The 110,139-nt window shown below is 43.1% G+C and overlaps 3 protein-coding genes across 12 annotated transcripts in view; 1 reads left to right on the top strand and 2 right to left on the bottom strand.

Moving 5' to 3' along the window:
* The first annotated feature begins 9,668 nt into the window (after positions 1-9,668).
* Positions 9,669-71,903, top strand: LOC133409600 (cGMP-dependent protein kinase 2). 6 transcript variants are annotated; one of them, XM_061689840.1, is made up of 20 exons: positions 9,669-9,737; positions 10,250-10,467; positions 11,168-11,524; positions 16,143-16,309; positions 21,404-21,517; positions 32,890-32,995; positions 45,598-45,661; positions 45,771-45,848; positions 49,043-49,137; positions 49,337-49,405; positions 50,035-50,133; positions 50,304-50,451; positions 52,483-52,619; positions 53,134-53,223; positions 55,342-55,483; positions 55,569-55,732; positions 60,309-60,431; positions 70,493-70,555; positions 70,773-70,839; positions 71,002-71,903. In XM_061689840.1, exons 2-20 carry the CDS (start codon positions 10,346-10,348, stop codon positions 71,095-71,097), a joined length of 2,301 nt encoding a protein of 766 aa, XP_061545824.1. In that variant the 5' UTR covers positions 9,669-9,737; positions 10,250-10,345; the 3' UTR covers positions 71,098-71,903. The 6 variants fall into 6 exon arrangements, with proteins under 6 accessions (XP_061545824.1, XP_061545828.1, XP_061545826.1 ...); XM_061689839.1 differs by having other exon boundaries at positions 9,677-9,737; positions 10,273-10,467; XM_061689841.1 differs by having other exon boundaries at positions 9,677-9,737; positions 10,273-10,467; positions 70,961-71,026.
* A 5,120-nt stretch (positions 71,904-77,023) lies between these two features.
* Positions 77,024-99,435, bottom strand: si:ch211-250c4.3 (uncharacterized protein LOC100535981 homolog). 5 transcript variants are annotated; one of them, XR_009769494.1, is made up of 8 exons: positions 99,090-99,435; positions 88,742-89,448; positions 83,853-84,014; positions 81,622-81,766; positions 80,596-80,726; positions 80,327-80,394; positions 79,952-80,073; positions 78,925-79,012 (listed from the first exon to the last, which is right to left on the bottom strand). XR_009769494.1 is itself a non-coding variant. In XM_061690891.1 (7 exons), the coding sequence occupies exons 1-7, from the start codon at positions 99,166-99,168 to the stop codon at positions 78,916-78,918; spliced, it is 1,443 nt and encodes a 480-aa protein (XP_061546875.1). In that variant the 5' UTR covers positions 99,169-99,435; the 3' UTR covers positions 77,024-78,915. The 5 variants fall into 5 exon arrangements, 3 of the variants coding, with proteins under 3 accessions (XP_061546875.1, XP_061546876.1, XP_061546877.1); XR_009769495.1 differs by having other exon boundaries at positions 79,952-80,070; XM_061690891.1 differs by lacking the exon at positions 80,327-80,394 and having other exon boundaries at positions 77,024-79,012.
* A 9,421-nt stretch (positions 99,436-108,856) lies between these two features.
* ncapd3 (non-SMC condensin II complex, subunit D3) overlaps positions 108,857-110,139 on the bottom strand; it is a 34,569-nt gene continuing 33,286 nt past the window's right edge. The window contains exons 33-36 of the mRNA XM_061690186.1: positions 109,929-109,976; positions 109,773-109,832; positions 109,388-109,436; positions 108,857-109,205 (exon numbers count right to left, since the gene is read on the bottom strand). Of these exons, the coding sequence (XP_061546170.1) occupies positions 109,139-109,205; positions 109,388-109,436; positions 109,773-109,832; positions 109,929-109,976 (224 nt within the window). The 3' untranslated portion in view covers positions 108,857-109,138. The remainder of the gene's footprint in view (positions 109,206-109,387; positions 109,437-109,772; positions 109,833-109,928; positions 109,977-110,139) is intronic.

The raw sequence follows: 110,139 nt of genomic DNA, 5'->3' as shown, positions 1-110,139 counted from the left end.
GTTGGAACAAAGTTAGTAAAAGCTTGACACTTACTTACACCGTGTTTGTAACTTCCCCCAGTGACGTTGTTTGAACTAACATTTTGCCTTTTGCTTTCTCCCTGCAGTGATAACTTTGGGAATGGCTTGTGTAATTGTACATAGAATATTTATTTTTTTACTTTTTCCCTATCCTTTTATAACCTATTATAAAAAAAAAAATAAAAAAAAAACTGCAAAGCAAATAAATGTTTTGTACAGATGGTTTTATTTTAATACATATGACAATGTATTTGATTTTATATCTATGCATTTAGTTTTTATATGTTTGAATAGGAAGGAATTAATTATTAGCAGTTACAGATGCATGATATTTGTGCATACTGTGATTTGGATAAAGCTTTTTAACTTATTGTAGCGTGTTGTTTTATTCTAATGGGCAAGACCATGCTATACTGAGTTGTGTGGCTGGAAAGATTCCTGTAGGCATTTGGAAAGTCTTTTTTTTTTTAAGTCTCCTTTTTAAGATAAAATATAAGACAAGATTTGTTTTGTTGTTTTTTTTGTTTTTTTTTAAACACAAAATGTTCACACAGGTTAGAAAGGTTGCCATTGTTTTGAATATTCATTTCTGTTCCAAATGCAATTGTACCTCAGGCAAGTTGAAGAGTGAATTTGGGTTGAAAAATACTAACGCGTTGGTTTTAATATATGCATTTCCATGCCATGGTTGTTTCTTCCAACCCGCACGTTGCTAAAAATAAATGTCAATATTGCAGGGAAATTTGCTACAAAATAAGAATGGCTATTCGAGTCCATTTGCATTGAATACTTTAATTTTCCTTATTTGTTGTCTTTGCGCGCATGTTCAAAAAAACCCAAATACACTCTTGTTTTCGATGAGGGTCTCAACTTAGATCTGCTCACCAGTTTGAAATGCATGAGATTTCCTGAAAGTGTTCTTTTGTAGCGTGGCATATCTGTAATTATTGGATGATTTTACCAGTATTACATGCCACGTCATGCTTCATAACTGTATGGCTCTGTATTAACTGTAGTTTTTGGTTCTTGTCAAGAATTAAACGTCGGTTTTCAGACGTAAATACGAATGCACACCCTTAAAGCGTAATGCTGCACCCCGTTGCTTCAATCAAAAGAAAGCTATAATTTAGCCAAGGCGATGGTCTTGTTTCATGACCGATTTGATCAACCGGCATAATTAAATGTCTTGGCTTATTGAACTCACCCAATTAACTTTCCAAGTGACCTAGTGTTGGGGGGGATGATGCACTGATTGGTGTGTGCCTTGGTCTGTTATGTGGTAGTTCTCTCTGACAAAATGTTGTTCAAAATGTTCTTGATGTTCCAAAAGTGACAATGATGCTTCCAGAAATAAAAAGCAAACATGTTTGAAACGTGCACATTTATTAATTGCTGATCTGTAACGACCATGCCTTTGAGTTTTTTCACCACCTTGCCAGGCTTGATTTATGACTTTTATTGCTCTTAATAGCAGCTGCTGAAATATTTGCGTAACAAAATATTCACCGCGGAGCATTAATTAGCCTGTCAATAGTGATAAGATCAAGATCGAGTCGCTATCCAAATGTAGTATAAACACAGTATATCACATATGCAAATACCGTTTGCACAGTTAACCCCTTGCTCGCTAACCCGGAGCTTGTTTGCATTTGCTAATCCACTTTGATTTGCAATTGTAGCGGTGTGAACGCACTGCATGCACCGAATGAGGTGGGTTGCTGGACCGGTTTCAAACGACATGCGCGTCTTGCTGTAGCGTGGAATCCAGCGTTTGAAATGAGCCCGAACACAAAGCGCACACGCTGCAATTTGCAGCTTCATGCTCGTAGAATGTCGGGAAAGTTGTATACATCTACAATAACGTAATTAAGGTGACATTTGAACTACAGATTAGAATAATAGAGCACAGGTGTTAAACTCAGGGCCCGGGGGCCACATATGGCCCGCCACATCATTTTATGTGCCCCGCGAAAGCAAATAATTTGTGTCAACACCCATGATTCTTGCTCAAATCTGCAGCATTTTTTTGTTGTTTTGTTTTGTTACCAACTCCCTTTTACGGTAACGTAAAATAATAATAGGTGAACAGTTATCCTTGACTTATGACTGTAAAAACTAGAGATCCAAATTTGTTGTGTCTATTTATTTGTCTACTACTATGATGAGGCGATGAAACGTTGACAGTATTTGGTTTCACAGTTCTAATGGCCCGCCGAGGGAAACCGTGCCAACAATGTGGCCCACAGCATGAATGTGTTTGACACCACTAGCTAGATCCTGACCAATATTTGCCACGACTGTGCTCACATTTGCTGAGTACCTGAAACAATCCAAGTGCACACACACGCACCACCCCATGCTGGCAACGAAACATCAGTAAGTAATCAAACAAACTTTCTTTTAGTGTAGTGGTATACGCTTTTGCCCTTCGTCTAGATAGTGCGGGTTTGTTTCATGCACAGCCCCTTCAATTGCTAAGCCTGGATAAAAAAAAAAAAAAAAAAAAAATGGCTGGTATGTGTGAAGAAGGGCATCCGCCATAAAACCTTGCCAATCGAATCATGCGTGTGACTCGCTGGCGGCGACCCGTGTTGGGACAAACCAAAAGTCGCAACATGAAACTTACATATTATTTTCATGTGGCCTAAGTCTTCCTCCCAGAGTGTCAAACATCATGTTACCTCTGCATTGTTCCACTGACAACCAACCACCATCATTTTCCGAAGTTCGTGGTCTCTACCCCTCCCTTTCACTATCATGACCATGGATGTTTTGTATGGGTCGACAGGTGTGTCGGTTATCTTGTTGCACAGAAATGACTTGCATTTGGCAATAAAAATCCCCCCCAAAAATTATAATAAACTGGGTCAGTTGAACCATGTGGCTGACGCAGGTGTCAAAGTTCAAATCAGACCCACCGCGTCACGTGGCCGATAAACGATATTTATCTACAAAGCCCAATTCCAACGAAGTTGGGACGTTGTGTTAAACAGAAGTAAAAACAGAAGACAATGATTTGCAAATCATGCTCAACCTATATTGAATTGAATAAACTACAAAGACAAGAGAGTGAATGGTCAAACTGATCAACTTGATTGTTTTTAGCAACTAATCATGAACTTAGAATTTGATGGCTGCAACACGTTCCAAAAAAAAAAAAAAGCTGGGACAGGGTCGTGTTTGCCGCTGTGTTGCATCACCTTTTCTTATAACAACGTTTAATGTTGCATATATGTAATATGATGAGGCGATTAAACATTTATGATTTCACAATGTAAACGGCTCTCTGAGGAAAAACCCAGTGCAGTCCAACCATGTCTTATGTTTACACAAGTCTGACCTTATTCTACGTATGAAAGCAATACAATGCATTCCCACCAATTGTGCATGAAAATATACAGTATATCAATATTTTCATACGATCAATTTTATTTAGCAGTCGTAAAGTATGTGTGTGTTTATGACTTTCCCCACAAATAGGGAATTTCTAATTGCAGTCATTTCCTTGAGTTGGATTGATACCAAAATGCGGCCATCGAATGTAAATGTCACTAACAGCGGTTTTTATGGTTGCAAATCGTGCGTACGCAGATACATGAGAGAAAGCTTTCGCGAATGTAGATTGTTGGAACTTGTAACATGTAGAAAAGTATCGCTTTAGTCTATAGGTAACGCGATCAAGCAAACGAGTGCAGTTCTCTTTCGCCGAAAGCTCTGCACTTGCACTTTACACTGGACGCAGCTTGTAGCCTTTTATGCCACACAAGTCTTATTGTTTGACTAATGTGTTTTCATCAATATTTTAGGGACAACACCCCTTCCAACTGGCTAAGAAGTAAGACCATCAGAGGATATCCCATGGAGCCACCAGGAAGAACCTGAAGGCGTTCAGAGATATCTTTTGAGTTTTTATCAGACGTTGCCATGTCAACATTTTACTGTGAGGCTCGACACAGAGCCAGTGATGTTTGACGCTCCGGTCAATGTCGTGAGCAAAATTATTTCAATCAAACTCAAATGCTAGAGGCCATCGTTTGTCTCGAAAAGGTGACGGGATAGAACAGCCTTCGCTGCCACACAAATATATAGACCGTCCCCGTTGATGGGTATGTTCTACGATCCGCGATGATCTGCTTAACGTCGAGTCCAAACAGGCCGTGAGCGCTTTAGCACATGCGCGTGACGGTGTTTGGTGTGACATTAATGCGGAACAGCTCACAGGACAAGATACAGTAAAATGCCGATAAAACAACAACAACAACATAAGAACAGGGGAGAGCCTAATGATGATTCCTTCTGCATGTTATCTGACTCACTGCCTTCTATAAAAAAAATAAAATAAAATAAAAAAAGCCCATGAATGCAGCTATAATAATATTTGGAAGAGTGGGTACAATAGTATATGTTTTGCAAGCAGCATCACATCATGGCTGGTCACATATGTGATAACGGTGATTATTTTCCATTCAAGTGTTGACATGCTCCATAACGCAAAGCTATAATTGTGAGTATTGTACAATATGAACGAAACGACTGTACATATATATCAACGTATTCGAGCTCTGTAAATAGTACAAACATACATTATAATGTGTGCGTTATTGACTTTTCAAAGTAAGTAGCGTTGCGTGTGCAATTCAGTGTTTTTAGTTAGACATCCCACGAGCAGACATGAGTGCTGCTCGAAAATTTGCCTAATAGTACATTTTGTTGGGATTTGAGTCCAAGTCCACGTGGCTCCATTTGTGTACACGCAAAAATCAAACCAAAAACCGTGTCGACATGTCAGCCAGAGACCGACACACACTTGTACATGTCAACGTCTTGTTTCTTTGACAAGCTAGTAGACAAAAGCATTCCTTATGTCAATATTGACAGCTGCCTTGTGAAATAGGCCAATGTTGTTTCAGTCTTCCGTTGATCAAATATGATTTAAACCTACCAACAACTTTCAATGTATCCATTTTGAAATATAAAATAGAAATATTCGGTCAGTTTTGCTTTCAAAATATTTCGTGACCCTGGGGCCTCCTGTACAAAAACTGCATCCGCACAAAAATGTGGCGTACGTTTTTTTGTTTGTTTTTGTTTTTGGGGGGGGGGGGGGGGCGGTAAATAATGCCATTTCAATCATGTGCTACCGATGTACGTTCAAATGAAGCAATTACGCTCCCAGCCGGTCGTTGGGGGCGTAATTGCGTCGGAGACGCTGGGGATGGCGGCGAGACTAGGAACGGTGGACGAATCCTCCGCGTCTGTGTCCTTTGACACACGATACACCCTTCTTCCGCTTGTCGTTAACGCCGCCGGATAGCGTGCCAAAGAGGGTTTTCTTGCGCGGGGAGGGGTCGGCTACGCCAACATGTGCGCTCATTTCCCCGTCGATTGGGATGTACGAAGGGAATGCGCTTGGATTCACGCGTACGCACAGATTCGTACATCTGGATATTTTTGTGCGTCTGACGTTTTGTGGATTAGAGTTTACGCCATGTTTCAGTAGACAATCCGCGCAAGTCTTTGTACGTGAGGCCCCTGGTCATTGCCCCGCACCAAAACTGAACATGCTTTGATTCACCCAGAAAAACGCTTGTGAGGTCAGAGGTCACTGATGAGAGGGTCTTCCTCACACCCTCACTTCCTAAATAATCCTAAATAATCCTAAATATCCTAAATAAGTTTAATAAGATTTAGGATGTGCATTTTAATTGTATTTTCCTTCGGTCTCGTCCAACGCCGTCCAATTAATATTACTGTCCATACGATGTAGTTCTACACGATATGAATTATTTACTTGTATGAGAAAGAAATTAATGGAGTATATATTTTCTGTATAGTTTCATATTTGGTCTGATTCAGAGCATTTATTTTTGGTCTTGATTTGTAGTTCCTTGTTTTTTTTAGTATCTTGTGGTTTTGTTTGTTTGTTTGTTTGTTTTTGGCAATACTGTATGCAAACAGTTAGATTCAGAAGTATTTGGTCAGCGATTTGCCACCACCGCAATGGATTTTAAGCAGAAAATAAAACGGAATTGACGGCATTTATTTCCAATGTCAATTTGCAGTTGCTCAACTGCAATGGCAAAAAAAAAAAAAAAAAAAAACAGTGAAGAGCTAGCGCTATTTGTGGTTGTGATCACGACTGATGCTCGTTAAAGAATACGCCATTCCTTTGCATTATTTAGTCTTGGGCAGCATTGAGAAGGAATTTTACAAATGTAAATTTAAACAAGAAAAAAAAAAAAGGGTACTTTGGATGAACTGGCACGTGCCCTATTGTTGCGGAACCTCTTTAATGAAACTATGAATATGCACAATAATAAATGCATCTGGACCTATCTGTCTGCGTACAGTTTATTCAGTTCCGTGTAAAAAAAAAAAGTACCAAAACAGCTGATTGCACCGTACATCTTCCTGGCTCATTTTGGAAAGTGCAGTTCATTGACTGATTCACTTTTCCCCGCATCAATACGAATGCGTTATTAAAGGCACCTCCGATCAAAAAAAAAAAAAAAAAAAAAAAAATGCCAGCCTTGCATTCAACAGATACATACGAAGAAATGTAGCATGTCCTCAGTGCTGTCTTGAATAGTGCCCTGGGCGATGCCCTTATATGGGCGGACAGAAGAAGAAAAAAACGCTGTTCTTTTTTTTATCGGATTAATTTGCTGTACTTCATACTGTATATCCAATTATGGAAATGCATGGTTTACCCTTGCAAACTGTAACACGTTGAGCTGAAATGAAGCATAAGAAAAGTGGCTTGATTTTTGGCTATGAATGTACACTGCACGAATAATTCAATGTGTGTGTTTTCTACAATTTATTGTGCATTAGTGGAAAATCTATGAACTGCTCGTGTGAAGATGTATGGACAAATATGATAGAGTATTTTCAACAAAAAATATCATTTCTGTGACTGATGGTAAAATACAATTTATTGGATTATATTATTACTATTTGACTCGGTTTTCAGTTTGAGGATATATATTGAAAGCTTTCTAATCAAAAATAAAAGAGCTAAAATTAAAAAAAAAAAATTAGGCCATAGAATTTATGTAAAGTGTTCCTACTTGTTTCTATTGACAGAGGCATTTTGAAAAGTAACACAAAATATTCATAAAATACTTCTTGTTTTAACAGTAAAGGAATTTTGGAAACTTAAACATTTCACTGTTTGCAAGAAACAGAGTTGCAGTTGTTAATTTTACTTTCAAGATGATATATAATTTAAACATCCACAGTCTAATAAAGTGGATATTACAGTAGAGTGCTAGGTTTCCTGCTGTAACCAAGATTATGTCAAGGAAATGTCTTGTTTCGCTTTTTCGCTTGTCACAGTTGCTAGACCTTATTCCAACTGTTATATAATGTAACATTGAAAAAAAATAAAAAATAAAATAATGACAGAAAATATTTTAACGTTATTATAACGTTTTCGCAAAATCTATTTTGTCAAACCGTTTTGATGTATATTGGGTTTTCTAGAAACATTGATGAAAGTAGAAATCGTCAAGAATCTATAGAGATTTGTATTTATTGATTTGAAATTCTGTGGTTTTCAGATGAGAACAATGTCCAAATATGGACAAGAGGGGCATTATACACACTTTGCATGGAATTGGTAAGCTTTTATGAGGAACTAACTGTATTTATGTTATTTTCTTTTACTTTATTGATAATATGTACAATTATACAAACCCCAATTCCAACGCAATTGGGACATTGCGTAAAACGTAAATATAAAAAGAATACAATGATTTTGTAAATCCTTTTAAACCTATATTCAATTTAACACACTATAAAGAAAAGATATTTAATGTTCAAACTGTTGAACGTTATTGTTTTGTTGCTAATATATTCACATTTTGAATTTGATCCCTGGAACGCAGTCCCAAAAAGCAGGAACACTTCAGAAAACCATTGTAAGTTAACACAGTTGGTCGCTCCATCTACAAATGCATGTTAAAACGCTACCATGCAAAACGAAAGCCATAGATCAAGAACACCCAAAACGATGCCGTCAGTTTTTCTGGCCCCTCACTTAACTGAAATGGACTGACGCAAAGTGGAAACGTGTGCTGTGGTCTGATGATTCCACATTTCAAATTGGTTATGGAAATCACGGACATCGTGTTCTCTGGGCCAAAGAGGAAAAGGACCATCCAGATTGGTATCAGCCCAAGGTTCAAAAGCCAGCGTCTGTGATGGTAGGGGGCGACGGGGTGCAAGGGGGGGCTTAGGGGGGATGGGGTAGTGCTCATTGGATGGGTAATTTACACATCTGTGAAGGCACCATTAATGCTGAAAGTTACATACAGGTTTTGGAGCAACATACTGTATGCTGCCATCCAAGCAATGTCTTTTTTTGAGAAAGATCCCTTCTTGTTTCAGCAACACAATGCCAGACCACATTCTTGCACGTACAGCATTGTGGCTTCATAGTAAAAGAGTGTGAGTACTTAGACTGGACTACCAACAGTGCAGATCTGTCTAACATTGAAAATATGTGTCACATTGTCCATCCATCCATCCATTTTCCATACCGCTTGTCCTCACTAGCGTCACGGGGGTGCTGGCGCCTATCTCAGCATACGCTGGGGCAGAAGGCGGAGTGCACCCTGAACTTTTTGGGGACGTGTTGCAGGCATCAAATTCAAAGTGACTGAAAAGCTGCAAGAAAAAAAAAGATACGAAAAATTTACCAGTTTGAACATTAAATATCGTTTTTGTAATGTATCGAATTGAATATAGGTTGAGAAGGATTTGCAAATCATTGTATTCGGTTTTTATTTACATTTTACGCAACATCCCAACTTCATTAGAATTGGGGTTTATACATACAGTACGATATTAGAGTTTTTCCATGCAGTTAATTGAAATCTGCCAAATGATTTAGGTTTGTGCAGGTATCAAAAACATTGAATTGCGATATAATTCTGTGGTTTTCAGATGAGAACAATGTCCAAATATGGACAAGATATGTCCATATCAATATTTCAATATGACCAGTTGTGGTTTTAACTGAGATAAGATCCTTTATTGATCCATTCGAGAGTACACTGCAGATAAATGTGGCGTCTGAAACTAATGTTTTCTTCTTTTTTTTTTTCCAACATTATTTGTACTTTTTTTTTAATACGCCGAATGGCAGCTGTCATCACGCAATGCCAAAACTGATTTTCCTAATCTGTCACTGAATGAGAATAATAATAATTAATAAAAAAAATATATATATATATATTCACCAAATGATGTATTTTGTGCCTGTGAGTGTGCTGCGTCTGTGTGTACGTCAGAGGTGATGTGTTTTAAATACTGCGTGCAAAAGAACGGATGAGTGCAGGGGAAGGGAAGGGGCGAGGAAATGGATAACCATGCCAAAGCACAACACAATAGAACTTGGCCAGTGTGAGTTTACCCTCAGAGAAGCAGGACAGTATCATATTTTTTCACAACAGGCTTCTGGAGTGGAAACAGTGTAGAGTGAAGTTATTGGTTGTGAAAACAGATGACCCCCCCCCCTGTTTACTCTACATTTTAAGACCACCAGGGGCTGCCAGATACTTCAATTTGATCAGAGGCACCCTTGGCTTCGCATGTAAAAAAGGTTCCTCCTCCCAGCAAACAGTGGCATTGTGCTCATGGGCGACAGAAAGAGAAGATGCAGTTGTGTGGAGATGTCTTGAGGGAACACGGATTATGGATTATGGATTCAGGTAAATGCTAAAATAATTTGTCCATTTCTTAAATATGTCGACGCAATCACTCGACGAGACAAATGGATTCATTCCTTTTCAGAAAATAAACAAACTTGTGATGCTATGTTGGATAAGAGTAGAGCATTTGTACCATTTGCATGTATTCATTTTGTTTATACAGAATAGTTTAGTCTTTTTCAGTGACACACTACCGAAACTTCCTGTCCAAATTCGATCGATTTCGTATTTATTCTCACAGATCTGTGCTACTGGTCAGTCCCCCTGTGGTCTGTTATTTTCACAAATTAATGACCAATTATACAATGTTGAAAAGCAACGTTAATGGCTCAACAAATATGCCATTTCTTTGGGGTTTTTTTTTTTTGAAAGGTGATGGTTTTGGCGATAAGAGGTTTCCACCTGACACCAGCGTCGTAGCATTACATCATTATGTATGTCTTATATAATTGAAAAAAAACTATTCGAGGGTGCTTTTCTGTCTCCTTTTTTTTTTTTTTTTTTTATTATAGTACATTTTTAGCATTAAAAACAGACACATCGGGCGCATCCTGTCGCAGAGCATCTCAAACATACTTCACTTTCAAAATGCTCTGAGAGCAATTCCTATGGTAGCAGGCCAATGTCTGGACATGGGCAACGGTTCAATAAAGCCCCCACGGGCTGAGAAGAAAACCTGCCTGGCCTCCAACCACACAGACCCCCCAGGTCTGGAATTGGACATCTTGAGGTAAGTCAAGCCAATTGTTATCCATTTTGCCAGATATTGTAATTGTGTAAAATGTGTACCATAACAGTCGAAAAGTCATGACAATGAAAAGAGTCAAACTTTGCGTTCACAGCCTTGTAAAGGTATGGTTCAATCTTTTCTTCGTGATTTTTTTCCCCTCATTTCTTGAATGGGTGAACTCGCCACTAATTCAAAAGGATTCTCCAAATAACCGTTGCTATTGAGATAAGAGTTGAAGTTTACTGTCAAACTAAAAATAAAACAAAATAGAATGACACCTGATTTAAAACAACCACATATCTTAACTTTTCAGGCCACTAGCTTAATGCTAACGCATCTATGTTGCGGTACTTTTACCCTTTATAAGCAAAGGGTTGAACACAAATGGTGCAGTAACACATGTAGACAGACACTAGAGCAGAACTCAGTCCTATAGTTATTTTCTTCTGTGTGGAACGACGAGTATTACTACTGATGAGCTGTGAGGAGTTACATTACAACAATTTGTGTTTGTTTTTTTGGGGGGGGGGGGTGGAAATGGCTTTTGCAGTGGGAAAAGATAATGAGTATTTTGATTTGTGAGCATGATCACGAAACCAATTCGACTCGTATCTCAAGGACCCACTGTGTTGCAGTACCTTCTTGCAGTAAAGCGAAACTATGTGCATTGCACCCAGTAATCCAAATTTCTCAATCTCAGGATGCGTATAGACTATTTGGAACTGGAGCTGGCACAGAGGGACCAAGTGTTAGAAGCTCAAGAACTTCAGTTGCAGCATCTGCGGAGGGAGCTCGATGCAAAGGTCTCCCAGATTGACAAACTGCAGGATGCTATAGGGTACAACAACAGCTTGGGGTGTGCACCAAAAGGACTGTGCCACCGGCGCTTCAGTGTCATCAATCAAGGTCCCAGTCGTTTCCACAAGGTCGCCGTGGAGGTCCACCAAAGGCTTAAAGCGAAGGAAGGTGTCTCTGCTGAACCTACTTCAGAAAACTTCTGCGGGTGGCTCAGACCTACTCACATTTCCATGGTGAAGCCCATACACAAAGATTCAGAGTAAGTTGAAAGATACAGCATGCACTGTTCAGTAGAAAACAAATCACCGTTCCTTGGAGGGAAAAGGTTTAACTGATTCCCTGAGCTTTTAAGAACAAAGTTATTTGTCTCCGTCCTCCGCAGTTGATCATCATTGGGCAATCGTGGTCATAAATACATACATTTTATACTTGCGCTTCAATAACCCAAACAGAATATCTTTGCCAGTCTGATGAAAAGATCCAAGCACCCTCACCTACTCTGCTTATCAAGATCTGAAAGGCAGCATTATCATGGCTATATAATAGGGAGACACAGAGAGGAACAAAAGGCTACAGGATTTTAAATGCAGAGGCCGAGTCATTTGTTATTTTGCTTGCCCGCAACATCGCGATCCATTCAACAGCTTCTTTTTCATCTCTCTCGCGCATCATCTGTCTGATGTGGTAATGAACAAGTGCACACACGCACGCACGCACGCACACACACACACACACACACACACACACACACACACACAAACTCACGTGATTACCTGAATAACAAGAAAAACTATGGACAATATAGTGTTTGTAAAAACAACAAAATCACCTGGAACACAATGTGTTGCCCTTCCTGTGAAGGGGTTTACATGGTCTCCCTGTTTTTGCATGGATTTTCAATACGTGCACTCAATTTGACAAATGTCTGAATGTGATAGGCTGGCAATCAATCTGGTGTGTACCCCTTCTCTCACCCACAGTCAGCCTGCATAGGCTCCAGCTCACACGCTATGTTTCCCAAAACTCCTAGTTCCAGTCTTTTTCGCCAAAATACCACGGACGACGTGGGAGAAAGTAACAGAGCTGTTGTAACAGACTGCTGAAAAAAAAATAAAGCACACTTTAAACTTAAAAATGTCTTATGGGGCAGGTAGTGTGTGGTCGTGACGTACAGACCCCCCACCTCCACTTTAAGGAGAGCGTGTTTGTTTTTTTACTCTGTATGAAATAAATCCAATAAAAGTAATGTATTCAGGATACTCTGCTTATGGCTGAATGGATATTTGGAGGGCCATCAATAAATAAAGGTGTGTGCCTACTGTGCTCTAGAACATTTGTTGGCACATCAACAAATACAGTAAAAACAAATGATTAACTATACAACTCACTATTGTGCCATTACAATGACTGTAGTGGTTGTAATTAGCAAAGCAAAGCAAAGCAAATTTATTTATATAGCGCATTTCGTACACAATGTGGTTTACATGATTAAAAGCATTTAAAAACAAAGGAAATACAAGTTTATAAACATTTAAAACAAAAATAAAAAAAATTTAAAATACAATTATACCAGCGTACGGTTCAAGAAATATTTAAAAGTGGAAATGCTCTAAAAAGCATGGGAAAAAAGAAGAGTTTTTACCTGGACCTAAAAACATGCACAGTTGGGGCTGAAGTCACTTCTGTTGGCAACTTATTCCATTCGTGTGCAGCATAATAGCTAAATGCTGCTTCGTCATGTTTGCTGTGGACTCTGTGATCCACTATTTGACCTGAGTCTGTCGATCTCAGAGCCCTACTGGGTTTATATTCCATAAGCATTTCTTTCATGTATTCAGGACCTAAACCGTTTAGTGATTTATAAACCAGTAGCAGAACTTGAAAATCTATTCTAAAGCTGACTGGAAGCCAGTGTAAAGACATTAGAATAGGAATAATATGCTCTGACCTCTTTGTTCTGGTCAGAACCCGAGCTGCAGCATTCTGAATGAGCTGCAGCTGCTTAATGCTCTTTTTGGGGAGTCCAGTCAGAAGACCACAACAATAAGCAAGTCTACTTGAGATAAAAGCATGGATGAGCTTCTCCTGGTCTGCTTGACACATGCAAGCCTTCACTCTGGACATGTTATTCAGATGGTAGAAGGCAGTTTTACAAATTGATTTGATATGACTGTTGAAAGTCAGGTCGGAATCTATCAGAACACCAAGGTTTCGGACTTGGTCACTCGCTTTTTAAAGCGAGTGACTATTTACTAACAGCTATCCTCTTTTCTTTATTGCCAAAAACAATGATCTCAGTTTTGTTGTGGTTTATTCATTCATCTTCCATTCCGCTTATCCACACTAGGGTCGCGGGCATGCTGGAAAAAAAAAATTGTGGCCCCAGCCATCATTTAAGTTGCCCATCGCTGATGTATTTTATTAATTTATTCAAAAATTATTTTGATACATTAAAAATTATTACAAATATACATTATTAGTAATATTTATATGAATACTTTAGTTATAATATAGACAATTTATTCCATCCATCCATCCATTTTCTACCGCTTATCTGAGGTCGGGTCGCAGGGGCAGTAGCTTTAGCAGGGAAGGCCAGACTTTCCTTCTCCCCACCCACTTCATCCAGCTCTTCCGGGGGGGATACCGAGGCGTTCACAGGCCAGCCAAGAGACATAGTCTCTCCAGCGAGTCCTGGGTCGTCCCCGGGGTCTCCTCCTGGTGGGACGTGCCCGAAACACCTCACCAGGCATCCGAATCAGATGCCCTAGCCACCTCATCTGGCTCCTCTCATTGTGGAGTAGAAGCGGCTCGACTCTGAGATCCTCCCGGATGACCGACCCACAGCTCGTGACCATAGGTGTTTGTAGGAACGTAGATCGACCAGTAAATTGAGAGCTTTACCACAACGGACTGATACAAAATCCACATCACTGCAGATGCTGCACCGACTCGCCTGTCAATCTCTCGTTCCATTCTTCCCTCACTCGTGAACAAGACCCCAAGATACTTGAACTCCTCCACTTGGGGCAGGAGCTCATCCCTAACCTGGAGAGGGCATGCCAACCTTTTCCGACTGAGGACCATGGTCTTCGATTTGGAGGTGCTGATTCTCATCCCAGCCGCTTCACACTCGGCTGCGAACCGCTCCAATGAGAGTTGGAGATCACGGCTTGATGAAGCCAACAGAACCACATCATCTGCAAAAAGTAGAGATGCAATACTGAGGTAACCAAACCGGACCCCCTGTACGCCTCGGTTGCGCCTCGAAATTCTTTCCATAAAAGTTATGAACAGAATCGGTGACAAAGGGCACCCTTGGCGGAGTCCAACCCTCACCGGAAACGAGTCCGACTTACTGCCAGCAATGCGGACCAAACTCTGACTCCGGTCGTACAGGAACCGAACAGCCCATATCAGGGGGTTTGGTACACCATACTCCCGAAGCTCCCCCCACAGGACTCCCCGAACACCTTCTCCAAGTCCACAAAACACATGAAGACTGGTTGGGCGAACTCACATGCACCCTCGAGGACCCTGCCGAGGGTGTAGAGCTGGTCCACTGTTCCACGGCCAGGACGAAAACCACACTTCTCCTCCTGAATCTGAGATTCGACTTCCCGACGGACCCTGCTCTCCACCACCACTGAATAGACCTTACCAGGGAGGCTGAGGAGTGTGATCCCCCTGTAATTGGAACACATCCTCCGGTCCCCTTTCTTAAAAAGGGAGACCACCACCCCAGACTGCCAATCCAGAAGCACTGTTCCCGATGTCCACGCAATGTTGCAGAGGCGTGTCAACCAGGACAGCCCCACAACATCCAGAGCCTTTTTATGTACTCTGGGCGAATCTCCTCCACCCCAGGGGGCTTGCCACCGAGGAGCTTTTTAACCACCTCGGTGACCTCAACCCCAGAGATAGGAGAGCCTTCCTCAGAGACCCCAGACTCTGTTTCCTCATGAGAAGGCATTGAGGAGGTCTTCAAAGTATTCTCGCCACCGACTCACAATGTCCCGAGTCGAGGTCAACAGCGCCCCATCCTCACTGTACACAGTGTTGATGGTGCACTGCTTCCACCTCCTGAGACGACGGATGGTGGACCAGAATTTCCTCGAAGCCAAAAACCTCTATGAAGATGAAAAATTCAGGAAGACGTTTTCCCTTGCCCGTATTGCGGGTGACCGGGGCCCCTCTCTGGAGCCAGGCCTCGAGGTGGGGCTCGAAGGCGAGTGCCTGGTGGCCGGGCCTGCACCCATGGAGCCCGGCCGGGTACAGCCTGAAAGGGTAACGTGGGTCCCCCTTCCCATGGGCCACCACCTGTGGGAGGGGCCATAGGGGCCTGGTGCAGTGTGAGCTGGGCGGTGGCCGAAGGCAGGGACCTTGGCGATCCGATCCCCGGCTACAGAAGCTGGCTCTATATAATTTATTAATAAATAAAATAGATTTGTCACAGTAAACTGTGCCTGTGTTTTCTTTCATGTCCCACTTCGTTGAACAAAACTAGCAATAGCGGTAGGCACAGTTTTGCTCACTCTGGTCAAATGAAAAACCAGAGAGTCACCAGAAAAAGTAGTTGAGTGAAACGCATTTGGAGTAGGCTTGCTGACGAAATTGACCTTCAATCTTGGCTTAGGCTTTTTAAAATGAACTTTATATTACTATTATTATTATTATTATTATTATAATGTTGGTTATACTCTGAGCTCTTATGGCTCCTCCTATCTGGATCAGAGGCACAAATTCTAGGATGGGTTCGATGGGGCGTGTCGTGGTTCAGCCATTTCGAACGTGACACAGGCTCATGTCTTAGTGTCGTGTTTTCGGCTTACTGCCAAAGTGTCCTTTACAACCTAAATATCTTCTTTCCATTTCAGAATTAAAAAGCTAATGAATGACGCCATCACAAACAATGACTTCCTTAAGAGATTGGAGCCACAGCACATGAGGGAGATGGTTGACTGTATGTATGAGAAAGTGTACAGTAAAGGACAGCTCGTCATCCAGGAGGGGGAATCTGGAAACGATCTCTATGTTTTAGCAGGTCAGTTGACATTATACAAAGGTTCACCAAAAAGGTCGCTCCCAAAGACCACGTGAATACTGTAGCTCACAGGCCTAGTTTTTCTAAAAACAGCTCACCAGTGATGAGACATTGTAGAATATTGTAGAAGTGATCATTTGAAAGTAGAAACACTTTACAGATATTGATATTTATGTTTCCTACCTTGTTAAATCATTGTAGATCATTATTGTCAGAAATCATTAACATGATCCGTATTTTCACATTGATGAATATCATTAATTATTAATAATAACGTAATTAAAGGTAAACTCGTAGCCCTTCACATTAATCAGCGCCCAAGAAGTAGCTCTCAATTTAAAAAAAAAAGCCCATGCTGTCAACTTTATATACTGTATGTTTTTGGCCAGTCTTTTACCTGTATAAAGAACAAAGAGATACTTGGGCAAAATATACCCAGTACCTAGTAAGTATCCGAACAGAATAGTTTGGTGAAATTAAATCACTTTGCAGAATATTACTAAGTACAGTCAAAGTATTTGATATTTGCTTTCATGAAGTCATAAAACAAATTTTCTGATATTGAATGTGTGTGCACATATTTAAGAAAATAAAGCAGTGTTTAAAAAAAAAAAAAAAGGACCAATAAGAATACCTGGAAAGTATCGGACCGATAAGCAGTATAGTTATGAGTAGTAGTATTGGTAAAGGCTTAACGATATCCATCCCTAATTAGGGTTCACCAGGAAAACCCTGAATCTCAGGACCTTTATCAAAAATGGAGATGTGGTCCTTGATTCACACACGAAATACACAATTATGTAGAATCTCCTTTTCCACCTTGTCACTCTCTTAGAAAACCGCCGACCAACACAACATAACTACCGGCATATTTCCACCAAGATCTCGTCTCTGGACATCATGCCAGCCTGAAAATGTACATAAGACTACATCTTGTCTACTGCCCAAAACTAAGTTAGGAGGTTCGAAAACACATTAAAAAACTGTCAAACCTGCCAACTTTCCAAACCCGAAAACCAGAAACTGGCTCCAAAGCTGCAGCACACCAAAACACACCATCCCTGGGAAACATTAAGAGTAGATTTGATGGGCTTAACTCCCAAGAGCGCCAAACACAATGTCTATTTCTGTTTTTGTAAACTACTCTCAGTGGGTGGAACTAAATTTATTTATTTCAAGCAGTGTGCAGAATCGGGAATGTAGGACACAAATTAACATTGGTCTGTGACCTACAAACTAATCTGACAAAGCGACTACACCGCACCTTAAAAACCATAATCGCACTTGATGTTGGAAACCAACACAAACATTGGGAGAAACACCAGAGTTCAGGTTTGCCATCAACTTTGCAGGCCAGGATTCCACAGGTGTTTCCCCAGCAGAATGTAACCTTGGTCCCTGCCTGAGGGGACCTTTTGATGTGGCATTGCGAACCAGGAATATGGCACCTGACAATCCTGCAGACTCAAAGATCACCCAAATAAAAAATATTTTTTCTATAGTATCAAAGAATCTCTTCCCATGGGCTCACCACCTGTGGGAGGGGCCAATGGTGGTCGGGCGTAGTGTGAGCTGGGCTGTAGTCGAAGGTGGGGACCTTGGCAATCCGATCCCCGGCTACAGAAGCTGGCTCTAGGGACGTGGAATGTCACCTCTCTGGCAGGGAAGGAGCCCGAGCTGGTGTGTGAGGTCGAGAAGTTCCAAATAGATATAGTCGGACTCGCCTCCACACACGGCTTGGGCTCTGGTACCAGTCCTCTCGAGAGGGGTTGGACTCTCTTCCACTCTGGAGAGGCGCTGAGCAGGTGCGGGTATACTTATTGCTCCCCGGCTCGGCGCCTGTACGTTGGGGTTCACCCCGGTGGACGAGATTGTAGCCTCCCTCCGCCTTCGGGTGGGGGGACGGGTCCTGACTGTTGTTTGTGCCTATACACCAAACAGCAGTTTAGAGTACCCACCCTTTTTGGAGTCCTTGGAGGGGGGGCTGGAGAGCGCTCCCGCTGGGGGACTTCAATGCTCACATGGGCAATGACAGTGAGACCTGGAAGGGCGTGACTGGGAGGAACACCCCACACCACCACCCACCCCCACCCCCGATCAGAACCCGAGCGGTGTTCTGTTATTGGACCTCTGTGCTCATCACAGATTGTCCATAACGAACAATATGTTCAAGCATAAGGTTGTCCACACGTGGACTTGACACCAGGACATCCTAGGTCGCAGTTCGATGATCGACTTTGTCATGTCATCGGACTAGCGGCCATGTGTTCACTCGGGTGAAGAGAAGGGTGGCGCTATCAACTGATCACCACCTGGTGGTGAGTTGGCTCCGATAGTGGGGGAAGATGCCTGTCCGATGTGGCAGGCCCAAACGTATTGTGAGGGTCTGCTAGGAACGTCTGGCGGAATCCCCTGTCAGAAGGAGTTTCAACTCCCACCTCCGACAGAACTTTGCTCATGTTCCAGAAGAGGCAGGGGACATGGAGTCCGTGTGAACCATGTTCCGCGCCTCCATTGCTGAGGCGGCCGACCGGAGCTGTGGTGGTTGGTGCCTGTCGTGGCGGCAATGCCCGAACCCGTTGTTGGACACCAACAGTGAGGGATGCCGTCAAGCTGAAGAAGGAGTCCTATCGAGCCTTTTTGGCCTGTATGACTCCTGAGGCAGCTTATGGGTACCGGCTGGCCAAGCGGAATGCAGCTTTGGTTGTCACTGAAGCAAAAACTCGGGTATGGGAGGAGTTCGGTGAGGCCATGGAGAAAGACTTCCGGACCGCTTTGAGAAAATTCTGGTCTACCATCCGGCGTCTCAGGAGGGGGAAGCAGTGCACTATTAACACTGTGTATAGTGGGGCTGTGGTGCTGCTGACCTCGACTCGGGACATTGTGAGCCGGTGGGGAGAATACTTCGAAGACCTCCTCAATGCCACCGACACACCTTCCCATGAGGGAGCAGAGTCTGGGTTCTCTGAGGCGGGCTCTCCTATCTCTGGGGTTGAGGTCACCAAGGTGGTTAAAAAGCTCCTCGGTGGCAGGGCCCCGGGGGTGGATGAGTTTCGCCCGGAATTCCTCAAGGCTCTGGATGTTGTAGGGCTGTCTTGGTTAATACGCCTCTGCAACATCGCCTGGATATCAGGGACAGTGCCTCTGGATTGGCAGACTGGGGTAGTGGTCCCCCTTTTTGCTTTTTACTACAGGGGGAACACACTCTTCAGCCTCCCTGGTAGGTTCTATTCAGGGGTGCTGGAGAGGAGGGTCCGTCGGGAAGTTGAATCTCAGATTCAGGAGGAGCAGAGTGGTTTTCGTCCTGGCCGTGGAACAGTCGACCAGTTCTGCACCCTTGGTAGGGTCCTCGAGGGTGCATGGGAGTTCGCCCAACCATTCTACATGTGTTTTGTGGACTTGGAGAAGGCGTTCGACCGTGTCCCTTAGGGGGTCCTGTGTTGGGTGCTTTGGGAGTATGGGGTAGCGATACGGGCTGTTCGGTCCCTGTATGACCGGAGTCAGAGTTTGGTCCGCATATCTGGCAGTAAGTTGGACTCATTTCCGGTGAGGGTTGGTCTCCGCCAAGGCTGCCCTTTGTCACCGATTCTTTTCATAACTTTTATGGACAGAATTTCTAAGCGCAGCCGAGGCGTAGAGGGGGTCAGGTTTGGTGGCCTCAGTATTGCATCTCTGCTTTTTGCATTTGATGTGGTTCTGTTGGCTTCATCAAGCCATGACCGCCAACTCTCACGAGAGCAGTTCACAGCTGAGTGTGAAGCGGTTGGGATGAGAATCAGCACCTCCAAATCTGAGACCATGGTCCTCAGTCGGAAAAGGGTGGCGTGCCCTATCTGGGTCGGGATGAGATCCTGCCCCAAGTGGAGGGGTTCAAGTATCTTGGGGTCTTGTTCACAAGTGAGTGAAGAATGGAACGGGAGATTGACAGGCAGATTGGTGCAGTTTCTGCAGTGATGTGGACTTTGTATCGATCTGTTGTGGTAAAGAAGGAGTTAAGCCGAAAGGCGAAGCTCTCGATTCACCGGTCGATTCTACGTTCCTACGCTCACCTATGGTCACGAGCTGTGGGTCAAGAAAGAACTAGATCCCTGATACAAGCATCCGAAATGAGTTTCCTCCGCAGGGTGTCCGGGCTCTCCTTTAGAGATAGGGTGAGAAGCTCGGTCATCCATAAGGAACTAAGAGTAGAGCCGCTGCTCCTCCACATCGAGAGGAGCCAGATGAGGTGGCTCGGGCATCTAATTCGGATGCCTCCTGGACGCCTCCCTGATGAGGTGTTCCGGGCATGTCCCATCGGGAGGAGACCCCAGGGACGACCCAGGACACGCTGGAGAGACTACATCCTTCGGCTGGCCTGGGAACGCCTCTTGATCCCCCCGGAAGAGATGGATGAAGTAGCTGGGTAGAGGGAAGTCTGGGTGTCCCTGCTAAAGCTACTGCCCCTGCTAACTGACCTCGGATAAGTGGTAGAATATGGATGGATGGATGGATCAAAGAATCTGTCCTCTGCCCACCAATGTCATAAGAGGAATTATGAAATGGACTGAGGCAACCTTGAGTTTCAGGACTACAACTGAGTCTTGGTTGGATGTCATCCTCTTTCTAAGGCAGAAAAAAAGCCAAAAATAAACAGATCCTTGAAATTTGAACTAGGAGATAAAGAGGACTTCCTCAGATTTGTGGACACCTCATGTTCAGCTCCAAATGGAGGATTACCTGAAGGACCTGCTAGAGACCCAAAAGGTTATATTTCTGACTGAAGAATTAATCCACATGAATTTGCAAAAGGTCACTATTTGAAAATGCTATATCAATTATATGACCTTTCTACAGTTTGGTCCACAAGTACTGTATTTGGACAATAACAGACTTATGATATTAGCTCATTCTCACCATACTTGCATGGATTTATTCTAGGTACTTGACTTTCCTCGTAATTTAATAAATTAAATTAATTAATAAAAAAATCTAATAACTGGTTGAAACTGTTTAATAAACAATGCTCATAAAGACAAAAGAGAATTTAGCATATTATCGGAATCACCCAAAAGTACAACATGATAAAATACTCTAAATATATGTTCTGCATTTCAGCTGGCTTGCTGGAAGTCATCCAGAGTGGCAAGCTACTTAGTGAGATGCGTCCTGGAACAGCATTCGGAGAACTGGCAGTACTGTATAATTGCAAAAGAACAGCCACCGTAAAAGGTGAGTATCAATGATAATTTTGCCTACTTATTGGCTTTACTGGCTTATTGTGACTATATTTAGCAACTTTCCCGACCCCTCTAGATTTTCACAAAAGCAACTAGTGACAATGCTAAAAGTGGTAGTCAGGTTGGCAACATCTCTGCATGGTGAATGGAAGAAGGCCGGGAGATTTAGTGGTTGGTGCTCATACATCAGCACAATCTGAGAAGACAGAAAATTTTGTTTTGTTTTTTTGTGAATGTTGGTCAATTACTAGCATAATCCTAATGTCATTTTAGAGACTGTTTATAATTTTGTTTACAATTTATAATTTATATTTTTTTCCAAATTATAACAACATGTATCCCCTCTTTGAGCTGTCACCTTATCGTGGTGGAGGGGTTTGTGTGTCTCACTGATCCTAGGAGCTAAATTGTCTGGGGCTTTATGCCCCTGGCAGGGTCACCCATGGCGAACAGGTTCAAGGTGAGGGACCAGACAAAGCACAGCTCCAAAAACCCCTATGATGACAAACAATTCAGGAAGACTTTTTCCCTTGCCCGGACGCGGGTCACCGGGGCCTCTATCTGGAGCCAGGCCAGGAGGTGGGGCTCGAAGGTGAGCGCCAGGTGAGCGCCTGCACTCATGGGGCCCGGCCGGTTACAGCCTGAAAGGGTAACCTGGGTCCCCCTTCCCATGGGCTCACCATCTGTGGGAGGGGCCATAGGGGTCGGATGCAGTGTGAGCTGGGCGGTGGCCCAAGGCAGGGGGGAGCGAGCTTCCTGGACTCCACCCGGAGTGGAATATGTTTGGTAGAGAGCCAAACTAGCTGACCCACTTTGTAGTTTGGGGCAGGTGTCCTCCAACGGTCAGCAGCGGTTTTGTAGGACCGTCCCTGGCGCAGCAGCATCTGGCGGGCTCGTTCCCAGGTCCTCCTGCAGCGTCTCACCAAGGTCAATGCTGCTGGAACTATGGACTCTGGGGCTATGGCAGGAAACATAGATGGTTGGTAACCATGCACAACGTGAAAAGGCGATAGACCAGTGGATGCAGAGGGGAGGGAATTGTGAGAGAATTCGACCCAAACCAGTTTCTGAGACCAGGATCGTGGCTCCTGTGAAGCGAGAAATCGGAGCCCAGTCTCCAGGTCCTGGTTCAGCCATTTGGTTTGTGTGTTGGTTTCAGGATGAAACCCAGATGACAGACTGACGGTAGCACCTATGACATTGCAAAACTCCTTCCAAAATTGCGAAATGAATTGGGGACCCCCATGAGATACCTCATTCTTGGGGAAACCATGGAACTTGAACACTTGGTGTATCATTAACTCGGCAGTGTCTTTAGCTGAGGGTAGTTTCATGAGTGCAATGCAGTGGGCCATTTTAGAGAACCTGTTCACGACTGTGAGAATGGTGGTATTTCCTTTCGAGGCCGGTAATCCCGTCACAAAGTCGATGGAGATGTCTGACCAAGGACGTTGTGGTATTGGCATGGCAACTCCCCAGAAGGACGTTTACGAGAGGACTTAGCAGCACATACGTGGCAAGCATTTACATAATTGGTAAACTCCCTTCTAACATTGGTGCCACCAAAAGCACTGTTCGACCACAGATTGAGTCTTGGCATTGCCTGGGTGAAATACAGTCCGGTTAGTGTGAGCCCAGTGGATGACTCTTCCTCTTAAGGTCGGAACCACATAAAGCCTGTTTTCAGGGCAATTTTCAGGGCTAAGAGTGTTCTTCAGAGCCTCCTTTACGGCAGTCTCAATGTCCCAAACAACAGCAGAAACGAAACATGACTTGGGAAAAATGGTTTTATGGTTGGACAAAGAATTCTCTGAACAGAAAATGCGCGATAAAGCATCTGGCATACCATTTCTGAACCAGGTCGGTAGGATAACGTCCATTCTAAAAACAAAGTAAGTGCCCCCTCTAGCCAGTGCCTCCACTCCACCAAAGCCACCTTGACTGCCAGCAGTTCACGGTCACCAATGTCATAATTTCTCTCGGCTGGGGTCAGTTTTTTGGAGAGATAAGCACAACGATGTAATTTACCATCCTATAGACATTTCTGGGAGAGCACTGCTCCTATACCGGCATCAGGCGCATCGACTTCTACCCAAAACTGCTGTTTGAGATCTGGCAAAGTGAGGATGGGAGCGGAGGTAAAGCTCAATTTAAGTTTCTGAAAAGCTGCCTGACAAAGCGGGTTCCATACGAAAGGTCTGTGTGGTGAGGTAAGATCATGCAAAGGTGAGGTTATCGAACTGAAATTTATAATGAACTTTCTGTAGAAATTAGCGAACACGAAGAACCTTTGTACAGCTTTGCGTGACGCGGGAGCGGGCCAGTTAGTCAAGGCATCAACTTTGCAAGGGTCCATTTTGATTTCACCTGGAGCCAGCACGAACCCCAGAAAAGAAACGGAAACCTTGTGGAACTCGCATTTCTCAGCCTTGACATATAGTTCATTCTGAAGTAACTGCTGCAACACAGAACGGACATGAATGATGTGAGTCTCCTCATCCGGGGAGAATATCAAAATATCGTCCAAATATACAAAAACGTACACAACATTCAAGATGTCACACAAGATGTCACAAAGTTCTGGAACACAGCTGGAGTGTTAGTTAGTTCAAAAGTCATCACCAAATACTCGTAATGTCCCGTTGGTGTGTTGCTGTTTTCCATTCATCCCCCTCCCTTATCCTGACTAGATGATATGGATTTCTTAAGTCTAGTTTGTTGAAAACCTTGGCTCCCTCCAGAAATATTCAAAGATCGTGAAGATGAGAGGAAGAGGGTACTTGAATTTCACAGTTATGTGTTTGAGACCCCGGTAATCGATACAGGGTCACAGAGTCTTGTCCTGATTGTCCACAAAAAAAAAATCCGGCTCCCGCAGGGGATGAAGATGGGCGAATAATCCCAGCTGCCAGTGATTCATCCACATACTCCTTCATAGCCTTGTTTTCCGGCCCTGAAAGAGAGAATAACCTCCCTCGTGGGGGTGTGGTTCCAGGCAGCTAGTCAACTGCACAGTCATAAAGTCTGTGGGGCGGAAGGGATTTGGCCTTGGACTTGGAAAAAACGTCTTTAATGTCCTGGTAACAGGTGGGCACTTGAGATAAATCAAGATCCCCAGATGGGGTCTGTGGATTGTCATTTGAAACATAGCCCTGAACATCACAAGGAGGCTGGGCGCAATTGCTGCCCCATGACATAACCTGACCAGAGTACCAGTCAATGAGGGGCTTTTGTAATTTCAACCATGGATTCCCTAAGATAAGGTAATGATTCATGGCAGGCGGCACGGTGGCCCACTGGTTCGAGCGTCAGCCTCACAGTTCTGAGGTGCGGGGTTCAATCCCCGTCCCCGCCTGTGTGGAGTTTGCATGTTCTCCCCGTGCCTGCGTGGGTTTTCTCCGGGCACTCCGGTTTCCTCCCACATCCCAAAAACATGCATTAATTGGAGACTCTAAATTGCCCGTAGGCATGACTGTGAGTGCGAATGGTTGTTTGTGTCTATGTGCCATGCGATTGGCTGGCAACCAGTTCAGGGTGTACCCCGCCTCCTGCCTGATGACAGCCGGGATAGGCTCCAGCACTCCCGCGACCCTAGTGAGGAGAAGCGGCTCAGAAAATGAATGGATGGATGGATTCATGGCATCAAAAACATGGAAACTCATGTGTTCCGAGTGAGAATCAGGAAATTCAATGTGAGTGTTTGGGTGCGGTGAGTGATCTTGCCCATAAAACAGCCTTCTGTAGCATTGGTGTTGCGGTGGCGTTTTATTTGAAAGGTTCTAAGGTGCATCCGTCTAACGAGGAGGGAGCTGAGTAAGTTTGCATCAGAACCAGAGTCAATTAATACAGGTGTATGAATTTCTTGATCAGGGGAGCATTTTAGGAAGAACCCGGGTATGGTCTTCCTTAATGAAATTTAGACTCAACGCTCCCGTGCCCTTGCTATCAGCACCGACAACCTTGACGTGACAGTTGCTAACGGAATGACCCAACTCCCCGTAGTAGAAGCACCGCCCTACCCTTAGCTGGCGTTGACGTTCCTCAGGGGAGAGACAACCTGCCCAGTTGCATGGATTCATCCGTGGTGACGCTAGCCAGTAGATTGAGACCGGCAACATGGGATCTGCCTTGGTTTTGCTGTTCACCGAGGCTCGTCCTCCAAGTGCGTGGTGACGCAGCCCTCTGCTGAACTCCGTCCAGCTTGCGATCCAAAAGCCTCTTGTCAATTTTTACGGCGAGAGCGATGAGAGTGTCCAAGTCGGTCGACAGGACCTAGCGGGACCAAATGATCCTTGACGGCGGGGGATAGTCCTTGGACAAATGCATCGAGCAGTGTCCTATTATTCCACCGACTCTCAGTTGCTAGAATGCGAAACTCAATCGCGTAATCTGACACCCTGCGCTTGCCTTGTTGTAAAGTGACAAGGGAGCGAGCTGCCTCACGATCTAGTGTGGAAAACTGAAATATTCCAGTTCCATGGTCCATCCATCCATCCATCCATTTTCTGAGGCGTTTCTCCTCACTAGGGTCGCGGGCATGCTGGAGCCTATCCCAGCTATCATCGGGCAGGAGGCGGGGTACACCCTGAACTGGTTGCCAGCCAATCGCAGGGCACACGTAAACAAACAACCATACGCACATTCACACCTACGGGCAATTTAGAGTCTTCAATTAACCTACTATGCATGTTTTTGGGATGTGGAAGGAAACTGGAGTGCCCGGAGAAAGCCCACGTAGGCACAGGGAGAACATGCAAACTCCACACAGGCGGGGCCGGGGATGGAACCCCGCTCCTCAGAACTGTGAGGCTGACGCTCTAACCAGTCGGCCACGAACGAAACAGAGGATAGGACCCAAAAATGCACGACTCCAAAACAAATGGACAGTTTCAAAAAGAGAGGTTTAATATACGGGCAGAGGTCGGTACACAGGCAGGCAATCCAAAAAAGGCAACAGTTTCCAAAACGAGAGGCAAAAAGGCGAGGTCGATAATCGGAAAAAGGTCTAGTATTACTGTGAGTCTGTGACGTGGAAGCAAGGAATGCTGGAACGTGACGACAAGGTACGAACGAACTGGCGACTTGAAAGAATGAGACACAAAGTTAAATGCAAGGGGTAATTAGGGTGAACGAGGCACAGGTGGTGAAGATGCTCTCAGGAGCAGGTGTGTACGAGACAGGGGTTAAACAACAACCGGAACACACACCCATGACACTATCGGGCCTTTTTGGCCTGTGGGATGCCTGAGGTAGCTGATGGATACCGGCTGGCCAAGCTGAATGCAGCTTTGGCGGTCGCTGAGGCAAAAATTCGGGCATGGCAGGAGTTCGGTGAGGCCATGGAAAAAGACTTCCGGACGGATTCAAGGAAATTCTGGTCCACCATCTGGCGTCTCAGGAGGGGAAAGCATTGCACCACCAATACTGTGTATAGTGGGGATGGGGCGCTGCTGACCTCGACTCGGGACGTTGTGAGACGGTGGGGAGAATACCACGAAGACCTCCTCGACTCCACCGACACGCCTTCCCATGAGGAAGCAGAGTCTTGCGTCTCTGAGGTCGGCTCTCCTATCTCTGGGGTTGAGGTCACCGAGGTGGTTAAAAAGGTGGCAAGGCCCCGGGGGTGGATGAGATTCGCCCGGAGTTCCTAAAGGCTCTGGATGTTGTGGGGCTGTCCTGGTTGACACCCCTTTGCAACATTGCGTGGACATCGGGGACAGTGTCTCTGGATTGGCAGAGGTTGTCCCCTTTTTAAGAATGGATTTGGTGGCCTCAGTATTGCATCTCTGCTTTTTGCAATGATGTGGTTCTGTTCGCTTCGTCAAGCCGTGATCTTCAATTCTCACTGAAGCGGTTCGCAGCCGAGTGTGAAGCGGCTGGGATGAGAATCAGCACCTCCAAATCTGAGACCATGATCCTCAGTCGGAAAACGGTGGCGTTCCCTCCCCTGGTCGGGGATGAGACCCTGTCCCAAGTGGAGGAGTTCAAATATCTTGGGGTATTGTTCACGAGTGAGGGAAGAATGGAACGGGAGATCGACAGGCCGATCGGTCCCACGTCTGCAGTGATGCAGACTTTGTATTGGTCTGTTGTGGTGAAGAAGGAGCTAAGCCGAAAGGCGAAGCGCTCTATTCATCGGTCGATCTATGTTCCTCCCCTCACCTATGGTCACGAGCTGTGGATCAGCTTGGCAGGCTGTTCCCCCCGATGGCTGGGCAAGGGCGTCGACAGGTTGATTGAAAAAGGAGGAAAAAGAAAAAGAAAAAGCAAGGGTAGAGTGGCTGAAGCGCTTGGGTGACGTTGTTTGCCACGCGCTCAGAGAAAACTTGTGCGCACAAATCCTTCCTGCTGGATTCCTTCTGGTGGTGACTCACCCCCACACAAAAGTCTAGTTGGGAAGTTGGTAGAATAACTCCCGTTTTGGCTCGCCTCCCCCACTTTGTGGTGAGGAGGGGGGTTTCTTGGCTGGGAGCCAGCATCTTGGGCGGAGCAGGAAAAAACAAGAGCCCAGAGAACAAAAGGCTTCAGTCTTTTGTACCAAGAAAGAAAGAGGAGTCGCCCCAAAGGCAAGAGTGGGAAGGACAGACCATGCCTCTGATATTGAATTTCTCTCTAGAATTATCTGTGGTCTAAAATTATTGGAACTGAAAAAAGGAAATCAACTCCCAGCTTTTGCATTGTCTCACACACCATGGTTAATCAATGCAATGAGTGTTTCAACTTTATCTGGTGGCCAAGAACACTTCATGTCAGTTATGTAACATTTTCGTGTTGTCTGAGCTATACACACTCATCTTTTCGGTTCACAAACAGATTTTGCAGCAGACCTGAGAGACCTGAAAATTATTGACATTGGTATCATGATATACAGCATTCGTGCAGAGTTCGTAAAATATCACAACAGACATTTAGCACAGTAAATAGCCATGACCAATAAGCTTGCAGTGACTCTTAAACACCAGCGGGTGTCGCCCGTTCTCCACCGTTGATCACAGATGGTTCATTGTACTTCAGTTGAGTTCCTGCAAATGGCGGCAAATGCTAATTCCATTGTGCCTTGTCTAACTCATAAACCATTGTCATCCATTTGTCCCGTACTGTCACATTTGAAAAGAGGGTTTCCCAAATTCTTGGTCATTAGATTAGTCCGTAGAAAAAGGTTTTTGTTGGAGAAACCAGTAAGAATGGCTGGAGGAGGACTGATGGCCAGTTTATGGCCCAGGTGATATAAACTAGATTTGATTTCGTATCTTGTGGAAACAGACTGGCTCATTGAGGGTCAGAAGGCAGGAATGCAAAGGTTATCAGCTCGTGGGGGTTGCAGTTGACAACTGTGCCTCATAGACGTATTAGCTCACGGACTACACTAGTCTGTGAGCTAATGAGCTAGTGAGCTAAGAGCAGGAGCTAAAAAGCTCACTCAACCGTGGCGACATCGTTAAAACGTCAGCAAACGGAGTTGAGTGTCCCCCTCCAAATGGGAAAGTTAATTGTTGATAAACCATGACCACAGCGGCACACAAAAGCCAAGAGGCAAGAGATGGTGGGCGACTAGTTAGAGCGTCAGCCTCAGTTCTGAGGACCCGGGTTCAATCCCCGGCCTCGCCTGTGTGGAGTTTGCATGTTCTCCCCGTGCCTGCGTGGGTTTTCTCCGGGCACTCCGGTTTCCTCCCACATCCCAAAAACATGCATGAATTGGAGACTCTAAATTGCCCGTAGGCATGAGTGCGAATGTTTTTTTTCTTAACTTCCATGCCCTTTTTTAACTTCCATGCCCTTAGGGCTGCCAAGTAGCTGAATTAGTTTTGAACTTATATCCCAACTCAGGTGTGAACAGCCCAGCAAGTTGGGTTTTCTAATTTCCATGGCCAAAGGGCTGGCTGGTTTATTTTTTTTTCACCATTCTTCACTCGTTTGTCACCATTGTTCTGTAAATGAGGCAATTACTCTCTATACTCTTGACACAATTACGAAAAAGGAACTGATTACCTGATTCAATCAGTGTGTTGCAATGTAATGAGAGAGGTAGAGGTTTAGTAAATGTGTACAATATTCTATTACAGCATTGTGTGCTCAACAGGCTACAAATAGTAAGGATATTTCCACTTTTGTGATCACAACGGAAAATTATTTTCCCCTCCCTTCTCAGTAAGAGGTCGACAGTTTGTTTTTCATTTCTTGTTGAGATTTATTGCTCAAACACAAGATTCAAACAAGACTTCTTTACTGATAAATTATGGCAATTAACTAGGGAAGGGAAGGGGCGCTTGCCGGTCTAGACTGATGGGGCAACACACGAGCAAAGCAGTCTGAGATTTGTAATATTAGTGGCACATGTGCTATATACTGGCGGACCAGCTCTAATACACATTTAATATGGTCTTGTAGGCCAAATATAATTACATCGTGGGCCAAATTTGGCCATCTCCTTTCTGCATTTGCCAGATGTGTACTTGTAGCAATCAACACAGCGCACAGTGGCGTGATTGTTCTTGCACCGACAGTTTAACTGGCACATTGCTCTTTTCCCTTGGCCAGATGTGAGAGGTTGTTGCCTTCTTGGCTCCCACATATGACTGAGCAAGCTCGCACAATAGCTCCACCAGGAAGTCCACCCGTCTCTCCTTCACGCCAGTGCATGCCTGATAAAGCACATGTGCATTCAGCACTGCAAGATCAATCATGCAATATGGCGGGACCGCAAAGTAACAACCGTCTTATAGCGGAGGAATACTGGATCTGTACTGTGATAATAAGTTACAGAGAGTCACTGTTCCAGAGCTGGGACTCATTGTTTCCAGACATGTGCATCCTGGGACTCATATAGTCTTGTCGCGTATATTGGTTTTCGATAAAAACGTAATTAATTTGGAAAAGAAATACGTCGGAAGGTAAACACCTGTGTTTACTTCCGGTGTATTTAGACTTGCGTCGAAGGTTACAATCAACCTATCTTTTTCTTGAAAAGGAAAAGATAGGTTGATAGGTTGATTGATTGATAGGTTACCCTCTATCTTTTTCTTTACACTCTTTTTATATGTGTAAACTTTAGGAAAAGCGACGAAAAATTTCTAGCAATCTCTGTTATCTCGAAGGCTACATTTGTTAAATAAGAGTTCTCGATTACAGCAGTTTTACTGTTATACTCAAACACGCACAACACAACAGGAAGTGGAATTTTAACGAACATTTTATTGAATATAAAAGGGAAACCTACAGGGAAACAATGCAGAGGGATTTTACTACAAAAGGAAAATAATAATAATAATATTACTAGAAAAAAAATAGGCATACGTCAAGAAAAATAGGACATCGTGTGTGGCTGGACTCGAAATGAGCGTGAATAGGATACAGTGTGTTGAGCTAGTACAATGTTGGAACTTGTGTGAAGCTGGCATTTTACCCCCAAATTATGAGGCACTAATTTTGTACATTCTGACAACGATTGTCATGCTCTACTCACGGGGGGGGGGAATATGCAACAGTTTATCAGTTCTTGGGGTTGCCATGACAACCGGGCCATAGGCGTAGTCGCTACAATCTCAAGTGTAAAATGATCTATGAATGAGTATATCCCCTATGAAAAGTATTGTTTTTGATCCATTTCCTCTGAATTTTCATGATCGTTAAACCCACTGAACTGCTCCAAACATTTGATGATGATTATACTCAGTTTTTTTCATTTTTGTGAACTACAGTGGGTATGGAAAGTATTCAGACCGCATAAAATATTTTCAGTCTTTGTTATATTGCAGCCATTTGCTGAAATAATTTAAGAGCACCGACTGGTTAGAGCGTCTGTTCTGAGGTCCAGGTTCAATCCCCGACCCCGCCTGTGTGGAGTTTGCATGTTCTCCCCGTGCCTGCGTGGGTTTTCTCCGGGCACTCCCGTTTCCTCCCACATCCCAAAATCATGCATGGTAGGTTAATTGAAGACTCTAAATTGCCTGTAAGTGTGAATGTGCGTATGGTTGTTTGTTTATGTGTGCCCTGCGATTGGCTTGCAACCAGTTCAGGGTGTACCCCGCCTCCTGCCCGATGATAGCTGGGATAGGCTCCAGCACTCCCGCAACCCTTGTAAGGATAAGCGGCTCATTAAATGGATGGATGGAATGATGTATGGATTTAAGTGCATTTTTTCCTCATTAATGTACACACAGCACCCCATATTGACAGAAAAAAAACAGAATTGTTGAAATGTTTGCAAATTTATGGACAAAGAAAAACTTAAATATCACACAGGAAAGCCACAACCCTGTCTATATAAGACCTTACAGCTCACAGTCCATGTCAGAGCAAATGAGAATCATGAGGTTAAAGGAACTGCCTGAAAAGCTCAGAGACAGAATTGTTACAAAACAAATTCTGCTGCACTTAAGATTCCTAAGAGCAGAATGGCCTCCATAGTCCCAATACAGTCCCAACAGTGAAACATGGTGGTAACAGCTTCATGCTGTGGGGGTGTTTTTCAGCTGGAAGGCTAGGACGACTGGTTATAATCGAAGGAAAGATGAATGCGGCCAAGTACAGGGATATCCTGGATGAAAACCTTCTCCAGAGTGCTCAGGACCTCACACTGGGTCAAAGGTTCACCCTCCAACAAGACAATGACCCAAAGTACACAGCTAAAATAATGAAGGAGTGGCTTCAGAACAACTCCATGACTGTTCTTGAATGGCCCAGCCAGAGACCTGACTTAAACACCATTGAGCTTCTCCAGAGAGACCTGAAAATGGGTGTCCACCAACGTTCACCATCCAACCTTACAGAAGTAGAGAGCATCTGCAAGGAGGAATGGCAGAGGATCCCCAAATCCAGGTGTGAAAAACTTGCATCATTCCCAAAATGACTCATGGGTGTATTAGCGTGTATGGGTCTATCTACTAAATACTGAGCAAAGGGTCTGAATACTTATAGCTGTGCAATATTTCAGTATTTCTTCTTTAATAAATCTGCAAAAATGTCAACAATTCCGTTTTTTTTTTTTTTGTCTATATGGGGTGCTGTGTGTCCATTAATGACAGAAAAAAATTACCTTAAATGATTTTACCAAATGGCTGCAAGAGTGAAAAATATAAGGGGGTCTGAATACTTTCCGTACCCACAGTATGAACTTTTAAATACAAAATCTGAAAAAAAAATTTCAAAGATGTATTTTTATATCTGCACATTCACAAATCTCATTATTTATTATTAACACATGTTAAGGTGTGCCATAGAAAATATTGACCCAAAAGGGAGTTTTACAATCTAATTTATGTTGAACAGCGTATCAACCAATGACTTTGTTTTTCAGAAGTGAGCCATAACACCATCAACTATCTCACCATATACATTTTTTTTAATGCTATCACTGTCATACAGCTGTGGCCGAGTCCCACATATGGGCCTTGGATCGTCAGACTTTCCAGGCGATCATGATGCGGACTGCACAAGCCCGACACGAGGAGTATTTCAGCTTTTTACGCAGGTAAAGAACCTTGACAATCTGATACAAAGGGGTAGCACTTTAGAATAAGAGTAACCATTCAAAGTGTTTTAAAACTGGTTATTAATTAGTTTCTTACCATGTTATGAAGCCTTAATAAACAGCCATTAATCATAGATTTAACAAAAAAGTTACAGTTACCAACTATTTGCCAAACAGTTAGCTCACATTAATTGTTTTAAATAGTTATGTTTGGGGGTTCGTGGTGCTGGCGTGGAGACGCAGTTGGCAGTAATGCAGAATCTCAAATGGGGTGCTTTATTTACAAAAACGGCAAACAAGCCTATGGGTTAGCAGGATTAAAATGCTACTGTAGAAAGCAAAGTACAAAACAACTGAAAATACAAGGAAATATGGGGAATAGACTCACCAGCACAGACGACATAACATGTACTACTGGACAATGTACAGAGAACGAGTGAATGGAAACCAGGAAGTAAATACAAACATACCGATGAGACAACCAGGCACACCTGGACAAGACATGGTGAGCAAATGGAAAGAGCTGATTGGGTGACACAGGGGGAGAAGTGCTGACGAGACAATAACAACAAGACAGGTATGGCACAAACAGGAGACTCAGGAAAACAAACCAAAACTAAATCACAACAAAAGAAACTGAAATGATCCGTACCAATGTCAAACTAAAAATGCAAAGAAAAACAAAACACTGATCATGACATAAGTAATTTAACGATACATAAAATAATTATCACTCATCTTCGAGCCATTTACAAGATTATGTGTCATGAGCTATCCTTGTAGTTCCTACTTTGGAGATTGGGTGGCGCTTTGTCCCCCTCTCTCTGTCTCTCTCTGTCTCTCTCTCTCTCTCTCTCTCTCTCTCTCTCTCTCTCTCTCTCTCTCTCTCCCCCCACCCCCTGTAATCAGCACCACCTTGCCCGAGCCCTACTCCAGGGACCTAGGTGCATGCAGTCAATTCCTCCTCAATTGCTTCCTGGTGTTCATTCTACAACCGTTAAGCTACATCACTGAACAATCCAAAGTAGCACACGTACCTAATCTACGCGGAAAAGCAGCAAAATGGGCTACCACGTTATGGCACAACTCCTCCCCCGTACTCTCATCATTCACCTCCTTTTCTACGGAACTAAAGAAAGTTTTTGATCACCCCGTTCAGGGCAGGGAGGCCGCCCGATGCCCACCAAACAGCTCCGTTTACATTACTCATCTCTTCATTATTCATTATATCTTCCCCGGAGACCCCGTTAGTCCTCAGAATTCCCTAGCTCAAGAAGCACAACCTCGCCATAAACTGGACCCACCTTACTGTCACCAGGTGGAGTTCTCGCTGCCGTTCACACAGTCTGCTTTCGCCATGCCACCCTCCAGCAAACCTCAACCACCTGCCACACCAGTCAAGCGGGTGCCGGAAGAATATCATGACCTTTCCCCAGTTTTCAGTTAGGGTCTTGTCATTTCTCTAACACCACCCACCCCCACCGCCCTTATGACTGCGATATTGATTTTCTGCCAGGAGCCCCTCTTCCTTCCAGCCGTCTCTTCAACCTTTCCCACCCTGAGAAAAAGGCAATGGAAGATTATATCCGTGACTCCCTGGCCTCTGGACTCATTCGGCCGTGTTCCTCTCCCGTGGGGGCCGTTTTTTTCTTTGTTGAGAAAAAACACACATCGACTACCAGGGAATAAATGAAATCACTGTTAAAAACAAATCTCCACTACCCCTCATTGGCCCCTCATTTGAACCCCTTTGTGATGCCCAGATATTTACCAAATTGGACTTAAGCAATGCCATCATCATCTTATTCATATCAGAGAGAGGGACGAATGGAAAACCGCTTTCAATACCCCTCGGACACTTCGTATACCTAGTCATGCTGCTCAGATTAACCAATGCCCCCGCAGTCTTCCAAACTTTCATTTCATCGTCCTCTCGCAGAGGGACCCCACGTCCCAGAAACTTTATTCCTGTGCCTTTTTTTCCCGTCGACTGTCCCCTGCCGAGAGAACGTATAATGTTGGCAACCATGAGCTGCTGGCCATCATCTGGGCCTTGGAGAAGAATCGAGGAGGATCGTGCAAGTGGTCAAAGAGGCTCAGAGGACCCAACCGGATCCCAAGACCGGACCTCCAGACCGGCTGTTCGTGCCCAATTCCACACGCTCTCACGTCCTTCAATGGGCCCACAACTCCAAGCTCACCGGTCATCCCGGACTCACACCGTACCACCCATTTCATCCAACAACACACTGGTGGCCCAGTCTGGCAAAAGACATACGAGAGATCATCCTAGCCTGCTCCATCTGTGCCTGAGGAAAAGCTTCGCATCAACCCCCATCTGGTCTGCTGCGGCCTTTACCCATCCCGAGCCGCCCTTCGTCCCATATTGCCTTGGTCTTCGTCACCGGTTTACCCCCTCAGAAGGTAACATCATTATTCTTACCGTTATCGATCGTTTCTTCAAGTATGTCCATTACATACCCCTCCCTAAATTACCCTCTGCTTTTGAAACTGCTAATCTCCTAGTCCTTCATATATTTAAGATCCACTGTATCCCCATTGACATCGTCTCGGACCGAGGTCGTTAGTTCTCCTCCCAGGTATGGAAGGAGTTCTGTCAGGCAGTGAGCCCAGCAGCCAGTCTGTCATCTGGTTACAATCCACAATCCAACGGCCAGACAGAGCGGGCAAATCAGAATCTGTAGTCGGCTCTGCGCTGCATTACTGCCTGCAATCCCGCCTCCTGGAGCACCTTTCTCCTGTGGATTTAATATGCCCACAAATCCCTCACCAGCTCCGCCAGAAGGTATGTCTCCTTTCATGGCATGTTATGGTTTCCAACCTCAGTTGTTTAAGGAAGAGGAACATATAGTGTCGGTTCCCGCGGTGAGGGATCACCTGCGACGCGTCCAGTCATTATGGAAGGACCAGCTCTGGCTCGGTCTGCCGAGAAGAATAAGCGGCTGACGGATCTTCATCGTTCTCCCACGCCTGAGTACAAGGTAGGTCAGATGGTTTGGCTTTCCTCCCGTGACATCCCACTCCAAACCGAATCCCATAAACTCATTCCACAATTTATTGGTCACCAAAATCATCAGTTCAGCTAAAACTTCCACAATCTCTCAAAATTCATCCGACGTTCCGTGCGTCACTTCTCAAGCCTGTATCCACCTGCGAGTGTGTGGCGTTTGATAAAGTAGATCATATTATACTGCCGAACAGGTTGGAATGTGGGTAGGACTCAAAGGAACAGTCCCTCAGGTCCTATATGGAGGAAAAAGAGTTATTTCGTAACCTTTGGAAGTTTTCAATGTCATCAAACGGCAATGACAGATGGGATCCCTCAAGGGTCAGTTCTTGGACCCCTCCTGTTCAGCCTATATATATGCTACCCTTGGGTCAAATTCTTCAGAACCTTATTTTTGACTATCATAGTTATGTAGATGACACACCAGATGTCTGCAGATGACCACAGTTCCATTGAGGTGTTGTGTCGCTGTTTAAAAACAAATAACTGGATGAACCAAAATCTCCGTCAATAAAACCACAACGAAACCGAGGTAAATGTTTTTGGCAGTAAATAAAAAGAGGTTTGCTGTTAGTAAATATGTGGAGTCACTCTCTCTAAAAAACAAAGACCAAGTCAGATACCTTGGCATCCGACCTGACTTTCAGAAGTCAGATCAAATCAATTACTAAAACAACCTTCTACCAGCTGTAGAACATACCCAGAGGGAAGGCTTGCATTTGCCAAGTAAACCAGGAGAAGCTCATCCATGCTTTTATCTCAAGGAGACTTTGACTATTTTAATGGTCTTCTGACTGGACTCCCCCAAAAGAGTAATAAACAGCATTCAGGACGCTGCATCTTGGGTTCTGACCAGAACAAAGAGGTCAGAACATATTACTCAAATTCTGAAGTCTCTACAGTGGTTCCCAGTCAGCTTTAGAATAGACTTTACAGTTCTGCTACTCGTCTATAAATCATTAAATGGTTTACGTCCAGAATATATGAAACAAATGCTAGTGGAATTAATGTTTCCCACAGGACTGGAATCTATTTGCGGTTGTGGGAACCCACTGGACGGCCCAATTGGGGGAGTATCTTTTTTCTTTTTGCGCATCAAAGTCGATGATCAAAGAAAGGAGTTTTATTTGGAGTTTAAACAAACTCTGAATATCAAGAAATTCAATAAAAAATTACAATCGCTAACTTCAATTACTATAAAAACATTTATGTAAACTGTAATGTCAAACACTTACCAAATAATTTTAAACTTTTTTTTTGTATTTCAATAGAAATATAATGGCTTACTTAAACAAGAAATACAGTAGGTAACAAATCAAAAGAAGTACCAAGTGTTAAATTTTCTTGCAGTTTGCACTCTTCATTGGAGCACGGAATTTTAAATAGATTCCTAAAAAATATTGCAAAGCCTTTTCAAAATTTAAGTCCATAGGATCGTGTCCATTAACAGATATTTTGAAGTAGGCAGTCAGTTGTTTTCCTTGTAAGTTATTGCGGAGGTCGGTTTTCACCTAATTGAAAAGATACAGTAACTGTCAAAACTGCACCCATAAAAACAAGTTTGAAAGATTGTTTTACTCATTATAATGCAAGGACCAACAGATAGCATCAAAATCTATTATGCCCCTTTTCCATTGTACCTGTTCTACCCCCAACCAGCCTGGTTCCGCCTTGTGTGGTCATTTTTCCATTATACTTTTTGAGGCCGGGCAGTGACGATGGTACCGTTCCTCAGAACCGCTTCCGACCCGGTTCTAAAATGCAGGCCGAGGAGGACCGCGACGTCACTGTCATCTGATTGGCCGATAGATGTAGGCGTTTCTTTAAGTGTGGTGACTTGTCACTTTCACAATCTTTTCAGAAAAAAACTTTCACCCTGTGACGCCACTGAATCCGACGGAACTGTGTGCGTGGTTTGCTTTCTGTTTTCTTGATTGGCCAATCAGTCGGCCACTGGTTTTGCCGCGTTTCAAAAATTTGGATCCCCGTCTTACCGTCACAGTTTACAGCCAATCAAAACGCAGATAAGCTTTACCTCATGGGAAAAACTAAATTCCGGGTTTAGCAAACCGCACCACCTCAAGCCATATAAATAGTATATAAAGGAACAAATATTGTGTTTTACATCAATACTTAACTATGTTCATAATGTATAATGTGCGAAGCCTGTGGTGAAAACAGTGAAGAAGTGGACTAATGAAGCTAAGATTGAACTTCAAGACTGTTTAGACTGCACAGATTGGAGTGTCTTTGAAATTTCGGCTGACAGTTTGGAGGAATATGAGAACACTGTTATATCCTACATCAGCTTCTGTGAAGATGTGTGTACCAACTAAGACATTTTGCACGTTCAATAACAATACGTCGTGGTTCACTGCCAAACTTTACCAACTCGGCCAAGAAACCTGCAGTTCCTGGATGATGCAGTCAACATGGGACTGCACTTCATCTTGAAACACTTTGACTATGCGTGGATCCTGTTCGTGAACGTCAGCTGTGTTCAACACCATCATCCTCAAACTCCTCTCCTCAAAGCTTATCCAGCTCAGCATCTTGCCTGCTATCTGCCAGTGGATTTATAGCTTCCCGACTGGCAGGACACAGCAGGTGAGGCTGGGGGACACCACCTTATCCACACTCACCATCAGCACAGGAACCCCCCTCCCCAAGGATATGTCCTCTCTCAGGTGTTCTTCTCTCTCTGCATGAACGACTTAACCTCAACGCACCCAACTGTCCAACTCCTGAAGTTTGCAGACGACACCACAGTCATCGGCCTCATCAAAGACGGTGAGGAGTCTGCGTATCGACAGGAAGTGGAGCGGGTAGAGCTTTGGTGCGGCCAACACAACCTAGAGCTGAACACGCTGACGATCGTAGAATGATCATGAACTTCAGGAGGCATCCTTCTCCCCAGCTGCCACTCACGCTGTCCAACTGCCCCGTGTCAACCGTCAAGACCACCGAGTTTCCTGGGAAATTACAGTCGCTCAGGACCTGAAGTGGGTGACCAATATCAACCCCATCCTAAAAAAGGCCCAGGAGAGGATCTACTTCCTGCAGCTTCTGAGGAAGCACAGCCAGCCACAGTTGCCGTTCAGGAATGGAATCGGTTGTGTTCATCCATCACAGACTGGTTTGGTGCTGCTACAAAGAAGGACAAAATCAGACTGCAGCGGACAGTCAAGGCTGCTAAAAACAATTGCGGTACCCACCTACCAACTCTTTAGGACGGTGCCAGGACTAAAACAACGGCACTCCCCTTGGACTATCAACATCCTGGTCACCACCTATTCCAGCTCCTTCCCTCGGGTAAGTGCTACCGAACAATGCAAACTAGAAATTCCAACAGCTTCTTCCCTCTTGCCATTAACTTCTTAAACAGTTGACTTGTAAGAGCTGCCACTTTTGGAGATCTCTGTCGGGACACTTTTACATTTGCTGCACTATTTGCATACTGTTGTTGATTACTGCTGCCCAGAGGTGGGTAGAGTTGCCAAATATTGTACTCAAGTCAGAGTAGTGCTACTTTATAATAATATGACTCAAGTAAAATTAAGAAGTAGTCCTCCAAATATTTACAAAATCCACACACCTGCCACTATTTAAATTTTAACTTGCCCAAAACAACAACACATGCATTGAGCTCTACAGAAACATTATTTGCTTTATTCACTTAAATGACTTCAAGAAGCTGCTTGCTGACCACTTATTGATTGAGTATATGTGTGTGTGTGTGTGTGTGTGCGTGCGTGTGTGTGTGTGCACGTGAGTGTGTGTGTGTGTGCGCATGCAAGAGAGAGAGAGAGAGAGAGAGAGAGAGAGAGAGAGATAAACATTTGCCACTTATCGCAAGGTGTTTTCTCAATGGGGCTCTCCCAGTGGGTTTAAATATCCAAGTTTGGGCAGTCACAATTTCAGACTACACCGTATAACAAAACTGTTGTCTTTAAAGTAAACAGTAGCACGGCTGCCCTCCCCCCACTCCCTCAAAAGGAGTCACTTTGATTGGCCCAAGGGTTTGTGTGTGGCCTTGTGCCATCTGATTGGTAAATTGGAGTCAATTGACACTCCTGATCACGTTGAATTGGCACAACGGCGCACGATGAAGTCTAAAAATATTTTGCGCAAGCAATAATGGATAAATTAAAATAGCGAGTGGCATGTCGATCATTGGAACGGAGTAAAAGTATCCATTGTTCTTCACATAAATACTCAAGTAAAAAGTATGGTTCATTCAAACGACTCTCACACGTACAATTTATCCAAAATGTTACTTGAGTAAATGTAATGGAGTAAATGTAGCGCATTACTACCCACCTCTGCTACTGCCCACTTATGTGTTTGAGAACTCTCTGCATCATTTGCACAGTTGTCACTGTACCAGATCATTGCCCTATTAGTCACTTTAAATTGCTCTAAATTGCTTGAGGAATCTGCATCATTTGCACAACGTTCAGCATCACCACAGTAGTGGTACACTTTACTTGCTCAATGACTCACCACGTTTTGTTGTTGTTGTTTTGTTTGAGGTTCTTTTGTTTTTGCTTTTTGTTTGTTTGTTTTGTTTTGTCCCTAAGGTATATTTTGTCATAGTGGCTGGTTTTTGTCATACAAGATTAGGTCCATCTACAGGAGACAAATTCCTTTTGTGTCTTTTAACATACTTGGCCAATAAAACTGATTATGATTCAGATTCTGACGGATAAAAAAGCAAAACCTGTGACCAGAATGTATGCAAACGTACGTACACGCTGGGTACGTTGAAATGTATGGAACAGCGAGCCTCCTTTCAAATATCTACACTCTTACCTTTATTCTCACCAACACCATGTCTTTTTACAAACCTACTTCTTCCTTAACTATTAATCTATCTTTTTATCCTTTAAGAAATATGATAAAGTACGACATACTGAATACACAGCATCAAACACCCATATAGGCTCGCTGTTTAGGGCGTCCACTTGTGAAATTGTTCAGTGTGAGGGGGTGCGTCAGGAATTCTACGCGATGGTCCGGTCCAGTCGGGTTCGATCAGTGTGTGGCAGTCTTAAAGTAGCTTTTGTTCTGGGGTCGACTAAGGAGGTATTGGCATTTTTGTCCATATTGGCAGAATATTAAATACATCGAGAGATGGAAGGCACGACACGAAACGAGTGTGTCACCCTCTTCTTGATCCCGCCCCAATCCCTCCCACTTTTGATTGATGCCTGTTGTAATGGAAAAGCAACTGAGGCCAGGCCAGGCCAAGCGAGGCCGGGGCAGAGCAGGGCCAGGCCGTTCTGGAACTTGTTATGGAAAAGGGCCTTCAGTGGCGGCCAAAATTCACTTGTGGCGACCCACCGCAAATACTGTAAATATTTATTTGGGCAAGCCTGGGAACATAAACCCACATAAACATAACATAAAGGCCTCGAGAGCTACAGACTCAGACTCTGGAGCACAGAGTCCAAAGCAAAAATGCCTGTCTCGTACACACCTGCTCCTGAGAGCATCTTCGTTGACCCTAATTACCCCATGCATTTAACCTCCTGTCTCATTCTTGCTGGTCGCCAGTTCGTTGTGCCTTGTTGTCACGTTCCAGCAGTCCTTGCTTCCACACCATTGACCCTGTTCTGATTATTGACCTTGCCCTTTTGCCTCACATTTTTTGGATACTTGTCACGTGTAGGGAGTAGCTGGACCCAAGAGCAGGCGGAGGCAGATGTAAAATGATGAACAGGATGAACATGAGGAAAGGTTATGGAGGTGGTTTTGGATGTGTTGGCAGGCGACGGCATGGACAGAACAGACGGCTGGCTTGGTGGCAGGAATGACGTGGGTCAGGAACACAGGGGAGCACTGAGAACAAGGAGACACAAGCGTTAACGATGGAACGAGGAGTTAAGTGTCTTACTTGAGTACGGTGGGCCGTGGTACCGCTATGAGAGGCTGCAATACTTTGGCGAGGATTTCCTAGAACAGGCAGGCTTAAATGACAGTGGTGATGAGGCTGATTGGAGACAGGTGCTGAAAACAGAGAGGGTTGGGGGGAGAGAGAGAGGACACAAAGAGCCCTCCAGGCTACTATAATGGAACTGCAGGGGAGTATATGGCAATACTGTTGCCTTTGCAGATTGCCTGCCTGTGTACCGCCCTCTGCCCGTTTATTAAACCTTTCTTTTTTAAACTGTCCTTTGAATTAGAGTCGTTAATTTTGTTCCGTTCCTGACAGAACAAACTGGCCAAACATGGACCCAGCAGGCTCAGACCCAGTGCGTAAAGCCCTTCAAGCGCAGGGTCAACGCATCTCGAACCAGGATGAGCAGCTTGCTGCCCTCCAACTTCATCTAAAGGAACTGCCAGAGCATCAGGACACTATGATGTGACAGGTGGCCTCACAGTTTGACGTTCTACTGAATATGGTTCAAAAGAAGGAACCAGCTGGCACAGCACCCAATGCCACCACTGTACCACCATTTCTATGTGAATCAGTCACCATACCGCCACCTGCCACCTTCTTCCCGCAGCTCTCTCGACCGGAGAGATTCTCTGGAGATTCCGGGAATATTAAGCCGTTTATCACAAACTCCACTTTGAGCTGCAGGCAGCTGCCTTCCTCACCGAGCGGGCAAAGATCGCTTTTGTCATTTCCCACCTGAGTGGTCGTGCTGAGGCATGGTCTACTGCTGAATGGAGCCGCAATTCGGCCGCGTGTCATTCTTGGGCTTTTTTTGTCAAGACTATGGAGCAAGTTTTTCACTATTCCACACCAGATCGTGAGGCAGCTTGCTCCCTTGTCACCTTACAATAAGGCAAGCGCAGGGTGTCAGATTACGCAATTGACTTTCGCATTCTAGCATCTGAGAGTCAGTGGAATAACAGGGCACTACTCGATGCATTCTTTCAAGGACTATCCCATGCCGTCAAACATCATTTGGTCCCACTAGACCTGCGACTGACTTGGACACTCTCATTGGTCTCCCCCTAAAGATCGACAAAAGGCTTTCGGATCGCGAGCTAGACAGAGATTGGCGTAAGGATGCGTCACCACGCACTTGGAGGACAAGCTTCGGTGACCAGCCAAACCAAGGCAGATCCCCTGTTGCCAGTCTCAATCCGTCACCACGGATAAACCTTGCAACTGGGCAGGTTCCGTCTCTCCCCTGAAGAACATCAATGCCGGCTGAGGGAAGGGCGGTGCTTCTACTAGGGGCATTTGGGTCATTCCGTGACAAACTGTCATGTCAAGGTTGCCGGTGCCGGTAACAAGGGCACGGGAGTGGTGAGTCTAAATCTCATTAAGGAACCCATGTTCTTCCTAAAGTGACACTATGCTCTCAAGATCAAGAGATTCATACATCTGTATTTATTGACTCTGTTTCTGATGCAAATGTATTCAACTCTCTCCTCGTTAGATGTATGCACCTTAGAACCTTTCAAGTAAGACGCCACCGCAACGCTTATGCTGCAGATAGCAGTTTAATGGGCAAGATCACTCACCGCACCCAAACGGTCACATTAACATTTCCTGATTCTCACTCGAAACACATTAGTTTTCATGTTTTTGACACTATGAATTATGACCTTATTTTAGGGAACCCTTGGTTGAAATTACATAACCCCCACATTGACTGGTCCTATGGGCATGTTGTCATTGGGCAGCAATTGCACCCAGAATTGTTTCAAGCCTCCATGTAATGTTCAGGGATATGTATCAAATGAAATTCCACAGACCCCATCTGGGGATCCTGCCTTGTTTCAAGTGCCCACCTGTTACCATGACATTAAAGAAGTTTTTTCCAAGTCCAAAGCCAGGACGGTTGTATAGGTGGCTTTGGTAGAGTGGAGGCACTAGCTAGAAGGGGCTCAGATCCCGTTTTTAGTATGGACAGATCACAAGAACCTTGAGTATCTTAAGTCTGCTAAAAGATTAAATGTTAGGCAGGCTGGATGGGCTCTATTCTTCATGAGATTTAATTTCACGTCATCCTACCAACCTGGTTATAAAAGTGGTAAACCAGATGCTTTATCGCATATTTTTCTGCGAAGAGAATTCTTTGTCCAACCCTAAAACCATTTTGCCCAAGTCATGTTTTATTTCTGCTTTTGTTTGGGACATTGAAACTGTGGTAAAAGAGGCTCTAAATAAAACTCTCAGCCCTAAAGATTGCCCTGAAAACAGGCCTTATGTGGTCCTGACCTTAAGGGGAAGAGTTATCCACTGGGCTCACACTAACAGGACTGTATGTCACCCAGGCATTGCCAAAACGCAATCTGTGGTCGAACAGCGCTTTTGGTGGCCTAATGTTAGAAGAGATGTTATCAATTATGTCAATGCCTGCCAGGTATGTGCTGCTAACAAGCCCTCTCATCAACGTCCTTCAGGGGAGTTGAGACCCCTGACAATACCACAATGTCCTTGGTCAGACATTTCCGTAGACTTTGTGACAGGATTACCGGCCTCTAAAGGAAATACCACCTTTCTCACAGTTGTTGACAGATTCTCTAAGATGGCACATAAGCTGGTATCAGATCGGGGCCCCCAATTCGTTTCACGATTTTGGAAGGATTTTTGCAGCTTAATAGGTGCTACCGTCAGTCTGTCATCTGGGTTTCATCCTGAAACCAACAGACAAAGTGAAAGGGTGAACCAAATGCTGCTACGCCAAGGACGATCCTACAAGACTGCAGCTGACCGTAAGAGGACACCGGCCACAAACTACAAAGTGGTTCAGCAAGTTTGGCTCTCCACCAAGCATATTCCTCTCCGGGTGGAGTCCCGGAAGCTTGCTCCCAGGTTCGTTGGGCCCTTCCCCATCACAAAGGTCATCAACTCAGTCACCATGAAGCGGGTCCACCCTGCATTTCACATCCTGCCTGATCAAGCCCCCCAGGGAGTCCCCTCTGGTCCCGCCTTCCAGCTCCCCTGCCCCCGTTCCGTGGACGAGGGCCTCGTCTTCACGGTGAGGCGGCTGTTGTCGTCTCGTCGGAGGGGGTTGCAATATCTGGTGGACTGGGAAGGCTACAGGCCTGAGGAATGTTCATGCGTGCTGTCTAGGTTTGGGGCTGGGGGGGGGTGTTATGAGTGTGTGTTATGGTTTATTATTGGATTATTCACCTTGCCTTTTTACCTCACGTTTTTTGGATACTGTTGCCTTTGCGGATTGCCTGCCTGTGTACCGACCTCTGCCCGTTTATTCAACCTCTCTTTTTTTAATCTGTCCATTGAATTGGAGAAGTGCATTTTGGGTCCTGTCATTTGCTCTGTTCATGACAAAACGAATGGAATAAGTTGCCAGGTTAAAAACCTTTTTATATCATGCTTATGATTGAGTATTCCAGAGACTTTCCACTTTTAAATCACCTTTCTTGCACTGTACGTTGCTTATCATTATTTTTCTGTGTGTATACATATATCGCAGGGCCGGCGAGATATATGTATATATATATATATATATATATATATATATATATATATATTGTAATGGTTTTAAGCTGTCTTTTTTGTCTTTTAATCATGTAGAGCACATTGAGTTACCTTGTGTCGGAAATGCGCTATATAAATACATTTGGTTTGCTTTGCTTTTCAAAGTGTATCTCTGCTTCAAGAACTGCCAGAAGAGAAACTTGCCAAGATTGTTGATTGTCTTGAAGTTGTGAGTCTTTCCAATAATTTAATTTAATGAATTTTTATACAGAACTTTGCTATGTAAACCAATCTATAGTGTATACACTGTGGGACAAATGTGTGTTTCCTCTTTGCAGGACTATTTTCAAAAGGGAGAGTACATCATTCGTGAAGGTGAAGATGGAAACACCTTTTTTATCATAGCAAAGGGAGAAGTAAGATACACACCCACTTGCCAAGCACACATACCCTAAGAAACAAATAGCAATATTTTATGTTTTTTCTTGTGAGGGAGTGTAGTCAAAAGGGGAACAGCATTACATCAATTACACAACTGAAAATCGGGATCTAAATTAGGGATCCTCAAAACAGAAAAGCTAATGTGATCCAACTTTGGAAAATGTCATCACGCCGAGTTCTGGAAGATCATAATGTACTGTATGTTAATTATAATTTATTCCTAGATATTTTTTTCATCACCAATCAACGTCTAAAATAAAAAAAAGCAAAATGTATCTTTTATTGTACTTAAACAACAATATTTATTTTAACAATGAACGGGAAGAGTTCATAAATATTTCTGAATTTACGTTTCACAGTATCAAGTGTTGTTGAACAAAGCATTCTAAAGTGCCTGCAAATTTTAAAGTAAACCATAAACAGTAAACAGCAGTAGTTGCTGTAGTTGCTGCATTCTTTGCTGATTAATTACATTTGTAAAAACATTTCCGATATAAACTGGATTAATGTTAAGAACTAATCACCACTTTTTGTGTTTGCTGATTCCTCCGCTGTGACACAATAAAACTGTTTCGGCATGAAAGGGATACATATTTTCCATTCTGCTTAGCAGCCGAACAGTACAAAAAAAAACAAAAGAACTAATCACCACCTTTTGTGTTTTCTGATTCTTGATGTAAAGCATTTTCTGTTCCCGTTGAACTTGTTCCTTGGACTTATTTTTGTCCTCAACACTCACACCCACCCACTTGAGCCACTGGCAAAGCTTTTCTGAACAATCAATTGATTGGATGAGTTTTATCATTGAAGAAGGTCTCCTATCAGGCCATTTTGGCCTGTAGGACTCCGGAGGAAGCCAATGGATACCAGCTGGCCAAGTGGAACGCAGCTTTGGTGGTCACCGAGGCAAAAACTCGGGCATGGGAGGAGTTTGGTGAGGCCATGGAGAACGACTTCCTGCTACGAGGAAATTCCGGTCCGCCATTCGGTCTTTCAGAAGGGGGAAGCAGTGCACTGTCAGTACTGTGTATGGTGAGGATGGGGTGCTGCTGACCTCAGCTCGAGATGTTATGAGTCAGTGGGCTGAATACTTTGAAAACCACCTCAATACCACCGACACACATTCCTTTGAGGAAGCAGAGTCTGGGGACTCTGAGATGGGCTCTCCTATGTCTGGGATTGAGGTCACCGAGGTGACTAAAAAGCTCCTCGGTGGCATGGCCCCAGGGTTTGATGGGATGCGCCCTGGCTGACACACCTCTGCAATATCTCGTGCCTGTGAATTGTCAGTGCCTGTGAATCTCAGTGCCTGTGAATTGTCAGACTGGCGGATGTGTTCCAACTACAGGGGATCACACTCCTCAGCCTCCCTGGTAAGGTCTATTCAGAGGTTCTGAAGAGGGGGGGTCCGTCGGGAAGTCAAATCTCAGATCATGCAGGAGCAGGGTAGTTTTTGTCCTGGCTGTAGATCGGTGGACCAGCCCTTCACACCTAGCCGGGTCCTCGAGGGTGCATGGGAGTTCACCCAACCAGTCCACATGTGCTTAGTGGACTTGGAGAAGGCGTTCAACCGTGTCCCCTGTGGAGTCCTATGGAGAGTGCTCCGGGAGTATGGGGTACCAGACCCTTAATACGGGATGGTTGGTCCCTGTACAACCAGTGTCAGAGTTTGGTCTGCACTCCAGAGAAAGAACAAGATCGCGGATACAAACGTCCGAAATGAGTTTCCTCAACAGGGTGTCTAGGTTCTCCCGAAGAGATAGTGGGAGAGGCTCGTCCTGGAGGGGCTCAGTCGAGCCATTGCTCCTCCGCATCGAAAGAAGCCAGATGAGTTGCCCCCGGCATCTGGTTAGCATGCCCCCTGGACGCATCCCCGGAGAGGTGTTCCTGCCACGTCCCCACCGGGAGGAGGCCCCGCTAAGACCCAGGACATGCTGGTGAGACTACTACGCCTTTCGACTAGTCTGAGAATGCCTCGGGATCACTCCGGGAGAGCTGGACAAAGTGGCTGGTGAGAGGGAAGTCTGGGCTACCCCGCTTAAGCTGCTGCCACGGCGACCTGACCTCGGATGAGCGGAAGAAAACAGATGGATGCATGGAGTTTTATCAAATGGGATGTGTTGCAGAGTCACTGATGGTGTAGTGGTACACTCGCCTGACTTTGGTGCAGGCAGCGTGGGTTCAGTTCCCACTCAGTGACGGTGTGAATGTGGGTGCGAATGGTTGTCCGTGTCTATATGTGCCCTGCGACTGACTGGCGACCAGTTCAGGCTGTCGTCCGCCTTTCGCCCGAAGTCAACTGTGATAGGCTCCAGCGCCCCGCGACCCTAACCAGGATAAGCGGTGTTGAAAATGGATGGATGGATGGATGTGTTGCAATACACATGATTGGTCTGCATTTTCCTTGTGCATGTGTGTACATACTTCCTTAATGCTGCCACAAGGCTGTGCAAGTTAAAATAAGATTACCTTTATGCCTCCCGCACGCCCAGCGATGCAGCCGTACCCGAGTGAACTACCGCGCACTGTGCGGGGTTCGGTAACTAGTTTTCATGAGAGGTCGATCGCTTGGGCACTGGTTTTGCAGTGAAATTAATTTTGAATCGCCATTCCATAATGAAGCGACATTTTTTTTTCTCCCCTTGTCTGTGACTATCTTTTTTTTTGGTTGAAAAAAAGTGATACAGTACAATACACTGCATGTGGGGCCTCAAAAGCCTATATAGGTTGGCAGTTTACTGTCGTACTGCAAAGCAAGGCAAATTTATTTATTTAGCGCATTTCCCACGGAAGGTAACTCAATGTGCTTTACATGAATAAAAGCATTTAAAAATAAAGTCAAAGAAAATAAAAGACATCTTGAAACATTAAAAAACTAAGAGGAAATATATAAATAAAGATAAGAAAGGTACAGTGCAAAACAGATCATTTAAAAATGGAAATTCTCTCAAATAATCATAACCATGAGAAATGTTTTTTTTTTTAAAACCTGGATTTAAAAACATTGACATTTAATGCTTCTGTCAGCAACTTACTCCATTTGTACTCTCTGTTTGTAGCTTACTCATTGTGTCAATAGACTTTATCCTCACACATCTATTGTTGAACGTTAGTTGATGTACCCTCCGGCAAACACTGATTTGGAAAATGTACTATTGGCGATCTGTAGGTGATTGTGACACAAAGCACGGAAGGTTTTGCTGAGCCTCAGCAAATCAAGACCCTTGGAGTTGGAGACTACTTTGGAGAGAAAGCTCTCATCAGGTCTGTGACCATATTTATTACTTATCTGTTCATATGTTTCGCTTCCTGAGCCATTTATCTGCCTCACAGCAAGAAGGTTCTGTGTTGAGATTGCATGTACTCTTCGTGCACTCTGGCTTTCTCCCACAAAATGTAGGTTTGGTTATTTGATGACTCGAAATTGCATTTGTTTTGCTAATATGTTGATTAATGTTTCCAGTGAAGATCTTCGCTCAGCCAACATCATCTGCAATGAGGATGACACGCATTGTCTAGTGGTGGACCGGGAGTGAGTAATAGCTTTCACTTCAACATTTCTTTCTTTTTTTTTTAATCACACCGTAAAATTTCACCAACAGGAACGTGATGTTCGCCATCTGAAGTAAAAAAAAAAAACCAAATCAAAAATAAAATATTGCTACATGTACTGTAACTACATTTCTTACAGAAAATAAAATGAGATATGCCAAGATCAAGGAGCGTAACTGTTCTTTTCTTTGTTCAATTACTGAAGTGGGCTGAATATCAGCAGAGAGGATAGGAGGAATAATAATTGGTGAATGTGGTTGACAAATACGTCCACAGTCATAAAGCTATACTTTGGTATTAATTTTGTGTTGCCTTTAATAAGACAATATTGCCAAGACAACAAATTACAATAGAGTTTGATCATCCTAAATATTTGTGTGAGTATTTCCTTGGAAGTCCAGTAAAGTTCTTCTCCCCTAAACCTTGCTTTGCGCACAGGGGCACAGTGCTGGTAAGACAGCCATCCCACACTATTATCATGATGCATAGAATACAAAGGGCAGTATTTGATTAAATTGAACGGTTTGAAATGTTACAGGTGCTCGACATGGATTGATCTTTGAACACATCGTGTGGAGTCGTTAGTGAAAAGTTACATTTTCTCTCCAGCAACTTTAACCAGATGGTGGGAACCTACGAGGAACTTCAAGCTTACCTGAAGGAATATGTAGAAGAACTTTCCAGGAGTGATGAGAGGAGGAATGCCCTGTGAGTGCAAGAGGACATATAAACTCGCAAAAGCAAATTAACTGAGAGGCAAATGAATAAATATTACTGCTCATGGGCTGAGTAACACATTCAAATTCTTCCCCAGGATCCAAATAAAGCAATATATACAGGAAAATATTTAAATATAACCTGTCGTGTTCCCGTTTCAGGCCACATTCACCACAGATTGATTCTGCAGAAGCCCAAGAGCTGAGAAGGTTAAAGGAAAGGATTGTCCTACTACCACATAATCAGCCTTTCCAGCAGTTGGAGGTGATAGCGACATTGGGCATGGGAGGATTTGGACGAGTGGAGCTGGTAAACTACATTTGATTGAAATTCCACATCAATGTACTATTTATTTGCAATGTCTCATCAGGTTGAAGAGTTTTCTAACGCATCACATCACCATTACTTTCTGATGGGGGTCTGTGGAAGACGTGATGTTAACATGTTCTCTGAAAGTCAGGCTCTCTGTTTTCTATCCTTCCATCCATCCGTGTTCTGTACCACCTCTCCTCACTAGGGTCGCGGGAGTGCTGGAGCCTATCCGAGCTAACTTCGGGCGAGAGGCGGGGTACACGCTGAACTGGTCGCCAGCCAATGACAGGGCACATAGAAACAAACAACCATTCGTGCTCACATTCACACCTACGAGCAATTTTGAGTCCTCAGGTCATTAACCAGACCACAAGTGTTTGGAGGTCGTTTTTCTTATCCAAGCAATAGTAAGATATCACCAAGTATCTCGACCAATGTGCTACCTTCTTGGCGCTGTTGACCTGGATCATGTGACAAGACCAGTTTGTTGATGAAAGCAGCAACACCTCCTACATTACTACCATCTGTTGCTCGGTTATATGGTGCTATTCTTGTCAGGGTCCTTTTGGGATTGTTGTTTGGACATTGTTCTGTGTTTGTACTTACAATTATCTTGGCCTCCTGAGTTTTTGTTTCTTCTCTTGGTGAAAATGTGTACTTTTACTCATACTTGTGAATGTCATAGAAATCCGTAAAAAAGATAGAGAACACTTTAAAAGGACTTATGTAGCGGATGCAGTGTGTGGTCGACTGGTTGGGACATGCAGGCCACTCCAGCTACACTTTGAAGGATAGCATGTTATTTTATTATTATGTATGAATAAACCCAATAACAGTAATGTAATTTTTTTTAAAATACTGTGCTAATGACACAATGCATGTTTGGAGGTCTGTCAGTTAAAACGGGATGTACCTATTGTGCTCGAGATCAGCGGACTTTCAAACTTTTTTTTGCACCATGGACCGGCTTGGGTTTAGCTTGAAATTGTGTATTCAGAGAGTTGGGTGAGGCTTTTCTCCTTTCATTGGTGTTTGTACTACAGTAAGATGAAAGGCGTTTTTCAAATGTGTTCATATACTCATAACGGCTGCTACGTCAATCAAAGTGGAGGATCTGTATCCCTTTTATGCCATAACAGCTTGACTGTGCAACAGTGGATTTTTTTATTCTGTATGAACAAGAAAAGACAGGACACTAGCGGTAAGAAAAGCAAACAAAATAAAGCATTATACGCATGCTCATACGCATCTGTCCTCACCCGATTTTGTTCTGTCCCGCCTTGTCTCTCGCTCTCAACGTGACACATACTAAAATCTCAAATTGGGTTTGAGTTTTTTCGAGACAGTGGTGCTACACCCTGTGAGGGAAGAACAAGACAATGTAGGACAGGACAGGGATAGGAAAGGAAAGGAGCAGAAAAAGGGTAGTGGACCCGGCTGTGCGACTGGAGTGTGGTTAGAGTGGCTACGTACATTGTAAACATCTTTCGAAATGGAGTGCAAGTGATGGGACATTCCAAGAAGTTTGCAAGGTCATTATTTGTTTATAGCCATTAGAGAGTGGCCCACACCCTCTGTGGACACATGCAAGGGAATTGACAGAATCTCGCATGCACAATAAACGTCAGAGGTGTCCTTGAATTGCCGTGCTAGCACAATGGCGACGGAGGACCCCACCCCACTAGCCAAGAGGGGAGGGCACGCCCAGGGGCTCCCCTGAGAACGGCCTGGCCAACAGGACACCACCAATAAAGCAACTTCAATCACTTCATCACCCTGATGAAGTGATGGTCAGTGCATAGATTCACTGGCCAGAGTCTCATCATTTCTGTACTTTGGAGCATTGTTCTTATGTAAAGGCATGTTAATTGAAAACCAAATTGTGCGAAGCAGTACACAGTAGCTGGAAGGATGACATATTAAAAAGATTAACAGGAGAGTAGCAGGTTCTTTTGTATCCGTTTTCCTGTATGGGACCGCCTGTTGTTGAGTTCATAGTTTTCTTTGACCCCGATTACTGTGTCTCAGGTGAAACTAAAGGATGAGGACACTACATTTGCTCTGAAATGCATTAAGAAGAAGCATGTCGTGGACACCAGACAGCAGGAACACATTTACTCAGAAAAGAACATCCTTCAGCAAACCAACTCGGGATTTATCATCAGGTGAGCACCTTTCACAATTGTATTATTTTAATAAATCGCAATTTTGAGAAAGGGACGGAATATGTACCTATTTGTTTACATACTATTCGAGTTCACTTGGGCACTGATCTACAACTAAAAAAGAGAATACGCCCAGTAGAAAAAAAGCAGAGGAGAATATGTGGGCTGCTCTATAGGCTGGATTCTCTATTGAGTTGCTAAGGAGTGTGCTGCAGAATGCTGCTCTTTGGGATCCCAGTGCTGTGCGGAAATTTATCTTGACTATGACTTTATAGAACAAAAGCCTTGTGTAAGCAGTCTTTCAGATAGATAAGTTCAGCCAAAATGTGAAGTCTACCTTTCAACTTTCCCACACTCCTCTCACTCAGTTTTGTTGTGTTCAGCATCTAGGTAGGCTTAATGTTTTAGTTTATTTATCACATTTGTAATCACTAGAATAGAAATTGGTGTAAATTAATAGAAGCCTATTATTGTTTCCAAATGGAGATATCAACCTTCTTTTGTTTCATTTTAGGCTATTCCGAACATTTCGCGACAATAAATATGTCTACATGCTGTTGGAGGTGTGTCTTGGAGGAGAGCTGTGGACTGTGCTGCGTGACATGTGAGTCTGAGTGCTAATTCCTTTTGCAGTCTGAGACACTTATGGAAAGACATTTTCATACCCCTACTCCAAACCAATGGTGCTTAGAATCACCTGTGTGTGAACATTATTGTGCTGCCTGTCAAGCTCAATCCAAAGCAACAGGTGGTGCTTGAAAATGAAATGTTATTGCCAATTTCATCAATCAGAAGCGTCAACTGTTACCGGCCTGATCATGATGGGGATCCAATTGCAGATATAAAAGGCTTGAGACAGGTTGATGTGAAGAGTCTGTTGCCCTTGATCCTGCACGTGATGACTTCTATCACTCAAGAGAAAAACAGGGTACCTTTAACATGTTTTGAAAGAAGAAGGATGTGAGTCTTTTTTTATATACAGTAATTTGATCAATAACGGTAAAGACACGGCCCACTGAATTTCCTTTTGAAAATCAATTAATTTAACTTATGTGAGTATTTGAATTATCGTCAGTTGTTATTCATCAATAAGTCAATCGTTTCTCAAAAAGAAGAAAAACTATCGTTAGGTGTCCGAAATGAGGTTTAATGTTTTGCGAGATGTTTTCTGAAGACAATAATTACATTTTTGGATATATATATATTATTTTCCTCCTATTGCTTAATATGCATTTTACATGATGATGCAGCCATTTTATAGTCACACAATAGCAGACAGCAAAATAAATGGTTTTATTTCAGAGATATTAATGACTATGTATGAATTTGTGAAAGTATCGGAACTGCTGCATGTTAATTTAATAATTTTGGACATAATAATTTTGGACATTGCGACCAAGGTTGCTGGTGTGAATGTGAAGTTCAACCTCATTTCCCATTCAATGGTGTGAAATGTTTTTCTGTTCCGAACTGCCAGTAACTGCACAATAGCAGTGAGCTGTGTCAGCACTGTTCTCCATCTCTCCCTCACAACCTCCAGAACGTCCATCACCTGCTTATCAATTCCCCCCACCACCCACCCACCCTCATTAACCTCACAGATGGCTCTTTTCATGTTTTCATGGCCTTTGTGTTCGGGTGTTTTTTTTTCATGTGGGATTAGAAAGTGCTTGCATGTGCCCTACCTGCCACTCCTGAGGTTGGTAAGTGTATATTCCTTTTAGGAAAATGGAAAAAAAAAACTTTCAATTTCAACAGAAGAGGCTGTTTCTGTGTTGGGAATACACCAGCCATCCCCTAATGGCATTTTCACTACCGTCAGTACCCTCTTGAAATACTGATGATGACAACTTCTCCCATTACGTTCATTCTCGGGGAAAACGAAGTTTGCTGGTACCTTACTTGTTACGAGCCAAATGTCTGCAAATGCTGTTCGTCAGAGGTGATGGCCATTTTGTGGGGTCAGTTGAGAGAGGCTCATCCTCAGTCGCGGTTTAGCATCAGGCATCTCTATTGGACAGCACATAAACCCGCCCAACCCACAGACATTACAAATCAATCAGAAGAGGTGCAGGGTGGGTGTTGGTAAACAACTTCTGAGCAATTCACATCTTAACAGTCTATCATCTAACACCAAAGGGGTTGAGAAATGAAACAATGTTCAAGTGGATGACAAAAGGAGTTTTTAAAAAAATACGGTGATGTCTGAATAGTAATTGAACCAAAGAGGTTGAGCAGTTTGAGCTGGTGACATACATTTGTGAAACACAAGAAAGGGATAGTGTGATTGTTAAAAAGATTGAAATAGAGCTATTATTTATTTATTATTATATAAGGATCGAAACAGTCCCAGTCATTAGCAGGAAATTAATTTATTAAAGTTTTGGGCTGCTCTTGTTTATTTTGTTAAGATGAAATTTTTATTTGCACAGAATATTTTGAGGAAAAGGAGAATTTATAATTGCAATCCGTCACCCTTGTTGTTGACAGGAAAAACTTCTATCACCTTGGTCATAAACCGTACTACTAGAAATACAGTAGTAAGACAGATAGACAGGTCCAGATAATGTATCACAGGAACTGTCATCAAGCATGAGATCGAAGACACTGTAGCGCCATACTGAAGGCAAAGACCCAAGTCGCAGGGGTTAAGAACCAAGTTAAAAAAAAATTTTTATTTAGGAATATTTGATTCCTCTGAACATAAATGTTTTTCTCGTAGGAATTATTTTGATGAACCGACAGCCAGATTTTGCATAGGTTGTGTCTTAGAGGCTTTTGATTATCTTCACACCATGGGTATCATATATAGAGACCTCAAACCCGAAAACCTTCTCCTTGATGCAAAAGGTTATGTCAAAATGGTAAGTTATAAGTTTAAAATATAATGTAAATGATCTTTGATTTGTTTTTCACTATTGACACATTTTCTATTTTCTGTATTCTCAGGCAGACTTTGGGTTTGCAAAAAAGATTGGTCTTGGAAAGAAGACCTGGACATTCTGTGGGACCCCAGAGTATGTGGCCCCAGAGGTCATCATGAACAAAGGCCATGACTTTGGAGCTGACTGCTGGTCTTTAGGAATCCTCATATTTGAACTTCTAACGGGCAAGTAAGCCAGTAGATGATCTTGTGATCTGCCTTTTGCAAATATGTATTCTTATGTAATCAGTGGAGTGGCTCAGGTGGTAGAGTGGTTGTCTCTCAACCTGAAAGGACCTGTAGCGTCCAGATGGCCTATAGTTCACTAAAAGGTTTTCTTTCTGTACTGTATTTTTGGTCAAGAAAATGAAACTGGCAGTCGTTTCCAGTCACGTCATTACGTTTTGTAGAGATCGGGAAATAACTAATTGACCTGGGAACACCCCTTTTACATCGCCAAAATCGTTACGCCGCCATGTCTTGGTGTGATGTCATCGACAGAACTGGAGACCATTTCGCTGCATAGCTTTTTGTAGTCAAAGGAATCTACTATACTATAAAGTAGTAGTATTTACTCATATTTTATACTGTATGACGTCGCTGTCAGGCAGAATCCTCGCACCTCCAAAATGAAAACTTTTCAGAAAATTAAATAAAAACTTAATCTTGCTTGAGTTTCCAAACACCGTTTTGTTCAAGTTGGAATTATACCTTATATTGCTATCATCTAAAGTTACATACTCACAGCAACACAACAGCACCTCAAAAGTATTTTGAATCAGTAATTTAATATGCTAAAAAAAAATCCTATTTTATTACGCTGTCATTGATTAATGTACGAACACGATGCTAGCCAGCCATGCCCATCAACACACGGTGTACAAAAAGCCTTTAACTTCACAAAACACCTGTGTCACATCTTCCCTAACTCTTATTCAAAGGTCTGTGACTCATGAGTAATGCAATCAGTGCAACAATGAGCTGACTAAACCCGTGTATTAGGCAGAAATTAATCAGCACGCACTTAACTGATTTGGCTAATAGGGCTTCCTTCTGCAACGAAGCATTACGGCGATCAATTTTAACAAAACAAACCTACTCCAATGTATCACCCCTCACTATCTTTACTCATTACTGTCAAAAAACACATCCAGACTTTCATAGGTGACAGTTACCACACACAGCTTCGGCAGAACGAGGAACTACCCTGAGTTTTACAACATTTGTCAGACATTTTGAGCATTCAAGAGCGTTAATAGTTCTCAAGTTATTTCCTTACGACGTGGGGAGGGACCAATATTATTGATTTGTGAAGCAACCAACAAGACTTACTAGTATTAGGAAATGGTCTTATGTCGATGACCTCAGCAGGCTGATATGTCTGTCACGCAGCTTTCGACCTAAATGTGGACAGACCAAAATCTGGCTGAGAATCAAATATGGCATCTCAGTCTATTTTGTGGGGATTTATTTCTGCAGACATTGTTTTTAAGTCCAGAACTATGGAATAAGTGCTAATGTTTGCAGGTTCCCCAGCCCTGTCAAAGTATCCTTGAGTAAGATACTGAACCCCCAGTTGTTGCTGGTGCTGAGTGAGTGTGTGAATGACTTGTGACTTTTACAATGTGGTGGCTTTATTAGTCTTACCTATCAATTCCCAAGAATATTTCATGTGTTCGGAGGAGAAACAAGTCTATAGTCACCGGAGATAAGAAATTAAAGTTTGCCACACAAGTAAAAAAAAAAATTGTGAAATGTCTCCACTGTGTTCCAAGTTCGTATTCATGTATGGTTCTAGTTAAACAAACATTTGCTTTTCCAGGGATGTTTTTACATGCCGTTTCTCCTGTTTATTATGATCACTGATATAAATCATTTTTTTAATTAGTTAAAATTAATAATGAAACTCAGACACTGCTGTACAACTCCAATTCCAATGAAGTTGGGACGTTGTGTTAAACATATATAAAAACAGAATACAATGATTTGCAACTCATGTTCAACCTATATTTAATTGAATACACTACAAAGACAAGATATTTAATGTTCAAACTGATAAACGTTATTGTTTTTAGAAAATAATCATAAACTTTTTAAAATTTAAATTTGATGGCTGGAACACAGAGAAAGTTGAGGAATGCTCATCAAACACCTGTTTGGAACATCCCACAGGTGAACAGGCTAATTGGGAACAGGTGGGTGCCATGATTGGGTACGAAAGGAGCTTCCCTGAATTGCTCAGTTATTCAGAAGCAAAGATGGGGCGAGGTTCACCTCTTTGTTAACAAGTGTGTGAGAAAATAGTCGAACAGTTTAGACAATGTTTCTCAACGTACAATTGCAAGGAATTGAGGGATTTCATCATCTATGGCCCATAATATCATCAAAAGGTTCAGAGAATCTGGAGAAATCACTGCATGTAAGCGGCAAGGCCGAAAACCAACATTGAATGCCGTGACCTTCGATCCCTCAGGCGGCACTGCATCAAAAACCGATATCAACGTGTAAAGGATATCACCACACGGGCTCAGGAATACAATGTCAGTAAATACAATTCGGCGCTACATCCGTAAGTGCAACTTGAAACTCTACTATGCAAAGCAAAAGCCATTCATCAACAACGCCCAGAAACGCCGCCGGCTTCTCTGGGCCAGAGCTCATCTAAGATGGACTGATAAAGAAAGTGTTCTGTGGTCCGACGAGTCCACATTTTAAATTGTTTTGGGAAATTGTGGACGTCGTGTCAAAAGAGGAAAAGAACCATCCGGACTGTTATGGACGCAAAGTTCAAAAGCCAGCATCTGTGATGGTATGGGGCTGTGTTAGTGCCAATGGGATGGGTAACTTACACATCTGTGAAGGCACCATTAATGCTGAAAGGTACATACAGGTTTTGGAGAAACATATGCTGCCATCCAAGTCTTTTATATGGACGCCCCTGCTTATGTCAGCAAGACAATGCCAAACCACATTCTGCACGTGTTACAACAGCACGGCTTCTTAGTAAAAGAGTACGGGTACTTGACTGGCCTGCCTGCAGTCTAGACCTGTCTCCCATTGAAAATGTGTGGCGTATTATGAAGCGTAAAATACGACAGCTGAAGCTGTACATCAAGCAAGAATGGGAAATAATTCTACCTACAAAGCTTCAAAAATTACTGTCCTCAGTTCCCAAACGTTTTATGAATGTTGTTAAAAGAAAATGTGATACAACACAGTGGTAAACATGACCCTGTCCCAGCTTTTTTTAAACATGTTGCAGCCATACAATTCTAAATCTTATTTGGTAAAAACAATCAAGTTTATCAGTTTGAACATTAAATATCTTGTCTTTGTAGTGCATTCAATTAAATATAGGTTGAACATGATTTGCAAATCATTGTATTCTGTTTTTATTTCTGTTTAACACAACATCCCAACTTCATTGGAATTGGGGTTGTATTTTGTTGTCCAACAGAATTTTAGGGTGGGGAGAAACTGTCTGGAGGAGCCCCTCTTCAACCATCCTGGAGCAATTTGCGAATGAGGAGCAGGCAAAAATACCTGTTGACTATTGTACAAGTCTCATTGAAAGTTACAGAAATACTTTTATTGCGGTGGATGCCCCAAATTTTGTGCACCAAAATATTACGTTAAGGGTACCATCATTTTCTTTTACAGGCCAGTTGCTTTTATCATTTATTTTCTGTTTGAACACAAACTAAACCGATGCCTGATTTTTATTTACGAAATCTCTGTACATTATGTACAGTATGTATGTGTTTTATTTGTTTTTACTTTTGTTTGTTTTAATTTATTTGTTTTTATGTGCTTTTCTTCAATAATTTTATACTTATGTCTATGCTTGTTTATTTGTTTTGTTTTGTTTTGTTTTTTCGCTTAAGGCAGGGACGTAGCCATGATTTCAGAAGTGGGGGGGGGGGCACACTGTTTAGGAGTAAGATAACATTTATGATCACCCTTAGGTATTCAACTGCTCCTATCCATAGTGACCAAAGATCTAAATAACCAAACTGTCAAACGTTGGTTGAGGGAAAACACAATGTCTATAAAGTATAAGTAGCCAGATAATTAAATGTCCAATGGCAAAGCTGAACTTCATATTTTGTAAAGTCTAGTCATTTTATTGCTCAGAAAATGGATAGGAAGCAAAAAGCTTTTGAACATTTTTTGTTTATCCTTTCCGATTGCCTTAATCCTCCATGAAAGCATGGTCTTTGTGTTCTTAGCTAAACAAGACATTTAGGGTTCATACCCTGCATTTGCACATACAAGGTCAAATATCCCCCCCCCCCCCCCCCCCCCCGTTTTGTGCTGTTTGTATTTGAGAGAGTAATGGTAATGACTACAATAGCCTGATTGTGTTAACATTGTATGCTGGTCACAGTAATGTGAGTGAGATTGCATATTACTGCCTGATTGGCCATAGCTTGGAATAAACACCTAAAGGAGAAGTGCAAAGGTAAAACGACCAAACATTTCCTCATGTGATATGTCCAGGATTGCACATCATCTCAACAAATAGAATTACAATCCATCTTGTTACCTCTCAGCAGGATGGCTTTCTTTGACTAAAATGTATTAGTCTGTGTGCAGTTGTATTGCTTTAACATTTTTGAAAAAATGATGCTCTCTTAGGCTATGATGTGATGATAAAATATTAAATACTTACATTTTTGCATAAGAAGCAGACAATGTTTTGAACAGTAATTGCCAAATAGAAAGAAGCATTTTTGCAATGAACAGACAATATATTTTCTCTCCAGTCCCCCATTTGGTGGATCAGACCCGATAAAGATCTACACAATGGTCCTTTATGGCATTGAAAAGGTGGACTTCCCAAAGAGAATAAGCAAGCGTCCCGATGACCTCATCAGGAGACTCTGCAAGTATGGACCCGGATAGGGTAATAATACTCAGTGGCATTATTACAGTAAATAACTGTATAGTACGGGTCACCATCAACATTTTTGAAACTGAGAACTACTTACTGTGGTGCTGTAGTGCTCCCTATCTGTCCAAGTCTGTTTTACACCTCAAGGGCCACCATAGTTCCTGCATGTATCTGGCAATGCAGAAGTGAGCCAAAACAAGTCTTTTGGCTGAATGTTATGTTTGTGACATCACACATCACGGTCTATTTACATCAGAAAGGGTGTGCTGAGACCAGGGGCAGGTTTTCAAAGTTAAAAGGGGGAACATGGAAGAAGAGATTGAAATATCTGAAAAACATATTTTACTATATAACTTTTTGCACTATGCACTTTGTACAGTATAGAGCTGAAAGGATGTGTGTGTGACTAGTGTGTTTCTGCTCTGCCTGCTATTGACCTATTACACGGCACTAGGAGATGAACCACAGACATCCACACAAAATTTTTAAAAAAATTCTTCTCTTTTCAAAACAAAAATGATCAAATCTTGAGGTTAGAAGGTGGTCCACCTCACTTTCTCGATCCACAGCATCGCATTGGTTTTCTGCTCTCAATAAATCCGTGATGATGATGATTTGTGTTTTTGTACAGTGTAAAGTGAGACAATCAACAATTAAGAATTGTCGGTCGTACAAAAATAAAATATCTCAACTTTATATTCATAACACTCCTGATCTAAGCCCGAGGGATCGGAGACTGGGCGGGCAGCGCCACAGTCGGAGTCTTCATTCTCCGCTAATCAAAGCGGCTCCTTTCATTCCCTTTAAACGTGGCACAATTAACTGACATCTCAACGGAATCAGACCATGTGAGTGACTACCCTTATTGAATACAAAATAAGCTGGTGATACCCGCTGGCGACTTAAATATGTCCACGGACCTCAGTATCTGTCTGTCTGTGCCCCAATCAAATTCACCTAATTGGCAAGCACACACAGAGAGCCTTGGGTTGGCATGAAAATCAGAGCCCGCCAACATTTGTGCCCCGCCGCAGAAGCCGCTGTCTACGAAAATAGAGCCCTAAATTTTATCAGTTTGAAGCTTTAAGATTCACCCTTGTTTTGTTTCAGAATCTGTCCAATTCCTTCCTTTTAACTAGCTAACCGGAGGTTGATATTTCAAGCCCAACGTTACAGGTAACAGTGTAACGGCGCGAGGCCGTGTGGGTGTGTGCCCACGAGTGCATAATAATGACCTACGCCTTCTGTCTCTGATTGGTTGTTTTTCATTGGGAGCGGTGGATTCTTAAAAATCAAAATAGAGATACACGATTCGGCCACAGAGGGCAGAATTTTTGAAAGAAAATGTTCCTCATGTATTTCAGGTCATACAACAAATAAACCTCTCGTGTCCCCGCAGTCAGCAAGCTGCTGGATCTCCAGTGCCTTGTTTGTCCACCACTCGTTCATTAGTTGCCTAACTTGTGATTTGCTTTGCCTTGGCATGGGATTCTCTTTTAAAACTGCAATTTGTGTTATTTTGAACAAGCTATGAAGTTTTGTTGCTTAATGTTGATGAGCTGCTGGATTTCGGTGTCATTCGCATGATACCAGCCTTGATGCATTTTGGTTATATAACCAAGGGTGGGTCTGCAGGAGTCAATGGTCGCAGACTTTAGCAGGTCCCAGTGTTCTTCAATATCTTCTGGATATTGGTTGGGTAAGGCAGTGCTAAGGATGGCCTGGAGCTTTTGTTGAACGGTGTGTCATCCATTTGTTCAATGTTGATCAATTGTTGGTCGCCTCTGCTTTCCTGCTTTTCCACGAGACCGATGCACACGATGGAGCGGATAAGACGGTGGTCTGTCCAGCAGTCATCTGCACTGATCATCACTCAGGTGTTATGCTACGTTCATACCGAACGCAAAAGTTCGCTTCCCCTGGCATCCCTCGCTTGAGTTTGATCGCGGGAGTAAAAAAACACATTGAATGCGCATTTGCTTCATTCGTGCCACAAACATGGAATATGCGGCATACACAAGCAGCAATGGACGACGATCTGACCTGTATTGTGACTCTGTACTCGTTGAGGAAGTCCAAACGTCTTCAGAATGCCAAACACCGTCATGCTTGGGTCCACAACAACATCCAGAGGTGCACGCAGCTTGGTGAATTTCACCGTCTTCTCCAGGAGCTGCTTCTGGATGACTGCACCTTCCAGTGCTACATGAGGCTAACCTGTGCCCAGTTTGACGACCTGTTGGCTCTAATTGGTCCCAGGATTTCCGTACAAACATCTTAACCGCAGCGTTCCATCTCAGCTGCCTGTCCATTTGTCTCCGGTGAGTGTCAGTTTTGTGTCGATATTAATTGGGGTGTCACAATAAATCAATATTCATGATATCTACTGAGTCACACTCAACAGGTTTATTACAACGCTAATAAATGTATCAAAAATGATGTTGAAATAACTAAACAACTAAATAACTGAAAGAAATTGTCAATTGCACTTGATTTGCTTCTCCAGGAGATCACCGAACTCAGAAAGAGCTTGGAATTCACGTAACAACAAGTGAAGGAGCTAAGATTAGATAATACTGCGCTTCGATCAAACATGATGTCAATGTCAGCAGAACTACAAACTCTGAAATAATATAAAACTGGAATATAAACTCATGAAAGAAACTACGTTGGACATTCAATCAAAAAGCATGCGTGACAACCTCATTTTCTCAGGAATTCCAGACAATGCTCTGGAAGACCCCGAGGAGCAGATTAAAAAGTTTATGATGTCCGCGCTCCAGATACAACAAGATACAGTCGACAAGATTACTTTTCACCGTGTCCACCGATTGGTAGACCCTCGCCCAGGAAACCGACCACGTCCCATCATTGCAAAATTTGAACACTTTCAGCAAAAAGTGTTTGTAAAATCCAAAGGGACCAGTTCCCCAAGGAGATTAATGAAAGGCGTAGAGTTTTGTACCTGTTGATGAAGGAGTTCCACGACAAAGGCAAACTAGCGTGATGCCAACGTCACGCCCTGGCACTTCTAGATAAGTACTTCTTGTGATCTGTTGTCGTTATGAATTGTCCAAAATGTATTGTATTTTGTTTCATTCTTTCCACTTTTGCTTAGACAAACAAAAAAACAGAATCACGCATGCCACCAGCATGAATCCTCACTCCTATCTCTCTCCTTTCCTGCTCTGCTTGCTTCCACACACACTAAATGTACAAGTCGCTCAAAACTCTTTTTGCGCACCACAGACCACCACCACACACCATATTATCCACTTGTCACTGTTTGTTTCCTGTGTTCGGTGTTTGCTCGTTACCCTTCTATGTACCCTAGCTTTGCAGTACTCAAATATAGCATCTCTATCACCCTCTCTAAATAACATTCGTCAATATCTCCCGAAAACTGTCAAAAAAAAAACAAAGAATGCATCGCACCAAATCTATTTAAAATTATGAAACACACCCATTATATGTCACACTTAACATTCGTGTCTTGGAATGTCAATGGCATTCGATCACAGGCAACGAGAATTAAGATTATGGATTATACCACAAAATTTAAAACAGACCTCCTCCTATTACAAGAAACACACCTTACTAAGTCAGAAGAAAAATGCCTCATTGACTCTAATTTCACTCATGTTATCTTGGCCTATTATAACTGTAGACAAAGAGGAGTCTCAATACTAGTCCATAAAAGACTACTTTTTACAATAAATAGTACAGTAGCAGATCCAGAAGGCTGATCTATAATTATACAGGCTACAATATTTAACAAACTTTACACAATCGTCAATGCATACACTCCAAATAAAGATGATGCTCTTTTCACGCTTGTTAAACTTTGTCAGCCACTTCTACAATTATTATGGGAGGTGATTTTAACCTAAAGCTAAATCTCCTAATAGATCGCTCAAATCTCAAAAATAGTAATCGGCCACAATATACTAGAGCAGTATATGGATGACTTTGTTCTTGTTGACATATGGAGGCTGAAAAACCGTACAAAAAGAGAATACACATTTTTCTCATCAACTTTTATTAAGGATCTAAACATCCCTCTATTAAATACACAGATTAAAGGCAGCATTGATGTGCCTTCACAGAATTACATAACGCATTCAAAAATATGCAACCGGGATGGGCGCCTGGCCCAGACGGAATCCCTGTTGAATTCATTAAACATTTTTGGCCAATACTAGCGCCTCTATTTTTCAGAACAGTCAGTGAGATAAAGGATAAATGTAGAATTAGTAGCCATATAAACACAGCTTCAATTAAGTTATTACTAAAGCCAGGTAAAGACCCCACTCTCCCGGCAAATTACCGGCCCTTATCACTGATTAATGTAGATATCAAGATTATCTCGAAAGCCCTCGCAGCGAGACTTGAAAAGGTACTTCTGTCGATAATCCACTATGACCAGAGAGGCTTCAATAAAGGTAGAAGTTCCAGAAATCATGTCAGACATCTGTTGAATTTAATAAGCATGTCACAGCGTAAAAATCTAAACGCAATGATCATTTTACTTGACACAGAGGAAGCTTTCGATAAAGTTAACTGGGCTTTCCTGTTTGCAGCTATTCTTCCCAGTAATGATATAGGCAAGTTGTTCCAGTGTCTTAAGTCACCTGAGATTTATTTATTTTTTTTCGCAAATTTGGCTTTGGATATTCAATTATACATTGGATAGCAACATTATACAATTTGCCAAAAGCAACAGTCTCCACAAATAGGATCACTTACAAAGTTTTACATTACAAAGAGGAACCAGACAAGGATGTCCACTCTCACCAATGCTATTTGCAATATTTATGAGACCTCTTGCTGCCACTATACGTCAGAATGCTAATATTAAAGGTATCTGCTCACTAGTGACAGAACACAAAATCAATCTATATGCTGATGATATTCTTGTTTACTTCCAGGAACCCAAGTATTCTCTGCAGACACTCTTCAGTCTCATTAAAAATGTTCACAAATATCAGACTACTCTATTAACTGGACAAAATCAACAATACTCCCAATAACAGCAAATTCATGGACTCTCAAATCCCAGAGTACCCTATTCCTATAGGAAACATTAAATATTTAGGTATCAATATTTCATCAAAACTCACAGAGCTAACCAATCTAAATTACACAGCACTTCTGGAAAAAAATCTCAGGTGACTTAAGACACTGGAACAACTTGCCTATATCATTACTGGGAAGAATAGCTACAATAAAAATGAAAACCTTACCTCAAATAAATTATTTATTTTCAATGATTCCATTCCAACTTTCTTCAATACAATAAATTGAAAGCAGCAATAAAAAAAAAAAAGAATACCAACACTCCAGAACACCCTCGAACTGCTGAGGTTTGTCAATCAAATAATGAAGCTTCTCCTGCAAAGTAAAATAAATCTCTCAAGTTTATAAATTAATTTCATGTACTAAATAAATGCACTTACCAATCACCAAATGGGAAAAATACCTCTCCATGTCTGCTGACCGTAGCTACTGGATACAGATTTGTAACAATATGTTTAGAATGACAAAAAACACAAATCTACAGTTTATACAATATAAAGTGCTCCATAGAACACACTTTACTCAGTACACTATGTATAAAATGGGGTTTTCTCCATCTAATATATGCGTGCAATGCACCAAAAATACCGCAGACACCTATTTTCATGTTATATGAGAATGTACACCAATTCAATGCTTTTGGTCTTCGGTTAAACAAAAACTCACATATATTTTAAACTACAGGATTCCACTTTCCCCAAGATTGTGCATACTTGCCGACTTAGGCATAATTGACCTCCCTAATAAATATTCACAATCATTACTTGTCGCGTTAGCTACCGCGTAGAAAACAATCCTATTAAACTGGAAAAACAAGCTATTAACATCTTTCAGTGGCTAAATCTCATCGTAGAATATATTGCGTTAGAAAAAATATCAGCAGACCGAAAAAAATCAATTATACATATACATAGGTAGCTGGTCAGTTTTTCTCAACATGCTAAATCTAGACTCTTGATTCCTTTGCCTGAGTATGGTGCCATTTGACATTTGACAAAAGCAGGACTATTTGAAAGTAAACAAAAGCAGGACTATGTGAAAGTAAACAATGGAATTCGATATTCTTTGTTGTCGAGGTTCTTGTTGTTGTATTATTATTCTATTTATTTATTTTTCTTTTTTTCTTTTTTATTTTCACACATTTTAGATCGGTTTGCATGGTGAAAAGACACATGCATGCTGTGGGGATCTTCTCTTGTCCCTGTGTTTGCTTTTCCGGAATATGTGGGGGCAGGACTTTTTTTCACTCCTTCCTGATCTCGGGAGTTGGAGGTAACCACTGGGGCGACGTCCTGGGGAGTAGTGGTGGTGTGATGGTAACTCGCCCATGCTCCGTAGGTGCTGGGCGGTAGGTGATGGCACCCGCCTGGCTCTGGCTGCTGGTGGGGGCGGCGGGGGCCCCGTGTCGCTCCTCGGACCTGTTTCCCCGTCCTCTCTCCGTTCCTTGGGTCCCGCCGTGGTCGCCTCTTCCGCTTCCCATGGGGGAGCTAGGCGATCCCCTGGGGGTTGTGGGGCCTGCTGTGGGATTCTTTTCCCTGCCTGGTTTGGGGGGGTCCACCTCCCACACTCAGGGGCGGGTAGTGGGTGCTGGCGGGAGTGTGTTGGGGGGGTGGGGCGACGTTGGTACTGCGGGTCTGGGTGGGATGGCCCTCTCGTCGGTGGTTGTCCGTCGTCGGTGGTTGTCCGGCCTAAAGGTCCCGACCTGCAGGAGCCAGGCCTCTTAATCACTCACTTAGCACACACTCACACCATTCACTGTATATATTTTTCTCAATAAGCACATCTGGGCACGTACACATATCAAATGGTTCCTGGGGGCCTGGTATGGGATCGGGAGGGTGTTCAGCAGCAGTAGTGCCTGGCAGCCCTGCCCCCACCCCTTCAGCTCACTGACCTCTCCAGATTTTAATGCATCGCACCACTGGGGGGGGGGGGGGGGGGGGGGGGCACTGATACACGGGGTTGGGCCAATGACTGCCAGTCGGGGACCTGGCAGTCATAGTAACAGGGGGGCGGGGCGTCTTGCTCCCTTGGGGGCGGAGGGGGGGGGGGGGGGTACGTGTGCGGCGGTGGATGTGTGGGGGAGGTATTGGCTGTTACTATGACCTGGCAGTCATAGTAACAGGGGGGCGGGGCGTCTTGCTCTCTTGGGGGTGGAGGGGGGGGACGTGTGTGGCAGTGGATGGGTGGGGGAGGTATTGGCTAGGGGGGTGGCATTGGGTCCCTGCGGCTGCCACTGGGTGGCCAGTTGTCAGGGCGCCTCGTTGGGGCCGGCGGACTGCCCTTAGTCCCTCGGTGTGGGACGTGTCCCGTCTGCCGGGCTGCTCTCGGGTGGACCCCTGGGCCTGATCCCGCCCCTTGATTGATTGGGTGGAGTCCTCAGCCGCCGCGGTGCGGCCACAGCAATGACAGTACACTTCTGTCAGTCTTTGTGCATGTAAAACGGTATCAATTCACTTGCATGTATCCACAGACACACACCCCTAGGACTCTTTCACTGGGTGTGGGGTCACGCACTTACTGCGACAAATAACTTGCAAATTTGCAAATCGCTTGTGTAACCCCTCACTTATACTCTCGTCCTGTAGACCTTTATAATTCCCATAATTAATGCCACCACACTTCAGTTGTACAGTCGGGTTCACTAACATTGTCCTGCATGCTTCTTCTCCTGTCCTTGTTTTGTTCTATCTTGTCCTGTCCTTCCCTCACAGGGTGTAGCACTACAGCCCTTTGCAACACTCATATTTAATGTTTCATTGTTGTAGATAATGTCATGATTTACTTCCCTCTTCCTGTTTACAATTAGTGCTTTGTCTTTTGTCTTTGTTTCTCTCTCCCTTCTAGAAACTTTGTTCTGTTCGACTGATCAAGTCTGATTCTCAATAAACCTCAATTATAATACCACAGCGGAAGCTTAAAAACTCCATTGTGACACAGTAAAACTGTTTCGGCATAAAAGGGATACAGATTTTCCATTCTGCTTGACCTAACAGCCGAACAGGACAAAAAAAAAAAAGAGAGAGAATACATTTCAGGTAAATATATATAAAAGACAATACAGTCATGGTCCCGTGAGGTGCCAGTGTTTTTAGCAATGACTTTATATTATTATTATTATTATTATTATTATTATGTAGATTGTTTCAATACATCTCTGGCAAATTTAACATTTTACATGCTGCAGATACTTTGCCACAGGGAACTCATTCAGCAACATCGCAAACAGTTTCCGTGTTGGGGTCTCCACCGTCTCCATGATATTCCTTGATGTGGCAACAGCAATTTGGGACTGCTTCGTAGATGAGTTCATGGCTGTGCTCACCACAGAGGAGTGGAGGAAAATTGCTGAGACGTTTGAGGAGCGGTGGGATTTTCCTCTGCTGTGGAGCACTGGATGGAAAACATGCTGTCCTCAAAGCCCCTGCCAGCTCCAGATCCCAGTTCTACAATTTAAGAGCCACCCACACATACTTTTGAGCAAAATTCCTGCAATATTACTTCAATGTGTTGGTTGTCCGTGACGGTGCACCAATCCAGGTTCCAAAATTGTTTCTGACCGCGATAGTGGCAATCCCTCTGGGTGCGGCATCCCAGACAGGGGTATTTGAAGTAGACTATGTTTGGGGCACCTTTTCTATACCCTTCCCCTAGTGGGGTGAGCAGAGTGGATCCTAGATAGGACTGCTCAGACGTGGATGAAGCTGCCGAAAAGCTCCTTCTGCCTCTGTCCAAGAGCTTAGCATCTGATTCAGAGACCCAACGCCTGTGTGCCAGGTTGTGGCTAGGAGCTGCCAGACATCATAGTCCTGCTCCCGTCACTACTTCCTGATCGCCGCAGGGTTTTGAATCTGGGGTGTTAATGGCTTGATTGGTAGGACGCCTATGCGTGGGATCTTTTTATGTGGTGAGACTGGTGCGCATGCAGTCAGCCTCTACACAGTCCATGTCATTGAGCGGGCCAGGATCCAGTGGCCATTGAGCGGGCCAGGATCCAGTGGCATGGGGCCAACACAACTGGGGACCCCATCCTTGTGCAGGTTTCGTCCGCCTTCCCAGCCGTTGTGATGCTAATATCGCCGCCATCTTCCGCCTGGTCCACCATTAAGGTCTTCACTATTGAGCCATAGCTGTAGCTATTTGCCCATATTTGGAGTAGTGGTTGACGGGCTTCAGGACATTTCCACACACCAGTGGGCCTACATGCCATGTCTTTGGCAGTTGGCTGTGGCTACCAGCAAGAGGCTTACGTCCTCGGCTCATCTTTTCACCCCCGCAAACAGAAGGCTAGCCAGTGGCAGCAGCTGAAACCAAAAGATAGCAACCGGAAGTGGCATACAACATGCTCTGTCAATAAGCGCTACTACTCCAACACTACTGCATCACACACCCTGTGTACAAGCACACTACACGCACACTATAACTTCTATCTTTCTATAACTTAAATGTCTGATTTAATTCTCGTGCATCTCATGGAGACACAGAGAAAACGAGAGGACTTGGCTCTGTTCGGCGGACCTCATGTGAACTCGGCACCCTCTTCTCACCATTGCCCCTCCCCTCTCTTAGCCACACGCTCACTATTTCAAACACCTTCATTAGTTTAATTTTAACCATTTTTTTCAGCTGGGTTACATTACATTTTATTGATGAAAGGTCACAGACAGGCTTTCAGGCAGACTCTCTCTCTCACACACACACACACACACACACACACACTGACATGCCAAACAGAACAAATAAATATTGCCATAAAGGCATCAAGGCGAAAAAGAGGCAGATGGTTCCGCACCCAACGCCCAGCCCACCCCTGGCGAGCACCATCAGTCTGAGAAGGAAACACACTGTACTGTAGACATCATGTGTGTATTAGTCTTTGGGGACATCTTGTGATCAGTTGTGTTTTATAAATAATAATAAACATTTTAGTGTAAATATGCCTGAAAATAAAGTCTATGCATCCTACTCTCTTACACTTAGGCAAAACCCAGTGGAGAGGGTGGGGAACAAAAAGAATGGGATCATTGACATCAAGAAGCACAAGTAGGTCCACTTAAAACATTGCTTCTGTCAGTTGCAATGATTTACCATTACCTCTTATTTTCTAGTTTGCATTTCTGGTAAGATTCCCGTAGAACGTATTACCTTCACAGTGTTCATGTATTGAATAATGACGGGCATGCAGCCAATGTTGAAACCTGTATAGAGTACAATATAAATTTAACTTTTTTCATTCGGATCATGTGACCTTTTCCTACAGATGGTTCCAGGGCTTCAATTGGGAGGGATTGAGGGGGCACAAGCTTCTGTCTCCTCTGAAGAGAGAGGTGAGATCTTTTGTACACAGACACATCTCTACAGAGAAAATATATCAGAGTTAGGTTTCAGGACACTTTTTTTAACCAAACATTTGAGCAGTACAGTAACCAGGATGAATTGTGACTTCAGGTCTGAGTGACCACATGTCAGCAAACCATTTGTTTCTACAGCTGAATGGCCCAATGGATCACAGCCACTTTGACATCTTTCCTCCTGACATGGAAATTTCCCCTGATGAGTCTTCTGGATGGGATAAAGACTTCTGATTTCTCACGCAAAATGTACATAGTAAATGGGCTTTCACTTGTATAGTGTTCCTACCATCCATGTGCTCGATGGACTTCAACACCGTCTCCTCATTCACCTAATGATGAGGCCGCATCAGGAGCACTGGAGGTTTAATCACCTTGCTCAAGGATAATTCGACATGCTCAGGATCGAACCCGCAAGCTTCCAGTTGGTAGATGACCACACTACCCCCTGAGCCATGCAAGTCTCATACACTTACTGCTTTAAAGGTGTTTCACTTGCAGAATCAGGAATTCAAATGGGGTTTATTTGTAAATTAAGACTGAACATGTCAGCTCATGTTCATGTCATTATGAGTTAAGCAACAAACGCCCAAAACGTTCCTAACCACTGTAGAAACAGTATTATTGGTAATACAGGAGTGTCTTGAGATACAAATTCCTCATCTTTCCCAATTAAGATAAATGGAAATGCCATAAATCTTTTCCAGCCATCCTCTAAAAATAGTTGTTTTTTCCCACACTTTATAATATTTAATGTACTATATAAAAACATACAGTAGTGACATAAACATAATGTAAAGTACTACACAGTTTGTGCCACCATTTTGGTTTCAATTCAATGGACATCGTACTGCTCCTTTTGGTGTGGTCACAACTCCTCCGTAAGCCGGAGTAAAATTGTTCTTTATTGACAGAGGATAAAGAATATATGCCTGTGAGTATTATTATATTATTTGTCAACATGAGTTTCTCCACTATTTGTGTTCAAATATCTGTTGCTTGAAGAGTTATAACACCAAGACATCAATGCTATGTAACGTATGGCGTTTTGCATTGTTTTGTTAGCATTAATCTAAACAGAGTTTCCGAAGCCAAAACGCTGATTGTTTCAAATACACAATGTGTAATTCTCTTTTGTTTTGTGCTTAGCTTTCCAGTAAACTTGAAGTGGGAGTGAGAATAAACATCTTGAAGATCTTCTTTTGAACAATTGTTCACTATCAGAAAACAGACTAGTGACATTTTGATGAATGAAAAGACTGAGCAATTCATGTGCATTGTAACAATGGTGTCAAATTATACAATTTAATAACAGAAGCCTTTTATTTGTCAGTAACACATAAACTAGGATGAACTGGGTAAAATAAACACCACATAACCAGAAAACAATTAGTTCCGTTAATTTAGATTAAGTCTAGGTATTCTAAGGTACCGCATTTTCACGACCATAAGGCGCACTTAAAATTCTTAAATTTCCACCAACATGGACGGGGCACCTTATAATGCAACGCGCCTTATGTGTGCACCGAGCTCCACAATCTGTAAATGGTGTTGTTTGACTTCGATGAGCACTCCGCTTGACTGACTGGGAGCATTTCCTGCCGACAGGCTGTTTATATAGAGGAAAGGCGGACGTGACTGAGGACACCATGAGGACGTTAAAGGGGGAAGGGTGCGCGTGAAAGAGGATGCTAAAGGCACGCCCCCAGTAGGTATATATTGGCGAAGGACCCCCAAAAATGGCACCTACGAAGAGACGCGCTTATGAAGCACAGTTTAAACTGCAAGCCATCAGTTACGTGGAGGAACATGGGAATGGAGCAGCCGCGAGAGAATTCAAGATCAACGAATCCATGGTTCGCAAGTGGAGGAAGCAGGAAAACGAGCTTCGCCAAGTCAAGAAGACGAACCACCATATTTGAATGGATTGTGGATGCCTGGGCTAAGGTATCTGCTTTGACTGTTGTCCGAGCTTTCGCGAAAGCCGGCATCATTGCTGAACAGCCCCCCGGCAACGAGACTGACTCAGACAATGACGAGATGGAACCCGGCATGTTTGATGGAGAACTTGCCCACCTGTTCATTTCAGATACAGAAGATGAGGACTTTGATGGATTTGTGGATGAGGATTGATAAAAAAATAACGTGAGTACATTGTTAAATACTTCAATAAAGTACAACCGAACTCAGTTTTATTCCTGCTGCCTTTTTAAAAACATACGCTAGCATGCATGGCCGTGAAAAATACGGTACTTTCCATTTGGACACAAAGAAATTGAATTGAACTCCACAAGCAGCTGCATGCAGAAGGAGGAGCCAACAGGGCACTGGCCAGGTCATCCAAATTGGAGGGTGGGCCATCCAGTCAGAGAGGGAAATTTTACCAGTGATAAATGAATCAGTGGTAAGCAGTGGTTAGCCCTTTCTGTCCAGAGAAAATGGAACTCCCACCCCCCATGTTCTTCAACTTGTTGTGGATCCAGTGTCATGATCAGTGCCCTGAATCTCTGAGGAATGTGGGCGGCGCCTTGTTCTATTTTTCCCTGCCTCTCCAGCACTGATCACCTCCTCGCCTGTGCACCTGTCTTCAATCAGCAATCATCACAACCTGCATTTAAGCCTGGCAGTTCCAGTGTTCCAGCGCCAGAGTATTCTCGCACATCCACGGTACACTGGCCGATTCCTTGATCCAACTTTTGCTTGTGGAAAAAGATGACTACCGCATGTACTTATCCTCTTGTGTTCTCCTCCTCCTCCAGTGCCTTTCCGTGACTCCTGCTCCACCGCCTGCCCCAACCACAGTGGCAAGCTCCCTCACCTGCTCAAGCTACCACCTCCAACGCAATCCCTGCTCCTACAGACCACCCTCACGCCTTGGGATTCTAGACCTCGCGCTACCCCCAATAAAATCCCTACCAACTGAGTCAGAGTCTCAGTCTGGTTCCTGTAGGCAGTTTGTATTGAACTGTTCACTTGTATTCGATCAGCAGCCACTAAGTTATCCCACCGATGAATCTAAGATTGCCTTCATCATTAATCTCCTACACGGAAGAGCTGCTTGGTGGCCTACCACTTTGTGGCATAGTTCCTCACCTGTGTTAGCCATGTTTGATTCGTTTTCAGCTGAACTTAAGGTTTTTTACCACCCCGTTAAAGGCAAGGAAGCCACTCTGCGCCGCCGAGCCCTCACTCAGGGGTCTCAGTCAGTAGCTTCTTATGCAATTGATTTTTGGATTCTAGCTGGTGAGTGGGTTGGGATGAAGCTGCTTTTAAAGGGAATGTTTGCTAAAGGATTGTCGGAGCAGCTGAAGGACGAGCTAGCAGCTATGGATGAGCCCACATCACTGGAGGAATAATATCTTGGATAATCGGTTGCGTGAAACAGTTAGAGAGAGAGGGTTTAGAACACGCAGTGTAACACCTTCCGTGGACACAGCAACCGCGCTGCACGCTGAACCCCCTGCCACCACCTCAACACCCCCCACTGGACTGGAGGAGACTATGTAACTGGGCAAGACCTGTCTGGATCCCCTGGAGCAGTAAACTAAATCAAAAAGTGAAATATGATATTTCACTTTCACAGAGCACTAAACTTGTAATATCCTCTGGAGTCTGGCAGAGAATCAGAATCATCTTTATTTGCCAAGTATGTCCAAAAAACACACAAGGAATTTGTCTCTGGTAATTGGAGCCGCTCTAGTACGACAACAGACAGTCTATAGACAGAGTACACTTTTGAGACATAAAGACATTGCCAAAAAAAAAAGTAAAGGTGCTTAAGTCCATGGGAGAATGTGTGCACGACCAGGTTTGACAGAGAACACCCACATGTCAGGATTGCTCCACCCACAGAGTGGAGCTGGGGGGAAGGTAAGGAAATGACAGGTTTGAGTTGACGGAAGAATGCGCACAGCTAGAAAAGCGTGCAGCTGCGTGTCTTTTCAGACTTAAGCACACGGGAGAATATGGCCCTTAATGCCTTACTTTTGGTGATGTTTTACCTTTTCTAATAGGCCTACTACTGCATACAAATTACAAATAGGATTTGGACCTGAACCCAAGTTTAAAATAAATATACATCTCATATTGAGATGCTTCATCATCAAAAACAAATTTCCAGTAAACAACTAAATGATTAACACTCATTGGTATGCATCAAGAGGCTTGGAGACGTTCATTTTTTTCACACAGCCATAAGTATTCAGACCCTTTGCTTTGATAATCATATATTGAACCCGGGTGTTGTCCATTTCTTCTGATCATCCTTGAGATGGTTCTACACCTTCATTGCAGTCCAGCTGTGTTTGATTATAGTGATTGGATTTGATTAGGAAAGCCCCACACCTGTCTATATAAAGACCGTACAGCTCACAGTGGATGACAGAGCAAATAAGAATCATGAGTTCAAAGGAACTGCCTGAAGAGCTCAGAGACAGAATTGTGGCAAGGCACAGATCTGGCCAAGGTTACAAAAAAAATTCTGCTGCACTTAAGGTTCCTACGAGCACAGTGGCCTCCATAATTCTGAAATGGAAAACGTTTGGGATGACCAGAACCCTTCCTTAGAGCTGGCCGTCCGGCCAAATTAAGCAATCGGGGGAGAAGAGAGAGGTAAAGTGAGAGAGGTAAAGAAGAACCCAAAGATCACTGTGGCTGAGCCGCAGTGACACCAGAGATACAGTCAGGAGATGGGAGAAAGTTCCACAAAGTCAACCATCACTGCAGCCCTCCACCAGTCGGGGGTTTATGGCAGAGTGGCCCGACGGAAGCCTCTCCTCAGTGCAAGACACACGAAAGCCGGCATGGAGTTTGCTTAAAAAAATAAAAATAAAAAATTTAAAAAAAAAACACCTGAAGGACTCCAAGATGGTGAGAAATAAGATTCTCTGGTCTGATGAGACCAAGATAGAAATTGTTGGCCTTAATTCTAAGTGGCATGTGTGGAGAAAACCAGACACTGCTCATCACCTGTCCAATACAGTCCCAACGGTGAAGCATGGTGGTGGCAGCATCATGCTGTGGGGGTGTTTTGCAGCTGCAGGGACAGGACCACCGGTTGCAATCGAAGGAAAGATGAATGCGGCCAAGTACAGGGATATACTGGATGAAAACCTTCTCCAGAGTGCTCAGGACCTCAGACTGAGCTGAAGGTTCACCTTCCAACAAGACAATGACCCTAAGCACACAACTAAAATACCGAAGGAGTGGCTTCAGAGCAACTCCTTGACTGTTCTTGAATAACCCAGCCAGAGCCCTAACTTAAACCCAATTGAGTATCTCTGGAGAGACCTGAAAATGGCTGTCCACCAATGTTCACCATACGACCTGACAGAACTGGAGAGGATCTGCAAGGAGGAATGGCAGAGGATCCCCAAATCCAGGTGTGAAAAACTTGTTGCATCATTCCCAAAAAGACTCCTGGCTGCCTTAGCTCAAAAGGGTGCTTCGACTAAATACTGAGCAAAGGGTCTGAATACTTACAGCTGTGTGATATTTCAGTTTTTCTTTTTTAATAAATATGCAAACATTTCAACAATTCTGGGTTTTTTTCTGTCAATATGGGGTGGTGTGTGTATATTAATATGGGGGGGGGGAATATTTTAATGATTTTATCAAATGGCTGTAATATAAATAAAGTGAAACATTTAAGGGGCTCTGAATACTTTCCTTACATATGTAAATATCATGGTAGGATTTTACGAACATACCACACAGCTGGATGTACCTCAACAGTGCCGATAGACTACATAGTCCATCAAGTTGAGAGACAGCAAGCCCTATCGCAGACGAATAAGCCATATGTAATTTCTTTTTCAGTCGCAAGTTGTAAAATGTGAAACAGTCCTTTTCAAAACCGAAATGAGTGAAAACATATCTCAGGACTTCAATCTCGCAGGAACGACCGGCCAACTCATCCAACTTTGCGTTTATGGACCTTGCTTTTTGTGCTTGGTTGGTCATGATGGAAGGGGGGGGGGTGGGGGGTGGGGGGGTCTTCCTTAAGCAATTTCCACAAAGATATGTGTCTTTATTACAAGGAAACATTACATTTAGGAGGAAATTATTTGATTAGAGGTATGCCAACAAAACTTTTACAAAAAGACAACAACACAGAGGGGGAAAAAACAGCATACACGTACCGTATTTGGAAAATGCATTTAATATCGATGTAATATGCATACTGCAACATACAATATCAAGAAAAGTTGTCAGACAGATATACAAAAATCATAGGAATATTATATTTCCTTACAATATTAATTAATAGTAATTAAAATACAGAAAAGAAAAGAACTCACAGCTGCATTTAACCACGTGAGAGACAAAATGGGCGGCACGGTGGGCGACTGGTTGGAGCGTCTGCCTCACAGTTCTGAGGACCTGGGTTCAATCCCCTGCCCCGCCTGCGCGGCTTTTCTCCGGGCACTCCGGTTTCCTCCCACATCCCAAAAACATGCATGCTAGGTTAAAAGACGACCCTCAATTGCCCGTAGGTGTGAATGTGAGTGCGGATGGTTGTTTGTTTGTTTGTGACCGCGACCCTGGTGAGGGGAAGCGGCTCAGAAAATGGATGGATGGATGGATGGATGGATAGAGACAAAATGAGATCAAACCAAAATGGGAACGACATGTTGGCATTAGAAGTGTAAGCAAAAATATTACTTTATAACTTTTTTCTCAGAAACCATGTTGACCTTTTGAATGATAACAACTGTCAATAATTCAAATACTCATTAATCGATTTTCAAAAATAAATTTTGTGCGGTACGTCTTTACCGTTATTGATCCAATTATATGGAAATGCCCCATAAAATAAAATCAAGTTCCATTTTTCCATTTTGAGTTACCTTTGACTGAATTAACATATTTTGATTTGAAATGAGCCTTTTTTCTTGATTTATTTTTTTTTTCAGGGGGGAAAAAAAAAAATAAATAAATAAAGAAAATCAGATTTTTTTTTTCATGGCAATTCTAATGAACGCTAACTATTGACAGATTTTTGCTATTCACGATCGGGCCCAGTCCCTATCCCTGATACAGTGGAGAGTGGATAGTGGTCATCCACTGTACACAACAAATTGATGGATAACTAGTTTTAAAATCCACTATAATAGTTTGCTCAAGTACTATTTTTAAAAAGGGTGTTTGGTAATAATAATATTTTAAAAAAAAAAACGCTTGCAGTATCTCATTATTAAAAGGGGATCAAATTTGCAATAATGGTACAGATTTTATCAAGAAATAAGAAGTAGAAAATGAGTTGTTTTAGCGGACCACATAAAATGATGTGGCGGGCCGGATGTGGACCCCAGTACTTTGCTCTCTGTGTACTAAAAGGTTGCATGTGCAAAAATGGTCGCAAACTTTATTGCTCGCACAAACAGATGCTGAAGTTGATCCACTAACTGGGTGTGCGTGAATATTTTGGACATACGAACAAACGCTATCACGAGATAACATCTATTGAGCAATGCAATTTTGGAGCTTGTGAATGATCAAAGCAGGGGCTGACTTGGAGCCAGTCACAAGAAGGCGTCATGCCATATCAGCAATGACAAAGCTCATTTCAGGTGCTCACGTCTCCCAAAGCAGGTTCTCCAGTGTGCTGTCCCAAGTTTAAATGCAATGTTACGCACGTATAGCGCATTACTTGTATAATTAATACTGTACTGTATGCGTGTATATGAGGTGCGGATATGATTGTTGTCCACTTGGGGTCACTGTCTTCACATGACACAGTGTTCCAGTTGACAGTTGAAATAGTTTTTTTTCGTCCACTTTGACAAAGGAAGCCTGTCGTTGCGTGTTTATTCCTCAGTCAGTATCATAATATGCTTGCAGTTTGCTGATCCTTGAGACAGAATTGCACAACACTGTTTATGTTTCATTTGTGTTACAATTATGAGGCGGTCCTTGGTAAAATATCTCGCAAGTAACCAAAATTTTAACAATCCCCTGCTTTTGATGATGCTTCGACCTTTCAACCTAAAGACCTTTAAAGTGCGTGGAACTGGAACATAAAGTTGTCAACAGTTTGCACTACCTCGTAGTTTATTGTAGCCAAGGGATGTACAATTTGTTAGGGTGCCCCAAGACAATCATGGAGTTCCTGCTTCTGTCAGCGGGTTCCTTTCGTCCCAGATCAGGCCTGTAAAAATACAAGCAATCACAAAGTAAAATCCTGACAACTCGAAAGTTCACAGTAATTATTACCGATCCATTTTCTATGCCACTCATCCTGTTCAGGATCTCTGCTGAGCTGGAGCCAATGCCAGCTGACTTCAGGCGTAGGGAAAACTACACCCGAGACGGGTCTCCAGTCAATACTGTATCGTTGACAGATTATTTACAATCGCACTCATATTCACACCCTCGCTGAGTGGAAACAACCCACACTGCCTGCACCGACATCAGGCGAGTGTACCACGACACCGTCAGTCAGTGTTATTTTTTAGATTAGATTAGATTAAAATAGATAGATAGATAGATAGACAGATAGATAGATGTGCCCTGCGATTGGCTGGCGGCCAGTTCTGGGTGTATAGCTAGCTGGGATAGGCTCCATTTATTATATAAATGTATTCATTAGACTTGATCTGATCGGCTTGATCGGTATCGGCCGATAATTAGCATTTTATGCAGATCGGGCCGATCGGCTTTCATGCCACAATTCGCCGACCCGATCAACGTCATCAATCGGCTCCGCAAAAGGCATTCACTCCGCGCCGCCGTCGCATATGAACCCAAAAGCTATTTTTTTGTTTTGTTTTGTTTTGTTTTTTCGGCTCGTCACGTGTCTTGTGGCGTAGTACTGACGGACAATAAAGTTGTTGTTTTTGTTTCCCCCCCCCCCCCCCCCAATCTTTTAGATGAAAAAACGCGTCGCAACGCGTCGTGCGGAACGTCATTGAAATGCTTCAACACAGCAAATTTGATCAGGCACCTGTCGAATGTAGACAAGGAGGAGCAAAGCAAAACAGACGCAAACTCTGGACAATATATATATATATATATATATATATATATATATATATATATATATATATTGTACTGATTCCTATGAATCAGTACAAGAGGGTTGGCTGACCTGTAGAGTTGAGGACATGACATCTTCAGTGAGGATGTGCTTAATCCCAGTTTGCTCTTGTTCCGCATATTCGTTCTCTTCACCAGGTCCTTGACTCTGCCCCATGTGTCGTAATCACCCTGCTGATTGACAGGAGCGTAACGTTAAATACAAAACTACAAGCCGAAAGAACATATGGGCCAATCAATTTGGTAATGTAACTATTTAGACAATTTTATTTCAACTTGCGTAAACTGATATAAATTCAGTTTTGTACATGGAGAGCTGATAAAACCACGCCATCCTTGATCATTTTGTTTTTATTGCCTTCAATATTATTATTATTATTATTCATACATATTTTATGACACATTTGAACCACATTTGTTAACTTACGTAAACTCAATACAGTCAAAATGGTTGGCATGCATCTCATTATAAGGCAGTAGAAACGTGTGGTTTTCCTAAAAAAAAAAATGCATGATTAAACATCACACTGGGACAGACTAATGTTTGAATTCCAATGCTTTCAAAAACACATTTTTGGATAGTTTTTTTTTTTTTTTAACTCTTAAAACTGCAAAACTCTCGCACTGTAACATAAACAAATGCCCGCAAAATACTGACACCGGTGCAGGGGCCTTCAACATGCGCAGATGATTTACCGGCCGACGAGGGATGGAAAGCTCTTCGGTGCTTTCACGGAGGAAGGCATCCCCCTCGTGGTAACTCGTGCGGTTGAGACGTGTCTTCCGCAGAGGGATCGGTGTCCAACCGTCGCCACTCACATCTGCAACTGAGAGCAGGATCAAGATGGAGTTAAAGTGGTAAAGTATATGGATGCAAGAAACAGGAGAACTCTTATCAGCACCTAAACACTAATTCGAGGCGTTGCAGAGCATATTTATCACACTTTAAGACCAAAAGCAAACTTGGGGGCGTTACAAAGAGTGATGAATGACTCATTTGACGTTAGTATTTGAAACGGTTACAGTGAAATTTGGGGATGATGAGCACATTCCCACATGACTCATATCAACTGGAACTGGTGTCTAGTGGCAAGGTCAACATGGAAACTGAAAAGCAGACGGGTTGCTGTCGGGTCACGATTTCAAAATGCAATACTTTCTTATCGCGTACACCTCAGATCCATTACAGGAAAGTATCAACGCGGAAATCAAAACAATATGGTCGTCTAGGAATGTTTATCAAGAGGCTGAAAGTTATTAAGTCTCGGTTTTTTTACATGATGATGACGAAGAGGCTGTTTTAGTGAGGTTTTAGAATTAAATTGATGAAGCTATCAACATTTTTCAAAACTTCACCGTGTTTATTTTTGCATCCAGCATTCGGCATAGAATGAATGACTTACTTCGCATTTGTAGAACACTCAAGAGAAGTGGATAACGCACAGGAATCGAACTTAAACTGTATTTTTGAAATGTGATATACGTTACTTTCATGGAAGAGGTTCTGGCAGCAGAAAACTAAAATACGAGTACAGTACTTGTTCTTTAAAAGTCTAAGGCAGATTAACGGTGGCAATACTTTAGGGAAATAACAAGCAAGGCTATGTAATTTACTGCACCTGAAAACAGTTTGATTCCAAGCTTGAACTGGCATTAAAATGCTCTGCACACAATACATTTTTTCACTCTTCCAAAAAATGTCAAGGAAATTGTATTGCTTACTACTGTTGGAAGACAGGAGTGGGTGCCGCGAGACCTCCGGAATGGTGGACAGATCAGCGAGCGTTCCGCTACGTGACAAAACGTCATCCATGTCTTCAAAGGCCAGAGTGGCAGCGCCACAGCTGCAATGGTGTTGGAAGAAGTCCTGTGATCAAATAGAAGCGAGAATATACGTTTGTACAAGTAGCATGTTATTCGAGGTTTACGTCGTCGATTGGAATGAACGAAGGAAATGTGCTTGGACTCATGAGTACGCAGAGTTTCATACATCTGGATATTTTTGTGCGTACGACGTTTTCTGGATTTGAGCGTACGCCATGTTTTAGTAGGAAATCCACGCAAGTCTTTGTACATGAGGCCCCTGGTCTTTGGGGTGGTCTTTGGGGAGCTCTGGCCCTCCGAGGCTTGCGGGATCCGTCCGGGATGCCGGCAGTTGCTCGTTGAGGCCCCGCCGACCAATCGTGGCTAGGGAAAGCGATCGGAGCCGCACGGTCGACTTCTTGGTGTGAGTTTAGAGTTAAATACCCCACGGGCGGGGCGTAGGAAGAGGGAGTGCCGACTTGGAGAAGACCACGCCCACCAACCTGAATCTTGTCAACAAATCAATCAAAGTGACTCATTTTGAGGAAATAGGCTCGGGTGTTTACTTGACAGACAACAGCTTAATGATGCAGTGTAGTTTTGCGTCGACCCAAACGTGGCTCTTTCAGCCCAGTTCTAACTTGAGAAAACACCTTGCGGTAAATTGCACATGTTGTTTTGGCATTGCATCTGGCAACATTAGCCCTATTTTAATTGTCATAAGTCACTGTACAACATGCTTCTTTGGAGAAATGTGCCATTCGCTCTCTCATGTGCACACACACACACACACACACAAACACACAATCAATAAGTCTGGTCAGCAAACAGCTTCTTCATTCAATAATTTCAGTGAATAACGCAAATAATGTTTCTGTAAGTAACAGTACTTTTGCTTGAGTAAAATATTTGATGATTCTGATTCTGCTCCTGGTCAACTTCAGCACCCCATCACGCATGTATAGGTTACATACAACAGCGAGCCAGTAAATGGGGGCTTAGATTACTTTTTATATCATCAATTAGCATAAGAATGAAAAGTTCACAGTTTTGTCATTGTACGTCTGTTTCGTTATGACACTTAAAAGGTTCATTATGTCTGTTTTAGTTGAAATACCTCTGCTTCTTAAGAGTGAAGTTTCATTCACAGTGCTGCCGTGACATGGTTCAGATGGCCTGTTGAAGATCAACAGCTCTATTGTATAATCGCTACATATATCCCATATCCAGTGTCATAATCTTTTTTTTCCCCTTTTGGATTTGCCTTTGCATTGTGTTTCCATCTGATTTGAGTTTGTTATCTGGAGTTTAGTTTTTTCCTGTCCCCTTTTTGCACGTTTCCTGTCTGACGGTCATGCTGTGGCCTCTATGCACACAAAACCTCCACGTTGGGTGTCAGGTGGCATATTAACTTCCGGTCAGCATGTAATGGAGAGTGACAACATAAGAGCCTATCTCACTGGCCTGGAGACGAGTTGGCGACATGATGGGGATCGAGTCTCCGCTGGTTGCAAAGAAGTCTCATGGAGACTACCCAGGTCGCCAGGGAGTCAGTTCAATTTCAGCCGAGACCTTTTGGAGACTTTTTCAAGTCTGCAGCAGGTCTCGAAGACGTCGCGGACATCAATTCTGTTTGCGACTGCAGAGATATCTCCACGGGGTGCCCACAATATCTTGAGCTCTCACCAGGGTGACATCTCACAGAGACCAATTCGCCTGGAAGTCGCTGCAATGTCTCTGTGAAATCGCGTAGATGTCGCAGAGACGTCTCATGGAGACCAATTCACTCGGAAGAACTTTGGGGCAAATTGGTCTTGGAACTTGAGGGGATTTAGATCAAGGGGTGTTGCTGATCTTTGTCAACTGTGGGCCTTTGAGACTCTTTTGCTATTAAGGGCTAAACAAATAAACTTGAACCAGTGATGCATCCATTACGGAGGGCTTTCAGGTCCTCGAAAGTTCTGATTTGCATTCTAAGTTTAAAATAACCTTAATCAGACAGAGTGATTTACTAGTAGCTGATTTAAATGGTTGTGTTCAGGCTCTTGCACTTTGGTTTGATTGTTTTTGCACTGACTTTTGAGTTGAATTTAAAGCCAACATTGAATACAAATTCTTGCAAAAAAAAAATTTTTTTTTAATTGATGAACCTCTTTCGTCTTTGTCATCCTGCCATCCTTCTGCAAGCAACAGATCTGCCTCTGAAGACGAAGGTTGTTCTCCTGCAGCTGGCCAATTTTCTCGATGAGTTGGCAGATGTGCTCCAAGTACCCAAGTCCTGACCCCAAAGGATTGGAGCTTGATTGCTGTGTCTGGATGAGCATAACATAATACAGTATACAGTATGTCGAGAATTATGACAGAAGCGTTTTGATGGCTAACAAAAGCCTTTTTTTTAGGGGAATTATAATCAGGTGTTATGCGACTCTGGATGCATAAATTCAATCTGGCATTGAGTATATGAGCGCACAGGGGCTCCATTAGCTAGTAAAAACAAATTAATATTTGAGCCAAATTTAAACCCTTAGCCCTATAACTTCCCCAGCAAAAGCAGGATATGAACTTCGCTTGGGGTCTTTGCTGTCCCCCTTTGACGTTCCTTTCCCATGATGCTGACACTGACAATCCTGTCCAGCTACTGGAAACTACAATGGAAACACTGCGCAAACAATAGGCCAGCGGTTATAACAGGTTTGGGGACTGACATCATGCATTTCCTGCGATGGACAAACTCTTCTGATAATTACACAGACACATGCGTTCCCACACAGCACTGTGTTATTTAAAAATATATATATATTTTTTTTATAAAAAACATCAATAATCATGCAATGTCATATTGGTGTTAATTGTTTAATACATTTGAGCTCTGTTCTCAGAATTAGAGGTATAGAAATGTGTTATTGTCCCTGACTAAAGTTTGTTAGGTCATTTTAAATGGTGGCAGGTGTGTGCTGACTCCCATTTAACATGAGTTTGAATGTGTCTGATTAATTCTGAACACAGCCATATCCCCAGTTATGAGGGTGTGCACACTTGTGCAATCGCATTATCTTAATTTTTGTAATTTTTCTATTCAGTTTTACTTTTTGTAGGTCACACTTTGGTGGAATAAAGGTTGAATATCACTTCCATAGACTATGCATATTCTTGCGAAATGATTTTGGGTTCAGTTCCCCCTTAACTAATAATTGGTGGACAGCCCAGACACGTCTCAAGTTATGTTACTGCCAGTGCAAATGTTATCAGAATCAGAGTCATATTTGCTGATTTTGGGGGTGTGGTGGGACCTATCTTCCGCTGGAAAACTATTTTTGTGCTCAGGCCAAAGGCCTGTATGAGTGTTGCTTTGGCGCCATCATGTGGCCAAAGAAATGCTGAAGTTAGTTGAAGCGCTTCAATGTAGCACTTTGCTACCATCTTGTGGCATTTGTAGTCGGCCTGGGCAATTATGTGATCGCGATGCGTGATCGCGCTAAATTTCAAGTCGATTAAGGTGATCAGCTGTGAGCATATTTATTCGATCAAACATGGCAGAAATGTGATCAGAATCAACCTTTTCCTGGTCCTCTTCTGTTTGTCTGTCTGTCGCTACACGTTTAATTGGAGAAGTTTTTTTGTTTTATCTGTACAAACAAAAAGATACAATGTTGGTTTATAACGTTCGCTGTCACGCCGCTGTTCCCAACATTGTCTGTTGCTCTTCTTCACTTTAGAATGCAAGCCTCTTCTTTGGCCCTTGCATGTAAGGCATCAAACTCTGCCCCTGCTGGTCGGAGTTAAACATTGCACACTGTTACACCGTAATACGTTTTTTTTTTCCTTCAACAAATAACCAGTGACATAATCACACTAAGCATTGACAGTGCAAATGCTCAAGACGTTAAATTACATCATTGCGTTATTTTGTATTTTTCTACATTTGTTGTAATGTTGAGTAAAAATCGTTTTTATATTTTTCAACAATAAAATGTTGAATGTTGTTTATTTTTCAGAACAGGCGGTTTAAAAATAATATTTAAAAAAATGGTGATGATAATCGAGATCGGATGACATGAAAATATATTTTGCAATCATTTGTTTTTTGCCATATATAGGTTTATATAACTATAAACGTTTTTTTATTTGGTTATTTTTGCTCTTTCTGGCCGGGCTCAGTCCCTATTCCTGCGAAAGAGGGGCTCTATGTGATCGACAAGACTCCTTTTGTTATTATAGGGAAATCCTGGGGACAAAAAAAAAAAAAAAACTCCCAATTCATCCTTACCATTACTTTGATCAAAGCAGACATTACAGCCTATTTTGTCAAAATCTCTTTTGCAAATAAAGACAAAAAGGCACATTGTTGGAGGGTCAATGCTTTTGCCACAAAAGTCAATTGATGGTGAATTTTCAGTCAAGAAGAGAAAATCCTATCTTTCTGGCCTGGACTACAGAGTCCCATTCATGAAGAAGGAATTACATTATTAGTGTACGACAGTGATGACAAGCGATGACCAAGTCGGTGGGTGCCAGGCCACCTTATTGCCTGTCAACAATTACAATGTGTTCCAAATTATGAGGCATATGCTGCTTTTGCTCTTTTCCCGAATAGCCATTCACAGTGCCCGCAGTTTCTAAAATTAAACTGGCACCTACAGTATACTGTGATGTAAGATTTTACTGAACCACCATAAAAACATATTTTTCTTTGTTTTTGCAAATTTACTCCATAACTGTGTTCTCAGTTATTCTCCACGACAGTTACAAATGGTTGTAAATAGCTCTGACTCTAAACTCTGTAAAGTGTACTGTAGGTGGATCGTAATCTATCTAAGCAGTTTCAAATAGTTGGCATGTTTTGTGCATTGTTTCTTTGCATTGAAAAAGTAGCGAGTACCTTGGAGGTAGTAATTACAGTATCTGCGGAAAAAATCAGCACTCTGCGGGTATAGTAGATGAATAGGTGCTGCATGACAAGAAGGCTTATAACAGTGACGCACTCTTACATGAGCATGCGCATTGGCCCGCCTTCAAGGCACCTTGACTTCATAAGGACTTTGATCAGGATAATGTACTCCGCAATTGACCGGTGACCGCAGTTCAGGCCGTTAAAACCCCGAGCCTGGGTGGTTGACATGGTATTCATTGAATACTGTTTCTGCTGGGGGTTGGATGTAGCGTTGGTGTGGTGGTTGTCTGGGACTGTTTCATCACATCAGATGGCTTGTGGGTTCGGGTTTTGGGTTGGCTTCCTGTTTAGAGGTTGTGGCCTTTTGCTTTGGGGGCACCGCGCTGGGGCTCGGCACTTACGCGTGGTGGTGCGGCTTGTGTTGGTTTTGTCCCAGGTCATTGTGGTGTGGGGTTGCTGCGGTGGGGTTCTGGCTCGGTTTTTAGCTTTATTTTTTTTATTTATTCATTTTTTTACCGTCGTCGGCGCTTGCGATGGTTTGGGGACTGGGGACCGTTGGTGCGAGGGTGCCACCAGCCGTTTCCCTTGTTGGCAGTCTCTGTGTTGGTATGAATGTGTTTTGTAGTTTCGCTCGCCCGGTTGATTGAGTTGGCTTAGCTGGGGCTCGGGGCGCTGCACGTCGTGGGGGACTCCTTTGTGTGGTATGGTCTTGTTCCAGGTGTTGCGCTGGGGCGGCTGGTCATTGATTTTGGCGGGGTTGGGTGCACTTTTGTTCACCGCCGCCACTGTTGGGAGCGGGCGCGACTTCGTGCACGTTCTTCTTTGTTGGTTTTTGACGCTTCTTCAGGGTGGGCGGACTGTGTACGTCGGGGCTGGGGCCGGAATTTTTGGGTTTGGGCAGTTCCAGGAGGGCCGGGGCGTTGGTCCCGGTTCCAGTCGGTTCTCGATTCTCGATGCCCAACCCGACTCACGACGGGTGCTTAACTTGGGTTCGCTTTGGCGAGCGATGACCGGGTTTTTTTTGGTTGGCGGCTGACTCCTGCATTGGGCCCTGTTGGTACTCCGAGGGTGATGGGGGTGGTGGCAGCGGTCAGGCACGCTGGGTGATTGGGGTCGGGCATTGGGGGGGCGGTGGTTTGGTGCTCGTGCAACCTCCCCTTGGGACTGGTCGGGGCGCTTCGGTCGAACTCGGGACCTTCCTGGGTCCTGGGTTGTCGGTGGCGTCCCCCTGGTTGGGTCCCCTGCTGGACGAGCTCGCTGACTCCCCCCACCCCACCATCAGAATAATAATAAAAGTTTAAAAACTGTTCCAGGACAAAGGCATACAGATCCACCATTCTGCAAGGCCATGCAGCGGAACAGGACAGGTTTAAAAAAAAAAAAAAAACATTCGAGTCACTTTCTCTCACTTTAAGTTGAATAAAAGGTACAAACTAGTGACACAATTCTTTTTTTTTTAGAGAACATATCTCCAGTACGTCTACAATTTTACCAAGCCAAAGGAGTAGGAATTAATTTTCTGGCCTGGGTAAAAAGCAATTCAGAACATTTTCAGATGATTTTTCCTGCTGCAAATGGATTCTGGCAACCATTATGCCCGCTGACGAAATGCAATACACACCCATATAAAACGGCTTTTATGACTGAATTTCCTTTCCCTGACAGAACATAAAGTTTGCCTTTTCATATTAAAAAAAAAAAAATCGAAGACAAAGATACAGTATGAGAAACAAGTATCTTACAGTGTGCCAAAGTATCATTACTCAGAAAAAGGGCCTCTTAGTCCTGGCACATACAGAAGTGCGATCGGGCTGCTTTTGTTCCCATTTTGCCCCTTCCCGATAAAGGACATATAAGATCATCCTCGGGTCTGAGGTGTGTTAAGAGTGAATTTGTCCCTGTTTTAGGGTCCGAAACAAGTCAGGCCGACAATCTTAAAGAATAAACGCATTCAATATTTACCATAACAATTCTGTGTGTGGGGAAAGCCGACTTCTCCCGAGTCATGGCGCTGTGAATCGGTTGGATGGATGGATGGATGGATAAGTGTGTTTTGTTGTGTGCTTTGTGATCTGCAGGGAACCACTGCAATTATTCTAACCTAGAGGGATGAATAACTACCATGTAACTGCATCACACTGAACTTACCTCACTGAGTATGCAGCATTTGTCCATGTACTTGACAAAGCCGTCGCAAGTGCCACTCCCCTTTAAAGACTCAATGTCATCGTCTGCCTTGTTATTATAGGTTTCTGATAATGATTGTTTCCCGGGCTTGACGTTCTCCTCCTTCTCGAGCTTTTCAATCATTTCCTCATCGCTCCCGGGGTTCATTGGAGACACACTAGACGGATCCATTTCCAGATCAGTTCTAGAGGCTGGAGAGCTGATCTCAACTTCGGGCTGTGAGATGTCGGTGCTCTGTCTATGTCTTATTTTCTCGTCAGACTGTGTTGGTGGGTTGGAGTTTAAATTAGATGAGTCACGGGATGACTCACGACTGTGGACAGCAAAGTTCTGGTCAGAGCCCGTTGGCGTAGATGTAGAGTTACCACTCGACAACTCCACTCCAGAGTCCTCTGACTCAAACTTGTAGAACGTTGTCAGCTGAGAGCCTGAGAATATGTCTGACAGGAAGTCTGCATTTGTGTGCGATTGATGCTGTCCTGACTTGTCATCAGTGTGGGAAACCGACAAAGGTTCTTTGGAGTGCTGTGAGAACTTCTGTTCTGAAGCTGCAGGGAGGGCAGAATGGAAGTTTTCCACCTCTGAAAGCCTCTCATTGAAGTTGCTGTATAGCTTCATTTTTGTCAACACAACTGCACTGTCCAGTACTGTGTCTCGGGCTCCTTTGCCTGCAAAGAAGGAGTAAAGAATAAAACATTGATTCAGATTGCAAGAAGTAAACAAGTCCTTTTTGAAAATAACATAATATAGTTGTCCATTTAGTTGCGAATACAACCTGGGACACACACAAAATTAAGTCATCGTCAAAGCTGCACAATGTAGAGACTGTGGCTGAGAGGATGACAAAGTACCATATCAGGGCCACCTTGGACAACTTCTCCCACCCGCTCTACGACCAGCAACGGTGGTATTCCATCCAGGAGCATTAACTAAGTGCTTCAGGCACTTCATTGTGTCCACCGCCATCCGACTTGACAGGATTGTGCGCCACAACTTGTCACTGTACTCCCCTCACCACTAAACTAAACTCAACTAAATGCCTGTAGATTTGACGCCTGTTGTTAATCTTCTGCGACACTTAAAAAAGATCAAAAAGGTGTCCCTTTTTTTCTTTTAATGCTACATGTTGAAAGTTTTTAGTTTGTGATTGAAATGTTGGTTGTTTTTTTTTTTTTTACTTTCCTGTAATCTAACCTAAGATAAATTAGCAAGTGCTAACATTTTGGCTAACACTGGTAGTGTTTGTACCAACATTCAAACATGCTTCACATGAAATAAAAACTTTCGCGTGAACTTTCAGGATACACGAAATGAATCATTTTCATTGAATCAAAGCTAAAACATTAAATGTGATGGATAACTTCAATTATTTAAGCTACGCAGCGTTCATTTTTCTCAGTGTATACAGAACAAATGTCACTTTATCACAGTTAAATAAAATAAAAAGCAAGTGACCGTTATTTTACCAAATGTGTCGATTCATCCATTTTCTGTATCGCTCTATCCTCACAAGGGTCGCGGGCGTGCCTATCTTCGGGCGAGCGGCAGGGTACACCCTGAACTGGTCGCCAGCCAATCGCAGGGCACATATAAACAAACAACCATTCGTACTCACATTCACACCTACAGGCAATTTAGAGTTGTCAATTAACCTGCCGTGCATGTTTTTGGGATGTGGGAGGAAACCGGAGTTCCCGGAGAAAACCCACCCAGGCACGGGGAGAACATGCAAACTCCACACAGGCGGGGCCGGGATTTGAACACCGGTCCTCAGAACTGTGAGGCGAACCAGTCACCTCAGAGTGCCACCTCTGTCTATTCAATTATTATTATTTTTTTTTAATTGACTGTGTGCTGCTTTACTCATACTGCTGTAACACTTGAATTTCCCTTCAGACTATCAATAAAGGATTATCTTAAGTACTGAGATTTGTGTCCCACTTCCAGGAGTAGTAGTACCCCAGTAGCTAGTGATATGGGCAGGCTGTGATTAAAAAAAAAATAAGAACAAAAAAAAAAAAAGTTAATGCTGAATGTTAAATTCCCGTGATAGGAATATGGGCACCAAATGAGCAAAACCCTCAAGAAACCTCCTCACAGACACACTCCAAAAACCTGTATGCACTCGTCTGAGAAGTTGTTGTTTCATCCATCTATCAATCCAGTTTCATCCGCTTCCAGGTCCTTCCGATGCATGTCGGGGTCTTTCCTGGGGCCGGCCCCCGGTGGGATGTGCCTGGAACATCTCACCAGTGTGGTGTCCAGGAGGCGCCCTAACCAGATCCCCAAGTCACCTTATCTAGCTCCTCTCTGTGTGGAGGATCAATATCTCTGCTCTGTGGCTGGCCCTCTCCACGGCAGACTGATTCCACGTCACTGCTGAAGCTAAATGGATCCATCTGTCGATCTCCTGCTCCTTTCTTACCTCACTTGTGAGCAACACCCCAAGATACTTTAACTCCTCCACTTGTGGGGTAAGATCTAATTTCATCCCAGACCCAGAGAGGGCATTCCTCCCTTTTCTGGTTGTGGACCATAGTCTCAAATATCTAGATGCTCCTTCTCATCCAAGGGCAGTGGCGTAATTAGTTCTTCAGGGAGCTGAAGCCTACCCGAAGTATTATTTAACCCCGACCCTAAATTATCCATCTATCTTTTCTCAGGACCGCTTGTCCTCACTAGGCTTGCAGGTGCCCTGGAAGCCTATCCCAGGTCGCCAGCCAATCAAAGGGCAAAATAATAAATAAATAAATAAACATTCAAACTCACATTCACACCTACGGACAATTTGGAGTCTTCAGTTAACCTACCATGAATGTTTTGGGAATGTGGGAGGAAATGGGAGTTCCTGGAGAAAACGCACACAGGCACAGGGAGAACATGCAAACTCCCCGTTTGAACCCACAAACTCTGAACTGTTGGGCTGATATGCTAACCGGTTGTCCACCATGCCGGCCTATTGAATACAGGTGGTAAGAAATTGCAATGGCTAACACACTCTCACTGGAAATGCAATACTCCTTATAGCCAAATATTACCAGTTTTAACATAAGGCTGTCACACCACTGTGTTTTGCTCATAAATTTGTAAATCCGATCCTAATGTCAGTGCCTCACCAGCCACGAATCTCACCGACCGCATGTCACTGACCTCAACAATAGGGCAGATTGTGTGACTTCCTACAGGGGGAATTTGAAATCCCGCCAAGGCAAATATGAGATTAAAAGTTCTTTGAAGTGGTAAATCTGACACTTTTATCCTATCTGAAGGGAACTTTGGAGGAGGGAGAACTTGGAGAAATGGAACCTCATAAGCCTTCTTTACACAGCCTTGTCAAGACGGACTGTTGTGCTCGTGCTTAGTATGAAATGTACCAAGACAGAGTGGGAGTGGGGCATGGGAGGTGCAGTGGAAACACAGGCCCCACATACATAGCACTCGACGGCAATGTTGTGATGTTATTCAACCTTGTTCTGTAAATGCTCTATTGTGCAAAACCCACCATTTCCACCAAGTAGTGGAGTTCTGTTTAATTCGGTATAGGATGTGGTAAGTTTTTTCCCCACTGTCAGAATGGGGGGAAAAAAAACATGTTACTTGAAGTCTTGTTTTCATTGATACATTACACAAGTTCACGTTTCGGATTGTAACACCATCACAGACGTTGTTTACTGTCGCACGGATGCAAAGCCATACTAATATGAGCCCTTCGTACATTTTCGATACCCCGGGTGAGATGGGAGCCTAGCCGTACGATTCACGTACGTAGTTACAACAATCTGAGCCAGAACAGAGTTTACATTCTAAACAGTTCTGCACTGAAATGAGCACGATGGGGAGCGTGTTGTTGTTTAACAGAGCTGAATCAACATCTGTGGAAAGGTGATAACTGACATGGAAGGCAGCATGAAACCACCAGTTACACAACATGATTATGATTGCTGCAGTTTTGCGCAACAATGAAAGCACAGAAATACACAGTTTGATTGGATCTGTCTAAGTCAATGGTATCACTAACAACAGAAAGTCGCTCTAGATGATTGTGATAATGACTAGTGGGTGTTGCTCTGCACCTGAATAAACTGCAAAACTGTCAAAATACTGAAAACCCATCATCAGCAGAATTGTTTTCATTTCCAACTTAATCGCTCAGCAAAACAGCCACATATCAACATTTCCTAGAAATACGCCACTGTTCTGATAACCTTATTGTTGAATAGTAGTCACTCTGCCAAAAAAACTGACAGTGTTTTTACCTTATCAGCTTCCAAAGGCTCTCTTCCTATTTTAAGCAGTTGTTTTTTTTACCTCTGTGAACTCAAACATAACTTCTTTTTTTTTTTTTTTAAGGCTTGTGTATTATCTGCTTGAAGCAGTTAACCAATCACTCAATGTTAGCATATGAGAAATATGCAACTTTTGAGTTGCATTAATAATCTTTTTCTGACCCTGTCAGCTATTTTTACTCAATTGTTTGCACTCTTCTGTTAAAGAAAGAAGAACCCTCAAAGGTCAATAAGTTGAAATTGACAGAAGTAATGATTACTTCTGAAAATGAACTCATGAAAATCAGGTGTTGCTTTTCAATTGTGAGCCAAAGGAATAATTTTGTTAAACTAACGCCACTGGCTTGGACTAAAACGATGGTACCTTTATTTTGTTACACACCCTTTTAAGGCAACTCTGCACCTGTCAACAGGTATTTTGTAATACATGTGTGCCAGGTTCTGCTGCCAGAGTCAAATAATAAACTGCCAAACATTTTGGATACAATGTATTACCCCACGAAACCCAATACTCAGCCCGAAGGCAACATACTTCAGTCCGTCTCTCAAACCAACGGCAATGTTAGGTGGCATTCTATGAAAAAGTCAGTATTTTTGAAGAACAGTTAGTTGGAACTAGAGGAGGACATTTTCCCAGAAGGGGTCAAGTGGTGAAAATGAGATGACTTTCTTTGTTCTTTTCTCATTGGGTGTCTTGTCCTTTTGGAAATGGAATAATCCCACCCCTGGAACAAGGTTGGAGTGCCAAACTTAACATGAGGTAGAAATTCAGAAGTCCTATACTTTGATCCCTGTTTTTGTGCATATACTGTAGCATATGCGTCATTGTACAATCGTTTGATCAATAACGGTAAAGACAGGGCCCACTGAATTTCCTTTTGAATATCAATCTTACTGATAAGAGTATTTGAATTGTTGGCAGTTGTTTGCCTTTTTGCATTAACACACTAGCAGACAGCAAAATAAATGGTGTTAGTTCTGAGATATGAGTGAATAAGTATGAATCTGTGAAAGTGTCAGAATTATTGCATGTCTTTATCGTTATTACGGTTGTATAAAGACAAGGGTGTAATGGGTTTCATGAGTAGTTCTGATCATTTATGCAGAGTTTGAAGGGCAAGACTTCAATTTTGCAACTCACACAACCTTTATGACGTTTTTTCTGTCCTTATTTATTCTTTACTGTTCTAAAAAGAAATGTTTTGCAGTGAGTGACCACCATTTGCTCTGTCAGTAAGGATTGCCTTTAACTATGAAGGCCTAAAATTTGAAATCATCAATAACCTTTTTGAAAATAAGACTTTGCGTGGCTGTTTCAGCACGGGAGACATTTACTCACATAAAACCAAGGCAGCATTAAAGAGTTGCCTTTACCGTTATCGATCGAATGATATGACAATGACCGATAGATTTTGTTTTTAGCAATTAGAACAACAGAAGGTGTTGGTCCGATCCAGTCATCGCTCCCACACAACACAAATGGGTCTTGCACACTGTCCTGTAGTTGTCTGCAATGACTGACTTGGTCTATTGCCAGTCTTTGTGCTTGCCTAAAACCCACAACATATAATTACGAACAGTTCACCCTCCCATACATGACTAATCCCTTGCTTCTGATTGTCTAAAAATGAATGAATGACGACATTCACCAGCATAAAGCTGTCACGTTGTGATTCACTTCAGCGCCTTCCAAGGTTCTCCGAACTATACAGGTGTTACATGTGAGTGATGGGAATGCTTTGCCTGAAGCTGGAATAGTGACAACAAAGCGTTTTAGCGGTGCGAGGGGATGACGGCAAAAACTGCTCGGTGTTGAAGTCAAGAAACACATTTGTCTTTATCGTTATTAAAAGAAGTCTATTTCAAAGGGCCACCACCATATGTTCTGTCATTAAGGATTGCCTTTACTGTGAATGCCTAAAATGTTAAATCATCAATCACGTTTGTAAAATGGGACTTAACGCGTGGCCATTGCAGCACAGACATTTACTCATATAAAACTCAGGCGGCATAATACATTGCTCAGAATTGTATTTTTTACTACTTCCTGTCCTGACTATTATTGATGAAATTATATCACAATGACCCATAGATTTCTGTTTACATTACATTTCGACAAAAAGGTCTACGTTTACAATTCATATACTTTCTCAATAGAGGCATAGCCAATGTTCTCAGGAGAATACTCTCCCGTGTGCTTAAGTCAGTAAAGGCGGGTAGCTGCACGCTTTTCTGGCCTCGCCCACGCACCTTCCCGCTATTTATGCACTGTGGGTGGAGCGTTGTAGATGTAGAGGCATTCACCGTCAAAGCTGGAATAGCGCACTTTCTCCCAAAGAGTTACGCACTTTTTCTCTTCCGCCCACCAGAGGCTGTTGTAAGTCTAGCGAGCGCTTGAAGGTGAAACATCATATTGCATGTTTTGATACAGCGAGCTGCTACCGTGCTCCAAAGGTGCCGGTGATAGCACAGGGTCTGAGTCAGGAGAATTCTACTTTCCGGTAATTACAGCCACCCTCAGACTTCTATGAGTCATGCCTCTTAAATTGTTGCACCGCCTTGAGCCAGTTTTACATGGCGGGTGTGTCATGGAAAATGACATTGATAGGTCAAAATTACATAATACATTATGAGGATTCTTGAGAATGGTGCAAAAGATTGTCTCCTCAAAAACATCTAGTAGGATTGGGAATTGAACATTGTGAATAATATTTATTAATGTTTCTAACACAACTGATTGACACTTTGTCAATTATATCTGGAAAATACCCATTTAGAAGTAATTATTCAGTCCTAAACGCGATTTACGGAGAAGAAAACATGGTGGCGCCTCTTGCATAGACCCGGAAAAAGCAGCTACTAACAAGACAAACTCTCTTTTCACAAGCCTTTTTCCTTTTTCAGCGGCGGTTTCTCGCTTCGCTTTTTTCTCTTCTCCTTCACCAGCTTCGCTAACAGCGATAACTACCAGAGAGCCATTTTAGATTCTCACCGAGCGCTACGTCAACCCTAATCCGTCTGTCACGGAGAATCCCATTTCCCGTGCTGAGCAGTCGCTGAAGAGAAAGAAGACGGATTGCGCTACCTCGACTAAAGATCTACTCGGTTCGCCAGAATCACAGGCCGCTGTCCTGCTCTCAATCGACAAGAAATGATCAATTACACTTGACTTGCTTTGCCAAGAAATTTCAAAATTTCATCTTTTTGGAGCTTAAAGGGACATCTTTTGGACCAGTTCCCCAAGGAAATCCATGAGAGGCATAAAATCTTGTACCCGTTGATGAAGAACAACTGTGAGAAAGGCAAAAGAGCCCGGCTGGTTGTCGACAAGCCGTTCGTTGACGGTCAACTGTTTCGCGATTCCAACGTCACCCCGTGGCTCTTCTCGAGAAGTACTTCTCATGATTTGCTGTCGTTATTAATTGTCAAAGGGCTTGCTGTATTTTGTCTCCTTTTTGCTTGGAAAAAAAAAAATAGGACGGAACCACGCATGCCACCAGCATGAATCCTCACGCCTTTCTGTCTGTTTCCCAGCTCTTCTTGTTCTTACACACGCCATACACACAATCCTCACAACACTCTTCCCGTGCACTACAAACAACGAAACACCATATTATCCCCTCAGCACGATTGTTTGTTTTCTATGTTTTATGTTTGTTTGCTACCCTTTTATGTACCCTCTCTTTGCTGAACCTAAATATATCATCCTTATCACCCTTTTTAAATAACATCCATCAACATCAACATTTGCTGCGAACTGTCAAATAAACAACAAAGAATACATACAAGCCAATCTATTCAAAATTACTACACATGCACCCATTACATGACACTTAACTTTTATGACACGGAATGTCAATGGCATTCGATCACAGGCAAAGAGGATGAAGATTATGGATTATATCACCAAATTTAAAACGGAGCTCTTCCTATTAGAAGAAACACACCTTACACCTCATTGACTCTAGGCAGAAAGGCGGGCTCGGTTGGCCTCTCACATTCTGAGTGGATAGGTCACGAACGGGCTGGGACAAGCCAAATCTGTTTGCATACAAGGCGCGTAATAGATTCTTAGCCCCGTTGTTTATATTCCGGGTGTTAAGCAGGAAAAACCGTTTGTTAGAGCTGGAAAAGTACTCTCAATTGGATCTGAATGGTTGGCAGTCTTTGTGTTTCAGGTTGATTTCATGCAATTTTGGATGAAAACATCCAATGAAATCGGTGTTTGTCAAGCACAGTCTAAGTTTACTTACCTAAGTATACTTCATATCATTAGAGTTTACACATAAACACACTATATATTCAGCCTGTGTTTAGTTTTTGTGTGCGTGTGTGTACGTGTGTGTGTGTGTGTGTGTGTGTACACTATGTATGTTTTTAGTTCCACCGGAATAACACAAAACATATTATCAACCTATAATTTAAACAAAAATTGCGGAGGAGTGTGAGAGTTCTGGATTTTATAATTCAATTTCATATTCATTTACGTACCTATTTGTTGCCCTGCACAAGCTATTATATCCTGAATCATACCCGTTTATTTATTGATTTTTGCGTGTGACACATGTACAGTAGATGATGATTTTTATGAAAAGGTTTCTTTATGGCACATTTTTACTTGCTTTTGTTTTGCTTGCAATATCTGTTAAAAGTGAGGGAAAGTAGCAAGACTAAGCAAGAAAGCAGCTGCATAATAGTATCACCTACATTTCTACCTGTAATGTGTTTCTCAACACATGGGCCTGCTTTAGTCTCATCCCCGTTTTCCACCACTTTCCTAATGGTGGTGTCATCAAACTCAAGGATGAGACCCAGACTCACAGTCTTTATCAAAATGGCCCCCCAGCCCCAACGCTGCTGTGGCTTATCAAAAACATTAGGATAAGAAAAGAATGTTCAGGAGTGTTGTAACCTTTTTTTTTTTTTTTAATGCAAGGCTCGGGTCAGCAGACATTTTCGAGTTTCAACGTCCAAAGCCTTAGAACTACACGAGGTTGTACACCTGGAATGCATGTTCTAAAAATGAATCGGCTTTAAAACAGGACGAATTGAACTGAGAATCCAAATATGTTTTCATATTTAAATTTGTACAGTTATAATACATTGACAAAAGACAATACATTCATTGTTGCTGTTGTTTAAGTAAGGTTGGTAAATCAACATCATCACATTGAGCATATCAACTCAACACCAGCAAAACTCAGCACACACATGCAAGTTCTAAGGAGATTGAAATTTCTTGTCCAGAATTCTAGTTCAGACCGGAATAGAGAAAGGCAGAGTCACTCCTTTCCATCTGTTCCAACACTTTCCAACCCTGTTCCATTCCTGACTTCAGCAGCTTTCAAATGAAAACAAGGGCTCACAAGAAAAGCTCCAGCTAAGAGGTGCTCCCCGCTGCACTGCACACAATGTCAGTGGTGTATTGACAAGGGCCCGTACAATACAACTCTGAGTAAGAAAGCGGAATGCTCCTTCGCTGTCGCAAAAGGAGATTCATCTTCGCACAACAAAACGGAGGTATTCTTGCATGGCAGGTGTGGACGGTCACACAGACTTGGATTCACAAAACTTGTTCAACCAAAAACATGAAACCAGGACAAGACATCCAGCAGCATCAGAAGTCCACATTGCTAATTCAAAATATTCAGTCTGACCCTAAAAGTTCAGTACAAAATGATGGATCGACAGAAAAATACTGAGACGCAGAAACCGAAACAATACTAATGATAATTGTAGAATGCAGGAAACCGTGAACAGTCATGAACGACATGAACAGTACAACTACATAACGGTACGAGTCGATAGATTGGTGTTTACATCTTAATATGACAATGTCAGTCAGGGATTGTGTTGTTTAGCGATATCAGGCAATTGTCAAATCAACTGCCGCGTTCCAACGGCAGTCCCATGCACTTGCTGAAGAAATGAATGACTAGAAATAAATTCACTGGCCAACATAAACACCCCTGAGGCATTCCAAAACGGATCATGTCAACACAATAGACAAAAGTAGACTGTACCTTTCCTCCAAGGAGCCAGGATGGAGAATGACTTCTGCCAACTGATGATCAGCCCACTCTTTTTCCTTTTGACACTCATGTTGCCACTGTTCCTGAATTTACAGAAACTTCACTTTGAAGTTGGGGGGCGGGGGGGACAAAAACGGTTCCTCGAAGATTCCTCACGTGAAACTTCTTCTGCCGTAAAATTGAAGAAAACGTTGCTGACTGCATTGAACAGCATATACCGTCTCCTTGTGTAGGGTCATGATGCCCGTGTCGGCGTGCGTGTGGATGTTTTCAGCTCCTCCAGCTGAGGGAAATAAAGGGGGCCAGGCAGCAAGAGCAGCAGTCAAATTCATGAGAGAAAAAGGAAGAGGAGGGCTGGCAGCCTGCCCAAGGGAGTGAGATAGTGGAGAAAGAGGAATGCGGCAAAGAGCAAGTGACAAGAGGTGGAGGAGGAGTCACAATGGAGGCTTTTAGGCCTAAAAGACATTCATCGAAAATGAAGCAGGAAATTAATACTGACTGCATCAACTCTTAACTTGGAGCTGTGCAAAATAGCTTCCAATCCAAACGTAGGACCGCTGCGTGACACTCATGAAGCACCCGAAAGTTGTGAAACATAAGGCCACACTTGTGATGTTCCAATTAGCAGCTTACGTTTTGCTGACCGCAAACCAAACAAACATGTTTTTACAAACAGATGAAAAGTATGCCGTTATTTTTCGGAGCATTTTTTTTATTTTTTTTTTTAAGAAAAGGCTGTTTCAAGCATTGTTATTTTAAAATTGGAGTACAGGATGTTGCATTCGCTGTCACTCATGCTACTGTATGACCTCTGAGATAGAACTCAAAGAACGTGCCAGCGCCAATACGGGAGGCAAGAAATCAACATTTCAGCTTCGATTTCCAGATATTTAAAGACGGATGTGGCATATAACAGAGTGTGGACAAAAAGTGTGTGGACAAAATTCATATTTTGCTTTTTTTTTTTTTTTTTTTTTTTATTGGCACCTTGATGATATGTGGGTAAATGTCTCCCATGCTGAAACAGCCACCCTTAGTCAAAGTTATTGATGATTTAACATTTTTGGCATTCAAGCCTTATCGACAGAGCAAATGGTTGTGTCCTACTGAAATACACTTATTTTAATAACGGTGAAGACAAAAGTGCATAATCGTAAAGACAAACAGCTTCATAAAAATCGTGTGGGTTGCGCAATTTACGTGTTGCCCTTCAAACTCTGTAGGTACAAGTGCATAAATGATCCTAACTACTCATAAATCGATTACGCTCGTCCTTATGCAGACGGGAATAACGGTAAAAACATGCAACGGTTCCGACACGTTCACAAATACAATATTTATTGATATCTCAGAAATAACACCATTTATCTAGCATTGTGTGGATGCAAAACGCTGGTTATAGTGGATTCCTCTCTGACAGTCTGAGTAAAATGGGTTGTACCATGGGTTGCTCAAGAAAAACATCCATCCATCAATCCATTTTCCGTACTGCTTCTCCTCACTTGGGTCGCGGCCGTGCTGGCGCCTATGGCAGCTGGCTCTGGGCGAGACGCGGGGTACCCCCCTCAAGTGGTCGCCAGCCAATCGCAGGGCACATAGCCAAACAATCACTCGCACTCACATTCATACCTACGGGCAATTTCGAGTCTTCAATTAACCTACCCTGCATGTTTTTGGGATGGGGGAGAAAACCGGAGTACCGGGAGAAAACCCACACAGGCACGGGGAGAACATGTAAACTCCACACAAGCGATTGAAGATTGAAGAAGAGCGAAAATGGTGAAGACTCAGCCAATCCGCTCAATTGGAGAAGAAGCACTAAAACAGCTGCCAGGGTGCTACAAGTTTAAAGTCCTTTTTTTAAAAGACACTTCTATAATTTAGTTCATATAATTTTTGTGGCGCATATTTTGATGTAGATAAGCTTGGGGTGCCCTATTTTTCCTCAAATGATTCAAAAACATGCTGTTACAATAGGAACAATCCATCATCCTTCCTGCTTTTTCTGTGTTTGAGGTAGTAGTGCATTCTCTCTTTAATAGCTGCTGTACACTGAGGTGCTCTAATATCAATTGTGTACAGTTCTACCCAGTAAAATCTGAAAATATTTGACGAAGTCTCTTGTTAGATTGAATTGTCATCACCTATTGTTTCACCGGAGGCGGCCCTCATTGCATCAGATGTAATCAATCAAGTCACAGCACGGTGAGAGGTCACGAGATCTCGTTTTGACAACAACTTGACTGTGAAATCAAAAGTAAGCTGGGGAAAATAGTGACAACCAAATATTGATGGAACTATTGTTCAAGCTATGTTAATAGGTGAGCTGGTAGGAGAAAAAAATATTGTAAATAGGGCCCGACCGATATGGATTTATTGAGGCCAATGCCAATTCCGATATATAGCAGAGTAAAATTCCGATAACTGATTAATCAGCCGATTAATAAAGAAAATATATTATGAGTAAAATAACTTCTTTTGGGGTCTCTTAACGCTAATAATAAATATATGATTTACAGGCAGAACATCTGACTGTTTTACATTGTCCTTTATTATTTGTTTAACTTTACAACAAAGAGGAATTTTCAAGTACGAAAACATCCAAACGATTTACAAAAAAAAAAATTAAAAAGGTAAAATTTTTGAAATTTTTTGGGACTGTTTGTTTGAATGTCATGGTGTGTGTAATGTGTAAAAAAAAAAAAAAAAAAAAAAAAAGTAAAACTGCCAATTTTTACCGATTTATTGGCCGACGAATGGTCCCTACTTGTAATATTGTATCTGTAAAAACTGAGGAAAGGTTGCAATTCTGGCAGAGATTTTCTGACAAAATGAAATGACCAAATCCTTTTAACAAGAAAGATGAAGTAGACAGGCGCTGCTTTCATGGACTGCATCCAAAATGCTGGATCTGACCCCTGGGTCTAGAATTTGACACCTGTACGTTACATGGTTAGCCTTAACATGCATTGGATGCAGATAAGTCATTTCTTTAGGGATCACAATTCACAGCTGACATGCGTTTACGCCAGGGATGGGCAACTTGAATGATGGAGGGGGTGACCATTTTTTGTCAGCGCTACCAGGGGGCCCACATAGGACCGTGCACTTCCGAACCAGATTTATGACAAAAAATGTCATTTTAAATATGGTCAAAATATGTGCATGTCTCTTGTCCAGTGAACCAATGTACATACATGTAATATATTTCCTACTGTAATGCATGTATAAAAGCAGAAAACTGATGAACAGCAAACCAATATTAGGTGCACGAACGCAGTTTGTACATTGTTTCACCAAAATCCCCTCGCTCAGTTTTAATAATGTACTATGTTTGTCCTGCAGGTCCCCTAAATTATTAGGCCTTCTCACCTTGCAGTAGAGGGCAGTTAGTTCACTCTGCTTTGTTGAAGGATCCCTGATGCGTCGCCCTTGCCCTGTGGCTTGTTCAAACCACCATACGTGTTTGCAGCACTATTAACGGCGTTAAATCTGTACATGTTATTGGGGGGGGACACAGATTTTAGGAACTCCTCGTGGACTTTAAACAAACTGACAACCATTGATGTGAAGAAGAAACAAAATCACTGTTGTACTTTTGATTTCAGAGCTTGGCCTCTTCAATGTACTTCTCGCACAGTTCCAGAGATCTATTGAAGATCTGTATGAAGATTGGAGCGAGCTGGTCCGCCAGACTTTGAGGCAGGATGGGGACACATGGTCTGGCCTGCTGCTTTGTTAATCTTTTGTTGTTTGAAGATGCGTCTCACATCCTGTTCGCGGATGGTCAACGCAGACGTCAGAGGTGTGATTGTGGTCGGTGGTGCGGCTGGGTGGGTGTGGGGTGTGAAAGTGTCCTTTTCAAATCTGTAGTAGAAGGTATTCAAGTCGTCGGCTAGTCTCTTATCGTTCTCAGCTTGGGGGGGATCGTCGCTTGTAATTGGTTAGCGATTGTAATGCATGCCCGACCGATTTAGAGTCATTAGTGCTTAGCTGTTTTTCTAACTTTACTGCATAGTTTCTCTTTGCAATGTTAATTCCATTAGTCAGGTTTCTTGTGTGATTATACAGAGCCCTGTCCCCACTTCAATATGCGTCCTCTTTAGCCTGGCGAAGCTGCTTAAGTTTGGCAGTGAACCATGGCTTGTTGTTATTGAACGTGCAAAATGACTTTGTTGGTACACAGACATCTTCATGGGCTCACCACCTGTGGGAGGGACCATAGGGGTCGGGTGCAGTGCGAGCTGGGCGGTGGCGAAGGTGGGGACCTTGGCGATCCGATCCCCCGGCTACAGAAGATGTCTCTAGGAGAGGTGACAGAGAGAATGCCACCTCTCTCTCAGGGAAGGAGCCCGAGCTGGTGTGTGAGGTCGAGAAGTTCCGACTAGATATAGTCGGACTCTCCTCTACACACAGCTTGAGCTCTGGTACCAGTCCTCTCGAGAGGGGTTGGACTCTCTTCCACTCTGGAGTTGCCCACGGTGAGCGGCGCCGAAGAGGTGTGGGTATAATTATTGCCCCCCGGCTTGGCGCCTGTTCGTTGGGGTTCACCCCGGTGGTCGAGAGGGAAGCCTCCCTCCGCCTTCGGGACGTTGTGAGCCGGTGGGGAGAATACTTTGAAGACCTCCTCAATTCCACCGACACGCCTTCCCATGAAGAAGCAGAGTCTGGGTTCTCTGAGGCGGGCTCTCCTATCTCTGGGGTTGAGGACACCGAGGTTGTTAAAAAGCTCCTCTGTGGCAAGGCCCCGGGGTGGATGAGATTCGCCCAGCGTTCCTAAAGGCTCTGGATGTTGTGGTGCTGTCCTGGTTGACACGCCTCTGCAACATTGCGTGGACATCGGGGGCAGTGCCTCTGGATTGGCAGACTGGGGTGGTGGTGCCCTTTTAAGAAGGGGGACCGGCGGGTGTGTTCCAACTACAAGGGGATCACACTCCTCAGCCTCCCTGGTAAGGTCTATTCAGGGGTGCTGGAGAGAAGGGTCCGTCGGGAAATCGAATCTAAGATTCTGGAGGGGCAGTGTGGTTTTCGTCCTGGCCGTGGAACAGTGGACCAGCTCTACACCCTCGGCAGGGTCCTCGAGGGTGCATGAGAGTTTTCCCAACCAGTCTACATGTGTTTTGTGGACTTGGAGAAGGCGTTCGACTCTGTCCCTCGGGGACTCCTATGGGGGGGGTGCTTCGGGAGTATGGGGTACCAAACCCCCTGATACGGGCTGTTCGGTCCCTGTACGACCGGAGTCAGAGTTTGGTCTGCATATCCGGCAGTAAGTCGGACTCATTTCCGTTGAGGGTTGGACTCCAGCAAGGCTGCCCTTTGTCACCGATTCTGTTCATAACGTTATGGACAGAATTTCAAGGCGCGGCCAAGGCGTAGAGGGGGTCCGGTTTGGTGGCCTCAGTATTGCATCTCTGCTTTTTGCAGATGATGTGGTACTGTTGGCTTCATCAAGCCGTGATCTCCAACTCTCACTGGAGCAGTTCGCAGCCGACTGTGAAGTGGCTGGGATGAGAATCAGCACCTCCAAGTCTGAGACCATGGTCCTCACTCGGGTGGCGTTCCCTCTCCAGGTTCGGGGATGAGATCCTGCCCCAAGTGGAGGAGTTCAAGTATCTTGGGGTCTTGTTCACAAGTGATGGAAGAATGCAACGGGAGATCGACAGGCGGATCGGTGCAGCGTCTCCACATCGAGAGTAGCCAGATGAGGTGGCTGGGGCATCTTATTTGAAAGCCTCCCGGACGCCTCCCTGGTGATGTGTTCCGGGCATGTCCCGGAGACCCCGGTGATGACGCTGGAGAGACTACGTCTTTCGGCTGGCCTGGGAACGCCTCGGGGTGCCCCCGGAAGAGCTGGGTGAAGTGGCTGGGGAGAGGGAAGTCTGGGCGTCCCTGCTAAAGCTACTTACCCCCACGACCCGACCTGGGATAAGCGGTAGAAAATGGATGGAAGTACAAATTGGTCCATCACATATTGGGATTAAGATTACGGGTGGGAAAGTCTCACAAATGTCACCCTTGGCCCATGAAAGTACTGATCGCGGTTCACCTTGGGCAGTTCCCGAAGTGTCATCCTTCACTGTTTGCCTCACCTTTCTGTAGAATAGAATATTGACTTCCCTCCCTTTTCTCTTTGATTGCATTTTACTCTGTACTTGTAGAATTAGAAATTCAATCTGACAAAATACGTGGACTGTTCTCATTTTGTTTCTTGAATCAAAGATTAGAACCTGTGACGTCAGAGAACTACACAAATTACATTTGTGTACCAACCCTTTAGAAATTCCTGATTTGTCGAGGTTTTGTCTTTGCTAGGACCTGTTCATAACAAACAAAGCAACGTGGTGCTTCTTTTAACGATAAAGATCGTATACTCGGTAATGCCAACGCTTAGTTTCACTTTATCTGACTAGTGGTCGAGGAAGGTATTGCTGGCGGTCCCTTTGCTGTGTTGAACTCCTTCCTGGTGCCATGTTATCCTCGAGGAAGCTGTAAAGTGTCTCCCAAACTAAAGGGAATGCCTTGCTTGAGTACATCTCCACGTCCTTTGTCGAAATACACATTCAACCACCTCCCACTTGAGCCTTAATTGTTGTTTTGTAGATGAAGATAAATTGTTACTGTAGAATCTCTCATATGCCTAGTTTCTATCAATGTTTCATTCACAGTTATCGTCAGATTTTGGGACCATTTTACATGGGTTAAATCGCTTTTTGCCTGGTCTCCTTGACACAGCTTTTATATTAAGTGATTTGTTAAGGTGGCACGGTGGCCGACTGGTTAGCACATCTGCCTAACAGTTCTGAGGACCTGGATTCACATCCGGCCTCGCCTGTGTGGACTTTGCATGTTCTCCCCTGCGTGGGTTTTCTCCAGGTACTATGGTTTCCTCCCACATTCCAAAAACATGCATGGTAGGTTAATTGAAGACTCTAAGGCTCTAAATTGCCCGTAGGTGTGAATGTGATATCTAGCAATGTCTGTCCTTGCAATGTCTACAGATGACTAAAGTTCAATTGAGATGGTTTGTCACTGTCTAAAACAGATACAGTAACTGGAAGTGCCAACATTTTCTTTAAAAAAATAAAATAAAATAAAATAAAACTGAGATGTTTGTTTTTGACAATAAAGAAAAGAGGATTGCTGTTAGCAAATACCTGGAGACGCTCTCTTTAAAAATCAAAGACCAAGTCCGAAACCTTGGTGTACTGATAGATTCCAAAGTGACTTTCAACAGTCATATCAAATGAATTATTAAAACTGCCTTCTACCATCTGAAAAACATATATAAGGCTTGCATGTGCCGAACAGACCAGGAGCTTCATCCATGCTTTTATCTCAAGTAGACGTGACTATTGTAATGGTCTTCTGACTGGAGTCCCCCTCAAAAGCATTAAACGGCTGCAGCAGCTCGGTTTCTGACCAGAACAGAGGTCAGAACATATTACTCCAATTCTAAAGTCATTACACTGGCTCCCAGTCAGCTTTAGAATAGATTTTAAAGTTCAGGTTCTGGTTTATAAATAACTAAATGCTTTAGGTCCTGAATACATGCTCATGGACTATAAACCCAGTCGGGCTCTGAGATCGACAGACTCCGGTCAAATAGTGGAGCACAGAGTCCAAAGCAAACATGGCGAAGCAGCATTTAGCTATTATGCTGCACACAAATAGAATAAGTTGCCAACAGAAGTGACGTCAGCCCCAAGTGTGAATGTTTTTGATTTCAGGTTAGAAACTTCTTTTTTCTCAAGCATTTCCACTATAAAATGATATTTCTTGCACTTTACGTTGTTCTAATTCTTTGTTTTAAATGTGTATAAGCTGTCACTTATTTTCACAAAATAAGTCACTTCAGCAATCTAGCCGCCTTGGCATGCGAGTGAGTGAGCTGGGGGCGTTTCTTTGGGCAGCGACGCAAGGGGGCGGGGAGTGAAGCGAGGCTACATTCAAATCCTCGTCGTCTACCTTTTAAGGTGGCCTGTCCTGATGCTCTGCAAATATTGTCCTTAAGAAAGGTAAGAGAGTTTAGAGTCCTACAAAATGGTGAGTTGCACACACCAAAACGAAAACATGGACAGTCGGGGAACCGTATCAAAATGTGCATTTTATGTCTCTGAACCTAGCCTTCAAAAGTTCACCAAGCTCATCTTGTTTATAGAGTATGTAAATGATTGTGTGTCTTGGCGTGCCAATAAAAGAACAAGAGCCAGGGAGAGGTTGTCGCAAGAAAATAGCCCTCTGTTCTCTTGAAGCAATTCCACAAAAGAACGAGGCAAATTCAAAAGGCTGTCGAGGGGTTTTGTCACAGCCGTTTTTCTTATGCTTTTCCCCTCTCACATTTAGAGGGTGAAGTGAAAGACGCAACATCCGTGATCCTATCTGCCTGTTGGAGGAAGAGTGATTTCCTCAGGAGTGGTCTCTGACAATTACTGGATGGACATAAAAGGCCTTGAGAGGTTACTGGCCTAAGAATAACCCCATTTAGTGCAATTCACTAAAGTGGGAGGGAGGCAATGGAAGGTTGTGAAAATGGTTTGAATTGTTCACTTCGCCTCACTCTGTTTGCCATCATATTTACTTTAAACATGATTTACATTTTCATTCAGTCACGTAGTCACCATGAGGGAACTCATTCTTAGAATGAGGTGAATGAGTTTATAGTAACCAGACAATGAGTGGAAACTCCAGGATAGGGTAAGCAGGAAATAATGGACTTCAAGGCATTTTTTTTGTTTTGTTTTTTACATTTAGTTTCCAACCTTGGCATTTTGGTTATTCAAACAAGAAATTCCCACACATATACATACATATATATATATATATATATATATATACACACACATATATATATACATATACATACATACACAGTATGTATATCGATTTATACCTACATCCATCCTTCCATTTTCTGAGCCGCTTCTCACTAGGGTCACGGGCGTGCTGGAGCGCACATATACATATATATACTGTATATACATACTTTTTTTTTTACAGTATATACATACTTTTTTATATACATATACATACAGTATATACATATACAGACACACACACACACACGCACTGGATACGGAAAGTTTTCAGACCCCCTCTTTGTTATATTGGAGCCATTTGTTAAAATCATTTACGTTCATTTTTTTTCCTCATTAAATGTACACACTGCACCCCATATTGAATTTAATTGTTGAAATTTTTGATTTATCAAAAAAAGAAAAACTGAAATGTCACACAGCCATAAGTATTGAGACCTTTTTCTATTTAGTATTAGTATTTAGTATAGAAGCACCCTTTTGAGCTAATGCAGCCATGAGTCTTTTGGGGAATGATGGAACAAGTTTTTCACACCTGGATCTGGGGATCCTCTGCCCTTCTTGGCTTTCCTCATCAAGTATTTACATATTTACATCAACATTGAGGAGTGCCAATATTGATGCACTTGGTGTTTTATGGTTTATTGCAAATTACAATTTCTTTGTGAAATTACTTTGGACCTCCAATTAAAAGATCCTGATACAAGTTTGGTTCATTTATTTGTGAAGATACAAAAAAATGAAGGGGTGCCAATAATGTGAAAGGACTGTGAAATTATTTTCATTTATTTTAAGAAAATGTTGGCCACACCACAAATAGCAAGTAGTCATCTTATGAAAAGGAAATTGTAAAATGACAGACTACACAAAACAGAAAAACGTTCCAAACAAAGCAGTCCAATTACAAATAATTTTTTTTTAAAAAAAACAGTAAGCTTGTTTCAGACTTTTATTTTCAAAGGGTAGAAGAATACATTTTAGAACAGGGTAAAATAACGTTACGCCTGCTGCAATAACCAGACGAATATATGGCCTTCTTAAAGGAGTAGGGGGGGAATTATAACATACAAGGTGTGTGTATAACAAGGTGCTTATAGACCCTCTATAATAGAATAACATCCCAAAGTAAAATAAAGAGGCCCCTTTGTTCAACACCAAAGTTAAAACAAAACTCTCAAAAGAATGTGACGGGGGAAAACAAGACACGCATATCAAAGTAAATGTGAACTAAACATTGGTTTTCTTTTTCAGACGAAGAGGAGACTGTACATTCCACTGCCTCAGTCCAGCAGGCCTGCATCACAGAAGAGCTTAGCTTTAGCAATGTCCAACATGGACTAAGGTATCACTTTGGATGCAATGTCATGGAATGCCTTCAGCCTCATCATTCGAAACATGATTTATATATATATATATATATATATATATATATTTTTTTTTTTTTTTTTTTTTTTTTTACATAGTGGCAAAACTCACCTCTCTTCCTCTGACCATACATGAAGAACGCTCGTCTCCTCGTGGGAACCTGTCAGTGCATAGAGACAATGACGTATGCATCTGACATGTTATTTTGTTTGCATCATTTTGTCATATTCTCATAATACCAGTAACTGTGATAACGTTGGTCACGATAATAAATATGCAATATGTATATACGGTTACATCTTTAACACTAACGCTCGCTTTAAGAGCTTAACCTGTTATATACACAGCGCATCGGACTTCAAACTGACACGTGCCCAAATTCACACGACTAAACAAATTGAACAAAACTGATAAACCGCATTCATACATTCGGTTGACGACTTGAGTGTAACCATACAAGCTATTTTAACAAAATAGCGTAAGGGGAAGTTCATACTTGTTGTTTTATCACTGTAGATGGCACTGAATCCCTCAAAGGTTAAATTGAAGATGTCACCTGGATAAATTGGGGTGAGGTGCAGAAACTTAAGTTATGCTGTGAGGGAATACCAAAATACTGTAGCTGTGGATCAACGTTGTTGCGGCATCATACCGTTGGGTGTGCTGATGGCTCTGTTCCCCTCACCACCTTGAGGCATTACTGCAAAAAAAGACACACACGGAACGCAATGTTCCTTGTTTACAAATGTTCGGGAAGTGTCGTGGAGATCATTTAAGCGGGGACAGATGGAAAATTACTTGATTGCGTATACTGTATCTTTTGATAAGTCCCCAGAGTAGGGGTGGGGTATCTATCGAATATA

The sequence above is a fragment of the Phycodurus eques genome, chromosome 11 (genome assembly GCF_024500275.1).
Source record: "Phycodurus eques isolate BA_2022a chromosome 11, UOR_Pequ_1.1, whole genome shotgun sequence".
Lineage (NCBI taxonomy): Eukaryota > Metazoa > Chordata > Actinopteri > Syngnathiformes > Syngnathidae > Phycodurus > Phycodurus eques.
The sequence above is the reverse complement of the archived record's forward strand: the minus strand, read 5'-3'. Positions and strand labels throughout refer to the sequence as shown.

Bases quoted from the DNA above. Each gene is read 5' to 3' on its own strand.
- LOC133409600 (XM_061689839.1), top strand. The intron at 45,662-45,770 runs GTGAGTCTTTCC...TCCTCTTTGCAG, and splicing joins TTGTTGATTGTCTTGAAGTT to GACTATTTTCAAAAGGGAGA. The intron at 70,840-71,001 runs GTGAGATCTTTT...TTGTTTCTACAG, and splicing joins TGTCTCCTCTGAAGAGAGAG to CTGAATGGCCCAATGGATCA.
- si:ch211-250c4.3 (XM_061690891.1), bottom strand. From the start codon at position 99,168: ATGAGTGTCAAAAGGAAAAAGAGTGGGCTGATCATCAGTTGGCAGAAG. The intron at 89,449-99,089 runs GTACAGTCTACT...CCTTCTTTGCAG, and splicing joins CCTGGCTCCTTGGAGGAAAG to GCAAAGGAGCCCGAGACACA. The intron at 81,767-83,852 runs GTTCATCAATTA...ATTTGATCACAG, and splicing joins GGATGACAAAGACGAAAGAG to GACTTCTTCCAACACCATTG.